General features: G+C 35.9%; 1 protein-coding gene and 1 long non-coding RNA gene across 9 annotated transcripts; one reads left to right on the forward strand and one right to left on the reverse strand.

Moving 5' to 3' along the window:
- Positions 1-6,688: 6,688 nt before the first annotated feature.
- Positions 6,689-105,775, forward strand: ANO5 (anoctamin 5). Of its 8 annotated transcripts, XM_031653379.1 has the most exons (23): positions 6,874-7,907; positions 18,264-18,310; positions 31,458-31,508; positions 38,380-38,421; positions 41,262-41,375; positions 46,088-46,156; positions 47,433-47,717; positions 50,784-50,897; positions 54,160-54,275; positions 66,883-67,017; positions 67,702-67,807; positions 67,912-67,972; positions 72,342-72,493; positions 74,619-74,693; positions 76,294-76,516; positions 78,883-79,052; positions 79,706-79,803; positions 86,744-86,874; positions 95,265-95,470; positions 97,012-97,190; positions 98,537-98,642; positions 101,998-102,242; positions 104,387-105,775. In XM_031653379.1, the coding sequence occupies exons 1-22, from the start codon at positions 7,079-7,081 to the stop codon at positions 102,217-102,219; spliced, it is 3,531 nt and encodes a 1,176-aa protein (XP_031509239.1). In that variant the 5' UTR covers positions 6,874-7,078; the 3' UTR covers positions 102,220-102,242; positions 104,387-105,775. The 8 variants fall into 8 exon arrangements, with proteins under 8 accessions (XP_031509245.1, XP_031509243.1, XP_031509244.1 ...); XM_031653385.1 differs by lacking the exon at positions 6,874-7,907 and adding an exon at positions 6,689-6,729 and having other exon boundaries at positions 101,998-105,775; XM_031653383.1 differs by lacking the exon at positions 6,874-7,907 and adding an exon at positions 6,755-6,824 and having other exon boundaries at positions 101,998-105,775.
- On the reverse strand, positions 53,059-63,419 carry LOC116269754. The gene is made up of 3 exons (XR_004177504.1): positions 63,377-63,419; positions 54,078-54,153; positions 53,059-53,393 (listed from the first exon to the last, which is right to left on the reverse strand). It is a non-coding gene; the product is annotated as an uncharacterized LOC116269754 (long non-coding RNA).
- Positions 105,776-144,179: the final 38,404 nt, after the last annotated feature.

Below are 144,179 nucleotides of genomic sequence, written 5' to 3' on the forward strand. Positions count from 1 at the left end.
TGGGCTCATTCTCTCTGGGAGAGACTACTTGCTTAACAAAAAGCATATCTAGCGTGGGGAGGCTAAATAAAAAATGTAATTAACAACTTTCTCCTTAAAACATAAGATTACAAACCACAGAAGGCTCTGTTACAAGCATGCTCATCATTTGTGGGATGCCAAATATGGTCTTGATGCTTCTGATGCTTCTGGTGAAAATCATGTAGCCAGTGGGTGGAGAACACAAAAGATGATTTAATTCACAGGATAAAACCCCAGATGTAACCACTCAGTCAATGAAACTCTTTAATTTCACTCTCTTTGTACTTATGGTTGAAGCTGCATATGAATTAGATACTTTGAAAATAGACTTTGTTTTCTTAAACAAAGGTCTGGCTGATTTTAGTGTGCATGAATAGTATGCATTCCCGAACTTGAAGTTCCTGTATTTCCATCAAGTTTGGTTTGGTTTTCTATTAACCAGTTTTAAGGACCCTTTTAGAATTTTAGTGTTGAACATATTTCAGGGAATGTGAATTGGCCAACAGCATATTGAATCCAAGTACTAAATCATCTTTTAATGGGAACATTCTATTTCTCAGAAGCTTTTATTTCATTGCCACAGCAGTAACAATCATCTGAATACTGCTTAATGGAGTACTTTAATCAATATGTGAGTCCATTGGCTCTTAAGAGTTCCTTTCATTGTTTCAAGCAATATTTGTATTGGCATTCTTATGCATCATGTACTTCATTTTAAAATTCAGAAATCTTTGGGTTTGTGCTATAAGTTACTAGAAGTATTATAGACTAATTAAAGTAAATATTTTCTAGAAGTATTATAGACTAATTAAAGTAAATATTTTCATGAAAATTAAAGGAATAAGTCTGAATTTAACAACAAAAGGCTCCATCTTCTCCAAATCTCTACTGCTTAAAATGAACCTAACAAAGAAATAACAACAAATACAATAAAATAAAAGTGGGATCCTGTAGTTTCCTATCTGAACAAACAAAGACAAGAGTTGTTACATTTAATCCACCAAAAAGTATAAATTATTTTCTCCAGTGTACAAATAAGAAAACTGGGGCATAGGGAGGCTAAAAGATCCAGTATTACCCAAGTTAAAAAATGAGAGAGGTGGGATTTGAAATCAATTCCATCAAGCCAACACACTTTCCACTACGCAATATTGTCTGGTTGGAAGCAATGAAAATCAACTGATGGCTATTGTATGAATCAAAGAGAGTGGAGGTAAAGTGACAGCAGCAGGAAAGGAGAAGCAGCAATGAATTTTGGATGTTTCCCTAAAATTACCCACTGTGGCTTTCAGCTAGATGAAGTCATTTCCAATAATTGGTGAGGGAGACAATTTAAAAGAAGAAATGACAATAAAATCTGGTAGTACAATTTATTAAAATATTGGACAAAAATCAAAGCTGACTTGTTTCTGCCTTGAAAAGCAATATGGTGATTAAGTACATGAACTTTGTAGATGGGCTATCCTGAAACTAAGCTGTTACTCTATCTTTTAATAGCGATGCAATTCTAGACAGTTATTTAACCTCTTTTAGCCTCAGTTTCCTTAATGAATTATTTAAGGGATAATACAATAATGCTGTTTTAGTGTGGATTTCCTCTAATAGCAGAGCCTGATATGAGACTTATATACAGGAAGATTATTTTTGGAAATGATCCCTAGTAAGGAAATGGGGGGCTTGGAAGACTCAAACATGAAAAGAGAGCCAATCAGGGAACATGCTATTGAGCTAGCTACCATTATGGGCAAATAAGTGTTAGTCTCTAAAGAACACCTAAAGAGCTATGCAAAATGCATCTCGGAATTGCCCCTTGAAGGAATGGAAAAAGGAAATATTTACCCATCATCACCTATTGTTCAGAGTTGCCCTGTGTTGCCCTAACTTCCTCCTACTTACAGTTTTGCACATATGTCAGGGTGGAATTGTGGACATGAATAGGCAACCCACATTATGGTGGTAGAGAGGCCCTGGGACAGAATGCACAAGGTATAAGATAGAGCTAAGGCAAGGTACTGTTATGTGTTCACAGATACTTACTATAGTAAAGATTAGAGTAAAAAGGTGAGCCAAGAAGGTACAATAAGAGCAAGGATATCAGTGGATGCGAGGGGCCAGTGGATAGAATGAGGGGATTAACTACAAAGGTGAATGGGGTGGTTTTTGAAAGTGTTCTATACAATGAATGTGTGATGTTTACTTAAGCATATACTGTACATGTCAGGAAATTTCTCTAATTGTACTCTTACAATTGGCAATTTAATTATTAATACAAATATAATTACCAATATTGCTACAGTTTGGATGTGGTTTTTCCCCACCAAAACTCATGCTGAAATCTGATCCTCAATTTAACAATGTTGGAACTGGAACCTAGTGGGAAGAGTTTTGGTTATATAGGCAGATCTCTCATGGATAGATTAATGCCCTCCAAGGGGGGTGAGTTCTTTCTCTCACAGCAATGGATTAGCCTTCATGAGAGCAAGTTGTTAAGGACAGTCTGGCTTCCTCAGCTTTTCTCTCTGTTGATTCCTCTCTTGCTATGCGATCTCTTTGCACACGTCTGTTCTTCCACTTTCTACCATGAGTTAAAGGAGCCTGAGGCCCTCACCAGATACAGCTGCTCGATCTTGAACCTTCCAGCTGCCAGAATCATGAGCCAAATGAACCTCTTTTCTTTGTCTTTGTAAGTTACCCAGCCTTGGGTTTTCTGTAACAGCAACACTAAGTGGACTAAGACAAATATAAATTATACCTCAATAAAGTTGGTTGTTTTAAAAAAGGATGAGCCAAGACATGCAGTAAATACAATAAATGTCTGATAAGCATGTATTTCATATCATCTTGAGATTTAATGCAGTAGCATATGCAAAGTGTAGGAGAGAATAATGCTTTCTTGCTCCATTTCTATTGCTGAAACAGTTCTCCATGATCTCTTTAGTCTGAGGACAAATGGCAGTTTTCTGGCTATAAGACAGAGCGGATATGCCATCCTAGGCACTGAGATTGGGAAATATCAAGCATGCATGTGACTGTCAAGTATTAAACCTCATTTTCTGATGACCACTAGTGTTCCAGGTATCAGCCCATAAAGTGAGCTTTTTCTGAGAAGAATGAAAGATGGCAGGTAGAAATGAACAAGCTAGTAAAGAGGACTGAGGCCTATTGTTAAGGCCTGGGGCCTAAAAATGTCAGGATTCAAGGTGATCAATTTGGAAAATAAAGAGATTTGGACTCTTCTCTGAAACCAAGGAGTAGTGAATATGTGGAGTCAGAAAGTCACTGCAAATTCCAGAGAAACTGTGGAAGCGGCATTTTGTAGGAGTGTGGGGGAAACAACACCCTCAACTAGTATTCCTACCTTCCGGTAACTCTATTAATTTAACTTTACCTCTGCCAGTCAATAAAACTTTTTCATATTTTGGTACATTTTAATTGTTTCCAAATTTTTTTCATGCATAGGATTTATTTGACTTTTACAACAGATTTTGTTGTATGTGAGCCATTCAATGGCTTGAACAAGTTAAGAAACTTCATATCCAGAGAAGGGAGCTGGGGATGAAAGAAGCCAAGTCATCTGTCCATGATCGCTGTGCTGCCCACCTTATTAAGGGGTAAGGACAGGGATTTAATGCATGCCTTTTCACTCCTGCACAACACTCCATGTATTAGAGTATGGCATTTTATGTGAACTGCAGAGATATTCAAAATACATGGAATAAATGAATTTTAAAACCATTGCATGATAAGAAGTCCAAAAGGAGGGAACTTCCAGGAGTCAAAGCTTTGACTTGTGAAGAAATAAAAAAAAAGCAAACCAATCCAGGCCACAGATGGGAGGTACCATATCCTTGCTTTACACACCAGAAGGAAAATATATTCATTAGGTGGGTTCCTAAGGCCTTTTCTGGTCTTCGGAGTCTAGCTTGTAAAGTTATGCTCTTTAATTTGAGTTAAGTTCAGTGATTGAATCAGCCTGCTAGAATAATAAAAACTTCACATGCAGGAGTTGCTTAAGAGTGTACATTTAACTTTCATACAGCTTAGGCTCTTTTTTTCACACACTATACACTTACATTCCTGTGATGCCTTTCCTATAGGGAATTCACACTTTTACTGATCAGCAGGCATACAAATACTGCAAGGTGCCAGTTGATAATTTAGTTTCCAAAATATCACCATTTATATCTTTGTAACTATGCTTACATCATCCTTTAAAAACTTTGGCATACTACTCAGTATAAGATATAAAAGGCAAATAAGAAAAAGTGTTACCAGATGCTTGTAATAATTTAAACAAAGGTTGAAATCATTTGGAGGGTTAAAAAAGACAACTTTGGGCTGAATTCAATAAAAAAGACAACTTTTGGGCTACATTCAGTACTTAACTGAATGTTCAATTACATTAAAGGAACATGTATATATTACTCAGAATGTAATTCTAGAAATGTATGGTTAAAGATTGTATCTAACAATGCAGAGTATAGTAATGGAGGAGAAAATGGGCATATCCTAAAATTATAAATGGATAAGCAATATAAAATATGTCAATGATATGAATACAGAAAATATTTCTCAAGATATAAAGAGTTATGGTCACAACCCAGACCTTTATTAAAAGAAGATAGCTGGTTTTCAACTCTTATAACAAAGTTTAAAGCATGTTAATAAAAATCTAATCAAACTGAGCCTCGAAATGTTTCATTTAATTTGGAGCCAAATCATCAACATATAATGTCTTCTTATACACATCACTTCAAATACAGAACAGAATAAAAAACATGAAGCAAGAAATTATATAAAATAATAGAAAAATAATTTTATTTTATTTATTTTAACTTAATCTATATAAAGCAAAGATTCTCCCCAGCTCTTAACTCACAATGTCCATAGCACCTAGAAAAATACCTGATATACAGGAAAAATATTAGAAAACATTCATATTGTAGAAATTTTCTTAGAAGCCCAAACAAGGATTAATAATCAAGAGATGATAACCAAACACTTCTATCACAATTAGTCTTTATAATTTAATGTGTAAGTCTATGCTTATGTATCGTCACCTTTCAAACACAATTCCAAATTACATCAAGTAAGGAATTGCCTACATATAGTCTCAAATCACTTGACAAGAGCTCATGTATTCCTAGACATATAAGAAGGAAAATAAGGTATAGGGGCAAAACTGATTTCCAGTTCTCTGGTTAATCATAACCTTGGGGCAAAACTGATTTCCAGTTCTCTGGTTAATCATAACCTTTACCAAAACACTTCTCTCTAGGCCTCTTTTCTCATTTGCAAAAAGTGATTCTCAGTTCTGAAATATCAATAGAATGGTGGTGGGGAGGGGAATGCAGTAGCAGAAAAATGAAGAAAGGTCAAGACTTCTTTGGTTACCTCATCCTGACTTTCAAATCACCCCATCCTTGTCCTAAACTCAGAGTCACTGATCTGGTTCGCTGCATGGTGTGCCCAGCGAATTGTAATAATTCTCACCCTGAATTGTAATAATCCCCATGTGTCAAGGGCAGGGCCAGGTGGAGATAATAATGGGGGTGATTTCCCCCATACTATGCTAGTGGTAGTAAATCTCAGGAGATCTGATGGTTTTATAAATGGGAGTTCCCCTGCACAAGCTGTTGCCTTCCCCCCATGTAAGACGTGCCTTTGCTTTTCCTTTGCCTTCTGCCATGATTGTGAGGCCTCCCCAGCCATGTGGAACTATAAGTCCATTAAACCTCTTTCATTTATAAATTACCCAGTCTCAGGTATGTCTTTATTAGCAGCATGAGAACAGACTAATACAGTCACTCCCTCCTCAGCACTCAAGGCTCTCAGCTGAGACCTCTACCTCACCGTTAGTTCATCATCAGTCTTATTCCCCCCACAATTAGACAGTGAATCTAGTCTCTCAATTATTGTGTAGTTGGCAGTTGATCGGGTCTCAAAAGCACAGAACCAATGCAGAGGGGCCTGAGAGGAGTAGAGGGACCCATTCTTCTTGAGGTTAAAGTTCTGGTTGGGGTGGGCAGGAAGTGGAGGGGGGAAACAAAGCAACCCTTTGAAATGGAGTAGGGATCAATGTAATATGGGTTAATTTTCTTTTCTTTTCTCTCCTTCCTTCCTCCCTCTTCTTTTCTTTTCTTTTTTCTTTTCTTCACTTTCTTTTGAGACAGGGTCTTGCTCTCCATCGCTTAGGCTGGAGTGCAGTGGGATGATTGTGGCTCCCTGTAGTCTCAATCTTCTAAGCTCAAGAGATCTTCCCACCTCAGCCTCCTGAGTAGCTGGGACCACAGGTGCCTGCCACCATGCCCGGCTAATTTTCCAATTTTTTGTACAGACAGGGGTATCCCTGTGTTGCCCAGGCTAGTCTTGAACTCCTGAGATTTCAAGCGATATCGTCCAGCTGAGATGATGACAGGTATCATACCAGCTGGACTATAATATGGGTTAATCTTAATAGCAGTTAAATGTTTAACACATTCTGTGCCAAGGACTGTGCACCGTGCTTCTCACAACAACCTAGGAGGTAGGTACTATTATCATTCTCCTTTAAAGATGTGAAAACTGAAACTTAGAGAAACTTGCCCCACACTAACAAAGGGGCAGAGGCTGACTTGGAACTCAGGCCACATGGAATGACCTTCCCTCACCTGTAGAGGGCAGAGTTCCTGCTGGGAGCCCAGGAAGCAGGCAGGGCCAGGAGAAAAGGTAATACTCCCGCTGCGGACGCTATGGGGAAGGGGCTGATGGCATCTTGGTCTCCAGCCATGCGCCGGCCTTAAATAGGGAGGGGTTCCTTTAAGGTAAAGGGTCTTTTCCCCACGCGACAAAAAGTAACTCCCAACTGGGAGGGGGGTTCTCTCCGAGTGGCACGCAGGGTGGGCTTAGGGCCAAGCGGATCGATGAGGACCGGGCCAACCGGCTGAGGGAGCATCAGGACCCCCTGTGGGGATCGGAGGAAGAGGATTCCGACAGGAGGGAGGCGGCAGCCCTGGGGAACCAGGATTCCTGGTCGTGGGTGGACCCAGTGGAAAAGGACGTGCGAAGCCTGTAGAGAATGGAGGAGGCCGGCCAACATGCCCGGTGGGCTGCGGGTCCTCCGGAGAGACCGGAGGCCGCGGGTCCTGAGGAGGGACGGGAAGCGGCGGGTCCCAACGAGAGACCGGAGGCGACGGGTTCCGAGGAGGGACGGGAGGCTGCGAGTCCGGAGGAGCTGCGGGAGGCGGCAGAGCAGGGACCTGGGGACTGCTTGAGCGGAGAGGAGGTGGCTGGCGTGGAGCCAGCCAGGCCGGGGGGCGGGGAGATGGCGGTCTCCGAGGGTGGGGCGCCGGCCGGTCTTGCGGTCTGTAGGCGGGGAAAGAAGCGTGGAAACAACAGGAACGGAGCGAAGGGGAAAGGAAAGCTGCCAGAGGGCGGGAGTGGAAAGGACCCTGGCGAGCGCCGGGAGGAGTGGCGGCTGCGAGATCGGCTGCCGGGCAGGCACAGGGACAGGTGTCTGGAGAAGTACTGGGAGAGCGCCCAAGAGCGCTACCGGGTGAGGGTGGGGAAGCCCGGGGCCAAGCACACGGAGCAGGTTGTCGGGGACCGGGTCGAGTGGAAGTACCCGCTGGAGAAGAAGGCGGGCTGGCTGAGGTGCCCAGAGACTGTGGAGTCCGAGGAGGAGGAGGAGGAGGAGGAAGAGGAGAAGGAGGCCTGCAGAAGGAAGAGCAGTCCCTTAGAAATCCAGCAGCAGCAACTCCGGCTGCCCACAGTCAGATTCAGCACCTGGTCCAGATCTCCACGCCCGTCTCAGCCGCACGTCTCCTGCTGCCTCTCGGGCACCAGTGTCATTAACGAGCTGGCGAAGATGGGCGACCCGAATCTCCTCGAAGTGTTGACTGAGGAAGGTAGGACCGCGCCAAGAGACGTCAAGGGAGAGCCGGGCTGGCTTCCTGCACACCGCCACCCGCGGCGCGGGGGCCCGGGGGGACGTTGGCCGCCCTGCGGCCTGAGTCCTAGGGAGGTTCGCAGCGTGGCGTGCCCAGCGCGAAACCAGGACTGCAGGGCAGAGTCCCCCGCCTGGGGTGAGTGGGGTTGGTTTCGGCGCCCCACAGATTTCTCTGCTGCTCCTGCGCGCCAGGGACCTGCGACCCGTGACCCCTATGGTTCCGGAACACCCTCCTTGCTCCCCTGCAGGCCTGGGAACCGCCGAGTAATTCGGGGCTGCTAGGTTAGCGCTGCGGTGCTTGGGCCTCCGAATTCAGCCACTGGAAACCAAGGCTTTCCCAAAGAAAGTAGCAGTATAGAGTGCAAGACAGTTATCCCACGTGTAAGGAGCCGGCCCTCGAGTCTTATTACCTCACTCTCTCTTCCCGTTACTGATCATGCTTTGAGATGCTTGTTAATTGTAGGAGTAGCAGATCCTAAAATCTGTCAGTTTGAGATACTGAGAGCAATAGGCACTTGGAAAAGCTGCTGCTGCTGCTGCTGCTGCCGCCGTTGCTTTTAAACAGCTTTCATTAAGCTCTTTAGTTCCGCTGAGAAATATTTACCCATTGTTTGCCAAAGCCTTTACACCACCTGTATTCCGTGGACCTATTTTAATACACGTATTTTCCCTAAAATGCACATACTATTTTGTTACTGTCTCCAGGACCCCAGTTTCTTCAATGATACTTTATTTTCGTGTCTTGTTTAGTGTTGGATTTAAACATGGAAACCGTTTTCCAAAGTGACAAAAGATCTGATCATAACTATTCAGTCTATTTCAGGCACCGGGAAATACCGTGTGTTACTGCATCCTCCTCGTTCCCTTTTTAAAGCAGCTTTTTTGAGATATAATCTATATACTGTAAAATTCACCTATTGGACGTGTAAGGTTGGATTTTTTTAGTGTATTTACAGAGTTTTGTAACTATCATCATTATCTAATTTTAGAACACTTTCATCACCCCAAATAGAAACCTCTTAGGCAGTCACTTCCCATCCTCCTCACTTCCTACAGTAATCTCTTTATTGCTTCTGTAGATTTGCCTATTCAAGCCCATTCACATAAACAGAATTATACGACATTTGGTCTGTTGTAACTGGCTTCTTTCTCTTAATGTTTTTGAAGTTAATCCATACTGCAGCTTTTATCAGTGCATCATTCTTATTAATTGCCCAATACTATTCCATTGTAGAGATATAGCATACCTATCCATTCGTCAGTTGGTAGGATTTGTGTTATTTCCACTTTTTTGCTTCTATGAATAATGCTGCTATGAACCTTGATGTATAAGTTTTCATATGAACATATGTTTTTATTTTCCTTGGGTATATGTCTGGGAGTGGAATTGCTGGATTATGTGGTAGCTTTATATGGAACATTTTAAGAAACTGCCAAACAGTTTTCCAGGCATCTGCATGTTACCTTCCCATCAATCATGTATGAGGGTTCCAATTTCTGTACATCCTCACTAACACTTGTTATTGTCTTTTTTATTATAGCCATCCTAGTGGTTGTACAGTGGTATCTCAATGTGATTTTGATTGTATTTCCCTAGTGACTAATGTAGCAAGTATTTTCATTTACTTATTAGTTATTCATGTTTTTGGAGAAATGTCTATTCAGATCATTTGCCTGTTTACAAATACTGAGTTGTCTTTTTCATTATTGAGTTGCAAAAATTCTTTATGTGTTCTGAATACAAGTGCCTTATTAGATATATGATTTACAAATATTTCCTCCCATTCTGAGTGTTATCATTCTATGTTCTTGATGGTGTCAGTTGAAGCATACCCCCCTTATTTTTTATTTTATTTTATTTTCTGAGACAGGGTCTGGCTCTGTTGCCCAGGCTGCAATGCAGGGGCATCATCTCTGCTTACTGAAACCTCTTGACTCCCAGATTCAAGCGATCCTGCCACCTCAGCCTCTGGAGTATCTTGGACTATAAGTGCTGCACCACGACCTCCCCAGCTAATTATTATTATTTTTTTTATGAAGATGGAGTTTCACCCTGTTGCCCAAGTTGGTCTTGAACTCGACAGCTCAGCTGATCCACCTGACTTGGCCTCTTAAATTGCTGGGATTACAGATGTGAGCCACAATGCCCAGTCACACTCCCCTATTTTTTAAAAAAGGCCTTTGTAATCTATTTATGTTTGCATGTGATCCAAATTGTGCCTCTGATTGGGGTGGAGGTGAGAGAAAAAGATATTGATGAGGAATACCCTATATTTGATGGCTGGGACTAATTACTGCATTCTGCCCAAATTCCTGTATCTAGGTATATTCAAAGATCCAGAATCCAAGCAGCAGAGGAGTGTGGCATTGATGAGAGCAGGGCCTAAGGAGCAACATAGTTCAGGCCACTCATATGACTCGTATATTTTTAGATGTTTCTTAGCATGTCAGTTCTTTTGCTGGTTTAGTTTTACTGCCCATTATTGAGACTTGTGTTCTTATTAGGTGTCTTAGACCACTCTTTTTTTTTTTATTGCTACAACAGAGTACCACAGCTTGGGTAATTTATAAAGAAAATATATGGCTCTTGGTTCTGGAGTCTGCAAAGTCCAAGAGCATGGTACTGGCATCTGACATCTTTGTGCTGCCTCTTAACATGTTGGAAGGTCAAGGGAGCACATTAGACCAAGAGATAAATGTGTCCAAACTTATCCTTTCATTAGGAACCCAATTCTGATATAACTAACCCACTCCCATGAGAATGGCATGAATTCATTCAGGAGGATGGAGCTCTCATGACGTAATCACCTCTTCAAGGTTCTACCTCCTAATACCATTACAATGACAGTTAAATTCCACTATGAGTTTTGGAGGGATATTTAAACCATAGCACTAGGGCGTATGAAAAGTGCATTGTTATGAGAGGTTTTTTTTTTTTTTAAATATACATTCCAGTGGATTTTTAGAACTATACTTCCAGATATATTTTCTCTTTGAGTTAAATGACACTGTTGGCTGGGTGTGTTGGCTCATGCCTGTAATCCCAGCACTTTGAGAGGCCGAGGCGGGTGGATCGTGAGGTCAAGAGATCAAGACCATCCTGGCCAACATGGTGAAACCCCGTCTCTACTAAAAATACAAAAATTAGCTGAGTGTGGTGCCATGCACCTGTAGTCCCAGCTACTCGGGAGGCTGAGGCAGGAGAATCCCTTGAACCTGGGAGGTGGGGGTTGCAGTGAGCCAAGATTGCACCACTGCACTCTAGCCTGGCGACAGAGTGAGACTCCATCTCAAATAAATAAATAAATAAATAAATAAATAGAATAAATACAAAATAAAACAGATGACACTGTTATGAAAACAAAAGTGTTGGCTGAAGAAGGGTGCAAAATTCAAGTTCCAGAGCACTGAGTTTTAGTAGCTACTTTCATTTCTATGTTTTAAAATGTAAGCAGACTTTTTAGACTAAATTTACCCATGTAGGTAAGCGTTGATTTCATATGTGCTTTCTAAATCACCTTTAAATACTGAATATGAGAGTTAATTTATAAAATTGATTATAAGAGAGACAATGTAACATTTTTCCTTTTAGATGTAATAGATCTAAGATTTATTACATCTTCTCTACTTTTTTTCACAATTAAACACATAAGGAATCAGTGATCTCCAGCTGTCTAATTTCCTACTATCTTCTAATTTTAAAAATGAAATTCTAAAGGCAGAAGGTAATAGAGCACTTAATTAGTTACATAAACAAACATTGCCAGTAAAATGTCATTGCTGGAATTTAACTTTTTTTCTTTCTTTCTTTCTTTCTTTTTTTTTTTTTGAGATCTTTCTCTGTTTTCCCAGCTGGAGTGCAGTGGTGTAATTATAGCTCACCATAGCCTCAAGAAATGTTCATTCTTTAGCTGATTTCTGATATAGTTAGTATTGGAAAAGACAGTTTGAGAGTTTAGCATCGGAAAAGGTAGATTAAAAGTTGAATGTTAGGTAGTTTGCATCTTTACAGCTATGTTAAGCATTGTGTTCAACTAAGCCACCTGTATTTAGTAATGTTAATATTTGATTAGAAATATTTTATTTTATACTGCTAGTAAGAGTGTAAACTGAGAAGACCAGTTGGTAAATACAAGTGCTATTTTTGGGCTGTGGATTTGCTGGAGTGTGTATTCTTAGTAATGTGCTTTCAGTGAAAACTCAAGACTCAGTCTTTAGGCTGGCTTTACTTTTAGCACATATTTGATGATTCTCCACAGCGATTGGTACCAAATCTGTCATATCCCTGGAATGTAGCCTGTAGGGAGAGTATACTCCTATCCATTCATTTTAGAGGAAGTTGGAGGAATAGAAAGAAACTGACAGAGTTGTTGGCTTCAAATCCCGCCTCTTCAGTCAGGCCTCTGTTTTGACAGAGGTTTGGTGATTATGCATAGTTACGGCATCTTTATACTCCATGAGGGAGTGTGAAAATGTCTGAGTCTATGGTCTGTGTAAATATCTAATTGCGAGGGTGCATGCATGTGAGAGAGCTAGCGAGCAGTAAGTGTGCAGGGGTGAGAGGGAGCATGGTGTGTGTGAAAATAAATCTATCCTCTTGAACGTGCCGGTATTTCACAAAAAGATGCAGTTGACAAAATGTGTCCCTGTTGGTTCTCTGGAGCTGACAGTCTTGTGGAGGGATGTATAATTGAGCTAGGTGTCCAGAGAGGGCTGCATTCAAGGTGATATGGGAGCCGGTGGGAGGCCAACCCAGGGGACAGTTGAGGTTTCAGGTAAGGCCTGAAAGGAAGGGGGTCTAGGTTTATATAATGTGAAAAATAAGCAAGAGTTAGAAAGGGAAGAAAACAGGTGCTAGTTCTAGAGAAAGAAAACTGCAATTTTAAAGGTTACAGTGTGAAGGGAGAGCTAGTAACAATAGGAGGTGATCTGGAGGATTCATATTGTCCCTTTTCCACATTCTCAAATAAATGCATTACATCAAATTGTAATAGCAGCTTGAAAATATTTTTTCACCTACTTGTTTTATGTTAAATGGAGCAAAAATAATTAGGAAAAAGAAGGGCGAGTGTTTGCAGTTTTTCAACTTTCTTTTTGTAAAAATAGAATTGTAAAGCTCTTTAAACCTAGCTTAAGGTTTGCAGTTGCTTGATTGTTCTGTGATTGGAACTATATTTTGTTTGATGCTTTGTTCTTTGGCATAATAGTGACTGTTTTTGTCCTTAAAAAAAAAAACCTCTCTAAGTCAATGTCAACTATCATATCTTGAGAGACAAGGCTTGTATTTCTTAGAATCCTATTCTTTATCAATTCATTATAAAGCCATGCTAAATTGGTCTCCTTTTCATTCACAGATCTAATGAGAGATGATCAGGATCAGGATCAACTGAGTTTTGAGCTATATGTTTAGGCAGTAATTATGAGTAAAACCCATTGATGGTAATATTGTATGATGTTTAATATTTTTCAGAGCATTTCTCTTTAGATTTGTATCTTTTACACGAGAAAGCCTGCACTCAGAAAGTTAAGTGGTATAGGTATAGTTGGTTAGTTTTCATGTTTTGCTTAGAGTAAAACATTTTAAGAGCAGATTCTGCCACACAAAGATCTGAATACGAAAGGAGTTGTTTCAATTTTATTCTGACATTCTGAAACTTAGCCCAAGGAATTTACAGCAGTTTTGAAGTTTAATGGTAGAATAGAATAATAACAACAATATCAACAAGAATAACATCCATTTACCTCCTATATGCCAAGTACATGCATTATCTATTTAGTGCGTACACAAACATTATGAGATAGACATACCACTTATGACAGTTGAGAGCTTTGAATTTATGTCATACTCTTGCAATGGAGGCTAGGAAATGTTTTGCTTGCTTGAGTACATTACTACACTATATAATTAGGTTCTATTAGGAAAGAAGGAGGAGGACGAGGAAAGATATTTGTCAGTAGCCTGCAGCCTCTGCTGTATTAGTCACCCACCATTAACACTCTCTCCTATTTTCTTAAATGGCATCTTCTCAAATTTCTCATGCCTAGGAGTCTTCTATTTCATCTTAACATATTTTTATGAAAATAGGTATATTTTCTAAAACAAAATAAATTTAGTGATAAGAGTGCAGTGTTCTACTTAAAAAAAAATCTCTTTAATCTCTGGCCTGATAAAATATAGATAGTCTCATATCTGCATTTACATTCACTCTGTTGTGATGTGTTGTGTTTTGGTTGAAGTGTATGAAGAAATTCTGGCCTCTTACAGATCTATAGTTGAAAAAGGAGGATACTTTTAAAGAGTTTTTGAGTAATTATGGATATTCTCTGATTTGCCTCCATATTCAATGTATAATAGGTTCTTTAAAGTTAGATATAATGCAGAATTTGAAACCACTGAAATGAACTTTTATTTCACTGCTGCATTAAAATCTATTGGTCTTTCCTTCACTTAATGTATGTTTTTCTCATGCATAGTTTTGTAACATCATGTATTGCTTATTTGGAAAACACTTATCTACTGAGTTATACAGATCTTCCAAATGTTGACATATTTCATTTTAAAACACCAAAACGTAATGCTAACATCATCACTGATTTCATCAGGAATGCCTTGGGAATCTGTTAAGCTCACAGTGACGGACACAAGTTTACAAAAATTATTTCATTTGCAACTCAAATTTTATCATTGGCAATAAATACTCTCAGGTGTTTTCCATGAAATGATAGATTCATGTCATTAATGTTTGAGGTAATATCTGACAAATAGTCAGGTCTGTATGACCCTATATGTTTTCCCATCATGCTTTCAACTAAAATGATCTTTTGTGAAAAATTTAGCTGCTTTACCTTGCAATGTAAAGTACTTTTTCATGAGGCAACCATGGTACTTTGGAATGCAGCAGCAGCGCTTAATGCATTCTTCCTGTTTCTTTACAGATTATTAAAAATTTGTGTGTTCAGGGTCAAGATTTTATAAACTTCATAAGCTTTACTGTTTATCAAGGACATTTTAAAGTTAAACTACGTTTTTGTTTCTTTTTATGCTGAGAGTGCATAATGGTGGAGAATATAATGACTGCTAGTATAGTCTGGTGCCATGGAGTTGATTCATATGATGGGACCAGCACTTTTATCCCATTGTTTTTGCATCATCGGTGCAAATGTCGACAGAATTGAAAAGACAAATATGGTTTTAATATTATTATAAAACTTTAAATAAATAATAAAATATGTAAATGTGACACATACTGCAAGTAAAATAAATTGTATCTTGACAGGGATTGGCAGACAGTACTTTAAAACTGCTGATATAGGATTTGAATTATCACTTAGAGGGAGAAGTTGTGTCGGTGTGTTATGTATGTGTGTGAGTACTGTTGTCTCTCAGTATCCACAGGCATTGGTTTCAGGATACCCCACTGGTACCAAAATCCAAGGATGCTCAAGTCCCTTATATGAAATGGCATAGTATTTGCATATAACCTATGCACATCCTTGTTCATGCTTTAATTCATTGCTAGATTACTTATAATATGTAATACAAAGGAAATGCCATGTAAATATTTGTTATACCTCTTTGCACAGTGCCTGGTGCATGGCAAGTTATGATTATATTTTCGCTTTTCATTTGCAGCCACAGTGGTAGAAAAACTTGGCTCTGTTGTCGGCTTGCTCATTCAATTTTTTAATGAATGTTTATCAGCCATCTTTCGTTTGCCAATCAGTATGCTAAAAGAACAAAATTAGAAATTGTGATCACTTTTCAGAAACTTATCTTCTTTTGGGGATAAAAAGATATTAATAAAAAAGCACACATATTCATGTAAAATTGAAACCCTGAGAAGTGCCATCAAGTAGAGATATATCAGATGCTTTGAACTAGCCAGATAGATGAGAGAAGGCTTCCCTGGGGAGAAAGTGACTTTCAAGCTGATATCTGACGGATGTGAAGAATTACCCAGGGCAAGGTCGGGAGTGAGAGAGTGTGTTATTCTCTTTTGTGCTGTTATAACAGAATACTACAGACTGTGTAATTTATAAACAATGGAAGTTTATTAGGTCCATGTTCTGGAAGCTGGGAAGTCCAAGATTGGGGAACACATCTGGTGAGCCCCTTCTTGCTGTGTCATAACATGGTGGAAGGCATCACTTGGTGAGAGAGCATGCACACATGAGATGGCTTAGCTTTCTTTCATAACAAATCCATTTTTGTAGTTACACATCTATTCCTGTGATAACAGCACTAATTCATTTATGAGGGCAGAACACTCATGACCTAATCACCTCTTCAAGGTCCTACCTCTCAACATGGTTGCATTGCAGATTGTTTCCAACACACAAACTTTGGGGGACACGTTCAATCCATAGCAGAGAGCATTCCTTACAGAGGAGTAATTGTGTGTTAAGGCTCCACAAAGAGGTAGAATGAAACTGAAAGAAGTTATAAGGATCTGAAAGGAGACTAGTGGGCCAGACTTAAGAGCGCAAAAGGGTGAGGCTGGAGACATAGGTTGGTTTTAGTTAATTTTAAAGAGTTTTACTATTTGCCAAAGGCAGAAAACTTATATCAAGAATAACCCCATCTTATACCAACAAAGCTATGAACCATAAATCTGCTTTTTAAAATAAAATAAAATTATAAATAAAATAAAGCTTTCTTGCAAATCAGTGTTTATTTCCAAGCCTTGTTTTAACCAATGTATAAATCAAAAATCAAAATATTCCTCTGCAGAAAACTTTGGACCTTATTCCCTAGCCAACCTATAATAGTTGAATTTCTGTCAAGTATAAATTAATATATATAATGGGCTTAATTATTTAAGAGAATAACTGAGTGATTTGTGTGATCTATGAAAAGGAATTGGACGATTATACTTGGGTTGTGAATAAGCTATACAAATAGTAGATTTTTAAAATATTTTTTGGATTTATACAATTGCTTTATTTTATTATTTTTTACTTATAAGAACAAGCATTTATTTCTCACAGCTCTTGATGCTGTGGAGTCTAAGATCATGGTACTGAACTCACTGTCTGGTAAGGGCTTGTTTCCTGGCTCATTAATGACATCTTCTTAGTGTGTCTTCACATGATGGAAGAGGGAAGGCAGCTCTCTGGAATCTCTTTAATAAGGACTCTATTACCATTCACAAGAGCTCTGCACCACGAGCGCATTCAGACTATAGCACCTGAAATACTTGGTGTTTTTTGGCTTTGTAGACACATCATTCTGATTTCTGCTTTTATCTTCACATTGCCTTCCTCTGAGCCTCTGTTCCCTCTTCTTTTCTTAGGAGGACATCCATCATTGGATTTAAGGCCCACCTTAAATCCAGTATAACTTTATCTCTAGGTCCTTAACTAATTACATCTGTAAAGACTACATTTCCAAATTAGGTTTCAGTCTGAGATTTGAGATGGACATGAATTTGGGTGTAGGAGAGACATTAATCAACCCCTACAATGGTTCAATATCAAGTTTCCATATAATAAAGTGTCTTGTTCTGGGCTCTGTTCAGTTTCATTCACCAGTTTTTCTATCCTATTTCTAAAATTATAGTCACTGACTTGTACTTAAAGTGCTAGCATTTTATGCGGTTCCCATTGTGATATTTTCTCCTATATATATGTGTGTGTGTGTGTATATATGTGTGTGTGTGTGTGTGTGTGTGTATATATATATATATGTAGTTTTTGGCTTAAATATATCTTAGGGCTTTTTCAAGTTGGAACCACTAGAAAATAAGAATAAGAATTTCAGTTCTATCTTTAACTTTTTTAGTGTCATAAACTTATCTGAACATGTATTTTAGCGCAAACGACTAAATGCATAACCATTACGGGGCTATCTGTATGTCCGGAAAGTACTTTGGCCTATTTAGAAACTGATAGTGTTCTACATGCAACCTGTCTGGTTTGACATCAGGAAAACAAGCCGAGAGGATATTAAATCTCACATGGTGAGAATTAAGAGATATCAATGGACACTTTATTGGGTATTTTACTCTTAGTGGTTTTGTGGTTATAGATTGATAACTGCATTGATCAGAGTTAAGTTTATTTCTCAGTAATTGAGATTGTGTTTTACACATCAGTATTATATGCTTTTCCTTTTATAGGCAGTTTTAGGTAAGACTTCTTTTGGAGTCTGTTTTAAACAATTTAGCTCCTGAATAACCTTGCATCTTTTCTTCTAGTATGTTTCTTTTGAATTTTTTAATTCATTCAATTCGTATTTTTTCCTTACACAGACTTCTGAACATATTCTGATCAGTTGGCTAATTTAACGTGTTTTTCTCTTTCTTATTTAATTTAGGGGGACACGCCAATAAACATATAGACTACTCTTTCCAAATGAGTGAGGTAAGTTAAATATATATGTATTAGCTTCCTTATAAGTCAGAATAAAAAATCAAGATAAGGTTAAGTCTTTGTACTTACCTTCTTATAATACCTTCTAGTTTGTCCTCTAATTTATTCATTTTTTAGTAGCTAAAGCAAGTTCCATGTTCAATGCAGATTTAATATTGGATCTTTTCTAAATGTTATAAGGGAACAAATAGATTTTTGATTTGTTTTGAGACTCCCTGTGAAATAAACTCAGATATGCTGATCATTGATATGTAAGATACTAGTATTTGGCTAAAATTTTGCTATAATGTAATGTTAGTGTAGTCAGTGATAGCTTATTATTTTACAGTTATTAGTATGATTGGTGCTTATCTATGACTATGCTGGGATTCAACCTGAACTGCATAAACACATTAAATAGAACAATAAATAAATTAAATACAACTTGTAAAAATACAGAATTCTTTTAACCAAAGACCTTCTTATATAAATTTTAAGAAAGATACAGACAATTTATATTGCTTCTATATTGAATATAAGCATGTTAAAGGCATTTCAATGAAATGATTTTTCTGATGGCTCTAGGTGATACAGAATCCCATGTGTAGCTCTCACAGAGGTAGACGTCCTTGAATGGTTTCAGGATGTCCAGCCAGATATAAACAGGATTTAAAAAAATTTCCAGGAATGACTGAAATTTCTGCTTGGAAAACACATCCTTCTACAATAGGTTGGTTATTTGATAGTTGGCTGGATAAGCTCATTAACATTCCTAGAAGTTACAGGGTTCCTTTAAAAGTTCAGTGACCCACTAGTCAGAATGGCTATTGTTAAAAAATCAAGAAATAACAGATGCTGGTGAGGCTATGGAGAAGAAAGAATGCTTATACACTGTTGGTGGGAGTGTACATTAGTTCAGGCATTGTGGAAGATAGTGTGGCAATTCCTCAAAGATGTAAAAATAGAAATACCATTCGACCCAGCGATCCCATTACTGGGCATATGTCCAAAGGAATAGAAATCATTCTTTTATAAAGACACATGCATGTATATGTTCATTGCAGCACTATTCACTGTAGCAAAGACATGGAATCAACCTAAATGCCCATCAGTGATAGATTGGATAAAGAAAATGTGATACATATATATATCATAAAATACTATGGAGCCATAAAAAATGACAAGATCATGTCCTTGGCAGAAATATGGATGAAGTTGAAGGCCCATTATGGTTAGCAAACTAATACAGGAACAGAAAACCAAATACCCCATGTTCTCACTTTTAAGTTGGAGATAAATTATCAGAACGCACAGATATATAGAGGGAAACATCACACACTGGGGCCTTTTGGAGGATGGAGGGTGGAAGGAGGGAGAGGATCAGGAAAAACAACTAGTGGATATTAGGCTTAATACCTGGATGATGAAATAATCTGTACAACAAGCCCACATTACATAAGTTTATGTATGTAACAAACCTGCACTTGTATCTCTGAACTTAACAAAGAAAAGTTCAATGACCTAAATGCTGAGAGAAAAAGAATATGAGAACCAGAGGGAACTACAAAGATTATATAGGACAGTGATTTTATAGTGTAGTTTGCAGACCAATATACAAATAAGAATGAGAGTTATATGAAGAATTTCTTAAAACTGTAGACTCTTGGGCCCAAGCTGAGACTGCTAAATCGGTATCTTTGGGAATAAACTGAGGGGTTGTGACTACAAAAAAGCATTCCAGGTGATTCCTTGCCACTAAAGATTGAAAACCACTGTCATAAAGCAGTGTCTCCACAACTGAAGTGACATAATATGGCACAGAGTACATATTTACTGAGTAACTGAGTGAGTCAAGAAAATTATTTGGAAATAAAGAATATGAAACGTTAAAATTTTCATGTCTTTGGAGTGGACTGAAGAAAGATTCGTTTCATAAGATTGATCCAGTTTAAGTGATAACAAATATGTTGTCATTTTCAGTTTGCTCATATTAGCATAATAATAATGTGCTCCTCACAGATCTGTATAAGTATTGTTCAAATTAACTTTAATTACAGTTCATGTTTTTTGCTTCTGTGTACCTTTCACATATATGTTCCAGGAATAAGCTTCTAGAACACAAAAAGAATTTCATCAGGACATTTGTATGCTAATTTGTATCCATTTGTACATTTCAAGAACAATGGTTAGTGCATTCTTGGCTTCAAGCTCAGGTTTTCACTTGAAACAATTTTGCTCAAATTTTTAAGGCTTTATGTTTAACTTGCCAAATTTAGAAACGTATTTAATTAAATTTAAATTATAATACTGCAAAAATATAACTTCTAGATTTGTTTTGTTTGCTTATTTGCTTTTAATTTTGCTTTTATAGGAAAGCAAGTAATAGCAATGGATTCAATCTTAGGAGAATAGTAGTGTCATACCAAATTCCTATTAGACTCAACTTATAGTTAGGTTTAGCATGTTTTTTTTTTTTCAATATAAAGTATTTTGGAGTAAAACCAACATCTCTCTGAAACAAAGACAAAAATTGGCTGTTAATGTTTAGAATTATCAAATGGATATAGTATTGAATTAATCATTTCAAAAGTGAATACAGCTCTTCCTTCCAGAAAGATGGAGTAGAAAAAGTTTTCCCTATTCATTTTGCTACCTATGGTTAAAACTCTTGGAAACTCTGTATAAAACAAACATAGGGCGGCTTTGAAAGTCAAAAATAAGAAGGCAGAGCAGCTAGCAACCTCAAGACTCAAAAAGTTTGCTCTTTGCTTGACATATTGCAGAACAGGTGAGGGAGAAGCCAGCAGTCCAGAAATGCTAAGTGACACAAACAAATAAAACCTCAAAAAATGTCTACTATCTCTAGCCAATGGAACAGGAAAAGAGTCAACTAGAAATAGAGTAAACTTTTAGTCAATAACTGCTCTATTACAGCCAAACACCACAGAAAAATACTGTGGCCCTACACCAACATTTATACTATAGCTCAAGTGGGGAGACTAGACTGTCCCCCCCACCTGTTGGCAACAAAGTGCCATAACTCCCTGTTTTGTGTCAGAAGAGGCTGACTGGGGAGCCAGGACTTTCATCTCCCCTGGGGGATAACACATCCCTTCCCCCTACACCCCTGCATGGTGTTAATGGAGTCCATGGGGGAAGCCTGGACTTCTACTATCACAAGTGGTACTAAGATGCCACAACCCTTCTCTGATGGGGTGGTGACAGAGGTGGCCTGATGGAGACTCAGGAATTTCACCACCACCTGGAGGTAAAGAAGTCGCTTCCACCCCACACTCTACCATGGTGTGGAGATGATAGAGGTCACTTGGGAGCAGTAATGAGGTACCCTTGCCTTTCTCAGCAAGGTTGGGATCAGTGAAGGTCTAGTGACAAGTTTGAACTTCCACCCCCACCCAGCAACAATGAGAATCCTTTCATCAATACTCATTTCATCAATACTCCTCAATACTCATTTCATCAATACTCAATACTCTACACAGAGGCAGAGAGAGGAATCTGGACTTCTACCTCCACTGTGTAGTGAGGCATCACCCTGCTTAACTCAACAGAGTGGTGTCAGAGAAGCCTTGCTAAAACAGAAGATTTAAATAACATCCAGAGTCTCATCATACCTCAAAGTTCACATTTCTGGAGAAAATCACTCATAATACTAAGAACTAGAAAAATCTCTATATGAATAGGAAAAGACAGTAAACAGGGCCAATGATGAGGTGACAGCAAAAAACAGAAGTTACAAAGAAGAACAAGATGGACATTTTTAGAATTGAAAAATAGAATAACTTAAAAAAAATCTCAGCTAAATGGAGCCGCTAGAGGTAGAATCATTGAATTTGAAGATAAAAAAGTAGAAATTACCCAATTCAAATTGCATAGAGAAATAGATTGAGAAAAGAAAATGAACAGAGTCTCAGGGACCTGTGGGACTGTAACAAAAGATCCCACATTTGTCTCATTGGAGTGCTAAGAGAGGAGGAAGAGAGGGAGCTAAAAAAACCAAAAAACAATAACAAATAAACAAACAAAAAAAAACCAGGATAACATTTATTTGTCAAAAGTTATAAACTTACAGATTCAAAAAGCTGAAGGAACCGTAATCAGGATAAACTCAAAGAAATTCAGAAATTCACATGAATCAAACTAAAACTAGTTTTGAATACTAGAAAATGAACCAATCTTGAAGGTAGTGAGAGAGGCACATCACTTTACCTATAGGGGAAACATAATTAAAATGATAGCAGATTTTTTGTCATAAACTAGACTGGCTAAAGAAGTTGTACGAAATTTTTCCAATGCCCCCCAAAAATATCAATCCAGAATTCTATAGCTGTATTAGTCTGTTTTAATACTGCTATAAAGATGCTACCTAACACTGGGTAATTTATCAAGGAAAGGGGTTTAATTAACTCATGGTTCCTCATGGCTGGGGAGGCCTTAGGAAACACATAATCATGGCAGAAAGCAAAGGGGAAGGAGGCACCTTCTTCACCAGGCAGCAGGAGAGAGAGACAGTGTGCACAGGAAACTGGCACTGCCTGCATGATCTAATCACCTCCCACCAGATTCCTCCCTCAACACATGGGATTATAAAAATTTGAGATGAGATTTGGGTGGGGACACAGAGCCAAATCATATCATTCTGCCCGTGGTCCCTCTCAGATCTCATGTTCTTTTCACATTTCAAAACCCATTGTGACTTCCCAATAGTTCCCTAAAATCTTAACTCATTCCAACATTAACCCAAAGTCCAAGTCCAAACTCTCATCTGAGACTAGGCAGGTCCCTTCTGCCTGTGAGCCTGTAAAAGCAAAAGCAAGTTAGTTACTTCCAAGATACAATGAGGGTACAGGCATTGGGTAAATGTTCCCATTCAAAATGGGAGAAATTGACCAAAACAAAGGGGCCATAGGCCTTTTTCAAGTTCAAAACCAGGTAGGGCAGTCATTAAATCTTAAAGCTCCAAAATCTCCTTTGACTCGTTGTCTCATATCCAGGGGATACTGTTGCAAGGGGTGGGTTCCCACAGACCTGTGCAGCTCCACTCCTATGGCTCTGCAGGGACAACCCCTGTGGCTCTTTTCATAGGCTGGCCTTGAGTGTCTGTGGCATTTCCAGACATGTGATGCAAGCTGTGGGTAGATTTACCTTTCTGGAATCTGGAGGGTGGTGGTCCTCTTCACACAGCACCATTAGACAGTGCCCCATTGTGGATACTGTGTGAGGGTTCCAATCCCACATTTCCCCTCTGCATTGTCCTAGTAGAGGTTCTCCATGAGGACTGTGCTCCTGCAGCAGGCTTCTGCTGGGGCATCCAGGTGTTTTTATAAATCCTCTGAAATTTAGGCAGAGGCTCCCAGAGCTTAACTCTTGTCTTCTGCACACCTGCAGGGCCAGCACCACATGAAAGCTGCCAGGGCTTGGGGCTTGCACCCCCTGATGCAATGGCCTGAGTTGTATGTTCACCCTTTTTAGCCATGGCTGGAGCTGGAGTGGCTGGGATGTAGGGCACCCAGTTTTCTAAACTGTTTTATAGTCAAATTAAAAAATTTAACTGTCTGTTGTGGTTCTCTATATATGCAGATAAATATTTAATACAAGTGTATTATAAACAAAGAAGTTTTGGGGCTGTAAAGGTAATTAAGGATTTTCTATTTCAGTTGACTAGTAAAGTATGTACACATCTAGACTGTGATAAATTTATATATATATTATGTAATATCAAGAGCAACCATTTAAAAAACTATACAATGAAATGTACTCAAATAAAATTATAAAAAATGTTCCAGTAACCCACATAAATTCCTGAAAAATAAAACAGAAACATAGACATAGGGAATAAACCAAAAACAAAAAAGATAAAATGGCACAATTAATTCCTAATACATCAGAAATGTCATGAAATGTAATGGTCTAAGCATACCAATTAAAAGACAGATTTGCAAAGTGGAGTAAAAACATGATAATAAATGCATCAAAAAAACTACATTATCACAATAAATTTATACAAACATTAATTATAATAAAGGAGTGCTACATTAATATATGTAAAGAATACTTTAGAGAAAATAAAATTACCAGGACATAGTGGGACGTTAATTATGATAAAAGGGTCTATCCAATAAGAACCTATAGCAGTACTAAAGGAGCATGCACAAAATAACAGCATCATAATATGTTAATCAAAACTAATAAAAAGGAAAGAAGTATTACACAAAATCTGTAATTATAACTAATTATAACTGGATACCTCAGTATCCCTATAGATGGAACAACTAAATAGAAAACCAGCAAGGACATGGATAAACTCAACATCATCAACCAATAGGATATCACTTATATTTATAGACTACTCCACCTAACAACAGTAGAATATTTCAAGTGATGAAAGAATATATACTGTATTAATTTGTTTTCACACTGCTACAAAGAACTACCTGAGACTGGTTAATTTATGAATAAAAGAAGTTTAATTGACTCACAGTTCCACAGGCCTAACAGGGAGCATGATTGGAAGGCCTCAGGAAACACGATTATGGCAGATGGCGAAGGGGAAGCAACCATGTCTTTACCATGACAGAGAAGGAGAGAGAGAGAGAGCAAGGGGGGAAGTGCCACACTTTTAAACCATCAGATCTCATGAGGACTCACTCACTATCATGAGAAAAGCATGGGGGACACCATCCCCATGATCCAATTACCTCCTACCAGGTCCCTCTCCTGACACATGGGTATTACAATTCTAGATGAGATTAGGGTTGGGACACAGAATCAAACCATATTATATACCAAGATAGACTATATCCTGGGCCATAAAACAAACCTCAACAAATTTGAAAGAATTGAAATCATACAGAGTATGTTTTCTGATCACAATAGAATAAAGTTAGAAATGTAACAGGAGCATGTACAACTTCTAAATAATCTAGAGGGTCAAAGAAGTTCTCAAGGAGAGGGGTGGGGGACAAATAAAATTGAACTAAATAAAAGGGAAATTGGAACATATCATCATTTGAAAGATGTAGCCAAAGCAGTAATGAGAAGGAAATTTGTAGCAATAAATGTTTATATTAGTAAGGAGGAGAAGTCTCAAATATGTAATATGTAATAAGCTTCCAACTTAAGAAAATAGAGGCCGGGAGCGGTGGCTTACACCTGTAATCCCTGCACTTCGGGAGGCCAAGGCGGGTGGATCACCTGAGGTCAGGAGTTCAAGACCAGCCTGTCCAACATGTTAAAACCCTGTCTCTACTAAAAATATAACCAATTAACCAGGCATGGTGGCAGATGCCTGTAATCAAAGCTACTCCAGAGGCTGAGGCAGGAGAATCACTTGAAACCAGGAGGCAGTGGTTGCAGTGAGCTGAGATCACGCCATTGCACTCCAGCCTGGGCAACAAGAGTGAAACTCTGTCTCTAAATAAATAAATAAATAAATAAATAAATAAATTAATAGGGAAGTAGAGCAAAACAAGCCCAAAGCAAGTAGAATAAGGAAATAATAATAAAAGCAATTGAAAACCAGAAAGTATTAGAGACAATAATTGAAACCAAAAGCTGTTTCTTTGGAAAGATACATAAAATTGGCAAACCTCTAGCCAGACTGGCAGAAAGGGGGTTGGGCTGGGACATACATAACCAATATCAGGAATAAAACAGGACATATCAATATGGACTCTGTAGATACCAAAAAGATAATAAAGGAATACTACTAACAACTCTACACACATAAATTTGACAACTAAGATGAAATGGACCAATTCCTCAAGAAGCACAAACTACTATAGTCCACTCAACATTAAAACAATAATTTGAATAGCCCTGTAGCTACTAAGTAAACTGAATGTGTAATTTTTAAATTCTCCTAAAAGGCATCTCCAGGCTTAAATGGTCTCATTGGAGAATTCTACCAAATGTTTAAAGAAGAATTAACATTAATTTTATACAATATCTTCCAGAAAATAGAAGAAAAACAGATGCTTCTCAATTCATGTCAGAGCCCTACTTTACTTTGGTACCAAAAGAGACAGACAGTTAAAAACAAAACAAAACAAAACAAAAAAACAAAACTACAAATTGTATCTCTCATGTATGTAGAAACAAAAATCCTTAGTAAAATATTAGCAAATAAAATTCAGTAATATAAAAATAATTATGCAACATGGCCAGGTGGGGTTTACTGTATCGATGTAAGGCTCCATTCATTTGTGTGTGTGTGTGGGAAGGGACAGAGTTCTGCTCTGTCACCCAGGCTGGAGTGGAGTGGTGCGATCTTGGCTCACTGCAACCTCCACCTCCCAGGTTTAAGCGATTCTCCTTCCTCTCCCAAGAAGCTGGAACTACAGGTTCCACCACACCCGGCTAATATTTATAATTTTAGTAGAGATGGGTTTCACCACATTAGTCAGGCTGGTCTCGAACTCCTGACCTCAAGTGATCCACCTACCTTGGCCTCCCTAAGTGCTGAGATTACAGGCGTGAGCTACTGCGCCTGGTCTCCATTCATTTTTTTGAAAAACAATTGACATAATTCACCAAATGCTAAAGAATAAAAATCATGTGATTTTTATTAGAAAATTATATTGTCAAAATTTAACTTCCATTTATTAAAAACAAACACAAACTCTCAGAAAATCAATAATAGAGAGGAACTACTTTAACCTGATAAGGAGCATCCACACAACACTTACACTAATAGTATACTTAATAGTAAAAGACTGAATACTTTCTTCCTAAGATCAGGAACAAGGCAAAATGTCCTCACTTACCCTTCTCATTAAATATAGTACTGACAGTTACTGCAATAAGACAAGAAAATAAAAGGAAAGGTATGCGGATCAGAAAGGGACAAATAAAACTCTCCCCATTTCCAGGTGACATGACAAAATACATAGAAAATCCCAAGAAATCTACAAAATTAAAGACAAAAACAAAATTTCCTACAACTGAGTTTAAGAAGGTTGTAAAAAATGAGAAAATTATATAGAAATTAGTTATATTTCTATATACTAGTAATAAGAATGTGGAAACTCAAATTGGTATATAAGTTAAAATGTCTGTATGACATTTCATAGACATAGGCAAGATTATTCAGAAAATTTTATGGAAATATAAAGGAAGTAGAAGAGAAAATGATTGTGAAAAAAAGAAGAAAGTGGGAGAAAACCCTCTATCTCATTTTAAGACTTGTTTTTTAGCTGCAGTCTAATGAAGACTGTGTGATATTTGGAGAAGGATAGGCATGTAGATTAATGAAATAGAATAGAGATCCCAGAAATAGTCCCACACAAGTACAGCCAAATGATTTTGGACAAATATGCAAAAGCAATTCAATGGAACAAACAGGCTGGAACATTTGTATATTCGTAGGCAAACTTATGAACTTAACCTCATTTTATAACTTATACAAAAATTAATTCAACATTGATCATAGACTAAATGTAAAACATAAAACTATACAATTTTATGAAGAAAAAATGGATCAAACTGTTTGGAGATTAGGTCTTGGTGAAGAGTTTGTAGTCATGTCATATCTGCAAACAAAAACAGTAATGAAAAGCATTGATAAATTGGAGTTTATCAAATGTAAGAATTCTTGTTCTGTGAAAGATCCTATTATGGTGATGAGCAGACAGGCTACAGACTGGGATAAATATTTGCATATCCTATATCAGACAAAGGACTTATATCTGTGATTTTTAAAGAACCCATACAATTTAAATATTTTACACAAAAAATCTGCCCAATTAGAAAGTGGGCAAAAAACATGTTGAGATCTTTCACTAAAGAGGAAATATGATGGCAAATAAACATATGAAAAGAACTTCAATATCACTAGCCACTAAGAAATGCAAAATAAGATCTAAGTAGATATCAGTATATGCCTATTAGAAGAGCTAAAATATAAAATAGTGACAATACAACTTACTGGTAAGGGTGCAAAGAAACTAGATCTCTCATACATTGCTGGTGAAATATAAAATGATACAGTCATTCTGGAAAACTGTTGGGCAGTTTCTTAAAAACCTAAATTGTAATTTTCATGTCAGTTGGGTAATCATATTCTTGGGGATTTATCCGGCAGAAATGTAAACATATATTCACCCGCAAAACCTAAACACAGATATTCATAGCAGCTTTATTTGTAGTAGCCAAAACTGGAAATAACCTAAATGTCCTATAGCAGGTGAATAGTTAAAGTGTGGCACAATCGTATCATGTAAAACTACCCATCAGTAAAAAGGAATGAACTATTAATAAACACAACTTGGATAGATCTCCAGGACATTGTGCTAAGTGGAAAAAAAATCTTAAAGGAACACATATGTTATGATTCCATTTTTATGACACTCCTGAAATGACAGTATACAGATGGAGAACAAATTAGTGATTTCTAGGGACTTGGATGTTGAGGGGAAGGAAAATGGACATAAATTTAAAAAGGTGGTATGAGGGAGATCTTTGTGGATGAAATAGCTCTATACCTTGACAGGGCTGAGTCTTACCCAAACTTACCAATGTGACAAAATTACTTTCAACTATACAGACACATTACTCGTGTCAACTTCCTGATTATTATATTTTACTATGGTTATGTAAGATGAAAATAACCATTGGAGGAGACTGGGTAGGGGTTACATGAGATCTCTGTGTATTATTTTGGCAAATTCCTGTGAAGCTATAGTTATTGCAAAATAAAAAGTTAAAAAAAGTGAATACAACTTATTTCACTTTCCTCAATGCTAAATTATATTTTTTCTGACACTCAAATGCAATAAAAACAGTCTCTACACATTGCAGTCATTTGTTTTTCACCCCATCTATGGACAGGAGGCAGGCAATTTTCAAAAAAATAAGTATTATAGCATATTCATTCAACTATTGGATTGAGGCAGAATTGACTAGAAATCAATGGATTTTGTCCAGCAACAAATTTATAGATATTATGAATGTTTAGGCTTTTACAAGACAGAAGAATATGTAGGAATTCTAGGTTCATTATTTCAAAATTATTTTATACTTTGAAAGGGTCTTCTGTACTTTCATGATTGCTTAAATATTTAAAGAGCTATTCTAGTTTTACCTCTGATTTACAATTAGTATGAGTCCATCATTGGACATTGTTACAATCTTTTTGGAAATCAGAAAATGCATGTGAATTAAACATGTATCACATTATTAACATACTTATTATATGATTACTCGATAGTAACAAACATTAATTTTAAAAAGCCAAAATTTATTGAGAACTTCCCTTGTATTATTTAATCTCACTGTATGGAAGTTATGGTTTGGAGAGGTTAACTTGCTCAAGTTTACAAATGTAATCAGTTTTACATACGTATTTAATGGGTTTTATATAATTGAAGAAAAAAGTTATGAGGCAAACTGAAACTATATAAATTGTTTTATTGTTATATCTCCTATGTTTTGAAGCTGAGATTCTGAACACAGGTAATCTGATTCTAAAGCTCCTTATTCACTGTTTAATATTTCTTTAAGAATGCTGTTTTAAGAATTGTGTCTGAAAGTACATCAAGGATTCTCGTTTTGCTTAAGACTAAGCTTGGTAAGAAATGAGACAATGACATACTCAGCAAAATAGTTATTTTATTTTACATTCTGCAAAGTGAAGTTATAACGATGTCTTTTGATTGGAAATCAGAGCAAAGATTTTTCCTAAAGGGAGAGCTTGTAAAGTGACTAGCCTGGTTGCTTTTGAATATATGGTTTTCTTCTATCCTTCTGTAAGCAAAACAACTAACATTTCTCTAGGATAATTGGAAAAACTTATCAGGAGTCAATATAAATGAAGCTATAATAAATTTATTTATTGTCTTAGTAGAAATATGGCTGCACAGTGTATTTTTAGAGGCCACTATTTCAGAATTAAGTGATCAAGATGCTTGTTAACTTCATTTGCTGTCTGTTGTATTTAAACAAGCTAGTGGAATTCATTCAAGGTCCACAAGTAGATATAATCACATATAAGTGGATTCTAATTATAACTGTATTTTAAGCCTGTATTTACTCACAGATTCTCAGTCTTCCCACTCCCTCCCCCCCACCGTTTCAGTATTACTTTAGTACAATAGATTGCATTATCTTGTAATTTATATTAAATATAGTAGTATGAAAATTGTATGGTTTCAAAATTATCTTTCATTCTCTTTTAAAGAACACAGAGAAATTACTGCCTTTTGCCACATTCTGTTACTTTACTTTTGTAGCACTGGGTATATTTCCAAGGTTCTCTTTGAGTATGTTTTAAATATGTCTGTCGCACATTTTATCTGCTATTTTGAAAACTGATTTGCCCAGCATTATTTGGGCGTAATGAGATACTGATTGTGATTTTTCCAAGAATAAGGTAAGTGAATTCCAATCTGGACATGAATTTCCAATCATTTCTGTTAGTTGCTGTCTCTCCATATCTACCTGTCACTAGAGACTGCTGAGAAGTGATTGGGTGTTATCTCAGGTCTGTGTCCTGTGGTGTGTGGACCATCATGTAACCTGAGGAATTGGGAATCTACCCAATACACAGAGGGAAGCGTCCCTATTGTGTTAATTATAAGTGGTTTATGTGTATTTTTATACATGTATGGCTTTTTTTGGAGGAGTTATAAATTCAAATTCTTAAGAATCCTGATGGTGTATTTTCCAAGGTATTCCCTTTAATGATTTCAAATAATTGTTGAAGGGCGTAAAATAGCCGATTAATTCTGCCCTTCCTGTTGGTCCTGTTCAGGATGCAGCATCATAAAAAGATTAGACCTCCTTGTTATTTCTCAGTAATGTAGTAGTTCTTAACCATTTCTTGTATCTGATTTTTTTTATGATTTGAGAAAGCTACCTCCCAAATACTACTTCTCTCTGAAGCTCACTGTCTGTCCTCACTGCACAGACAAACACACCCTGCCCCACAGACACATTTACAGATACATAGGACACATACATGGACACACATGCCTATGTATACATATATATATATATGCCTACAGTTTTGCATATGATTTAACATGGTTCCAGATTAAGTGTTTCTGCATAGAGATTACAGAGTTTTTGTTACTGAAATGTAAAAGTTCCCTTTGCTCCACCTGCACTATTAATAATAACATTATATCTTCCCTGGTACTGTTAGCAGAGCCTGAGCAGCAGAGAGACCAGCTTTCTCATCAATGAAGAAACAACGGTAAGCAACAACCAGTACTATCCTTTCTTGCATGGACACAGATGGGGCATTTTTTGTAGTCTGCAATGGTGATGCTCTTTTCCAGTTCAGTTATTTGACATGCTCTCATACATGGTATTTGATAATGTATTACTTTAGGAAAAAAAAATCAGTTTCTTTGAGTGGGGAAACACATCAGACATATCAATAAGAATGACACACTAAGTATAACACTTTGCTTGGATTTTATTTTTTCTATGAGAAAATGAAGAGTCTAAGAGGTGTAATGGCTTGACCAGTGTTATCAATATGTTTAAGAGGCTGATGCTTGACTAGCACTCAAGTTTCTGAGGCTTAGTTCAGTATTCTTTCTCCATTGCATCACTCTTCTTGTCTCTAAGTACATGCCTGCAGATAATCATGAAAAATTACAATTCATTTAAAAATCAAACTTAAATGTCAATTAAAAGGCTGGTAAAGGGACCCGAACATTTTCATTAGTTGCCTAGTAAGTAAAAAATTCCATTTGGGAAGATAGGGAAATAGAGTTATATTCTTATACTGATAATTTTAGCAAGGATGATAGTTTGCTTTTCACTAGGGTACTAATCTTTAGTGTTCTGGAATGAGGATTGTGATATTGATCAAATTAAAACAATTGAAATGTTGTTGGTTTGTTTTCTTTTTTAATTTATTTTTACTTTTTTTTTTTTAACTACATAAAGCATTTTTACATGATTCCAAAGTTGAAATCTACAGATCAGGTAACATTTAGATGAGCCTAAAGCTTATACAATTTTGGTATCACTCTTTAAGAAACATATGGAAAAATATTTTACTTTAAAACATTGACGAAAATATTTTACCATGAGAACACATTGTTAGAGTCCTTCCTAAACCCTTGGAAGGGGCAGATACAACTAAGATGCCCTGAAGATCATACTTTACTAGCTTGAAGGTAAATCTATCTTAGGTTAAAAATATGAAACAAAGTGTTTTCAGAGAAATCTTTCTTCTTTGTCCTCTCAGTCTTTTTATATAATAGTTACCATTTTTGTTTGGTTTATTTTTCCAATGCTATTACAAATGTTGCTAAAATGAATACTCTTGGGAATTAGTCTTATAATATTTTGGTCATTTTATTTTTCTACATGGAATTCATTTATCAGAGAATAAAGGTATATGTAATTTGTAATTTTCAAGTATGTTGCCAAATTCCCCTGCCTTTTGTGTTTGTAACAAACCTATGAGAGTGCCTGTTTCCCACAACCCTATCAGCAGTGTGTTGTTACCCTTCTAGATTCTTGCCTGTCTCATGGTAGTGAGATAGATAATGGCTATTGGGAGCTATTTCACTTAGCACAGTTCTTAGTATCATTTAAAATTGCATTTCTCACAACATATGTGAGATATTCATCTTTTTCTGCATTGAGTGGTCATTTAAATTTATTTTGCTAGATCACTCTGTTCATATATCTTGTCCATTTGCTGTCAGAGTTTTCTTTTTACTCTTGATTTTTTTGGAGCTCTTTACATATTTATTGTTATCTCCTTGCCTGTGACAGAAGTTGCAGATACTTTCCCCAAATATGTTAAATACATATAATTTAATTTTTAAATTCTAAATGACTTTAAAATGATGTATGGTATTTGATTCACTAATGTTGACATTGTCTTTGATTAAATAGTAATTTGTTTAACAGTAGGCTTCTTTTTAAAAATATACTTTATTTTAATATCGTTTTATATTTTATTATAAAGAAAATATAAACAGAGTTTCTTATACCCCACACTCATTTTCTCCTATTATTAGAATCTTAAATTAGTATGGTACATTTGTAACAATAAACCTATATTGGTGCATTATTATCAAATAAAGTTCATGCTTTATCCAGATTTCCTTAGTTTTCCCCTAAGATCCTTTTCCTATTCCAATATCTCATTGAGGATGCAGCATTGCATTTAGTAGTCATGTCTCCTCAGGCTCCTCTTGGTTGTGACAGTTTCATGTACTTTTGGTTTTTATATCCTTCACAGCTTTGACAAGAAGTACTGGTCAGGTGTTTTGTAGAATGTCCTTCAATTGGGACTTTCCTGATTTTTTTTTTTTTTTGTGATTAGACTTGGATTATGTGTTTTTGGAGGAAGATAATAGAAGTGTCGTTCTCTTCATGTCATATCAAGGGTATATTCTATCAACATGACTTAATCACCCTTAATGTTTTAACCTTGATTACCTGGCTTGAAGTAACGTTTAACAGATTTCTTCACTGTAAAGTTACTCTTTTGTTTTTTTCTCCCTTTCCATACTGCATTCTTCGGATGAAAGTCACTATTTGCAACCTACACAAAAAGATTGGGATTATGCTCTCCCTCGTTATAGGTGAATCCATTATTTGGAATTGTTTTTTGTGTGTGGGAGATCTTTCTTCCTTTCTTTTTGTCAGTATGTACTTCTGGATATTTATTTTATGCTTTATGTTATAACCAGTTATAAACCAAATACTACTTTATTTTCTTGCTCAAATTGTTCTAGCTTTGTCTATTGGAAGTTTTTTTTTTTTTTTTTTTGTCACCACGTCTTGCTCTGTTGCCCAGACTGGAGTCCAGTGGCATGATCATAGCTCACTGTGGCCTTAGACTCCTGGGCTCAAGTAATCCTCTCACCTTGGCCTCCCTGAGATTACAGGAGTATACCACCACACCCAGCTAATTATTATTATTATTATTATTATTTTGAAAATTGGATCTCACTGTGTTGGTCACGCTGCTCTCAAATTTCTGGGCTCAAGCAGTCTTCCCATCTCAGCTTTCTGAGTGGTTGGAATTACAAGACATAAGCCATATCACTTGGCCAGGAGCTTTTCAGTTGACTCCTGTATTCCCTTGGCATACTCCTATTGTTGTGCTTAGTTTTGTTTTGAGTATTTTCCTACTTTCTGACAAGATGCTCCAAGCTCATCTGGTACATTTCCTGCCTCAGTCCTAGAATCAACTGTGTGCCCAAGGAATGTTTTTTTTTTTCTTTTCTATCATAGAAATATCACAAAAGAAAAATCTGTATAAATCAGGGTCCTATTAGGCCTACTCAGTGTAGGATAATTTAAGAAGGACTTCATAAAAACTTTTATAAAAACGGAGTGTAAGGGAATCTCTGTATATATAGGTCTAGTAATCTTGAATTTATTAAAATCCATAGAACTGAAGGGAATAGTGTAAGGAGCACTTATTAGAACCCAAAAGGAAAAAGTCATATACCAAAGACATTATCAGGGGGCACAATGACCTTTAGTGAGGGGACACAGCCTTCCTGAATTCAACCTTAGGAAGGAAAACACTATTCTTTCCAATCATTCGTGAGAACCAAGAGGTCAAGGGAGCTCTTTGGCACAGGACAAAAGCAGGGTGGAGAGGAGTGGAGAGTGAATATGCTGGGATAAACCAACGGAATATCACTGGATATGTTTTTGGGTAAAAAAATAGAGTCTTGTGGTTTCTACTGTGATTATTATGACAGAAACTCAGTATCAATTATTTTATAAATATAGAATAATTAATGTAATTTAAAATTCTATTTGAAATAAAATAGTGAAGAGTGGATGAGTACCTAAATAGTTACACAGATTGTGAGTATAGAAAGGTCAGTAAAGCCACTGAATGAAATATAGCAAGATGGAAACTATTATGCTTAAGATAACCTATCTTAAAGTGACTACTATACGGGGCTGGACAGAATAGTTAGGTAAGTATTTAGAGTTTAGTAAGCAAAGAATGGGAATTGAAAAGATACACTAAAGTTTGCTTAAATAATGACAGATATGCAATTAGCAGATTCTGAAGGAGTATGGGCCTTGTTAACCTCAAGGATGATATTCCAAATATTTAATAACTGATATGGCATAGGCACAAACCAGTCAGAAGGGGCCTTTGAGTAAAATGACAAGAAGCAATTAGTGTGAATATTAGCACAGTATTTATAATTGATATGTGAATATATTTAGATATTATCACCTTATGATACAGTCATTAATTCAGTCTCCTAGTGATTTCATCCAGTTTCATGGCTTTAAATACAATTGATATGCCATCTCAATTCTCAAATTTGTTTCGAGTGTAGTCATTTCTCCTCAACTTCAGTTTTAAATATCCAAATGCTTTCTTATTATATGCATGTGGATGTCTGAAAGATATCTCAAGATTAATATGTCCAAAATGTAATTCTTGATCTTCCCCTACCAAAAAGCCTGTTTGTCTGAAGTCTTTTCCATCTCAGCAACAACACGCAATATATTCTTTTCATTGCTGAAGTCCGAAATTAAAAAAAAAAGGTTTTATCTTCATTGGTTCTACATTAGACACAATAAAATTCACCCTTTTTAAGTGTGTAGTTTGATGAGTTTTAACAAAATTCATGTAGAAGATTTCCTTTTCCTCAAAAAGTTCCCCTTAGCAGTTTTCCTCCTACTCTATTCTAGGCAACTGCTGATTTTTTTTCTTCCTAATATAATATATAAATGGGATTTTACAGTATACACTAGTTTGTATCTGGCTTCTAGCTGCTTTTGCTCATCATAATGCTTCTAAGACTCATCCAAAACTCCAATATTACTAGTAAATTGATTCTTTTTGAATATATCTGTACTAGAGATATCATTATTTATTTTATTTTATGGCTCAGTAATATTTCATTGTATAGATATACTGAAATTTATTTGTCTACTCACCCATTGATGGATATTTGGATAGTTTTCAGTTTGAAGACCATTATGAATAAGGCTGTTATGAACATTCATGTAAGAAGTGTTTTTAGAGATGTATGTTTTCATTAATCTTGGGTAATTTCCTAGGAGTAGAATTTCTGGGTCATGTGGAAAATATAGGTGTAACTTTATGTAAAACTGTCACACTATTTTTGAAAGTGATTGTACCATATTTTATTCCTACCAGCAATGTATAAGAGTTCTATTTGCTGTACATCTTCACCAGTATTTGATATTGATATTGATAGCTTTTTAATTTCAGTAATTCTAGTGGATGAGTAGTAATATCTTGTGATTTCAACTCTCATTTCTTTTATAAATAATGATGTTGCCCATCTTTTCATGGGCATATTGGACATTCATAGATCTTCTTTCGTGAACCATTCAAATCTTTTCTGCATTTAAAAAAATTGAGTTGATTATCTTTGTATTGACTTGTAAGAGTTGTTTATGTATTCTGGATGCGAGACCATTGTCAGTCTTACTTATTGTGAACATTTTCTTCCAATTTGTTGCTTGCCTTTTCGTTTACATGCAGTGTTCTTAGAAAAGCACATTTAGAAGTATAGAAGTTCAATTTCTCATATTTTATCTTTTATCATCCATGCTTTTTGTGTTCTATTTAAGAAATATTTGCCTACACCAAAGTGGGGGAGATTTTCTAAGATTTTCTTCAGTTTTATAGTTTTAGTTTTTATGTTTAGGTCTATGATCCATGGAAGTCATAATATGGCCCTGCATGGTCCTTTAGTGTGGGACTCTTTCATTTGTCTTAACAATTCTTTAATGAGTTTAGGGAAAGCATCTGAGAAAAATAGTAACCTGTGAATCTCGTGAAAGATGCCAAGAAAATAAAAATGCTGAAGTGAAAAATTTCAGGCCGTCAAAATAATATAGTTTAAAATATATTTTATGCAATGACCAATGTTTGTCTTATATCTTTTGTATTTTAAAATAACAGCAATATTAACTCCTCTATCTACATATGGAAGGCATTAGTTTACAGGGCAGAAATTTTCACTCCAGTAGTTTCACCAGTTGCTTAGACTTCTTCAGCCTATTCCAGGAAGAGATTAGGTTAAGAAATTGTATTGGATTATTTATCCATTCATTACAGTATAAAATACACTCAATTCTTGCTCATTTATGCTATAGGTTTGGTTTTCTTTCAAATATAGTTGAGTATCCCAGATATTTTTAGGTAATTGATCTTGTGTTTTAAATAATGACCATGTAATTGAAGATTGGAGACAACTCAGCATTTGAATAACTGAATGACTTTTTTTGTAATCTAGTATATTGCATGTTCATGAAATTAAAAATAAAACAACCCTGGGTAAACTTTCCATACTACACATCATCTCAGTATAAATGTAGTAATTTTACTTTCTTTTCCTGGTTATATACAGGCATACTTAACAAAATATCTATTTTACTCTATATTTTTATTATTTTCATGTTTTCCTTTATTATCGTTATTTTTCTCTTCCTTAATTATGTTCTTTGCAGGGACATGAATGAAACTGGAGGCCATTATCCTTAGCAAACTAACAGAAAAACAGAAAACCAAATACTGCATGTTCTCTTACTGATAAGTGGGAGCTAAATGATGAGCACACATGGACACATAGAAGGAAGCAACACACTGGGGTCTTTCGGAGGGTGGAGGATGGGAGGTGGGAGAGAAGCAGGAAAAATAACTACTGGGTACTATGCTTAATACCTGGGTGATGAAATAATCTGTAAAACCAACCCCCGTGACACATATTTCCTTATGTAACAAATCTACACATCCTGCACATGTACCCCTGAACTTAAAAAAAAGTTGAAATAAATATAATAAAATATAAATCCACAAATATTTGTTATTTTTAGTCGCTGTTTAAAGAATTTAGGAAAATTTACTTTGAAGTCTCCTTATTTTCTTTACGTGTTAATTGCTTTCTTCCCATTTTTTTCTTCTTTTTTCCTTGCTAATTTCTATCCTCCAGTTTGAAATGTCATGCACACAAACACACACACGTACATTTATAAAATGATCATATTGAGGGTTAGTTTGTCTGTGTCTGTTTTTGGAATCTTTACTGTAATTCTGGGCAGGAATTGCTAATTCTTTGTTGGTTGCTTCACAGCCTGCAAAGCGATTCAATTTGTTCCTGAGGCGGCGGCTTATGGTAAAACCAGTGCTGAATGATGCTGCTTATGCTCTGAATGGCTGCAGTGGTAGCCTTAGTTATTTTTCTTCTAATAGAATACTTTGATTTAGGGGAACATTGTCACTGATTCCTAGTCCCCAGGCAACTGAAGTTTAAGAATAGTGATTCTTAATTTGTTTTGGATTAGATTAAATCTATAGATCCTCTTCCTAAAATGTATACACACACACACAATTCATACAGTTTCAGAGGTTTATGAACTCTCATCAGCAATGCAGGGTTTTATTTTGTTTTGTTTTCAGATAGAGTCTCACTCTGTCGCCCAGGCTGGAGTGCAGTGGTGCAATTACGGCTCACTGCAGCCTCAACCTCCCGGGCTCATGTAATCCTCCCACCTCAGCCTCCTGAGTAACTGGGACCACAGGGGCATGCCACTATGCTCAGCTAAGTTTTGTATTTTTAGGAGAGATGAGTGGTTTCACCATGTTGTCCAGGCTGGTCTCGAACTCCTGAGCTCAAACAATCATCTTGCCTCAGCCTCTCAAAGTGCTGGGATTACAGGCATGAACCACCACACCCAGCCGGTAATTCAGGTTTTTGAACCACAGGATAACTACATCCTTTACAGAGAAGCCACTCAGATGTTTACATAATTACAAATAGGTATTTCTAAGGACAAGCCAAGTATAAACACAAATGCCCAGACATACTACAAAATGTATTTATATCATGTTTTGAGCAAAACAAAATCATGATGTGTTTTAGTAACATTCAGTTATATGTGACAGAATTATCAGATTTTTCTGCCTCAGCCTTAACTGATTTTTATTAGTAGTCCTGAGACATGTCCCTCATGGTGACTTACAAGGCTCCCAGTGATTTTTTTTCCCGTATTTAAAACAGATTTATAGTGTATCGTCAGGGTGTGATATAATGATAGAAATTTGGGTTTTCCTAGCTAGCCTTTGGCCTTCAGGACGACAGTATGTTTACCTATTTTTGACTGAGCACTCAGGAAAATCATTGGAGTTACTATTCTCTTAGCTACTTTGTCTATTTTCTAGTCAAATACTCTGAATATGAGTTTTGTTAATTCCTGTGTGCACATGTTCTGTCACCAGAACTGCTCTTTGTGTACCCAGATTTAGCTTGTGTAAACAATATAAGTACCTGTTAATATATTAGTTTTTGAAAACAAAACAAAACAAAAACAACAAAAAACCCCTATCATACAAAATGTGACTGTCACAGACTTAGAGCAAGAGTACTATTTTTTTCTTCTAATTTTTGAACTTTGATTTTATTTAGTCTAAGTAGTATATTATTTCTGCCTCAGTTGCCTTCCAAGAATTTTGGTGGATTTCATAAGATGCTAACGCTGTGATGATTTACAAGAGTGCCAATGATTTGTTTGGTTTTGTTTTTTCTTTCTTTTCAATTTTTAGTGATTTATAAGCAAAGTGTAGTGTGATAGCAGTTTGATTTTTCTCAGATTCTTTTACTTTCTTTTAGGAAATAGAAGATGGTTATGCATTCTTTGGCTGAGGTGAAGAGAACTCAGACATAACATTTGAGTCACTATATCTTGGCACTTAATCTCTAGATTCCTTAGATTTTTTTTTAAAATTTATTTGTTCCCTTTTCCACTCATTTCTTCCTGTGCATTGGGAGCTAGTTTTTTTCTGAGACACATCAGCTTTTCATTAGCTATGTAAATGCTCTTACTTTGTTCATAGACCACAGATCAAACATGAGACTTATGGCTTATTCGCATATAACTGATCCTCATCCATTCCTTTTTCTGGGAGGCCTGTCTCACCTGACTTGGGTAAAATAATCCCATAGGGTACACAATAAAAGAAACTCATAAATTAATAGAAACACTGGTTGTCAAAATTAAAACCATATAGTTACTCATTCGCAGGTGAGCTAAAGCAATTGGAAGATTATCTCATTGACAGCCACTGTATTATCTATTTGCATAATTCTAAGTATAATAATACATGTAGGCTATTATGAATATTAAATATTAGATATAAACTTTAAAAGAAAACCAAATCAGTCAAACATGAAATCTCTTTCTTCTGAAGCGCTGTCATATTTAAAGTGAAGGTACTAATGAACTAACTACACAACATGTGAAAGTTGGACTTATAAGTGTAATTATTATACTGAGATAATTCTTGCAAATTTAAACAAAGAATTGATTTTTGCTCACCTGGGAAATTGATGTTGAAGGGCGAGTTGCATGAAACCTAACTTGTGATGCCAGCTAATAAGCTACTTGCTTTCTAATATTTAACTGCACCTTGATTTTATTTTAATCCTTACAAAGTTGAATTAGGAAGTGACAATTTTATAAAAACATAGAATAAATATTAATCATACATTTGTTTTCTTATAGTGAGACTCCATTAATTGGTTTGTAATTAATTGTACCCCCAAATTTGCGTGTAGCCATGAATTATTTAGTGGACTACGTGAGATGTTGTTTAATAAAGATAACAAGTCAGTCTCTGTGCATTTTGGGATCTGTGTGTGTGTGTGTGTGTGTGTGTGTGTGTGTGTGTATATATCCATTTCATATTTTGGTATGTTTGCAGCATTTTTGTTGTATGTCCATGTAGTTAACATGCTTATCTTCCTCCTGAGTCATTATTGCTTAATCTTTTATATGGAATTTCACTATAAAACAAAACATAATCTGTTGCTAAAAACTCTGGTTATTTGTCTTGACTTGTCATTTCAAGACTGAAAAAAAAGTAGCTGGTGACCAAATTATAAATAATTCCTTTTGTGCTTTTGCCATTTCAGAATAAAACTATAATTTACAATTGTGTCATTTATGTCTCCTGCAGTTTCAAAAAAATCAGCAAAGCAAAGATTCTATCTTCTTCCGAGACGGGATTAGGCAAATCGATTTTGTGCTTTCCTATGCTGATGACATAAAGAAAGACGCAGAGTTAAAGGCGGTAAGTGCATTATAAGAGAAGTGGGAATAATAAAAAGAAGCACATTTTATAGTTTCACATGGATATCTGCATTGAATTATGTTGTAAAAGTGAAAAGCCCTTAAGTGTTACTGAAACCTTAAACTGAGCGAGATAACTGTAAAGTAGGCAGCTTAAGAATAGACATGTAAAGTCAATGTTATTTTTTGGATATTTTGCATGCTAACTTCTTTTTCTTCTTCTTCCAAGTATCTGATTCTTTTTATAGCTCACTTTAGTATTAAATGTAACATCCAAAATTTGAGGTATGTGTCTGAATATAATTGCCTTTTGTATGATATTTTCATTTTGGAAACGTATGACTAATCTATTCCTCCAGGTATAGCCTTTATATTGTGCTCTATTCCTGATTTTGTTTTATTTGTATTACACATCACTTTATGAGCTTATTTGTTCATGTTTTTACTTGTTTGCTGTCTCCAACACTATAAATTAAGTTTATGAGGCCAAGTACTTTGTCTTGTTTATCGCTATATACCCAAATCCTAGAACAGTGGTTGGATTATAATGGATGCTCAATAAATACTCAGTATTTGAAATCATAAATTAATCCATTTTTATACACACATTTACTTATATACTTACAAAATAAATGTCATATAAAATAAAAAGTAAAAATAAAGATATTATTCCCCCAAGACTCTGTACACATACAGGTCTGTCCCTTTTTTCCACCCACTGTCTAGAAAGCCTTCTACCAGGCCTCTGAAATTCATGAACCGTCATCATTTTCGTCTCTTCTCTGAATATTCCTGTAGCAGTCCTCTCAAATGATGGTTATTTTTCTTTACAGAGCATTTCCCTAGAGATGGGGTAAGTGCTGCTTGCCCTCCTTGTATCTTGTCGCTAATGTTCTCCTTCACTTGTCCCTGAAATTCCTGAGCTTTAAATCTCATCAGATTTATTATTATCCTGAATTGTTTTTGTTATTTATCTGTCTCTGCATCTTCTATTCCTCAACAATTTTAGCTCCTAGATCACTGTCAGTCTTTCCAGCAATCTTTTTAAATCATTGATAATATCAATTCATACTTGGATGATTATTTTGACACCCTGGCCTCTCTGTTCCTTGAACTCCCTTTTCCAATGATCTTAGCTTCTACTCAGCCATTCACTCACCTAGAACTTGTCATTACTAATAACTGCAACTATTTATAATTTCATTCTATGTGTACAACTGTCTGATTACACCTCACATCTTTCTAATCCACATTCTTCCTCCTTCCACCTCACCAGGACCAGATAAGATGCAATCATCTTACTGATTTTTGCTGCTCTTATTCCCCTCTCACTCTTTATTCAGTTTATGTCTCATGGTCAACAATTGTAATTACTGTGTTACATATCTCATCAAGTCCCTTTCCCCTCTCCCAGTTGTGCTTGACAAAACAACAACTTTAGTTAAACCCAGCCCCACCTACTACATGCCAGCACACATGCAGAAAGGAAAACTTACAATTTACTGACTGACTTTACCTTACATTCGTGCCCATGGACCTTAACTGGGTCCTTATGCTTTGTGGCAATCATACTTTCCTTCCATATTCTATTGCCTCCCACTTTCTTAGATGACTGTTTTATAATGTTTTTTTCTCTCTCACACCTACAACACCTCCTCCCATCTTCAAGCTTAGCTGATCACATTTTTCTGCTTCATTGAGAAAACTGAAGCAAGAAGAGAAAACCTATAAATTTCTACTACCATATCTGTCCATCCACCAGGATTTTTGCTTGTGTAAGCTATCTTACTCTCTGTTACCATAGACCAACTATTTATCCTTCTACCTAAAGGCAACTCCTCCACGTGTGCCCTGCATTCTGTTTCTTCTTGCCTACTATTCAGGAGTGCCAAAGATAGCCCTCAGGTTTGGGGGTTCATTACAAAGAATCACAGGACTCAGTTTATAGTCATGCTTATGGAGACATTTTATTACAGTGAAATGATAAAAAGCAAAACCAGCAAGGGAAAAAGCTCATGGGACAAAGTCTGGAGGAAACCAGGAGCAAGCTTGTAAGGATTCTTCTCTCAGTAGAATCACAGGATATACACTTACTTTTTCCAGCAACAATGTATGAAAACACATGTGAAATATCTATTGGGCAAGCCCATTAAAGTGCACTAGGTTTTTATTAGGGGCTGGTTACCTTGTCGCCTTCAGCTTAGCACATACCAAAATTTCATACTCCCAGAAGGAAAGCAGATATTCAGCATAAATAACACTATTTGGAAAAACAGTATAGGCAAAATGAGTCACTCTTATCAGTTCTGGGAGTGGAAGGAACTCTTCAGAAAAGCAAGTCCCAGACACTAGGACCAACCTTTTGAAAGTTGCAGCCAGGCCTTTCTAAGGATAGGAGTTTAATGCCTGCTTTGTTAACTCATTTCTGTATACTTATTTTGGGATATTGCTCCTAAAATTAGTTCCTCTTTCTCCTAAATTATATTTGATATTCTTTACTAGGCCATTTTCTTCAATGAACAAATAGGCTGTTAATTTTTCTGTATTAAAAAGTTATGAATAAAAACCCTCTTTTTGTCCCAGTTTTCCTATTATCTACTATTTCTGTATTTTTTTCTGCTCAATTATATATTAATCCCTTTCTTTTCAAGCCTTCGTCCCAGCCACTCTGCCCATCTCCTTGTATAAAATCCAGTGGTCAAGCCTTAGCCCTCATCTTACTTGACCTATTAGCAATATTTGACACAGTTGATCCTTCTCTTTTCTATTGTGTATGTTCTTCATGTGGCTTCCAGGACTCCACATTATCTTAGTTTTTTTCTTATTTCACTAGTTGCTCCTTCTCAGTCTTCTCCTAAATCTCTTAGTATTGAAGTGCCTCAGGGCACAGTCCTTAATCCTCACCTTTCCTTAACTTACGCTGATGTATTTGATGATTCTGTCTTACTGTTTTAAAATAATATATTTTATGATTTTATATACATTAATCATACAATCCCTGAATTTACTTTTCCAGTCCACATTTCTCTTCCAACTGTGCATAACTAAATGACTATCCTGCATCTCATACCTTCAATAAGGTACTGCCATAACAACAGACACACAGACTAATGAAATAGAATAGAGAATCCAGATTTAAATCTATGCATTTAAAACAAGCTCATCTTTGAAAAGGGGGCCAAGTACATACAATGGAGAAAAGGTAGGCTTTTCAATAGATGATGCTGATAAGACTGGATAATTATATGGAAGAATGATACCAGACGCATAGTTCTTACCATACAAAAGATCAAATCAAAGTGGATTAAAGCTTTGACTGTAAGAACTGAAACTTTGAAACTACTAGAAGAAAACACTGGGGAAATGCTCCAGGATGTTGATCTAGACAGACTTCTTTGGTTAAGACCAGGCAATTAAAGGAAAAATAGACCACTGGGATTATATCAAGCCAAAAACCTTCTGCACAGCAAAGGAAAAGTGCCCATTATTGGATGAATAGGTAAAGAAAACGTGGCAAATACATATAATGGAATATTTTTCAGCCATTGAAAAAACGAAATATTATCATTTGCAGCCATCAATGGAACTGGAAGCCATTATGTTAAGTGAAATAAACCAAGCACGGAAAGACAGATGTCATATGTTCTCACTCATGAGTGGGAGGTAAAAATGTGAATCTCAAGATAGAGTAGATTGGTGGCTACCAGAAGCCAGGAAAGGGAAGGGGAAGGAGGGAGATAAAGGGAGAAAAACAGTATAAATGTATTTATTGCTACTGAACTGTACACTTAAAAATGGTAAAGATGGTAAGTTATATATGTGTATTTTAACTCAATAAAAATGTCTTAAAAATATAAAAATACTTTTTTTTGTCATCAATACATTGCTTTAATAAAGGTGGATGGGTGGTTCACACCTGTAATACCAGTGCTTTGGCAGGCTAAGGCAGGAGGATCAGTTGAGGCCAGGAGTTCAAGGCCAGCCTGGGCAGATAATGAGACCCAGTTTCTTTTTAAAAATATATATTTTTTTAAAGTATCCAAGTGTGGAGATACCTGCTTGTAGTCCCAGCTACTGAGGAGGCTGGGGAGGATCACTTGAGCCCAGGAGTTTGATGCTATAATGGGCTGTGATCACAACACTGTACTCCAGCCTGGGTGACAGAGCAAGATCCTGTCACTACAAAACAAACAAACAAACAAACAAATGAAAAACTAGGCACCCAAGTGGTTATTTTCAGTAATGACCTATTGTTAAATTTAAGTTTACTTTTTGCTAAGTGAAGCCATTTTGTCCTTCTGGATTAAAAAGTCTTGATGACATATTGGCTTAAAATTCCATTAAATATATAGTTTATTTGAAGAGTATTGATCTTTGTAATAGTGAGTCTTTTCAACTTGGAGCATGTCTCTCTGTTTATAAAGTTTTTAAATTTACGTTATTCAGTAAAGTTTTGTGCATTTCTTCAGATAGAGGCTCTGCGTATTTCCTGGTGATTATTCCTAGATATACTGCATTTTTGTAGTTGTTGCGAATTATAGCACAAGAGAAAAGCAGTACCTGACATTCAGATGGAGCACTTTTATATACAACCATGGGAGAGGCAGAGAGCCATCCAAAGTCACAGCCATTGTATATTGAATCTGTCAATACTGAGCAAATAAAACAAAAGTGCTCTGCATAATTGTGTTGATTTTTTTTTTTTTGTCATAGGAAAGAAGAAAAGAGTTTGAAAAAAATCTCAGAAAAACAGGTCTTGAGTTGGAAATAGAAGACAAAAGGGTAAATGTAGTTGATAATTTATACCAGACTCTTTAAGTGTTGTTTTATCCTATTCTGGCCTTTGACTGGATAGACTCTGTGTTTGGAGGCAATACAATAGCTCTTTTGGCTACAGATATGTGCACTGGGATGATAAGGCCTGTAGTCTTACAGGTAAGTAGATGAGTACTGTGAATATGCAGTAATAAATGGACACAGTTTGCATTCAGGATACAAAGAAAAAGAAGATGTGGACTTTTTCTCATAACAGTTTCATTTTGAAGTCTGGCTATAATCTGGTCCCCTAAATAATTAACCAGGCTGTCTTGCAGCATAACCTGCTGTTTAAGCCAAGACATTCTTTCTGTTCATGAATATACCAAGTTTTCTTTTTAAACTGATTTTTACTGTTTTTCTAGAATTCCCTTCAAAATTGTTTTTAAAGTCCTATTTAATATCTTACCCTATCTATGAAATTTCTAATAGTTTCAGCCTGGGCAACATAACAAGATCCTGTCTCTACAAAAAATAAAAAATAAAAAATTAGTTGGGCATTGTGCCTGTAGTCCAGTACTTGAGAGGCTGAAGCAGGAAGATTGCTGGAGCCCAGGAGTTTCATAGTTGTGCCACTGCACTCCAGCCTTGTCAGCAGAGTGAGGCTCTATCTTAAAAAAAAAAAAAAAAAAAAAGAAAGAAAAGAAAAAAGAAAACCTAAAGCATTACTCTCCAGTTCTCCCATTTTCAGTGAACTAATAAATTATTATACCATACAATCCGTAATTTTTCCTATGCAATGAACCTTTATTATCTAAAGTTCTTCCTCTTTGTGTAGGCAAAACAAAGAAGTTGGGTAAGAAGAGTGAGTACATTTTACAGTCTATATGTATCCCTTATATTATAACCTAAGTAAAATTTTAAACTTACAGCTAGTTACTAAAAACTTAAGAAATTGCCCAGAACCACATAGGTAATTGTGGATTTAGAGATGAGTATACATTGACCATGAAATATATTTTTAAAAATATTCTTTCTCTGTTTGTGTGTGTCTTTATATGTTTCTTTCTGTCTCTCACATATATACACACATTATATGTATACATATACACATGTTTATGTAACTATAACTATATGTTTTGTGAATTTTGTTTTCTCAAAGTTTTGCCTGAAAATTTCAAAAAATTGAAAATACTTTGATGTGTTTGAGATTTTATAAAATATTATTTATTTTATTTAATCAGCTCAATAACAAACTGATCAGTAAGCTTTCTGCTATTTTGCTTTTTTTTTTTTTATGCAGGACTCTGAAGATGGAAGAACTTATTTTGTCAAGATCCATGCCCCTTGGGAGGTATTAGTTACCTATGCTGAAGTCTTGGGAATCAAAATGCCTATTAAGGAGAGTGATATTCCCCGACCTAAGCAAACTCCTATGAGCTATGTGCTTGGGCCTGTGAGCCTCCCAACGAGTGTGAAGTATCCCCATCCTGAATACTTTACTGCCCAATTCAGCAGACATCGGCAGGAGCTCTTCCTCATTGAAGATCAGGCAACCTTCTTTCCATCCTCATCAAGAAACAGAATTGTAGGTAGAGAAGACCTTTGGGCACATCCCTTTGAATCTGAGATGTATGCTTGTGTGTGCTTTTATACATGTGCAGATGTCATACCATTTCTGCAAGGTGTTTCTGTATAGGATATAAGCATTTGGTGATATTGAGCAGTTTGAAAGTATAATTAGACCACATAAACTCATTACCCTCCCTAACTCTCAAACTGTTGTTTAAAAACGAGTGGTTCATGGTATGGATGTAGTAAAGGAAGAGATGTTATACAGTATTGGAAAAAGCAATTAATTGAGATCTAGAGGACTTTGATTTTGTAAGATCTTTGTAAAATGGTTTTACAGTCTTAGAGTTTGGTTTTATACAGTCAGTGCATAGTAAAGGAAATATTTATCATTCCAAATGGAAATGAAATGTTTTAATTTCTTTATATATGGATAGAATTTGAGAAACCTCAAAACTTTTTTTCCTTCATTTAAAACTGTTTTCTGCCTTCTAAATAGTATTGTTTTCTCTGCATTTGAAGTCCTAGGATCTTTAAGTTTCCCATTAAAACCTCTCTCACAAAGAATCATGGTTTTGTGCCACTATTTCTTTGTGCTTAGACAGGAATAATATCCACTTCATAGGTTACCTAGATAATTAAATTAGTTCAGACATAAAAAGCTTTGAGCAGTGCCTGGCACTATTTTCTTAAAACACTCTCATAATAAGCAGAAGCTATTGTTGTTCAGCCCACCAGAATGTCAACAAGCAAAATTCCTTGAGCATCCCCCGAAAAAACTGTTGCCATGGCCTTTGCTCTTGATTTGTCTGCTTTTGCTTTCCCTGAACCACTTCCACCTCTTGGTAGCCATTGCTTTGATTGTGCTTTATCTTCAGGATAGCACTGGCAAAGCCATGGTTCATCCCTGTCATAATTCTTCAAAGAAATTCTTAAGGATCTTGATTCTACTTATTTAAAATTTCCATTGAAAACTGCTTTTGTCTACAGGTGAACTGAGTACAACAATTTTCACACCCATTGATTGGAAAGTTTGCTGAACTATAATTTTCTAGTCAGAATGGTGAAACCTGAACCAGTTGAGATATCTGTGGTGTTGGCCTATTATTTGTGCTGTTCATCTTTGGTCCTCTTCAATTAGGGCATGAACAAGGTGGATTTTTTTCCTTGCAAATTGATGTGAACGGTCTGCGGCTGTGGGCTTCATCTTTGACATCATCTCATCCCTTCTTAAAATGAGTTATTCATTTATAAACTGTTGATCTCTTTAGGGGGATTGCCTTCATAAACTTCATAAACTTTTGGTAAAGCATCAGTGAGGTCACCATTCCTCCCCTCAAGCTTCACCATAAATTTGATATTTGTTCTTGCTTCAATTTTAGCAGAATTTATGTTGCTCTGACAGTGGCCCTTTTCAAACTGATGTGTCCTTCTTAGTCCCTCAAACTAAATCCTGTTCAGACATGTTATAACAAGTTAGTATGAGTTTAATTTTGTGCATAAAATTTGAAAACCACACATATCCATTTTTCATGAGTCTTTTGAAGACTCCCTTGTATCCTGAGAAAAAGGAGGTGGGGGAAGTCACTTTCCCTTTTGGCACCAGGGAAAATCTACTTCTTTTACATCTATCCTTCCCCCTGCAGTATCTCCCTTTTGTTGTTACTAACAGTTTATGGTAACAAAGACTAGACACACTTCACTTTCTCCAAATTCTCATTCTTCATTTTATAAATGGTTAGCTGAACTGTTTATCCTTATTGATCCATCAGAACAAGAAGTTGACCTTAACTTGATCAAACTTTAATTAAGCTTCTCTTCTCCCTATAAGAACCTGGACATTAACCTACCCTCAGCTTGAGCCAATATTGTCATGTGTAGCAGCTCCTCCTTAGCATAAAGAAAGATCATCCCTGACACTTGCTTACTTCTCCCTATTAATGAGATCACTTTTCTGCCCGACCTTTCGGATGTTTGCAGATCTCTGAATCTTTCTATTGCAATAGTCCCTCTCCACCTTTTGCAATAACTTTTTTCAAATAATGTCTTTTCAGGCCTAAATTCAGTTTTTTTTTTTAAATTTTACAATACTATACTTTACTTATTATCATAGCTTTATAATACATCTTAATACCTGATAGTGTAAATATTTCCACTTTATTAACATCCCAAGACAGAGTTCTTACTTTGGTGAACCTTTCCTAAGGAAATAATCCAAAATATGTAAAACAGGTCATATTTATGACATTGTTTATAAAAACTAAAACTACCTTGCATAAATTATGATTTCTTTACCAAGATGGGATATTGAGCTGCTCTTAACATGGATGATGAGTTTAGATGATGATGATTCAAGAACTACAACCATTCCAATCAAAGAGTCTTTGAATGGTAAAATGTAAAAGAAAGGAAAGGTTGGGGACTATGTATAAAACAGTGCTGAATAAAAACAAATTTAGCAATTAGAAATACAGAAATTTTGAAGAGTTGCTGGAAGATAAAAAGCAGATGAGATTGAATTCACAGAAATATAAGAACAGAGGACACCAAAGCCCAATTATATTCAGGATAAAACTGATAGAAATATGCAAGTCATTGCAAAGTGGCTGTAGAGATAGGATCACCTTGGCTAATAAATTCAGATATCAGGTAAAAGGCCTTGTAAAAATAATTAATTGAAGAAGTATTCAAGACAGCTTGGATAAATATCAATTCTACTCCATATTCTCCCAATTGAACTGTCAGTAGTGACATTAGTCTCCTACTTGAAGCCCTAATTATAGTAGAAATTCTGGCACAAAGAACTAAAGAGGAGGTTTGGACAGGAGAAACAATAAATTATGGTCCGTTCACCTCTTCACCCCATCAAAGGAATGGGGAGCTCTCAGACTCAGAAGCTAAAATATCTGCAAACTCCATATAATCCCACACTCTACATATTCCAGACAACCAAGAGAAGCTTCCTTCTATAATTAGAGCCTGTATCTACATTCAATGTAGACATTTTAAAATTGTGATTTAAAGGAATGTGGAAAGCATAAGTTCTGAAATGTGATAGTGTCTTTTTGTACTTACCTTGTAGGTGTACTATATTCTCTCAAGATGTCCTTTCGGCATAGAAGATGGGAAGAAAAGGTTTGGGATTGAAAGGCTGCTAAACTCTAACACTTATTCATCTGCCTATCCACTCCACGATGTATGTATAGGTTTGATTGTGAAATTCTGAGCTCATTTTCCTACTGCCATGTTCATTACTGGGAGAGAGAATCTTCCTTTACTTCAAATTGCTTAGTTTTCTCTCCTGGTGGGAAAATCCCCAAAGACTTCCTGGTTCCAAGCTGAGAGCTTTACCAGCTATGCCGAGATATATACTAAATGTGTCTTTGAAGTTTCAAATGGACACGTATTTTAAAAACTTTTACATTTGCAAAAGACTTTTTATTAGAACCCATTTTGAAAATAGCAGTCACATTAAAAGAACATTTTAGAACATAATATTTGGAAATTTCTATCTGAGTCCATTAGTTCTTTTCTCATTTATAAAGTTTTGAAGCTGTAAGGAATTTAAATTACATGCATTCACATATTCATTCATCAAATACATGATTGGCTTCAATTATATGTAAAGCATTCTGTTAGCCATTATTGGAACACAACCATGAATCCAAGCTCATAGTCTAGGACTCTCCTAGAAATAAAGCATGCGTACAATTGCAATATAAACTAAAGCATAAGAATGCTTCAGATGTTATGACAACTGATATTCAGAAGAATTTTTTTGGGGGGCTGGCAAATCATTGTACGAAAACATTGAGTTTATAAGTTTAATAGAGAAGTGACATTTTACATGATTCGCCTGTTGAACCAAACCTGAAAACTTGGCCTTGGAACCAGTACTCAGCCTAATTTCTTAGCCTAATACAATAATTTTGTATTTTTAGTAGAGACGGGGTTTTGCTATGTTGGTCAGGCTGGAATTGAACTCCTGACCTCAGATGATGGAAACTTTTTGATGGAAACTTTCTCATTTGAATAGCCAGTGTTTAAATTTCACCACCTATTGACAGTAGAAATCCTTTGGCTCAATGTGTATATATTCTACTTTGAGATCATCCCTTGGACATCTATTTTTATTGTTTCTTTTGTTACAGTTTTACTCTTCCATACTTAAAAAGACTTTTTGATGATGTATTCTCTTTGCAAGAAATATAGTTCTCAGTAATAGAAGAAACAAATATTTTAATTGAAACAAGTGGCAGCTAAATAATTCCCCATTTTTTGAACAGTGTTGCTGTAATAGTTCCCAAAAGCCCAAAGCCAAGCTCTTCCTTTTCTAGGACTTTGTCTGTTGTGCTAGTTTTCCTCTGTTAATATTTAATTTTTGTTTTGTTTACTTTTGTTTTTTGAGATGGCATCTTGCTCTGTCCCCCAGGCTGGTGCGCAGTAGGGCAATCTTGGCTCACTGCAGCCTCCGTCTCCAAGCAATTCTCCTGCCTCAGCCTCCTGAGTAGTTGGGATTACAGGCACATACCACCACACCTGGCTAATTTTTGTATTTTTCGTAGACAAAGGGTTTTGCTGTGTTGGCCAGGCTGTAATTGAACTCCTGACTTCAGATGGTATGCCCGCCTCAGCCTCCCGAAGTGTTGAGATTACAGGCATGAGCCACCACAACTGGCCAATATGCAATATTTATTCAGTAGTATGAGAATTTACTCTAAGTCAGTTCAACACTGATTAGTTTTTTTTTTTTTTCTTTATGTGTTTCCTGTAAAAGTAAAGGAAATTTTCCAAAATGAGTCACCATTTTCAACAGGAGTATCAATTTAGTAACTTAAGTATTGGAGAAAACAAACAGCCTCTTTTTTTATTCAACAGCCCTTGAACACATATATAGTACCTAATCACTGAGGATTGGTTCCAGAACCAATCCCCTGACCCTTGAATACCAAAATTCCAGCATAATCAAGTTTATTATATAAAATGTAGTAGTATTTGCATATAGCCTACACATATTCTTCAACATGCTTAAATTCATCTCTAGATTATTTATAATACCCAATGCAATATAAATGTAAATAGTTGTTATGCTGTGTCTTTTTTTTTACTGCTGTTTAAAATTATTTACAATCTTCTGTTGGATAGATTTGAGGATTCAGAACCTGCAGATACAGAGGGCCCACTGTCACATTTTTTTTTTCCTGGGGCAAAGAAACTCTTAGGAGATTATAGATTCTAAGCAATAACATGGACATTTGGTAAAGCAGAGATCTAAAGTAGGTTAATAAACACTTTGCACTGCATTCTGTGCCAATCTTTCTTCACAAAAGGGCTCATTCTTTTTTCTAGAGATTTTGAGTTTTTTTTTTTCAATTAATTTTTAGGGCATTAATTCTATCCTTACAATGCCATATCATAAAGCCAAACTAATGTCTTCAGTCATCACCAGTTTTAAACTATATATGTAGCTTTTCAGTAGAGTCATATAGGCTCATTGGAAATGCAATGTCACTGAGCTGTCATTAGAGATAGCTATAACTTACTATTGATTTTACTTTTTAATCTTTCTTTTCTTCTGAATGCAACATTAGGTACTGGATTTTCCCTTATGTGCTTTACAGAATCATTTTTCAAAATACCCACATAGGCTGCTTTTTTGGTTGTTTAATTTCTTAAGATTCAGTTGAATTACCTACAGAAGAAGAAAAAAGTTAGAATCTTGGTGATGCAAAATTTAACGCCTTATCATATATATATTTTCACATGTGCTAAATTTTAAACTGGATATCTATTCAGTGCTGCCTTCAGCAGTTCATTTGTCTACGGTGAAAACAAAATGTCTTAAACAGCCACAGTGTACACAATACTTTGCTAGGCCATGAAAATATATAAATAATATTAGTCGGTATCTAACAATGGGAGAAGAGCTTATGCATGAAGCAATACTGAGCCCCTTAAATGCTAAAGTTTTTTGTAATATTTTAAGTTCTTTGGCAAGTGGCTATAAGAAAGGACAGAACAGGAGTCTCTTCCCGTAATAGCAGTATGACCTTGGATTCATTGCTTAACATTCCTTGAGGTTTACTTTTTTCATCTATAAAAAAAGTGTTAGCCCATTTCTAAAGTCCTATCTAGTTATATAGTGATATGGCTCTCTGGGCCTGGAATATTGTATTAGGATTTGAGCAGAGAAGAAAGGGCATTCCACGTGAAAGAATAGCTTGAGTAAAGCCAAAGTCTTACACTTTTACTTGTATTTTGAGATATCTTTGTGTGATAATTTAATAAATAAATATTATTATAGTTTGTGAAATAATTTCATATCAATTGAATATGAAATCTAAAAGTAAAAGAAAACATACCCTTGTTTACTAACCTTCTTAGAACAGCAGTGTTTATTTACTTCACCTTTGTCTTTTGCTTCATCTTTTATGTACCCTCCTCTTGAATATCTGCAGGGTCAATATTGGAAGCCATCAGAACCTCCCAATCCCACCAATGAAAGATACATACTTCACCAGAATTGGGCTCGATTTTCCTATTTCTACAAGGAGCAGCCATTAGACTTGATTAAGTAAGTTTCATACATAGGATCAGACCAATTAAAACTTGATAATGTGATTTTTATTCACAATGGCATAATATTCTGTTTTATTTAACTACTATTTTCACCCACTACATTTCACAACTTCTTGGTTTCATATCTACACTATCAATTAGCAATTCATTTAGGAAAATGTTGTTGCTAAATTGATGAAATACAACAGAGATCGTATAGTGGTTAAGAGGTTAGACCTTAGCATTTAACTAGGCTGAATTCTAATCCAAGTTCTGCCTCTTGAAAGTTATATGAATTTGGTCAAGTTACTTAACCATTATGAAAATAGGAATAACAATATTACTACTTTTTAGCATGGTAGTTATAATATCTATACTATCTGTAAAATGGGAATAGCGATATTACTACTTTTTAGCATAGGGACTAGCACTTAGTGTTTAGTACATATTAGTTTTTGTTTCTCCTGAAGTCCAGAAATTTGGAACATAAGACAAAGGTTGTGTATTGATGTTTGTGTGTATGCTTTCAGTGAGCTGTGACGACATTTGTTCTATGACCTCAATCCTTTAGACAGTTTCATTAGCTAAGCAAGAAGACTATGGTTGCAGGTTATTGCTTTAAAGCATAGCAATACTACAAGCATACAGGATATTAGGAGACTTCTATGATTTTATTCAATGAGCTATTAGATTAGAGATCTCTTGCTACTATAGGCAGTGTTTTTTACTTGGTGATTTATACTTGCATTGCTATGCTTACACAGCATCACAGTATCTGTTTCATGAGACTGATTTGAATGGATCCATCCAAATCAATTGAAATGTTATCTCAACAGTATGTTTAAGTGAAACTAGAGGACACATTTTGAAAAATAAATGTCAGTTAGTCAGTTTATAAACTGGGGCTTTTGATAAATCATGCTAACTCCTTCTTGAATGGTTATTTTAACTGTTTTGAATAATAATCATTTAATACTTTAAGTTATGAAACTAAAATATTTATCAAAAACATTTCAAATAATTAGGAGATTAACAAAGTTTTAAGTGAAATTCTACCTTCATCAAACTCCACAAAAATAACTAGACTTGATTTGGATAATATTGATTTAGTCTTATTTTTGTTTTTATGTATAAAAAAGCAGAGAAACATTTTTTTTTTTCTGAGAGCAATGGCATCTTTCTCTTCTCTTTCATGCTAAGATTTTTCTGTATTCACTAAATAGTATATTACTGATATCCTTCTATGAATACACAAAGATCTGTCTGATACTATTTAGTGGAACACAGAATACCTTATTATAAATTTTTCATAATTCATTTATTGGTTTTTCTATTGAAAAACATTAGGCTGTCCCAATTTTTAAATATAATTTCAACTTTTTAATTTTAGATTCGGGGGTATACATGCATGTTTTTTATGTGGATATATTGCATGATGCTAACATTTGGGTTACAGATCCTGCCACCCGAGTAGTGAGCATAGTAACAAATAGGGAGTTTTTTAACCCACACCCCTCTCCCATACTACCTCCTCTAGTAGTCACCAGTGTATATCGTAGTCATCCTTATGTCTATGTGTATTCAATATTTAGCTCCTACTTACAAGGGGGAACATGCAACATTTGGTTTTCTGTTCTCTTATTAATTTGCTTAGGATAATGGCCTCCAGCTGCATGCATGTTGTTGCAAAGGACATAATTTTATTCTTTTTGACAGTTGTGTAGTATTCCTTGGTTTATATATACCACATTTTATTTATTTACTCCACCATTAAAGGGCACCTAGGTTGATACCATGTCTTTGCTATTGTGAATAGTGCTGCGATGGACATATGGGTGCATGCGTCTTTTTGGTAGAACAATTTATATTGCTTTGAGTATATACTCAGTAATGAGATTGTTGGGTCAAATGATAGCTCTGTTTTAAGTTCTTTGCAGAAGCTCCAAACTGTTTTCCACGGTGGCTGAATTAATTTTCATTCACATCAACAGTGTATAAATGTTCTCTTTTCTCCACAATCTCACCAGCATCTGATATTTCTTGACTTTTTAATAATAGTCATTCTGACTGGTATGAGATGGTATCTAATTGCAGTTTTGATTTGCATTTCTCTGGATTAGTGATGATGAGCATTTTTTATATGTTTGTTGGCTGCTTGTACGTCTTTTGAGAAGTGTCTGTTCATGTCTTTTGTCAATTTTTTAATGTGGTTATTTGGATATTGCTTGTTGATTTGTTCAAGTTCCTCATAGATTCTGGATATTAGACCTTTGTTGGATGTGTAGTTTGTGAATGTTTTGTCCTATACTGTAGATTGTTTACTCTATTGATAGTTTCTTTTGTTGTGCAGAAGCTCTTCAGTTTAATTAGGTCCCACTTGTCAATTTTTTTTGTTGTTGCACTTACTTTTGGTGACTTAGCCAAAAATTATTTACCCAGGCCGATGTAGAGAAAGATATTTCTTAGGTTTTCTTCTAGGATTTTTATAGTTTGAGGTCTTACATTTAAAACTCTATTCCATCTTGAGTTATTTTTCTACATGGTGAAAGATAAGGGTCCAAGTTTTATTCTTCTGTGTATTGCTAGTCAGTTATCCCAGTACCATTTATTGAATAGAGAATCCATTCCCCATTGCTTGTTTTTGCCAGCTTTGTTGAAGACCAGATGGTAGGAGGTGTGCAGTTTCATTTCCGGTTTCTCTGTTTAGTTCTATTGGTCTATGTGTCTGCTTCTCTACCAGTACCACACTATTTTGCTTACTGCAGCCTTATAGCATAGTTTGAAGCCAGGTAGTGTGATGCTTCCAGCTGTGTTCTTTTTGGTTAGGATTGCTTTGGCTATTTGGCCATTTTTATGGTTCTATGTTAATGTTAGAATAGCTTTTTCTAACTCTGTGAAAAATGTCATTGGTAGTTTGATAGGAATAACATTGAATTTGTAAATTGCTTTGGGCAGTATGGCCATTTTAATTATACTGATTCTTCTAATCCATGAGCAAGGAATGTTGTTTTGTTTATTTGTGTCATCTCTGATTTCTTTCATCAGTGTTTTGTAGTTTTCCTTGTAGAGATCTTTTACCTCCTGGATTAGCTGTATTCCTAGATATTTAATTTTCGTGGCTATTGAAAATGGAATTGTGTTCTTGATTTGACTTTTCAGCTTGAACATTATTGACAGATAGAAATGCTACTCACTTTTGTTCATTGCTTTTGGGTCCTGAAACTTTACTGAAGTCTCTTATCTGTCATTTATGAAGTCTAGGAGACTTTTGGTGGAGTCTTTAGGGCTTTCTAGGTATAGAATCATTTGTCAACAAAGAGAGATAGCTTTTCTTCTTCTTTTCCTATTTGGATGCCTTTTATTTTTTTTCTCTTGCCTGATTCCTCTGGCTAGGACTTAAGTACTATGTTGAATAGGAGTGACAACAGTGGACATCTTTGTTTTATTTCATTTCTCAAGGGGAATGATTCCAGCTTTTGCCCTTTCAGTATGATGTTGGTTGTGGGTTTATCATAGATGGCTCTTATTATTTTGAGGTATGTTCATTCAATACCAAGACTATTGAGGGTCTTTTTTATCATGAATGGAAAGGGATGCTGAATTTTATCAAAAGCTTTTTCTGCATTTATTGAGATGATCATATGTTAATCGTTTTTCCTCATAATTCTATTTATGTGGTGAGTCACATTTACTTATTTGCACTTGTTGAATCAGGCTTGTATCTCAGGAATAATGCCAGTTTGATCGTGATGTATTAACTTTTTGATGTGCTCCTGGATTTGGTTTACTAGTATTTTGTTGACAACTTTTGTGTCTATATTCATCAGGGATATTGGCCTGACATTGTCTCTTTTTGGTTGTTGTGTCTCTATCAGATTTTGGTATCAGGCTGGTGCTGGTTTCATAGAATGAGTTATAGAGAAGCCTTTCCTTTTTGAGTTTTTGGAATAGTTTCAGCAGGGTTGTTACCAGTTCTTCTTTGTATGTCTGCTGGTATTTGGGTGTGAATTCATCTGGTCTAGGGAATTTTTTGGTTGGTAGATTTTTAAATTAATGATTAAATTTCAAAACTTATAATGGTCTGTTCGGGTTTTTACTTTCTTCCTAGTTTAATCTTGGGAGCTTTTGTGTTTCCAGGAATTTATTCATTTCCTCAAGATTTTCTAATTTATGTGAATAGAATTTTTCATAACAGTATTGGAGGATTTTTGATTTCTATAGGATTAGTTATAATGTCATCATTGTCATTTCTCATTAGACTTATTTGGATCTCCTTTTTTTCTTTGTTAATATAGCTAGTGATATATCTTGTTTATTCTTTTGAGGAACCAATTCTTGGTTTCATTGATCTTGTGTATAGATTTTTACGTCTCAACTTAGTTCAATTCTTCTATAATTTTAGTTGTTTCTTCTGCTAGCTTTGGAGTTGGTTTGTTCTTATTCTCTAGTCCCTCTAGGTGGAATTTTAGATTGTTATTTTGAAGTCTTTCTTACTACTTAATTGAGGCATATTAGAGCTGTAAACTTTCCTCTTAGCACTGCGTTAACAGCATCCCAAAGATTTTGGTAAGTTGGATCTTATTTTTATTAATTTCAAAGAATTGTTTGATTTGTGCCTTAATTTGGTTTTATACTCAGGAATTATTCAGGAGCAAGTTGTTTAATTTCCATGTATTGGTACAGATTTGAGATATGTTGGTATTGATTTCTATTTTTAAAGCACTGTGGTCTGAGTGTGTGCTTGATATGATTTTGTCTTTTTTAATTTATTGAGATTTGCTTTATGACTAAACATGTGATCTCTGAGAAGATGAGAATATATATTATGTGATTGGTTAGTGCTCTGTAGATGCCTATTAGGTCCAATTGGTCCAGTGTTGAGTTTAATCCAGAATTATTTTGCTAGTTTTCTGCATCAGTGATCTGTCTAATGCTGTCAGTGGGATGCTGAAGTCTCCCACTACTATTATGTGGCTCTCTAAGTGTTTTTATAGGTTAAGAAGGGCTTGTTTTATAAACATGGGTGCTCCATTGTTGTGTACATATATATTTAGGATAGTTAAGTCTTCTTGTTGAATTGAGCCCTTTATAGTTATGTAATGGCCTTCTTTGCCCTTCTTAATTCTTGTTGGTTTAAAGTCTGTTTCATCTGATAGAATAGAGACTCCTGTTGTTTTTGTTTTCCATTTAGATGGTAGATCCTTCTCCATCCCTTTACTTTGAACCTGTGAGTGTCATTATACATGAGACGGGTCCCTTAAAGACAGCAGACAGTTGGGTCTTGTGTTTTTATCCAGCTTGCCACTCTATGTCTTTTACATGCAGTGTTTAGACAATTTATATCCAGTGTTAGTATTAATATGTGAGATTTTGATCTTGTCATCACGTTGTTAGCTTGTTGTTTTGTGGACTTGATTGTATAGTCTCTTTATAGTGTCTCTGGACTATGTGTTTAACTGTGTTTTGTGATGGCAGGTATTGTTCTTTCATTCCATGTTTAGTACTCCTTAAGGACCTCTTGTAAGCCTTGTAGAGTGGTAAAAAGCTATCTCAGAATTTGCTTGTCTAAGAAGGATTTTATTTCTCCTTCACTTAGGAAGCTTAGTTTGTTGGGATATGAAATTCTTGGTTAGAATTTCTTTTCTTTAAGGATGCTACAAATAGGCTTCCAATATCTTCTGACTTGTAAGATTTCTGCTGACAGGTCTGCTGCTAGCCTGATGGGCTTCCATTTGTATGTAATCTGACCCTTCTCTCTAGCTGCCTTTAAATTTTTTTTGTTTGTGTTGAACTTGGTGAGTCTGATGACTGTGTGCCTTGGGGATATAGTGTCTCATTAGGGTTCTCCATCTTTCTTAAATTTGTGTATCAATTTCTGGTGGGATTGGGGACATTTTTATAGACTATATCCTCAAATATTTTTTCCAGATTGTTTACTTTCCTGTCTCAGGAATGCCAATAAATCATAAGTTTGGTCTCTTCATATAATTCTAAATTTCTTGGAGGTTTCGTTCTTTTTTTTGTTTGTTTTTTCACCTTTGTCTGGCTCAGTTGATTTGAAGAACTGGTTTTTGAGCTCTAAGATTCTTTCCTCAGCTTGGTCTATTCTGATATTAATACTTCCTATCATATTATGAAATCTTTGTAGTGATTGCTTCCTTTCCAGAAGTTCAGTTTTGTTTTTTCCTAAAATGGCTATTTCATCTTTCAGCTCTCAGATTGTTTTACTGGATTTCTGGATTACTGGATTGGGTTTTAACTTTTTCTTGATTCTCGCTGAGTGTCATTTCCATCTAGATTCTGAATTCTATGTCTGTCATTTCTGTCGTTACCATCTAGTTAAGAACCATTGCTGAGAAGTTCATTTGGAGATAAGGGGACACTGACTTTTTGATTTTCCAGAGTTCTTGCACTGAATCTTTTTCGCCTGAGAGGGCTGGTGTTCCATTAACTGTAGTATAAGTTAAGTATAATCAATTGGCTTCATTACTGGGTGTTTTCAGAGAGCCAAGGCTCTGTACAGGGTCTTTGTGGCAGGATTCTTGCCTTGAGTTTCACAGTTTTGTGTATTGGCAGTGTTTTTGGTGTTGTAATTTGGGCTATTATCCAGTAGATGGCACTTAGGAGTAAGAGCCAGCAAATAGGCTCCGCCTTGCAGCGCTTCAGTATTTCTGCCTATTCACAGCAGTGCTCTGTGGTGGGGTGAAAAGAGAGATGACCCTCTCTCCTTCCTGGTATGCTTCGGGATCCTGGGAGAGCCCCTTCTGATCACTGGCACTCTGTATTTCCTTTGTTACTTGCTAATTTCAGTATTACTTCTGATATGATCTGATACGATTTATAATTTGCTCTACTTATCTCTGGTGTTCAATCAATTTTTGTTTTATATCTTTCCACTCTTCTCTATTCCTTTTTTTAGTTTTTATGTTCCTGGGGTTTTCTTGTATCAGCAAATATTTATTTGAGAAGAGTTCACTCCGTTTTTAGGTTTTTATTACAGTATTATTCAATTTCATGTTATTTGGGGAGAATTATCAAACTAAATAATTTACTTCACATTTTTTGACTTTGTTTTTGTTTTACATTTTTTTGTGGATGTGGTCTACATATTTCAATTTGTTTTTAATTTATGAACAGAGTTTCTAGCACTAGAATGCCCTTCTCTGTTAGTCCATCACACATTCTCAAAATATTGTCTGTAGACACATTTTCTGCAGTGTTAAAAATGTCATTTTCATCATTGTGTGCCTGTGTTTTGACTCTGGCTCATCGCATGAGGTCAGGGGTAGCATTTTTTACTTGTGGCATCATGTTGGCACTCAAAAAGTTTTAGATTTTGGAGAATTTTGTATTTCGAATTTTCAGATGAGGAATGCTCAACCTGGTGAATGGGAGTGAGGGAGAATCTGTTTCTGTGTGTGCTGGACCTGAAGCTTCCTGTGAGTCTCAGAGCTGTGGGCACCCATCTTCCCTTGCCCTGCGAAGCCTATTTCTTTCATTTCTTTTTTTTTTTTTTCCTTTTAACTAGCATTTAATTTTACAGAGTTTGACCTTATAGAACCTCAAAATAAGGTACTTACTTGTTTTCACATAACATATCTTAAACCTGTGGAATCTTTAGGTTAGCACGATTAAAGCACCTGCCATCAAAAATGCATTTTACAGTCTCTCCATGGCTGTATGTTCCAAAACTTAGCTGAGTTGAAGTATCAGAAAAGTTCCATTGTAGATGGTCAGTAATCCGGGCAAGATGTTGACAGTAACCAGGAGATCCAGAAGTAAGAAGGTTCTATATAATGTCCTCAAAGCCTGGTGAGCCTCTTAATCTAGCTCTTGGCCTTTTAATTTAGCCCTTGCCTCAGGGTTTTCAATTATGCTGTTGTAGGTTTTGTTTGTTTGTTTTTGTTTTTGTTTTTTTTTTTTGCACACAACCAGAGCTGGCTAATTTTTGTATTTTTAGTAAGGACAGGGTTTCACCGTATTGGTCAGGCTGATTTTGAACCCCTGACCTCGTGATTCACCCACCTCGGCCTCACAAAGTGCTGGGATTACAGGTGTGAGCCACCGCGCCTGGCCATGGGTTATTTTTTTAAAGAATCGTTTTTAATTTTACAATAAAAGAAGTTAGTGGAAAAGTAGTATTTGTTTTACAAGAAATTCCATTTACAGAAAGGAATATTGTGATAAATATTGAACAAGATTGTTTCCTGAAAAGTAATTTTCTCCCTCTGTTCCCTTCCTCATTTCTGTCCCTTCCCCTTCTTTTCCTAATTCCTTACCCTCTAGTTATGACCTTGGACAAACTACTTTTTTTTTTTTTTGCAGGTTTTCTTTTTTCTTTTTATTATTATTATTATTATTATTATACTTTAAGTTCTAGGGTACATGTGCATAACGTGCAGGTTTGATACACATGTATACTTGTGCCATGTTGGTGTGCTGCACCCATTCCAACTCTCCTCTCTTATTTCCTTTTTTTCTGTTTACTGCCACTCCTCCAAGGAGTACCAGTCTCCTCTTTGTATCTGATTCTTCTCAAGAAATATTGCTTTTCTCAGGCTGCCACTTCCAGTCCTGCTCTTTTCAGATTGTTTCTTATAGATTACAAATGACCAAATCCCAACATATATTCTGCATTAGGGGATTTAGTTAAACTTTTCTCTAGGCGTTATTTTAGCTGTATTTCTTTATGTTTCCCACCCTACTTTACATTTTTCCCCTATAATTTCTTAAACATCCCCACCTCTCTCCTGTATCTTAGGTTTGTAGCAGCAGGTGTTGAAGTTGTGTTTATTTCCTTACTTACAGGTAATTTGAGGATCATGATGTTCTGTGTCATGATACTGAAGGCCTGTATTGAGTTTGGATATTTTTTCCTCTCCTTGTTGATTTCATGGGTTTTAGTAAAGGTTTTATGGGTAGACCTGATAAAAGTTAAAATATTCTTAACATAGAAAGAATTTGCCTGTAATCTCAGCACTTTGGAAGGCCAAGGCAGGCACATCAGTTTAGGTCAGGAGTTTGAGATGATCCTGGTCAACATGGTGAAACCCCGTCTCTATTTTTAAAAATAATAATAATAATACAAAAATTACCCCAGTGTGGTGGCACACATACCTGTTAGCTACTTGGGAGGCTGAGGCAGTAGAATTGCTTGAACCTGAGAAGCAGAAGTTGCAATGAGCAGAGATCACACCACTACACTCCAGCCTAGTACAACAGAGTGAGACCCTGTTTCAAGAAGAAAAAAAGAAAAGAAAGAATTTATTCATAGATGCATAATTACAATTTACACATTTATTTTAATGAGACTTTATTAAGCATCACTACATATCAAGTAAGATACTGTGCCTACAAAGATAATCAGATTGTGGTTTCCTAACATGAATTTGTTTGCAGGAACACACACAAATGCATATTAGTTACAGCACAGTAATACTCCAAACAAAATACAGAGGGAAAAGCACCTATCTTCATGACAACCTCTAGGAAAGCTTCACAGTGTTCATTCTTGAACTATGTCTTGAAAGATAAGTAGCAGGATAGTAGGTAAAGAAGTTAGGTAAGAATATCTCAGGCAAAGAGAACACACAAGAGCACTGTGTGTTTAGTTCTTCATGTAGGAGTGTCGGCAAAGGAGATTTGAATGTTTACCAGGAACAAAATCCTGAAGAATAATGCTGAAGTAAAAAGATGAAGCTTTGAAGGAAGAAAAGGATATTGCTCAGTTTTTACTTTAGAAACATCATTTTATTGGAAACAAAAGATAATTTAGATGGATATAAGATTGAACTCAGGGAAGTAAGGAGGTTGTTAAAATTGTTCAGCAATAAATATTAGAAGTCTTTTCAAGGCATTGGCAATGGGAAGGAGAGGAGACTATGAATTAGAAAAATATTTTTATGACAGAATTCATTGGACCTAATGGATTGTTGGATACGGAGGATAAAAATAAGGAAGACAGCATGATAGGGTGTCTAGAAAGAGATACAGTTTATAGGAATCTGAGTTCCTAGATTTCACATATTTCATGTTACGTCTACACCAAACATCACTTTCGTGTCCAGATATCTGGAACTGACTTTTCTGCCTTTTGAGCACAGATAATTTTGTCACATTAGATAATAATTTTGGGGAAGATGGCAATGCCAAGATTGAAAAAAATGGGCTGATAGAGCATATAAAATTGAAGACTGATCACTGGCACATCAGCTCTATCAGCTCATTTTTTTCCTTCCAGCTTACACTTCATATAACGTTTTTTGATATCCATATGTTGTATGTTAACGCTTAGAAATAAAATTGAAATACTGCCACATACTAAATAGCATAGACTAAATACAGTGTGGTACGGATAATGTTATTACAACGTGAGGATAATACTGAAGCTAAGTTTCTCAGGTGTTTATGGATTCATTGTAAAAATAAATCACTTTAGAAATAAAGTTTGCATTTATTGATTGATTTCTCAAGATTGTTTTCAATTTAATTCTATCATCATTCTTTTGATTATTTACTATGTTTTCGACTAAGTAGTACATCTTGGAAATACAAAATGAGGGCAGTCCCCTCACACAGTATCTCGCAACCAATATTACTGAATCTCTTCTACCTATCAGATGCTATATTAGATGGTGCAGTGCCACAATCAGTTGAAAGTCTAGTAAGTAAAATGGACAGGTTAAAAAAGATCATAGATTTAAATATATGGCATATTTTTCTAAAAAATAATACTCAAAAGAAGTCTCTCCCTATATTTGAGCTTTTATAGTATCTCATATTATTAGATTTCTCTTATTTTCTTAGTTATGACCAACAAGATAGTTTAAATTAAATATTAAATGTGATTTCAATAATGTATACATTTTTACCATATTGCAAGTCTAATAAATATCTCTTGCTTTCTGAGATCCTGAAAGATTATTTAGTGTTAATCTGTTACTGTTAGACACCCAAGTCCAAAATTTAGTAAAATAATTTGTATATTTCCACATGTAATAAATACTTGCCTGATTTCATTTAGTAAATTCTCAGCAATTTCTCTTTTTGACAGGTCTAGAGTTCTTGAGGGATTTTATTTTTTATGCTGAAGGAATAAGAATTGTGACAATCAAAAAGGAGAAAAAAGTAGTACTTTAAGGTTGTTGAAATATCCAGTTTCCTTATGAATTATTAAAGAATGTTTAAGTCTATAGCAATAATGATGATATTATATTTCTAATAACATTGATTCTGTAATTTTTAAAACATTAAAATAGACATGGTAAACAGTAAATTTCATAAAATATATGTTTGTACTTTTTTCTGATTTTGATGTTATGTACTATCACAGTATTTTCTACATTTTTCAGCAAAAAACTGGGAGAAGCAAAGTTCATTCACTCTAAGTATGAGTAAGCTAAGGAAGTTGTGAATGGCAGATTAACAGGGGAATATTATAGCATTGTAATTTAATTTCAAGTTTATAGTGATCTGGAAAACCAAATTAGGGAAATTAACAATGCAAAAATGTTCATCATCACTGAAAAGCATGAAAAAAGACAGGATAAGCAGAAAGATATCTACTAATTTTAAGAGTGTTGAAATATGACGAGTGGGAGGTTCAATAAAATTAATATTGTATATGATAAATATATTTTAAAATATCATTGTGAAAAAACATTTATAACTGTTATGTTCAGATATGTGTTCTTGTTGAGCATATATATAAATTACAATTTAATATTAAGTACTTTCATAGAATCATATAGCACGCTACTAGAACACAAAAGGTATCACATCTTTTTGCCTAGGAAACTGTGGAAAGACTCACAGATTTGGTGAGCTGGGATCTATATGAACAAGGAGGAGGATTAATCAGGTTAAACAACAACAATAACAAGAAAACCTGACTTTCTGAGGAGGAGAAAACTACTTTCTCTCATTGCTAAATGGGGTACTCGGTTAAAAACAAAATACTCGGTTGCGAGAATTAAAAGGTTGTGCCAATAAATGCTGTCACTTTTCAGTTCTTTGAAAACCAAGAGCTGAGCTGCATATTTCATAGAATTTTTGCTAAAGTAGTCATGTTTAATTCCTTGGCCTGCTACCTATGTTATAATCCTGTAAACTTCCAAGATTCAGACTTGGAGAAAGATGGAAATGTATACCTACAATGTGGTCAGAGAAATGTTTTCAGTTTTAGAAAGAGGGATAAAGCAAAAGTCCATGCAGATTTTGGATATGGTTTTGATTTGTTAAGTTCATTCCTAGAAATTACATTGTAGAATATTCTGTAGTTTATTTAAAGACCATTTAAATTATCTTTATAATACAGAGGCTTTCCAAATTATCTTATTTAAATTGTAAATCTAAATTCCATTTAATTGACTTTCTACTTATATCCGTTATCCCTTTTAATCCTTGTATCAACCCTTTCACTATGGAATAAGTACTATCTGTGTTAAAACATGATAATGATATGGAAACTGAAGTTTAAAGAGTTGAATAACTTCACTAAAATTATATGTCTAGAAAGCAATGGAGCCAAAATTAGAATATATGCCTGTCTGAATAAAAAATCAAGGCTCTCTGTACTATAACATTCTTCCATATTCTGATTCTGTTTTTACTCTTTTCAACAGGAATTATTATGGAGAAAAAATTGGTATCTATTTTGTCTTTCTTGGATTTTACACAGAAATGCTATCCTTTGCAGCTGTAGTTGGCTTAGCTTGTTTTATTTATGGTTTATTATCAATGGAAGATAACACAAGCAGGTAAGTGCACCTGAGTTGCCCAGATAGAGAAAACGTCTTTAGCTTGTGCCAAACGAAGCTGTTGTTATTATTTCCCTGGCGTTTCCTTCAGAATGTTTCCTTATAGCAGCAGATAATTGATGTTTTCCAAAAACTACTCAAACATAACAGTAGCCTCTCACCTGGTGCTTTATGGAAAATCTGTTTTTAATGATGGGCTCTGAAAAGTCTACTCCTCGCCGGGCGCGGTGGCTCAAGCCTGTAATCCCAGCACTTTGGGAGGCTGAGACGGGCGGATCACAAGGTCAGGAGATCGAGACCATCCTGGCTAACACGGTGAAACCCCGTCTCTACTAAAAAATACAAAAAACTAGCCGGGCGAGGTGGCGGGCGCCTGTGGTCCTAGCTACTCCGGAGGCTGAGACAGGAGAATGGCGTAAACCCGGGAGGCGGAGCTTGCAATGAGCTGAGATCCGGCCACTGCACTCCAGCCTGGGGACAGAGCCAGACTCAGTCTCAAAAAAAAAAAAAAGAAAAGAAAAGTCTACTCCTCAAAGCATGACTTGACCCACTATAGAAATTGCTGCTTGATTGCCCCCTCTGTTTTATGTGAGAAGTTATATAAGTAGTTGTTCTAATAAGAACAGCTTGGACTTTTACCTAAACGCCTATCACTTTTCAGTAACTTGGCTGTTCCTCTTGCAGCACTGAAATCTGTGACCCTGAGATTGGTGGTCAGATGATCATGTGCCCACTCTGCGATCAAGTGTGTGATTATTGGAGACTAAATAGTACGTGTTTGGCTTCAAAGGTATGTATACATTGTAATATGTTGAAAAGGCTTTGAATTTTCCTCCTTTTCAATGCATTTAGTACTAAATTATCTTTGTGTTATTGTTATTGTTATTTTTACAGTTCTCCCATTTGTTTGATAATGAGTCAACAGTGTTCTTTGCAATATTCATGGGAATTTGGGGTGAGTAAATAGTCCCATAAAGAAACAGCTGTCTTCCTATTAATGTGTTGTTTTGTCTCCATATAACATATGACAGATGAAATATCTTACATACCAAATGTGGTTTGAGATCATTGGGTCTTTGTTAGCATTAATACACTGATGGAGTGCATATTAGTGGCCATTGGTTCTTGTTCCACAAAGGTCTCTATTAAACATCAGCTCATTTCTCATTTCTCATAATTTTTGAAACATCAAATACATTAATTTCTCACTGTCTTTCAGTGCCATGTTAAAAACAGGCTCAAAAGTACTTAATTCAGGGGAGACTAAACAAATATTTTGTGGCTGGAAGACATTGAGTCATGTATACAAACTGGAACAAGGATCAAAAACTTGAGGACTAATGAACATTTATTTCGTCTAAATTGTCAAGTTATAGTTTCCACTTCCACATTCATTCATTAAAAGCCTTCACATAAAGTGGAATTTCCCTTAATTTTGAAAATGCCCCGCCCAGGACTTCATATTTTCCATTTCATTTGGAAAGTTAAAGTGTCATGAAGTTTTTCCTATCATTAGCAAGGAAAATATGTTCTGTAAGAATAACTTTGTTAGAAGAGACCTAAAGACTGGTCTAAAATATATCACAAAACTTGGAATTCGTGGTTGTAAATTAGACATTTTTCTCAATTAAAAAACACCTCTAACAAACACAAATATGTGCCATTCAAAACTGGGCAAGGGTGGCCTGGTGCGGTGGCTCACGCCTATAATCCCAGCACTTTGGGAGGCCAGGTGGGCGGATCACAAGGTCAGGAGATCAAGACCATTCTGGCTAACATGGTGAAACCCCGTCTCTACTAAAAAATATCAAAAAAAATTAGCCGGGCGTGGTGGCGGGCGCCGGTAGTCCTAGCTACTCGGGAGGCTGAAGCAGGAGAATGGCGTGAACTTGAGAGGTGGAGCTGCATGCAGTGAGCCCAGATCACACCACTGCACTCCAGCCTGGGGGACAAAGCAAGACTCCATCTCAAAAACAAAAAGCAAAAAACAAAAAATACAAAAAACTGGGCAAGGGCTGCATTATCCAGGCAAATAACATCAAAATTTTTAGGTATGTGTACAAAGCAGAGGGATTTATGGATTTCTCTCATTTCTGCTTGGCTGCTGTGGTCTGAAGAGAGCACCCTAGATTCAAAGAGAACAAAGAATCTAGAAATCTTATTAATGGTTTAACAGCAACCCCAGTTTGTGTAAGTTGTTGTATATACATCTATTTATCATGAGGCTGCCAAATCCTACCTCTCCTTACTTGGAATCGAAAATGAATGATAGGTGCATGATTAAAACAAATACATTGTGAGAATTTTCCATTGTTTCCATGGAGAGAAATTGTGCACCAACACCTGCCTTATATTACATCATAAATAGAAGAGTGGGTGTGTGTGGAGCACCCCACAGCACTTCACAGCACTATTTGCAGTTACTTAATCACAAGTGAGACTGGTCACGTTTTTAATATTTACTGACCATTGGCTCTCCTTGATGTTTGAAGTATTTAATTTATTTTTATAATTCACAGGTACTTTTGTATAAGTACAGTAATCCTTTGTCTGCCACAGAAATTGCAAATATTTTTTTCAGTTTGTAATTTACATTTGATCTCATTCATAGTCAACGGACATTTTAATATATATTACTGGTCATAAAACTTTCCTTATGGTTTTTCTTGTTTTTGTGTTTCTTTAGAACACCTTTCCCACTCAGAGATAATGTAAGATGTTCACCTATGCTTTATTTCAGAAATTTAATGATTTCATTCTATTTATACTTTAATATAATTCAGCAACTAGTTTTTAAAGTTTCTACCCTGGAACAGGTACTATTCTAGGCAATAGGAATTTAAATATGCACATACATAGTCCTTGATTGTAAGACACATTTTTAGTGTACATGCCTCCATGATTGTCATTGTGTATAAGCCAGGTTCATCACTAGATTACTTGCTCCTTTGGTACAAACACCATGGCTTTCATCTCCATAGTTCCAGGGCTAGGCATATGGTATGTATTCAAATATATGTTGCATCAATGAATAATTTAAGTGCTAATTGTATTCCTTCTTAAAAATAAAAAGGGTCAATTCCTATTTAGGCATAAAATGTAAGGCCCAAACCAAGGGTCTCTTTAATTTCCTGAAATCCTTTTCAGGAAATATGTGAATCCTGTGATTCCTATATACTTATAATCACAAAAGTCCATAGAAATCATGGGAACAATTTTGGTTTTAGTCCATATCATTTCTCTTTCCTTACAGTACTCTTTTTGCTAGCTATTTTGTACCATCATTAATTTATCTCAAAATCCCTTCTATGTCAGCCAACTTTCTTATTTCTACTTCAGCATTAACAAACTTTGAGACAAAAAATTTTAAATGCTTAGTGTATTTAAAAGTTTTAGCATTATGTATATGACATCCAATCTCTTGCATAGCCATGGTAACCAAATACTGCTTCTAAAATTAATGGTAGTTGTCCTGTTGTGGTATAAACAAACAAGCAAATATTAAAATGTTTAACAGTACCAAGTTCAGGAAACTGTTCTCCCTGCTAACAATGTATTTACTGCATACAGCAGTAATGAAATTAATAGAGTAAAAGTTTCTGCCTCATGAAATTCACAACCAGTGTTAAATGATAGTATGAATAAGTGAATGAAATATAACCTATGGTTAAGAAAGTCACAATCTAATTGGGAAAGAATCTGAAGTCTACTTTCATAGAAGTGCATTGTAAATGCTGAGGGAGTACAGAGGAGGGCTGAATTACTTTTTGACTGGAGGAGTTATATGAGGTATCTAAAATAGCCAAACTCATGGAATCAAAGAGTGGAATTGTGGTTACCAGGGGTTGGAGGATTAGGAAATGAGCAGTTATTAATCAGTAAGCATACTTTAAAGTTTCAATTAAGCAAGATGAATAAGGTCTGTACAACATTGTGCTAATGGTCCACAATAATTAATTGTACACTTTAAAATTGTTAAGTAGTTAGTCTACAGTATTCTTCCCACTTAATAAATGTTTAACTATTTCTTTAAAGTTTAAATAATGAGCAAAGGAAAACATAAGCCAATGTATACATGAGCAAATAAACAAAAAACCAACAGTCAGAAGATAGATATATTTGCACTGGAAAAATATATTTTGGAAGCTGAGACAGCAATTAAATGACTACAATGATAAAAATATAATTAGGATTTTAAAAAATGTATGGATATCCATAGTTCTTTACATTGTTTAAAAGGTAGTGAGTCAGAAAGTTGAATCTTTTATAGATGATAAAATCATAAGTTAATATTGGAGATGTTAGTATTCTCTTCCTAAGTATATCCCAATAGAAAGGCATGTATATGCACACCAATAGATTACAAGAATGTTCACAGCAGCACTATGTGTAATAGCAGGTATCTGGAAACAACTCAAATGTCTGTCAGTCCAAGAATATATAACCAGAATTGCAATTTAACCATACAGTTGAATACTATGCAGCAATGAAAATAAATGAATTTTCACTGCACACAGCAACAAAGTTGAACCAAAAAAAAAAAAAAAGCTTGACACGAAAAACTATCAGTTGTATACCATTTATGTAAATCCATTTGTAATGGAATATTTTTTATATTGGTGCTGATTATATGGGTATATTTATTTTGTAATTTTTTTTGAATTGTACTTTTATATTTTGTGTACTTTTCTGTAAATATATATTCTTCAATTGAAAGTTGATAATTCCAGCACTCTGGGGGAGCTGAGGTGGAAGGATCACTAGAGGCCAGAGGTTTGAGACCAGCCTGGGTGACAGAAGGAGACTCAAATAAAGACATGAAAAGAAAGCTGAAGTTTTGTGTGTATACATAATATATGTATTTTAAAAGAGAGAGTAATTGTGCTGGGGATTGACTTTTATGCTTCCTAGGTATATTTCCCTAAGCCTGAGAAAGCAGTACAATGACTTAAATGATTTCCATAAAAGATAAAAGGTACATGCAAAAAAAAAATTCAGTGTTAATAAAAAGCTAATTTTAAATATTACTTCAAATTATCTGAATGAAGAAATCTATTAATATGTCTGAAAATAATTCTTGCTTGGACCACTGACCAAGAAATTAATTTAAATTTTTGTATGAGTTTTTTTTCAGTGTGTTATCGGATACACAATATTATGCCAACATTAATAATTGATGAAGTTTTAATCAAACACAACAGTGAAACAATAGCCACCTGAAACATGTGAACCATCCTGCAACCAAAGCGATTAAAGGGAAAAGTTGAAAAAGTTTTTAACTTTTTTTTATATCTTTTTTTAAATATATATTTGTTTACCTGTAGTCACCTTATTTTTGGAGTTTTGGAAACAACGACAAGCCAGACTGGAATATGAGTGGGACCTGGTGGACTTTGAAGAGGAACAGCAGCAGCTTCAGCTGAGACCAGAATTTGAAGCTATGTGTAAACACAGGAAATTGAATCCAGTGACCAAGGTAGACTAGAATACTGTGAAATGGGCAGCATATCTCAATGGACACACTGCTATAGGTTTCTTCTCATATAATCATAGTTTAATTTGCCTTTAAAGTATTCTGCAACATATAAATGACATAAACTACTTGTCTCTAATATACATACATGTATATAAATATATATATATGAATGTATATATATGAAAATTTTCAAACACTTTCAAATGTAGATAGATATGTATAATGAACCACATGGATGAACCCATCACTCAGAATTAATCATTTTTAATTCATGGACAATCTTGTTTCATTCATACTCATACTCCTTTGTGTCACTAAATTATTTTGAAACAAATCCAAGGCATAATAACATTAAACTAAGTTCAAAAAGGAAAATAGTGTGTATGCTGTGGGTTTTGTATATAAATGTATAGACATTGAAATGATCCTAAGTGATATATAAAAATTAAAATAGTATTTATATTAAGATTGAGGTCTTATGAGTGATTGTTTTATTAGATTAACTTTTCTTCACATGGCCCCTTTTAATTAATTATATTGACAATCATTGTGTTGGTGTGTGGGGGAAGAAGTCTATGTATTAGAATGCTTAGCTGACAAACCAGCTGTATGTTCCTAACTGAGTTGTTTAACTTTTTGGTACCTCACTTTTTTCATGTGAAAATGGAAGTGCTTTCCTTTAAAGACCAGAATCTTGGTTACATATTTTTCGAGCCCCTATTTTTCCATAATCTACAATCACTGTGTTTCCTGCTGCTATTTAAAAGAGAATAATATGTGTCCCAAATACACTCTCTTCAGTAGAATTCCCTCTTCTCTTCAGAAAACTATTCTTGCAATGTAACATTTAAAATTATTTTCACCATTTAGGCTTCACTAAACAATTACTAAGTTGCATTGGAAGATCACAAAAACATCTCCAAAGAGCATGAAAGCATCTCAGAAAATACATTAACAATTTGGGTGGCAGTTTGAAATTAAGAAAATATATTAAAAGATATTGACAGAATAATGACATGATGTTTATTCCTATTTCATGAGATAAAAAATAAAACAAAAGCAGTCCCATTAGCTTTGCCAAAAATTAACAGAAAAAAAATGTATTGAATGCTTACATTTGAATCCGGTTGAAAAGCCATATGTATTGATTCACTGTGAATCATTGACTTCACTTAGCTTTCGTGGTTTAGAAATCAAGAAACAGAGTTTTTTATGTATTTATTTATTTATGTATTTATTTTTACTTATTGCGGTGCTTCTTCAGTGTTTAAGGGCAACCAGAACCGTCACATTTAAGTCTGCATTGGGAACACACACGTGCACCCACACAAATATGCATACACATGCATGAGCACACATACATTGGGTGCATACATGAATATACATGTACACAGTCACATATACACATACATCCACACACATTCTGAGGTCTGTAGGACTCTTGGACAGCCTACCCTGCCTATTGAGAGTCCTATTTTTATTCAGACCATCCTTAAAATTCTTAAAATGTGAAATATTATGTTATAGAATTACATGATTTTGATTTCTGCTGACAGCTTTTTTTTTTCTTTTATTATTTTTTGCTTCTTTTAGGTAAAATCTACTTGCTTCTTGATGTGCCTAAGAATGTCAGCTGTATAATCAATATCTTTCATTAATGACTCTTGAAGTCTTGGCTCCTGAGCTATGTGGAAGAACACAGTTTATCTGAAAAATATAAAGAAAGCATCTAATATTATGCAGAGCAATTGCAGAGCAATGCAATTCGATTCAATTAGATAAAATTATAACACCATTAAACATCATAAAGCATGTCTGCCTAAGCAGCAACCTTCATTATTTGACTTTATTTACTGAGTGCCAGGCCCTAAACATCGTAATTCAGCATTTAGGAAATTGTGTGTATCCATTTTGTCTCATATCGTGTAAAATACCCCATCTAGGACGCCTAGAGATTTCTCCTTCAAGAGAAGGAACCATTCCTATAATGCAGCTTTCCATGGCCTATAGTAGGCCCTTTTGGGAGGTTCCTGCTTTAACCGGGCTCTATGATATTGACTAGTGCTTGGAGTCTTGACTTAGAGGGGAGATTTTGAATTTCTTTGTGATTTCTTCAACATCACAGGAGATGGAACCTTACATGCCTCTATATGCACGTATTCCATGGTACTTTCTTTCAGGAGCCACAGTGACATTATGGGTGAGCATTTCTTTAAAAATTGCTATAATTTCTTCAACAGGTGATTAAATGAGCTATGTTAACAGTGTTATCTGCAATGTCTCTTGAGTCCTTCCTTTCCCTCTCCCTCCCTGGTCTTTTTACTCTTCGGTTACAGTGATCACTTGAAATCAGGACAGAATAACAAACTTACTCTGATTCCAGACTCTTTGGTTAGTTTAGAAAAATCATGAATGTATCTTTATTTCCACTTTATTTCCTGCTCTTCCTTTTTCCAAATGTGTTCCCTCTTAACAGTTAATGTTTAATTTTAGGAAAACAGGCAGTGTTACCTTCTAAGGGGTTAGCATGTTGAAATATAAATAATTGACAGTTGTAGATTATAGTTTAGACTCACTAGTCCATAAACCCCATATGATTTATCTTTAACATTTCTTGTTAAAGATAAATCTATTATTTTCATATTTTAAAACAGTAAAAATATGTTTTCTTAGATTATGTAATAATCATTAAGGAGATGTGATAAAATAAAATGGGGAGAATCATTAATTCAGTACTCTCTTTTGAGAAATCTGGAGTATATCCCCAGAAAATTTGCTGGTTTTGATTTCTAGTTTTCATTTAATTTGACTCATTTCCTCAACTTTTAGAATAAAATTTCTAATGATTGATAGAAAGCCATCTTTGTGCTTTTGCAATATTGGAAGTGTACAAAATTTATACAGAACTATATAAATTTCTAAACTACCAGGCATATTAGAGCACTAATGGCAATATTCTGAGGGGAAGTGAAATGTAATATTGGCATGTATTTTTCTTAGGAAAATAAGTGATCTTGATTCTACATCTTCAACTTCAATGTAGAGCATGCATCAGCAAACATTTTCTGTAAAGGAGCCATATATATTTTTGGCTTTGTGCCACATATAGTCTCTGGAACATAATTGCCTTTACTTTTCTCTGTAACCTTTAGAAATGCCAAAGAAGGCTGGGCACGGTTGCTCACGCTTGTAATCCCAGCACTTTGGGAGGCCGAGGTGGGCAGATCACGAGGTCAGGAAATCGAGACCATCCTGGCTAACACGGTGAAACCCCGTCTCTACTAAAAATACAAAAAATTAGCCGAGTGTGGTGGCATCTACTAAGGAGGCTGAGGCAGGAGAATCGCTTGAACCCGGGAGGTGGAGCTTGCAGTGAGCCAACATTGCGCCACTGCACTCCAACCTGGGCAACAGAGCGAGACTCTGTCTAAAAAAAAAAAAAATGCAGAAGAGCATTCCTAACTTAAGGACCATATAAGATCAGGCAAGGCCACAGGCAGGATTTGGCCTTCTACTATAGGTTGCCACTCCCTACTAGAGAATAAGCCTAGAGGATGAACAATGAAGACGTTTCTTTTAGACTTAACCAGCAGCTAGTATATGCCTTATCTTTAACCCTTTTACCTTGCCAGTGTTCACATCTTGCCATCTAGGGAAAGAGAGACTGACTTAGTTTGCTTTGCACATGAGACCTGCTAAACTTCATATAATGAGATTAACAGAATAATCAATATGTTAGATATGTATTCCTAACAGAGATGCAGAGACCCAAATAGCAGTTCTTTGTTTTCCTTTCCCAGATGTCTCTTGTCGTCACCAGTATGGTAGCTGTAATTGTATATCGCCTGTCAGTCTTTGCTACACTTGCTAGTTTCATGGAAAGTGATGCATCCTTAAAGCAGGTCAAAAGCTTCCTTACTCCTCAGATAACCACATCACTCACAGGATCATGCTTGAACTTTATTGTCATCTTGATCTTGAATTTCTTTTATGAAAAGATATCTGCGTGGATCACAAAAATGGGTAAGCTCGCCAAATCATTAGTGTGATTCTGAAGAATGATTCTTATTGATGCTATATGTCTATTTTGGATCAGCTCCCCAGGAGTTCATTTTCAAAGGGTACCTTTTAAGGCAATTTTTCTCTATAGGTAGACTCATATCTGCTATTTCAAAATTGCTTAAGAGCCACAATTCAAGGTCCATTATAACGGAAGCAGCAAAAAGAACTGGAAAAAAAAATAAGAATTTGGACTCTATTTATCTTTCTGAGTATTCTTGTCTTAATTCTCCCTTGATGGGTCTAGCTGAATCCTAAGAAAAATAATCACTTTACTGAAGACACAGATAATTGTTATTTCATGTGTATGGTTCTTAGAAAGTATTGATTTTGGAAGTTATTCTGAAAAAACGGAAAAGTCAGCTTCTCCTAAATAAATCTAAATTTTAGTGCTTTTCTTTTCTACTGCCATCTCATAGAACTTGGATTATTTTCTTGTTAAAATATTAACATTTCTATTTAAAGCCACAAGGAAAGTAATCGAAAGGGATCACAGGTTAAGTGAGAGATTGAGTTAGGTAGAGCAGCACAGAGCACAGTCGCTTTTGCTCTTTTTCCTGGCAAGTTAGCAGTAAGATCGGAGACTCAAATCAAGGCATCAGCCTCTTCTCTGAGTGTTCACTCCAGGGCTCAAGCTCCTTTGAATCTGTTGTACATAGGCATCATGGCCGATGTCAAGCAAAAGACCACATTATTCAGTCAGTGCTGGAATGAGCACTGAGATGAGACTTTCATTATATACTATCTTCAAATTTGGAGTTCTCTCTCATTTTTACTTCTGCTGTTAACAGTGAGAAAATCACAGCAGATAAATTGCTTTTAAAAGCACCTAAAAACTCACTATTTTCCTCAGTGGGGAAAAAAAAATCATTCAAGTTCACATTACAAGTTTTGTAGGAATACAGCTACATTTCACTAAAATGGGGGAGTTATCTGTGTCTTTAAAATATTTTGTGATACTTTCAGTATTGCTGAAAATGTCATGATTTGGCTGGATCAGCTCATGCTACTGGGAGATCATCAGCTCAGGAAAACATACTTTTCTACATTTTTGTGCTTCATGACCCTCTATTGCAGGGTGAAGATAATTTAATAGTTTGTTATCTTTAGAATTCATTAAATGACAGATCATGCTCATGCATTTTAAATAAAGGAGAGGGAAAATGTGTACTATTTCTGCCACTATTTGCTAATCATATTATTTTCAAAATTAATATAGCCATTGAATTCATGAGAGGGCAACACAATTCTGTTGGAAATCATCCCTGCCCTTGACGTGATCATATTTTCTTCAAACCTGATTGTAAACAGATGAGTTCTAGTGGCTTATAGGATAGCAGATAGTGCTTGGAGATGAGCATAAGTTTCTTATTTGGTGTATTATTTCGTTTTCTTATTTGGTGTATTAGTTCGTTTTCACACTGCTATAAAGATACTACCTGAGACTGGGTAGTTTGTAAAGGAAAGAGGTTTAATTGACTTATGGTTCACATGGCTGGTGAGGCCTCAGGAAACTTAACAATCATGGTGGAAGGTAAAGGGGAAGCAAACACCTTCTTCATAAGGCAGCAGGAGAGAGAGAGAGTACATGGGGAAGTGCCACACCTTCAAACCATTAGCTCTCAATTGGCCGGGTGTAGTGGCTCATACCTGTAATCCCAGCCCTTTGGGAGGCCGAGGGGGGCGGATCACAAAGTCAGGAGTTTGAGACCAGCCTGGCCAACATGGTGAAACCCTGTCTCTACTAAAAATACAAAAAAATTAGCCAGACGTGGTGGCACACGTCTGTAGTCCCAGTTACTCAGGAGGATGAGGCAGGAGAATTGTTTGAACCTGGGAGGCGGAGGTTCCAGTGTGCCAAGATCGCACCACTGCACTCCACCTGGGTGACACAGTGAGATTCCATCTCAAAAATAAATAAATAAATAAAACCATGAGCTCTCTTGAGAATTCACTCAACACCAAGAGAACAGCATGGGGGAAACCACCCCCATGATTCAATGTCCTCCCACCAGGTCCCTCCCTTGACACGTGGGAATTACAATTTGACATGAGATTTTGCTTGGGACAGAGTGCCAGACCATATCATCTGGGTTTGAATTTCAAATTCTGTGTAACTCCAAGACAAGAATGCTGTCTCTCTGACTGTGGTAATAACAGCTTCCTAGGCTTTTCCAGTGGTTAGTTTAATACAAAGTGTATAACAGAAAATCTAACACAAATCTGTAGTTACTTGATGTTCACTTGTCCCAGGGAGTACGAAGTTCAAGGAAAAATAAGAAGATGCACTGAACGATTTTTTTTTTTTTTTTTTTTTTTTTACTTAATAGAAATTCCTCGAACATACCAGGAGTATGAGAGCAGTCTTACCTTGAAAATGTTCCTGTTTCAGTTTGTAAATTTTTACTCATCCTGCTTCTACGTAGCTTTCTTTAAAGGGAAGTTCGTAGGCTATCCCGGAAAATACACGTATTTATTTGATAAGTGGAGAAGTGAAGAGGTAAGAATTTCCTTCAGAGGTGAGGTGAGGTGTGTAGCTTCAATACCTCAGTATTAACCACTTTCTGTGTGCCAAGCACTGATTTGCATGCTAAAAAATTACAAAAGATACCTAGACACTGACTGTATCCATAGAGAGTATTGTTTACAGATGAATCCTGTCATTTGATAAACGTCTCAGTTTATTTTTGAGCAAGAAGTTACATTTTGCCTATGGTTTGGCAGTAAAATATGAGACATAAAATGACATAAAGTCTTTATTCCTAAAAATTTCCTGCAAGGGAAGACTGATTACTTTCTGTAGAAATGGTTCTACTATAGGTAGTAGAGTTAGAACAGATCCATGGTTTCCAAATTTTGGAGAATGGAAGATATAACAACTCCCAACCCTAACCCAGATATAAAGACTTAGAATTTTCTAAGAATGAGATCCAGAAATCTGTGTTTTTTAACACAGTTCACAGATGAATCTAATGCAGCTAGCCCGGCACTGGTCTGTGATCAGGTTTGGAGCTATTGGACTAAATATCTCTTAACCCTTCCAACCAAAACCTCGAGATTCTAATCTTATGGTTTAGGGTTTCCTTTAGATGTTGCAAATTTCCATCTTTTTGATCATTCAATTCTGTTTTCTCCCGTCTTGCTTCTGACTAGTGTGATCCTGGAGGCTGTCTTATAGAATTGACAACGCAACTGACCATTATAATGACCGGAAAACAGATTTTTGGAAACATTAAAGAAGCCATTTATCCGTATGTATGACTTACAAGCTTTTTATTTGATTTAAGTAACCATGAGAGATTTCCTCTGGAACAAGATGGAATTTTTTGATTATCATGATGCCTTTGTTAGAAAATGTTTAAGCCAAAAGAAAGCTTTATTTTTAATCAACAGTGAAGGTTGCATTAAGGTAATGTAAACTCTTATTTTTATTTATTTATTTATTTTGGTTCCATGGCTGGCAAGGTTTTAAAAATTTATTTCACAAATAATAATTATCTGTATTTATGAGGTACAATATAATGTTATGAATACAATCTTTTAAATGTTCATTTTTGTTACTTTTCTCTCCTGTGAAGATTTCACTGGGACATCTAAATGCTATATCCTCTGCAGTTTATTCTACACGCTGTGTATTATTTCTGGATATTACTAAAAGGTGAACTTTGTAAAAATATCCATGTGTCATGCAATCTAGACAAAAATAGATTGTAAATGAAATGATGGAGACTTTCAGGTCAATACATGAAAGATTGCTCTCTGATCAAAACACAGCAATAATGAATACATTATAAAAAGAGAAAACTAAACTGACAATTTATCTCAAATAGTGGATGGACATTGTCATGGATAAAAAGAGAAAGAATTATAAAATCATAAGTCTACGATCCTGCACGGCTCCTAGTTAGGAAATGACTGTGCCGGGGCTTGGTATGCAATATAAAGTGGAGTAAAAGTGCTCCACTTAATACAGCGGCTCATCCAGTTTAACTGCACTTGAAGCCAGAGACTGGGTTTATTCTCACTCATGAAAGAAGATTGAAAACACCGTCCCTGCACCTTCCCACCTCCAATATATACACAATTTCATAGTGCCACTCAGGGCTCTATTTCAAGTACTAACAAAAGAAGAGCACGGACTTATCCTCACAAATGGCAATAAATGTGAGCCTAACCTTCTAGTTTCATACTTAGATATACCACATCCATAAGGGAAATAGCCAAACCTTTTTTTTTTTTTTTGAGACAGAGTCACACTGTGTCGCCCACACTAGAGTGCAATGGTGCAATCTCAGCTCACTGCAACCTCCGCCTCCTGGGTCCAAGCAATTTTCCTGCCTCAGCCTCCTGAGTAGCTGGGATTACAGGCACACATCACCACACCCAGCTAAGTTTTTGTAATTTTAGTATAGACAGGGTTTCACCATGTTGACCAGGCTGGTCTGGAACTCCTGGCCTCAGGTGATCCACCTGCCTCAGCCTCCCAAAGTGCTGGGATTACACGTGTGAGCCACAGTGCCTGGCCCCCAAACTTTTATTTTAAGTTCTAGCTCTAGATTGAGAACCCGGAGGACTGAATGGAGGCAATACCTAAACCAAACAGAAGATGAGGGATACATATGCACAGAGAGGGAGAGAGACAAAAGACAGGGGAGGTAAAAGAAAAAAAAAAAAAAAATTAACAACAAAAACCCCGAGCTTTCCTAATAACCAGAATTTCAAAATGTGATAATATTTAATGCTACAAAGGCTGTGAACAAAATCAATTATTAGAAAGCGAACTTACTCCAGCTGATATATCTAACTAGAATATTCTAGCAAAGCCCTTAAAAAATGATGTTGATAATACTAACAACATAAAGGAAGGTGATACTGTCATTAAAACAGATAAGGAAATAAATAAAAATGGACAGAAATGAAATAAGAATAAGTAAATATGAAATGGAAGCAATTGCACATACGTGAAAAATTATACTTTAAATAATGAATACAATAGATGAGAAAATTCCAGAGTACAATTCCAGCCTGGACATGTTTGAAGAATGTATTAGTGAATTGGAAAATAATAGTGAGAAATACCTACCTTATACAGTGTAACAAATATATGACATTTAATAAAAATAAAATAAGGGTATGTTAGATTAAGAGACTTCCACATTAATCTACTAGTAGTTCCAGAAAAAGGTAATTGAGTGAATGGTGAAGGAAAAAAATATTTGAATAGGTAATTGCTGAACATTTTTCAAAAATGAGGAAAAACACAAGTTTCAGAAATGGAAACAAATTCTGAGTATGAATCAAGATACTAGAATTCAATTCAAGACAATATAATTCAGTTCACACCCTGATTCATTATGGTGAAACTACAGAACACCAAAGATAAACCGACAATCTTTAAAAATCTTAAATGAAAAAGATTAACTTTATTCAAATGAATGTCGTCTATACTATCATCAGCTTCTCATCAATAGCATTAGATGCCAAAAGATAGTATTTTCAAGGTTCTCAGTGAAAATAATGTTCCCTTTTGATTTCTAGAACCAGGTTAACTATTATTTACAGTGCTGGTAAAATAGACATTTTTAGACATGAAAAGACTAGGAGAGTTTGCATGTATAGATTGTCATGGAAGGAACTACTGAAAGATTTTCTTAAGCAAAAGGAGATCACAAAGTGAAAGTACAGGATGGAAGAAACATTGGTTAGCACAGAATTTGTTAGCTCCAAACAAATGAAATAATTTTGTAGAATCCAAAATCATATAGAATTTGTGTAGGGAGAACTATAAAATCTTAAAGAAATTTTAAAACTATATAAATGGTGAGAAATATCATGTTGGTGGTCAATTATCCCCAAATTGATATATCGCTTTATTGTTGCTATGATCAAAATATCAGCAGAATTTTTATAGGTATAGACAAGTGGATTCTAAAATGTATATAGAAGGCCAATTAACTAAAATAACCCAAAGAAGTATGATAAAAGAAGAATAAAGCTGTAAGAAATACCCTACTCAATTTGAACGCTTACTAAAAACTACATTAATCAAGACAATGTAGGGTTGGTGAAGGGATAGTTATTTAAACCAGTGGAACGGAGTAGAGATTGTAGAAACAGCTATTGCAGAAATTTGTGCTCTAGCCAAACAGGACCATTTAATTTAAGACAGGTGCAAAAACAATTCATTGATGAAAGAGTAGCCTTTTTTGTAAATGATGTTGGAACAATTGGACATCCCATGTGCAAAATAATAAAAAGCTATGTGAAACTTACACCTCATTCATAAATGTACTCAAAATGGATCATAGACAAAACTAGTTTTTAAAAAAGCAAGGAAGTGATTATTATAAAATTTAAGATAATGGCTATGGACGTGGGGATTGAAGAATTTATAAATGGAATGAAGCACATGAAAGAGCTTCCGAAATTTCTAGCCATGTTCTCTTTCTTGAACTGGATGATCTCTTTTCCACTGTGACTTCAGTTACAGTATGCTCATCTGTTTGATAGTGTCTCAGAAATCACAGGTGCTTTTTCCTCTTTACATCATTCATTTTTCCTCTTTGTGTTTTAGCTTGAGTATAAGCAATATATAAATGTTCCTCTTAATCCACATTTGCTATAGTACTTCATACTGTCTTATTAATTTTTGTCAACTGGAGGCTATAAATGATATCTCATTTTAGTATAATTTTTTCTGATTAACAACACGAATAAGCATTTTTGGCCATATTTGTTTCCTTTTCGATTAAATGCTTGTTCATGTTGTTTAACCATTTTCCTACTTGTCAATCTTTTTTTCAATTTATTTCTATGAATACTTTTAAACCTCTGGTTACTGGTTTTTGTTTATTTGCTTCTTTTTTGGTTGTATATGTTGAAAACATTTTATTCTAAGATAACTGTCATCTTTTTATTTTTTAATAGTATGTTTAGGTCACAGTGTCACAACCACAGAATTATTGATATAATTCTTAGCTGTGGGGTACGGGTTATCCTTTGCATTGTAAGATGTTTAACAGCATCTTTGGACTCTATCCACTAGATGCCAGTAACCCATCCCTCTCCAGTTGGGACAACCAAAATATCCTCAGAGAGTGCAATTGTGTCATTGTGGGCAAAATTACTCCCAGTTGGAAACTATTGCTTTAGATGAACAAAATTACATAACTTTAATATGGTAGAATTTATCAGTCTTTTATTTTGTGGGTTAGCATTTTTAAACAATTGTTTAAGAAATATTTTCCTACCCGGGATTGTAAGACATTTTCATTATTATTTCCTATATCTGTTAAAGTTATGCCAAAAGTAAGGTTCTGGGCAAAATACTGGATATACAGATGTACTGATAAAAAGTTATATGGAAACACACAGACATATACAAAGATATTCTCATATACTTACTTCTAAATTTTTTATACATTCTAACATTATTGTTTTTCACTTTCAAATTCTAAATACATATGGACAGGATTTTTATGTTTGATATGAGATACAAGTCTATTTTGTACATATATGTGTATATATATCTATAAACTATATATTGTATAAACCCTTATATTACCATTTATTGAAAAGTTCCTTTTTCCTGTGCTCCATCATCTAGAATACTATTCATCTACATACAATATTATCTACAATACTTTTTATGCCATATAAACACTATCCACATGCCATATAAACACTATCTACATGCCATATAAATACTGTCTACAATTATACCAAGTGCAAGGCTATTTCAAGTTTTCCATTCTATCCCAAGATTTGTTTATCCCTGTACCAGTACAGCAATCTCTCTCTTTTTTTAACTGTTAAGTTCAGAGGTATATGTGCAGGTTTGTTACACAAGTAACTTGTGTCATGGGGGTTTGTTGTATAGATTATTTTATCATCCAGGTATTAAATCTAATACCCAATAATTATTCTTCCTGATCCTCTCCCTCTTCCCACACTCCACCTTCTGATAGGCCCCAGTGTGTGCTGTTCCCCTCTATGTGTCCATGTGTTTTCATCATTTGACTCTCACTTATAAGTGAGAGCATGTGGTATTTGGTTTTCTGTTCTTGCATTAGTTTGCTAAGGATAATGGCCTCCAGCTCCATCCATGTTCCTGCCAAGAACATGATCTTATCTTGTTCTTTTCTATGGATGCCTAGCATTCCATGGTGTATGTGTACCACATTTTCATTATCTACTCTACCACTGATGGACATTTAGGTTGATTCCATGTCTTTGCTGTTGTGAATACAGTACTACAGTCTCTTAATTAATACAGTTTTCTAAGTCTTGATATCTTGTGGGGCAACATTTATCAACTTATTTTTTATCTGTAGAACTGTCTTGGCTATTCTTGGTCTTTTATCAATCTATATAAATTTTATAAACATCTTGTCAGATTTTACATGGAAAAATAATTTGGCTTTTTCATTGAAATTATATTTTAATTGTTTCAATATAAACCATTGAATTTTTAAAAATAATACCAAGCCTTCTTACTCGTGAACACTTAAAATGGACTTTAATGAATTCTAATAAATATTTTAAACTTCTACATATAGGTCTTATAAATCTTTTGTCACATCAATTTCTAGGTAGTTTTTATTTGCTATTGTAAATGATATATTTTAAAAAATATATATGTTTTCTACTTGTGTGTTGTGGGTATAGAGGAATGAAATATATTAATAAATCCTAATATTATTTCTAATTATTTTGTCTGACTTCACTTGGGTTTTCTATTCAATCACATCACTGTTAATAATCACAGATTTCTCCTTTATTTCCAATGATTTTGCCTTTCTTATTTTATTTTACGCCTAAGATCTCCAGTAATCTTGAATGTGATCATGCAAATTCTTATTTTGTTCTTGATTCTAAAGTGAATGCTTCAGACTTTTCCCTATTATGAATGATGTTTGCAGCCTGGTGCATTGGCTCATGCCTGTAATCCCAACACTTTGGGAGGTTGAGGAGGGAGGATCGCTTGAGCCCAGGAGTTCAAGACCAGCCTGGGCAACAAAATGAGACCCCATCATACAGAATAAAATTTAAAAATTAGCCAGGCATGAAGGCACATGCCTTTAGTCCCAGCTACTTGAGAGGTGGAGGCAGGAGAAAAGGTCAAGGCTGCAGTGAGCTGTGATTGCACTACTGCACTCCAGCCTGAGTGGCAGAGTGAGACCCTGTCTCAAAAAAGAAAGAAATAAAGGAGACAGACATAGAGGAAGATAAAAGGAGAGAGAGAAAGAGAGAGAGTGAGAAGAAGGGAGGGAGGGAGGAAGGAAGGAAGGAAGGAAGGGAGGGAAGGGAAGGGAAGGGAGGGAAGGGGAAGGGAAGGAAAAGGAAGGAATGAAGGAAGGGAAAGAAAGAGAAAGAAAAAGAAAAAGAAAGAAAAGAAGGAAAAAGAAAGAGGAAGGAAGGAAGGGAGGAAGAGAAAGAAAGAAAAGAGGAAGGAAGGAAGGAAGGAAGGAAGGAAGGAAGGAAAAGTTTGCCCTAGGATTTTAGTAGATATTTCTGATAAGACTGAAATAATTTTTTTTTCTGTTTGTACTTTTCTTTCCTAAGTAGGTTTTAATACATCAAATACATTTTTCTGCATCAATTGAGATGATTTTATATTTTTCACCTCAAACCAGTCAATGTAATATATTTATTGATTTGCTAATTTTATTTTCTTTTTTAAAACTCTCTTTTATAAAAAAGTAATACATTCTCAAGATATATCATCTTTTTATATAGCATGGAATACAGTTGGTTAAAATTTTGTTTAATGTTATTGTATTTATTTTCACATTATTTAAGTCATTTCCTATTATAATCAATTTCATATTTGTTTGAATTTTCTTCCGAGCATCATGACAGCATCAGGATTAGTAAGTGGTTTTTAGTGATAACCCTCTCCTCCACTTATTCCTTAGCCATGCTGTCTCTGAGTGAATATATTTCTCTGAACAGAGTAAAGATTGTCTTATTTTCTCGATCACCCTAATAAAGAACTCTTGACTTCTGCATGTATCATGAAAAGAACACTAGATTTTGATTTGCGCTTTGGCTGGAGTCATTTCCCTTTGCTCTGTGATCTTAAGTTTCTCAATCTCTAATTTCTGCTAGGTTCCAGATCTAACACTCTGATTCTCTGATCGTTTTCTTGTTAGTTACATTTCATATATTAACTTTTATCATTTCCAACAGCTTGGCTTTGAATTGGTGGAGACGCCGAAAAGCTCGGACAAACTCTGAGAAGCTGTATAGTCGATGGGAGCAGGATCATGACCTTGAAAGTTTTGGACCCCTTGGGCTTTTCTATGAGTACTTAGAAACAGGTAATTTTTAACCACTGTTCTGAAACATAGAGTCGGCATGAATGAGTGGTTTTTCAGCTCCTGATATTTCTTTCTGCCTTGCACGTGGTAGGTGTTCAATAAATCACTGGCTGACTGGCAAAAACGATAAGTGGAGGGATATAAAGAAAATTTGTTCCCTATTTCCCTGTTCCATCAAACAGACTGTGGAATAAAGTTTAGTTTCAAAACACTAATCTCAGAGACATAATTCCTGTTAATTGAATGTTAATATTGTTGAACCAAATCAAGTAAGAGTCGTTTTTTAACACCCATCTCAAATTCGCTTTGATGGCTATTTCTCCATTTCTTTGCCTCAGTGACAGCTCAAAGACAAAATAAGTTGCTCGGAAAAATTTCCAGAGTTTGACTTGCAGTTAGTGTATGTCCTTTCTGTGAGGCTAAAAGTAAGGCTAAAAGTGATTATGTAAGGGAAATACAAGCTGAACACAAGAAACATCCAAAACATTGCAAGGTTTGAATAGAGAAGAGACTCTTGAGGAGCAACTTTCAGAGAGATTTTTCCGGGAACTGTTTATATGGTCTGCTCAGAGTGTTTTATCTCAAGCAACTTTCTCTGTTTCTCTCATAGAATTAAGGAAACTGTTTGTTTGTTTGTTTGTTTGAGAAAGAGTCTCGCTCTGTCACCCAGGCTGGAGTGCAGCAGCCCGATCTCAGCTCACTGCAGCCTCTGCCTCCTGTGTTCAAGCGATTCTCCTGCTTCAGGAAATGGTCTCGATCTCCTGACCTCATGATTCGCCCACCTTGGCCTCCCAAAATGCTGGGATTACAGGTGTAAGCCCCAGTGCCCTGCCAAGAAAAAAATTTTCTTACCTTTCAAGAGCCTGTAAAACCATGGTAGAATGTATGAGATGATCCAAAATTCTTCATGCTTCTCCAGTGCAATACATTTATGTGACACATGGATTGAAATATAAATTTAGGACAAATAGAATCTATTTTATACAACTCTTTGTAAGCTCAGATAATCTTTGCTTTATAAGGTGATGAGGCTATAATTTTTAATTAATTGTGTAAGTTTCAAATGAGTTTGCACATACCTGCATCAGAGATTATTACTGACATTAAAAAGTTGAAACAAAGGTTTCTTAAGATTGTTTACCACTTACTAAGACATAATTAATTTATTCTGAAAACTTTATATATTATCTCTGATTTTGAAACAATTTTGCAGAGTATTCATTATTCTACACATTTTATTGTTGTGGATTCTGAAACTTGCATAGTTTAATAAGATTTTTATGGACCACAAAGATTTTAGGTAGAGATATTAGATGTGAACCTAGAAAGTTCGTGTTGCTTCTACATAATACTTCCTCTTCATTTTCTACCTCGTAGGTTAGGTAGAGAAAGCAGGGAAAAAAGGAAATTAATATGTACTTTTTTCACTTGATAACAAGACCGATTCAGTCAGATGAGAGAAACTAAATTCCAGAAACATTTGAAACATTTAAAAATGGAAGAATAATGGAATTTTTTTTATTTTCTCCTTTAATGGAAAGCCATTTCCATTAAATGGCTTTTTATTTTTTTTCTTCAATCATTTGGGAAGCTTGGGCTGTTAGTTGCATGGGTTCTTTTACCCAAAACATTGTTGTAAACAAAAGAATAAAAGTGTGGGGATAAGCTAACTTACACAGATGTGATCCTCCATTGAGTCTTGATGAAGACAGAGAATAAAACTTATTTAGAAAGATGTCATGATAGTAAGGAGAATCAAGACCTTAACAAATTTCTTATTCTAGAAGATGTATATTTCCATTTCCAGCACACACACACACACATACACACACACACACACCCAGATGGCTGCTGGGAATATACAAATGAATCAGTCATTATGCCTGATCTCAAAAAGTAGATTGAATCTAAGATGGCAGAATAGGAACAGCTCCAGGCGACAGCTCCCAGCATGAGCGAAGCAGAAGACAGGTGATTTCTGCATTTCCAACTGAGGTACAGGGTTCATCTCACTGGGGCGTGTTGGACAGTGGGTGCAGGACAATGAGAGCAGCCCACCGAGCGAGAGGTGAAGCAGGGTGAGACATCACCTCACCTGGGAAGTGCAAGGGGTCAGGGAATTCCCTTTCCTAGCCAAAGGAAACCATGACACACAACACCTGGAAAATCAGGTCACTCCCACCCTAATACTGTGCTTTTCCAAGGGTCTTAGCAAACGGCACACTAGGAGATTATATCCTGTGCCTGGCTCAGAGAGTCCCATGCCCACTGAGTCTCCCTCATTGCTAGCACAGCAGTCTGTGATCTAATTGCAAGATGGCAGCGAGGCTAGGGGAGGGGTGCCCACCATTGCTGAGGCTTGAGGGGTAAACAAAGTGGCCAGGAAGCTTGAACTGGGTGGAGCCCACCACAGCTCAAGGAGGCCTACCTGCCACTGTATACTCCACCTTTGAGGACAAGGCATAGCCAAACAAAAGGCAGCAGAAACCTCTGTAGATTTAAATGACCCTGTCTGACAGCTTTGAAGAGAGTAGTGGTTCTCCCAGCACGGAGTTTGAGATCTGAGACAGATCGCCTCCTCAACTGGGTCCCTGACCCCCGAGTAGTCTAACTGGGAGGCACCCCTCAGTAGGGGCAGACCTCACATGGCTGGGAACCCCTCTGAGACGAAGCTTCCAGAGGAACAGTCAGGAAGCAACATTTGCTGTTCAGCAATATTCACTGTTCTGCAGCCTTCGCTACTGATACCCAGGCAAACAAGGTCTGGAATGGACCTCCGGCAAACTCCAGCAGACCTACAGCTGAGGGTACTGACTGTTAGAAGGAAAATTAACAAACAGAAAGGACATCCTTACCAGAACCCTATCTGTATGTCACCATCATCAAAGACCAAAGGTAGATAAAACCACAAAGATGGGAAAAAAACAGAGCAGAAAAGCTGAAAATACTAAAAATCAGAGTGCCCCCCACACCACCTGCAAAGGAATGTAGCTGCTCGCCAGCAATGAAACAAAGCTGATCAGAGAATGACTTTGGCAAGTTGAGAGAAGAAGGCTTCAGACGATCAAACTTCTCCAAGCTAAAGGAGGAAGTTCGAACCCATCACAAAGAAGCTAAAAACTTTGAAAAAAGATTAGATGAATGGCTAACTAGAATAACCAATGTGTGGAAAAGTCCTTAAATGACGTGATGGAGCTGAAAACCATGGCATGAGAACTACGTGATGAATGCACAAGCTTCAGTAACCAATTGTTTCAATGGGAAGAAAGGGTATCAGTGATTGAAGATCAAATGAATGAAATGAATGAATGAAATGAAGTGAGAAGAGAAGTTTAGAGAAAAAAGAGTAATGAACAAAGCTTCCAAGAAATATGGGACTATGTGAAAAGGCCAAATCTACATCTGATTGGTGTACCTGAAAGTGATGGGGAGAATGGAACCAAGTTGGAAAACACTCTGCAGGATATTATCCAGGAGAACTTCCCCAACCTAGTAAGGCAGGCCAACATTCAAATTCAGGAAATACAAAGAATGCCACAAAGGTACTCCTCGAGAAGAGCAACTCCAAGACACGTAACTGTCAGATTCACCAAAGTTGAAATGAAGGAAAAAATGTTAAGGGCAGCCAGAGAGAAGGATCAGGTTACCCACAAAGGGAAACCCATCAGACTAACAGCGGATCCCTCGGCAGAAAATCTACAAGCCAGAAGAGAGTGGGGGCCAATATTCAACATTCTTAAAGAAAAGAATTTTCAACCCAGAAATTCATATCCAGCTAAACTAAGTTTCATAAGTGAAGGAGAAATAAAATCCTTTACAGACAAGCAAATGCTGAGAGGCCTGCCCTACAAGACCTCCTGAAGGAAGCACTAAACATGGAAAGGAACAACTGGTACCAGCCAGTGCAAAAACATGCCAAATTGTTAAGACCATTGATGCTAGGAAGAAACTGCATCAACTAATGAGCAAAATAACCAGCTAACATCATAACGACAGGATCAAATTCAACAATATTAACCTTAAATGTAAATAGGCTAAATGGTCCAATTAAAAGACACAGACTGGCAAATTGGATAAAGAGTCAAGACCCATCAGTGTGCTGTATTCAGGAAAACCATCTCACATGCAGAGACACACATATGCTCAAAATAAAGGGATGGAGGAAGATCTACCAAGCAAATGGAAAACAAAACAAAACAAAAGGCAGAGATTGCAATCCTACTTTCTGATAGAACAGACTTTAAACCAACAAAGATCAAAAGAGACAAAGAAGGCCACTACATAATGGTAAAGAGATCAATTCAACAAGAAGAGCTAACTATCCTAAATATATATGCACCCAATACAGGAGCACCCAGATTCATAAAACAAGTCCTTAGAGACTTACAAAGAGACTTAGACTCCCACACATTAATAATGGGAGACTTTAACACCCCACTGTCAACATTAGATGGATCAACAAGACAGAAAGTTAACCAGGATATCCAGGAATTGAACTCAACTCTGCACCAAGTGGACCTAATAGACATCTACAGAACTCCCCTCCCCAAATCAACAGAATATACATTATTCTCAGCACCACATCGCACTTATTCCAAAATTGACCACATAGTTGGAAGTAAAGCACTCCTCAGCAAATGTAAAAGAACAGAAATTATAACAAACTGTCTCTCAGAACACAGTGCAATCAAACTAGAACTCAGGATTAAGGAACTCACTCAAAACCACTCAACTACATGGAAACTGAACAACCTGCTCCTGAATGACTACTGGGTACATAATGAAATGAAGGCAGAAATAAAGGTGCTCTTTGAAACCAATGAGAGCAAAGATACAACATACCAGAATCTCTGGGACATATTTAAAGCAGTGTGTAGAGGGAAATTTATAGCACTAAATGCACACAAATCAGGAAAGATCTAAAATTGACACCCTAACATCACAGTGAAAAGAACTAGAGAAGCAAGAGAAAATACATTCAAAAGCTAGCAGAAGGCAAGAAATAACTAAGATCAGAGCAGAATTGAAGGAGATCAAGACAAAAAAACTCTCCAAAAAAATCAGTGAATCCAGGAGCTGGTTGTTTGAAAAGATCAACAAAATTGATAGACCACTAGCAAGACTAATAAAGAAGAAATGAGAGAAGAATCAAATAGACACAATAAAAAAATGATAAAGGGGATATCACCACTGATCCCACGGAAATACAAACTACCATCAGAGAATACTATAAACACCTCTACACAAATAAACTAAAAAACCTAGGAGAAATGGATAAATTCCTGGACACATACACTCTGCAAAGACTAAACCATGAAGAAGATTAATCCCTGAATAGACCAATAACAGGCTCTGAAATTGAGGCAATAATTAATAGCCTACCAACCAAAAAATTTCCAGGACCAGATGGATTCACAACTGGAACCCACTAGAAAAGGCGGAGGAGCTGGTACCATCTCTTCTGGAAACTATTCCAACTGGATTGGTGGTTATGGAATCCTCCCTAACTCACTTTAGAGGCCATCATCCTGAAGGATACCCTCAAAGCTCAGACATAACAAAGAGAATTTTAGACCATCCCTGATGAACATCAAAAAACTTACAAAATACTGGTAAACTGGATACAGTACATCAAAAGCTGTCCGCCAACTATGATCAAGTAGCCATCCCTGGAACGTGCTGGTCTAACATACACAAACTAACAAACGTAATCCAGCATATAAAACAGAACCAAAGACAAATACATGATTATCCTGGCCGATGCAGAAAAGGCCTTTGACAAAATTCACAGCCCTTCATGCTAAAAACTCAATAAATTCAATATTGATGGAACATATCTCAAAATAATAAGAGCTATTTATGACAAAACCCACAGCCAATATCATACCAGAATGGGCAAAACTGGGGCATTCCCTTTGAAAACTGGTACAAGATAGGATGCCCCTCACCACTCCTGCCTCCAAGTGTTCGAAGTTCTACAGGGCAAGCAATCAGGTGTGAGAAAGTTAGAAATATAGGGTATTCAATTAGGAAAAGAGGAAGTCAAATTGTCCCTGTTTGCAGATGGCATGATTGTATATTTAGCAAACCCCATTGTCTCAGCCCAAAATCTCCTTAAGCTGATAAGCAACTTCAGCAAAGTCTCAGGATACAAAATGAATGTGCAAAAATCATAAGCATTCTTATACACCAATAACAAACAGAGGGTCAAATCATGAGTGAACTCCCATACACAATTGCTTCAAATAGAATAAAATACCTAGGAATCCAACTTACAAGGGATGTGAAAGACCTCTTCAAGGAGAACTACAAACCACCGCTCAACGAAATAAAAGAGGACACAAACAAATGGAAGAACATTCCATGCTCATGGATAAAAAGAATCAACATCGTGAAAATGGCCATACTGCCCAAGGTAATTTGTAGATTCAATGCCATCCTTATTAAGCTACCAATGCCTTTCTTCACAGAATTGGAAAAAACTACTTTAAAGTTCATATGGAACCAAAAAAGAGCCCACATTGCTAAGACAATCCTAAGCCAAAAAAACAAAGCTGGAGGCATCACGCTACCTGACTTCAAACTATACTACGAGGCTGCAGTAACCAAACCAGCATGGTACTGGTACCAAAACAGAGATAGAGACCAATGGAACAGAACAGAGCCCTCAGAAATAATACCACACATCTACAACCATCTGATCTTTGACAGACTTGACAAAAATGAGAAATGGGAAAAGGATTCTCTATTTAATAAATGGTGCTGGGAAAACTGGCTAGCCATATGTAGAAAGCTGAAACTGGATCCCTTCTTTACACCTTGTACAAAAATTAATTCAAAATGGATTAGAGACGTAAATGTTAGACCTAAAACCATAAAAACCCTAGAATAAAACCTAGGCAATACCATTCAGGACATAGGTATGGGCAAGGACTTCATGTCTAAAACACCAAAAGCAATGGCAACAAAAGTCAAAACTGACAAATGGGATCTAATTAAACTAAAGAGTTTCTGCACAGCAAAAGAAACTACCATCAGAGTGAACAGGCAACCTACAGAATGGGAGCAAATTTTTACAATCTACTCATCTGACAAAGGGCTAATATCCAGAACCTACAAAGAACTCAAACAAATTTACAAGAAAAAAACAACCCCATGAAAAAGTGGGTGAAGGATATGAACAGACACTTCTCAAAAGAAGACATTTATGCAGCCAACAGACACATAAAAAAATGCTCATCATCACTCACCATCAGAGAAATGCAAATCAAAACCACAATGAAATACCATACCATGCCAGTTAGAATGACGATCTTTAAAAAGTCAGGAAACAACAGGTGCTGGAGAGGGTGTAGAGAAATAGGAACACTTTTACACTGTTGGTGGGATTGTAAACTAGTTTAACCATTGTGGAAGACAGCATGACTAGTCCTCAAGGATCTAGAACTAGAAATACCATTTGACCCAGCCATCCCACTACTGGGTATATACCCAAAGGATTATAAATCATGCTGCTATAAAGACACATGCACACATATGTTTATTACGGCACTATTCACAATAGCAGACTTGGAACCGACCCAAATGTCCATCAATGACAGACTGGATTAAGAAAATGTGACACATATACGCCATGGAGTACTATGCAGTCATAAAAAAGGATGAGTTCGTGTCCTTTTTAGGAACATGGATGCAGCTGGAAATCATCATTCTCAGCAAACTATCGCAAGAACAGAAAACCAAACACTGCATGTTCTCAATCATAGGTGGGAACTGAACAATGAGAACACTTGGACACAAGAAGAGGAACATCACACACCGGGGCCTGTCATGGGGTAGGGGGCGAGGGGAGGGATAGCATTAGGAGATAAACCTAATGTAAATGACGAGTTAATGGGTGCAGCACACCAACGTGGCACATGTATACATATGTAACAAACCTTCATGTTTTGCATATGTACCCTAGAACTTAAAGTATAATAAAAAATAAATACATACATACATACATACATAAAAGTAGATGGGCTAGCAAGATTGAAAAACTTGGTTACCTCACTAAATTGCTAATACAAATGTAAAGACTAGACAAGCATAAACCTAAACTTAGCCCATAATAAAAGGCAAAGAGAAGTAGATTTTGTTCTAACAAACATGTTTCTAATGGAAGAGCAAAGAAGGAACTCAACCATGCATACCCAGTTTCTTTCTTCCAGTTCTAGCAAGCAGGTAAGTCCCCTGTGGAGAGGAGGGATTGGAGAGACAGACGGAAGCCTGAATTGTCATATTCGTGTGGATCACTCCAAAATGAAGGAAGTAGCAGGATTTGGACAGGGTGTTCTTGTCTTTCTCCTTCACAATAATGACTTCATGCCTTTTTCTTTTCTCTACAGTTATTCAATTTGGATTTGTTACACTATTTGTGGCCTCTTTTCCTTTGGCTCCTCTTCTTGCTCTCATAAATAATATTGTAGAGATTCGAGTGGATGCCTGGAAACTTACCACTCAATACAGGAGAACTGTAGCTTCTAAAGCTCATAGCATAGGTGTTTGGCAAGACATTCTTTATGGAATGGCTGTCCTTTCTGTTGCAACTAATGTAAGTGGACCTATTTCAGTGGGGTGACTTTGTATTTCATTTTGAGGGGCACGGGGAGATGCGAATGATGCTTAATCTTTACATTGATTTCATCATGGTGATACTTTATAAAGCTAAAAGTTCCCAAAATAACTGTTAAGCACTGACCAATATAGAAAAACCGATGTCATGCTAACTCTTAGAAATACAAGAACAATGACACAGTTTCACAGCATGTGACAAAGTAGACAGAAAATAAGTAACAGTATAATGTGTTTGGATAAAATAATTAAAAAATGATTATTTTTGTATTTGTATACTACAGAGAATGTACATTTACCTGTTATGTTTATGAAACACTTAAAATGTAAGAAAAATTTCCAAAAGTATAACTTTTACAATGCATTTTAACTTACAATATACTTTACAAATTGAAGTTGATAATAAGATAATAAAAAAAGAAAATCTAATACTTTTAAGTAGGATTCATATAAGAGAAAACAAAATTGAAATCATAGAGCTTAATTTAAATGAAAGCTTATAGGAATGAGCCAAAACCACTATTACAGAAAACTCCATTGCCATGCATTTTTAATTATTAAAAGAAGACTGGAAAATGAGCTGAGTATATAACTTAAGACACTATCAAAAATTGTAAATCAAATTGATAGAAAGTAGTAAAAAAGAATAAAGATGTAATCAGAAATAAATTAGAAAACAAAAAGTGACATAATTGCTAAGTAAATCAAGAGCTAGACAAAGTAAGTAAAACTCTGGAAAAAAAAGTATGAGAGACTGTTGTGTACCAATTTACTCCAATATATTTTGAAATATATTTGAAATGACCACTTGTTTAGAAAGCAAAATGTCAGATCTATTCACTAAGTAATAGAAAGCCCGAATGGACCATTAGCCATAGAAATTACAATGGAATTTTTAAAGCATAGCACTAAAAATATAGGTGCCAGAGCCAGGTGGTTTTTAATTGACATATCTAACCTAAAATAAATATGCTATTTATACTATTCTGGAACTTAGGAAAGGATGGGAAAATATCATTTCTGTGGAATCAAGTACTGAAATTAATTGCACTGAACTGTGAGAAATTTGCAAACACATGATATTCAGTTTCTTCATTCCTTTCCTGTTAATCTCTTACACACACACACACACACACACACACACACCCCACACCATACCCTGCAGTCCTACCTCATTGGGTTAGTCTAAGAAAGTGAATTTGGTTAAGGATAGTAGAACTGTGCTGTTAAACAATAAGAAATAGCAAGGCTTGATGGAAAGAACATGGTTCTTGGAGACAGATACATTTTGGTCTGACTCTCTACTTAGCCACTTTGTAGCTATGAAATCCTGGAATACTGATCACACACTGTAAATAAGCTGTTTTGTGTTTCAGGACAAAGACTTGCATATTACTATGATTTGTAATAGTATTTAATTATTTTGCATCTGTACAATTTATGGTACTGAGAGATGTACAAGTCAGACATTATTAAAACTAAATTGGCAGCCCACGATCTTCCTCTTTTTTTATTCTTCAGGCCTTTATTGTTGCATTTACGTCGGACATCATTCCCCGTCTAGTTTACTACTATGCTTACTCAACAAATGCCACACAGCCTATGAAAGGATATGTGAATAATAGCCTGTCAGTATTCCTGATAGCTGATTTTCCAAACCACACTGCACCTTCGGAAAAACGAGACTTCATCACTTGCAGGTGATTTGTTTGTTTGTTTAGGTTTTAGTTTTATCCTTTAAGTGTATTTCTTAAGTTATCTATTACCTTTATGTCTTACAATATAAAGGATTTTCTTAGGGCAACAAAAATCCTGTATAAATAAATTGTATCCATTCTAGAATTCACACATTGCATGATTCAGATTTGAAAAGGTAAAATGGCAAAAACTAAGAGATTATGGGTAAAGATAACATTAATTTAAAATTTTTTCTTACTTTCTAATTTATCAAAAGGGTTTGTCACCAACAAGTGCCCCTTAGTCCAAAGCTGCAATAATCTATAGATCATACAACATTGTCATATTGTATATACATTTAACTTACTTGAATTTATCTGTGTCCTCAGAAAAGAGAGTGTGTGAGAGAGAAATAACAATATAATACTATGATATAATAATATGATTAGTTCACCACCTATCCTGCTAAAAGGTTTTATTCTGTATAGGGAATATAAAATTGCATATGTGAACCTACTGTTTTTACACTCAGTGTATCATGTACTCTGGGATCTTTTAACCATACAATTTAAAGACACACACACACACACACACACACACACACATATGCTTATCAAGGCCCCTTAATTTAAACCAGCTGTTTCATTTGAGACTCCAAAAAAAAAAAAGAGCAAAATATTGCAAGACAAGCAGACATTATTATATTGCTATATTACATATTTGAGTATAATGAAATCATAGCCTAATGTGTTTAAGAGCATGGCCAGCGGTGTCAGATTTCTAGATGTGATTACCCACTAGCTGGACTAACTATTTCAGTAAGACCAGTATCCAGTGACTTTATAGAAGAGAATGAACACACAAAGTTGGACATTAAGAAAATTTCAGAATTGTGTTAGGAAAAACAAAGCAATACAATATCAGAACAGCCAAGAGAAAATAGAGTTTCAAGAAGATAGAAGTGGCCTATAATATTCTTATTTTTGAAAGTCAAATCAAAGGATTAATATATACCTGCAATTTAAGGATAGGAGAGAAGGAAAGGATTGGGAGTGTTAAGGAGTGGGAAAAGAGGAAGTGGAAGCAGCAAATTTTGAATAACTTATTTGAGAAGCTTGTCTTTGAAGGGCAAGAGAGAAGTTTCACTTGTGTGTTTCTTCTTAGGTCTATTTTGCATGTAAGTAGCATATACCCTGACTTTATGTGAACAAGAAAGATAAATGTTTCATAATATCAATTAACTTTGACCTGATTTTTCTGATCAGCTAGACAGGTCTGTTAAGAGAAATAATAAGAAATTATATTAGGTTTCTCTAGTTGAAGCTATAACTTTTTTTTTTTTTTTTTTGCATTTACTTCCACTTTTCAGGTACAGAGATTACAGATATCCTCCTGATGATGAGAATAAATATTTTCATAATATGCAATTCTGGCATGTCCTTGCTGCCAAGATGACCTTCATCATTGTTATGGAAGTAAGCTGTTCTTAACTTTCATTCCAGTTACTCTCCTCTCTTTAGGCAGGTATTTCCAAAGGTAACCTCTCATCAGAAAGTTAGCAATATCTCAATAAATTGTCTTGAAGGAAGTATTGTATTTGTTGTCATAAAAAGAACCTTAGGGATATTTTCAGTACAATGGATTGCCTATTACTCACTTATTGCTGTTGAACATGTCATGGGGACAGAAAAGGAAAGGAAAACAAATACGGTCTTTTTCCCTTGAAGTCAGGAAAAGGGGAAATAACGCACGGATTTTACGGAGTACCTATTATTTACTAGTTCCAGAGGCAGTATTAAATCGTAACAACATTGTAAATTAGACCTTATCGCTCACCTTTGAAAAAGGAATCTGAGATTCAGCAAAAATAAGTAGCTGGCTTAACGTTAACTAACATTAATGCTGGGTCTCAATGCCAAATGTGCCTCACTCCCAAGTTTGTACTCTATCTATTATTTTTATGCTTCCTCTCTTGTGGAATATCTAGTGTAATTATAGAGATAAGGCATGGAAGAAAAGGTAACCAATACAGAGGCAGTATTGGACAAAGTTTCAAATTGAGTGATACAAATCATATGGCAAGAAGGCCGATCAGGGAGAGAAAAGTAAAATAAAGGCACTTTTTCACCCTGGATAAACCCCAATAAAAGACAATCCTAACCCGAGAGCATGCCATTCCAACCAGTTTCTGTTTAATTTATTTTTATTGTTATCAAGGTTTCACATGTAATTTTAAAAATCAAATCGTTCTGCATGGCAAAAAAAACAAAAGAGCAATCGTACATAATATTCCTGCCTACCCTAAAATTCTAATATCCAAAGTAAACATCTCAACTTTTTTAACTCACTCTTCTAGTAGTTACCCTTGTATGGCAAAAGAACATGATTTCGCAGTTATATATTTTTATTTTTTAGTTTTAGGTATCAATTACTGACATTCTACTTTGGCAGATCTCTCACACACACACCCACACAGAGAGAAAGAGAGAAGGGAAAAAAAAACTTTCTCTTTCTCCTACTGCTCAATAATTAAAGCATTTTTTTTTGTCTTATTCTGAAATTCAAAACCTCAGGAAAGAGGAAGTATTTTGATAACTTATTTAGCAGCAATATATGATCTAATTTAAGGCTTTTGATAGCCTTTATTTATTATTTTTAGAGTGACTCTTCATTTACTTTGCTGCAGAAATATTTAAGTGTTTGATACAGAGTGCCACCTGAGACCCTGCTGTTTATACACTAAATTACATATTTTTGATATTTAATCTCAATTCTGAAATATTTCTGTCCATCAGTTTTGAGTAAGATATTTTATATAAATACAATAGTCAGGGTTTATAAATTATGACTTTATAAATATTAGTCACATCTGTTTCCTGTCTTACATTCTGAACATATTTCTTTTATTATAATATTGCTTTTCTTTTCTCCCTCTGTCTCTTAGTTCTTTATGAATTTATCAGTCTTTCATTCCAACATTTTGCATCAGAAGTTTAGATCACCTTTCAGCCAGTACATTAGTTCAGGAATTCTTTTGTTTTAATTTATTTATTATTTGTATTAATTTTTTATAATAATTGCAGGCTCCAACCAAGCATCATCCTGGGACTTCTCTTCATCTTGTCTTCTATTGGAGACTATATTTTCTGCAATCTATGTTTCTCCCATTTTTGGTTTTCTAGCTTATTTTGGTGAAGCACATCTTCCAGTAATATCTGAGGAAAAATTATGGGCTGTCCATTTTTGAGGAATTGAATATTGAAAATTTCTTTTCTTTCCTTACATGTGATTATTTGGAATAGAATTTATAATTAAAAGTTGTTTTCTTGAAAAAATTTTAATCAACATTATTTTGGTATTCCTGAAGTTTTGAAGACATTGTTTCATTTTCATTCAGCTTCCAGTATTGCTACAAAATGCAATACTATTCTGACTCCCCAGTCTTTGTGTATTAACTATTTTTAAAATCAATACGGTTTTAGGATTCTCTCATTAGCCCCATTTTTATGAAGCTTCACAAGGTGGTTCTTTGCTATTTGTCAACATTCATTGTTTTAAACACTCATTGAGCCCCTTAGATCTAAAAACGTACTTACCCATCAAGTTGAGACAATTTGCTGGCATAATTTCTTTGATAAATTTTTTTCTTTCTTTGTGCTGTCTCTCTGGAACTGCTGTTACTCAAATTTACACTTTCTAGTTTGAAATTCTAATTATTTGTTTTCTCCTCTATGAAAACCTGGATTAATATCTTTTTAAAAATTCTACTTTTTTTCTTTTACTCCTTTCCTTATATCTGGTTCTTTTTTTTTTTTTTTTCCATGTCAGAGACTTTCCTACGTATTGGGTGGTTCTGCTCATGTTTAAGAGTGTGGCAGTGAAAAGCTGACTTTAAGTATTTTGTGCATACAGGAGTGGTGTCACTTGGTGGGTTTCACCGTGGGTTGATAAGGTAGTGAGCTGACATTTTCATTGGATCCTTACAAAATTTTGACATCCACAGTTCTGCTTTTACAGAGTAGTTACTTTTCCCAGAGAAAACTCTTTAAATCTGCCTATTGAGATATTTTGTGGCTGCCTGTGTTCTAAGACTTGAGCAACGCAGAGGGGACTAAGTATCTCACAGTTCATCGTGCTGAATTTCACTGTTTTTACATTTTTTTTTTTCAATATGTTTTCATACATCCACTGTGTCTGGTGCCCCTGGATTCACAGCTTTCTGGTATAATTTCTGCAGAAAATAAACTCTTCAGCTGCTTCCAGGGTGTAGTATGGAGTAAAAGAATACCTGGATACAGATGGGAGAAAGGCTCCAAAAATTCAAGTGCTCCTTATGCGAATTTTTATCTAATCCTCTTGTTTTCAACTCCAGCTCACACTAATACCTTCAAAAGTCCTTATTGCCTTCTTTCCTGAACTTTTCTGACAATCTAAAACAAAATTGGCTTTTGTCTTTTTGGTTTCCACTGTCAGTCACCACATCATCATTTGCAAGTTTGCTAGCCTTTTTCAATCTTTTGAGTCTAATTCCTTTATATCGAATTCCTTTATAAATATTTTATCAGCTTTTCAGGAAGGAGCAGTGATAAAGAGTATATTCAATAATCATGTTCAACTGGAATATTGCTAGTTACATATTTAAGTATATATTTATTTGTTTAATGTTGATCTTTGTATGAAAGTTCTAGGACAGGGACCATATCTTCTTGCTTGCCTTTCTACCTCATATGTTGAGCAGTTTTTTAAATAAGTGAAATGATTTTTAAAGACTTTCTGCTGAACATGTGACACTTCTAATAGCGTCTAATCTTTCCTTTGTATTTCCTCTAGCATGTTGTGTTTTTAGTTAAATTTTTGCTGGCCTGGATGATACCTGATGTTCCAAAAGATGTTGTGGAGAGAATCAAGCGAGAAAAGTTAATGACTATCAAGATTCTCCATGATTTTGAGCTCAACAAATTAAAAGAGAACTTGGGAATTAATTCTAATGAATTTGCCAAGCATGTCATGATTGAGGAAAACAAAGCACAGCTGGCTAAATCAACAATCTAATCAGCATAATGAGGAAGCAGCAGGTGGTCTGCCTTACTTCACTTTTTCCTCTGGGTTTAGGGCCAGAGGTCAGAAGCCATGTGTCAATTTTACCCCCCCCCCCCTTTTTTTTTAAACTCAAAGTTTTTATACACTTTTATAGAGGCCAACTTTGTGATGTTGGAAATGTACTACTTCTCTGCTTCATTGACTGGGCCCTCTCCAAATGTTTTCTGAGGTGCTGTAAATGACTGTTGAAAGTGCAGGTAGAATCAGAATACTGGGATATTATGAAGTCTTGCAGTTTAGTAAGAAACACTGGCCTTGGGCTGTCCCATCACTTTCCAGTGCATCTGTTTATTTTTATGGTCTTCTCTTGGGTTATTTGATACCTCCTTCCCCAGTAAGAAAAATGTTGGGGCAAAAAGAAAGGGATCAAAGAGGCTGACTGAGCCCTGTATATCCTATCATTTTAAAATGTGCAAATGAATTGCCAAGATCAGATGACATAAGAAAACTCACACATTAAAGTGTTAATGGATCATAGCAGAGGTTTATTCCTGACACATTCAACTACAATCAGAATCCCAGATAGTTCTTCCCAGTAAATGCAGAATTCCTTTTCTCGAGACTGGAATTTTGGGTTTCAACATAAAACAACTTGGTTCTTAGAGATAATAATTTGGTCATAATAGTTTCAAGACTGATCTTATCTGGAAAACAACATTATGAAGCTGTTAGATTGCTTCAGGTTCTCAAGCAAAGATACAATAGAGAAGTAAATGTGTTTTCTTAGTAGTTAATGGATGCAAGACAATGTATATTGATTAATTTGTGGATTTTAATCTAGAAAATTGCTAAATTTCTTAAAAATCACTTTTCTTCTGGAATGCCAGTTTCACATCATGAAGCCTGTTTGTATAAGTTAGGTACAAGTTGTTTATGATAAACATTTCTTTGCTTTAAAATAATTGCAAATCTTTTAATAAGTTTACAATCTTTTCTATTGATGTGTCATCTTATACAATGCTCAGTGCCTTGTTCCAATACCTCTGACACAGAAGAAGTCATGTTGTTAGTTAGTGATTTGATGTGATGTAACATCTTAAATGTAAGCTTGTCTTAAAGAAATTGTCAGTATAACAGCAACCACAGACTTGAACACCAAAAGTGAATCAACCAACTAAGAATGAGTTCATAGACTTAATAATCTAAGGGGTAAAAATGTTTGTTGAAGTATTCCTCTCAAATTTAGGCTTGTGTTACATGCACAAAAATCCTTGTTCTTTTTTCACTTAAAAAAAAAAAACCAAGTATATATAAATTTGTGTATCTATACACACACATATCTATATAAATAATTATTAGCACTAGAGTGACACAGTCAAGTTATGTAGTATTTGAATCTCTAGTTTCAAATTATAATTCACCTCCAAAAGAATATTGTTTTATAATCACACACATAAGAAATTTTATCACAATATTTTAAACTAACATTTCATTATCTAATGCTAATAAATTATTGTGGTACTGCCAGTATTAAATATATGGCAGATGGTATTAACTACTGATCAATAGTAAGCATATAGAACTGGGGATTATGGATTTTATAAACTATGAGACAGTCACCCCAGTTTGGACTGGGACTAATGCCCGGTACTGATTTGTCATCCACTGAGTAGACTTTATGAATATTTTTGAGTAATTTGAAATGATCTCATTATTGAAAGATGATTTCATATGTAGAGTCAGAGTTACCATGATATCTGCCACCAATGCAGGATTTTTGGCATGTCAAATCAAATTCTCCATTGCTACAGTGTAGAGTGCACACAGCTCATATTGCTTCCTTCCTGGGTGCTGATAAAAATAAGAAAGAGTATGGAAACTGGTTTCTTGAATATAAACTTTAATTTTTAAACCTTAAAAGTATTCATAGAGCTAGACTGTATGATAAATAAAGACAAATTTAATTCACAAAGATATCTGTACCCTGCAATTTTAAAATATACCAACTAAATTTTGGGTTTCTGGAAGTGTATGGAGAAAACAGCAAGGAAAGAAATTATTTTTAAGATGAGTAAATAATTCCCATGATTGATAGATATTTTCCTTTTGAAATGTTATGGACTGATATTTTTTATTCACCTTTAAATTTCTTACCAAGAAGTTTATCTTTGTTTTTCAGGTTTAAAAATGAAATACAGGTATTCCTCACTTTCCTGAAAGCGTGCTAACCAAAATCAGGAGCCAAACCAATTCAGATAGATGTGTCTCATCTAATTAAACCATTGGTTTTAATAGGAGGGCTGCATTAAGAGAGCCCAACCACCACCTATAAGTTGATAATTACCAGCATGGCAGGTGATTATATCCGCTGACCAAGTGCATAGTTTTGTTTTGTTTTGTATTCAGAATGTTCTAGGGAACATTTGAGATTTTATGTGAAATAAACTTTTAAGTGCCAAAGCCAAAACAATACTTAACTCTTTTCAAATGCCCTCTTTCATCCTTGCCTTGAACAATTTTCCTTTGCACACAGGAAGTAAAATCTACTTCAAAACGTTTATTTTAGAGGAATCCATTAAGAAGGAATGTTTTACTTAAATGAAATGCTGTCTTACTTTTGCTGTGTCTTTTGACACTTCTTAGCTTTAATATTCTTCTTTTAACCAAGCCATTCTGCAAGTTATCAAAGAATAGGAGAAGGGAGAGGAGGACAGATGAAGGTGACGGGAGATGAGAAAGAGTAGAAGGGAGGAAAGAATTATTTCCTTATGAATCCTGTGTGTGTTTCTTTGGAGGAAAGAGCTGTTCCGAGGAAGCTTGGCCCAGCTGCTGTTGATAAGAGGTATATCTCTTAACAAAGACACCTAATTAAAGCGACAGAAAAGCTAAAGAAAATTTCAATGTGACAACTATCATGTGTCAAAATAAAACTTAGATTCCAAAGTGATTTTTTAGCGTTGGGCGCTATGAGTAGGTATGGATCTCTGTTGATTGACTCCAGTTGAAGGTGAGAAATCTGTAACAATCATTCAAAAGGGAATCTATTATTTTGAAAGAAACTCTCATATTTTTTTAAAATTGTTAATAGTTGTTATATAACTAAGAATGTTATGAAGAAAAATAGCATTGCAAAAAGCACCATTGGTCAGGCTTACAAGTCAGCCACAAAGAATCGGTATAACTACTGTGTTATTCTTTTTCTAGACAAATTTTGACTCCTCTACTTTTATGTGTAATAATTCCAGTATTCTCTTTATTTCAGCATTATGTGAAAAATGATGAGAATGTTAAAAAGAAAATAATAATGTGGTTTAATTGGTGTGAGATACTTGCTTGCATCTTCCTCTAAGGTTTGACTAGGTGTATCTCTCCTGTGTGTGAGATTATGTCCCCTGGTGTTAACCCAGGAAATGAGTGCTCCTTTTTAACATTTCTTTCTTCCAAGTTTTTTTCTTCCAGGAAAAATAATATGCAGTTATGCAGGAAAAGCTGTCTTAAATAATGTGTACATAAATCTCAAGAGAATCAAATTTATACAGTGAATAAAGTAATACTTAATATTAAACTACATTTTGACATGAACTCAATTTGTTCTTACAGTAAAATGTTGATATTTTTGGAGTTTATTCCTTTTTGAGTCATATTTGTTTAGAAACATTAAAATATATATATATATATAAAACATGTTTAACTCATGAAATTACATGTTTTTGCACATGTAGATGTTTGCATATTGACAATGCAAATTCCTTTAAGTAGAAAGCTGGATAATCTAGAAAAATTTGAGAAGGTGGTAGTTTTTGTTGTCTTGTCTTATTTTTACTACTTTGGAAGATAAGGGTGAACAGAGAGGCCCCCAAAAAGAAAAATTGCATGTTGAAAATTACAGGTAGGTAGATAGGCAATGAGCGGGGCAAGAGAGGGCTCCCGACACACTCACTAGGAATGTAGGTGATGATTACACGATTATCATACTGTTTCTCTAAAAATTATAATTCTGCAACCAGGGAGAGGCAACCTCCTGATGATCCACACCTGTTAACATTAAAAGTGTTACTTGAATGCAGGCCCCAGGGAGAAGCAACTTCCTGGGCATGCATGTTAAGAGACAAAAATGGCGAAGTATGATCTTCCAGGCACGCTCCACCTGAAAAAGGAAGAAAGCCTCAGATGGGCGTGAGTTTAATTCCAAAGGGTAAGGAGAGCACTGCAGATGCAGAAAGTCCACACTAAGGGAAGAATCATGGGAAAGAGACAAGCCGATAAAGTCCCAGGATCATGGTTAAATGCCTTTTTTCTCCTTTGGAGCTTCGGGTGCCCACTTAGGTCTCCACCCAGTGAATTTTCCTTTTTTTTTTTTTTCTTATTCTAAAGCCTTTTAAAATAAAGTCCCACCACTGCTCCAAAATGCCTTGGTCTCTTTTTCTGCTTTTTGCCCCTCAATTGAATTCTTTCTTCTGAGGAGACAAGGACTGAAGTTGCTGTGGACCCATACGGATTTGCCTCTGGTAACTCAGGGTAACTTGGATGTCTGCCACCGCTAACAGAAATAGCTCACACATATTTTTTCTAGTCCCATGTTTTTCATAAAGAAGTCCACAACCTTGTTCATCAGAATTATCTGGGTTGCTTGTTAGAAATGCATACCCCTAGGTCTCTTATTCCCAGATCTCTAGAAACAGAGTCTTTGGAAGAGACGCTTTAAAAAATCTCTTGTGGGGGATGTTTTGGGGAATAGGTGTGGGGGAGTAGTAATACTGATGGTAATTTCATAAGATGCCAAATTCCCTAGCCCAAAGTATTTCTACAATGACTCTCAAACATTAATTTATTGTTCCAGCCCATTGAAGAAGTATGTTAAGACAGGTAGTCAGGGTTTCCAAATTTGTAGAACTGTTCCAATTCTGTTGTATATGGAAGTAGTTAAAATCCTACAGCCTAAGAGCTCTAGCCCTTTAGTTTCTTTCTTTCTTTTTTTTTTTTTTTTTAAAGGAAGTAGTAAATTAAATTTATTTGCTTTTACCAATATATTCAAAAAAATAAAAGTGTAGACTGGACAAAAATTATGGTGGATACATCCCATTCTAAGAACAAAGAGTTTAACAGACAACATTTAATCAAGAAAGCAAAGCTGTTAGGAATATTATGGAATAAAGGGTTGTTTATAGAAAATAGCCCTTTTTAAATTGTGAAAGAAACGGGAAAGCAACGGTCTGGAAGAAAGATTTGGAGGATAATATGGTTTGGCTGTGTCCCCACCGAAATTTCATCTTGAAATGTAGCTCCCATAATCTCCATGTGTCCTGGGAGGGACCCAGTGGGAGGTAATTGAATCATGGGGATGGGTTTTTCCCATGCTGTTCTCATGGTAATGAATAAGTCTCACAACATGTGATGGTTTTATGAAGGGCAGTTCCCCTGCATACACTCTCTTGGCTACTGCCATGTAAGACGTGCCTTTGCTCCTCCTTCACCTTCCACCATGATTGTGAGGCCTCCCCAGTGATGTGGAACTGTGAGTCCATTAAACCTCTTTACTTTTTAATAAATTGCCCAGTCTTGGTTATTTCTTCATAGCAGTGTAAGAATGGACTAATACAGAGAGTCAGAGAAGAATAACTCTTCAGCACTCCTGAAACACTGCCATAGGTAGAGAACTTGAAGCTGGTAGAGAGATCCATGTGATGTGCTGAAGTGAGACTGGGAAGGAAAGCTAATGAAGAAGTCTATGGGGAAGTGTTACATTTATCTAGCTACTGTTTCTATAAATCTGCAGCCAAGAATCATACACAAACTTGGAGCACACTGCTGGTCAGGAATAGTTGCACATGGAGTGAAAAAGAGTGAGGAGAGGATAGAGCCCACTAGACTCCAATTTGCATGTCCTTTATCACATCTGTCCTCAAAGACCAGAAAGAAATCTTTCTGTTGCTTTACTTCTGTATGCCTCTTGTACAAATCTAACCTGACACCAGATAAAGAAAAGTCTTTGAGCAGTGCAGTTCCAGCTTCACTTAGTAAGGCTACTGGCCATTTGAACAAAATGATTAATAAAATAGACACAATGTGCTTTCATTAAATGTTGTGCTCAATAACTGAGGAATAGGGATTTCTTTACAAATACATTCTAAACACTAACAAAATCTGGTCAAATACCAAGCCCCACCCAAACAACAACAACAACAACAACAACCACCCAGCAAATCTCAAATGACCAATATAAATCAGATAATTTTCTCTGTCCACAATAGAATGAAATTATAAAAAAATTTAAAAAGATGGTAATCAAAGTTTAGAAGATAATTTTAAATTAATTATACCAAAAATACTGCACAGCTCAAATTTTGTGGGATATACTAAATATATTTTGTGGTGGTTTTAGAAGCAATGTATAGTATTTAATTAGGCTATTTAAAAAAGAACAAAGAAGTTAACCATCTAAAGAAGTTAGAGAACAGCAGTATAAACAAAAAAAATGTACAAGGAAGGGAAAATCATTTTAAGAGGACGAATTACTGAAAAATATATGGAAAACAATATCCTTAATGGGAACATACTAGACTTATACCCTTTATAATTAGCAATAAGAAAGCACACTTGCAGCAATAATAGCCTACTTTTTCAGACTATCGCAACCCCAAAAAACACTAGAAAAACTTGGTAATGTATTTTTAAAAATGATTGAAAGCATCAGAAAAATAAAATACAATGGGTTTTCATAGAAATAATACCTAAGAGAGGAGACAAAAGCAGAGAAGTAAGCCTGTTTTTTGTAACAATATTTTCCCTTGAGGAAATTGTAGATTCAAGAGGAAAAAAAAGGCTGAAAGAGAGGTTCTGCTGAGCTTTCAATTACAACTTGGGAGAAATATTTAGGGTCTATCAAGGATAAAGAGCCCTGGTAAAATTTCAGTACTTTCTGTGGAGACATTAAATATAAAGACACAGAAGGGTTGAAATGAACATGAGGGGAAAAAATTATTCCTTGGAAACACCAAAATAAAATAAAATTGATCTATACTAACATCAGGCAAAGTAGAGTGTGAGGCAAGGTGTAATAGTAGAGATTGAGATACTGTATAATGATAAAGTGATAAATTTAAGAATAATACATAACTAAACATGTATTCATCTAATAACATACAGGAAAACTTATCAAGAAATGTTGACAGAACTGAGAGATGGTAAACCCACTATTTTATCTGGAGATGTTAACATGCTCTTAATGACTGATAGACCAATGGAAACAAATACAATAGGATATGCAATATTTAAACTGTACAATCAATCAATTTGACAACTGACAAATACATATATGTGTATATATATAATGTATACACACACACACACACATATATATACACACACACACAAACATGAGAAATAACATGCAACAATGGCAAAACACACATTTTTAAGTGTACATGGAAGATTTCCAAAATGATCATATCCTGGACCTTAAGGCAGATGAAATTAATTTCAAAGGACTGAAATCATTTAGAGTATTTCTCTGACTATAGTAAATTAAACTAGAACTCAATAGCAGAAAGATAACTAGAAAATCACCAAAATGTTTGGAAACTAAGCAAGCAAAACACAGTTCTCAATATATATGGATCAGAGAAGAAATCTCAATGAATATTAGATAACATTTGAAAATAAAAATGAATATTTACATTTTCAAATTTGTTGGAATCAGTTAAATCATTGTTTTTAGAGAATGCAAGTGTGTGAAAAAAATCCATGCAGGGGGTGACTCAGCGCGAGATTTCAAAGGCCAAGCAGATCAAAGAGAGTTTGCCAAAAATGGGGCACCCCAGAGTAGGGGTCTCAAAGCCCAGACTTTGCCAAAAAAGGGGCACCCAGAGGAGGGGTCTCAAAGCCCAAACATAGTGAGGTTGGTGAATTCATGGGAGAACAGCTTGTTTCGGAGAGTTAGTTCAACAATGGTGGGAATGGCGTAAGTGCATTCACACAGGATGAAGGTGGTCCTGGCTGTAGGTGTTGATCCTTAAAAAGGTGAGGAGGGCATCTATGCAATGCCAACCCAACACGGAGGGTCAGAGCCCAAACCAGGTGATGACCACATCCCCAAAAAGGTGTAGCCTGGAGGAAGAAATAAGAGTCAGAATGTGGCAAGGAGTGTGGACACACATGGTGGTAACATGACATGGAGTTTTGAGGCCCAACTGATGTGAAGAGAGCACCCACATAGTGCTAACGCTGGGCTGAGGGAAGGGAACTTGTCGTGACCTGACATAGTATGATGGAGCTAGGTGGGGTGAGCTGGGACTCACACAGGTAGCCAAATTATCTGAAAGTGTCAGAAACTGAATGTGAGGCACTTCGAGGATGGGATGTCATTCTTGCAGGCTGTGATGGTGGCAGCTGAGTTGAGGTTTGGGGCTCAGAGAGGAATGAGAAGGTCATGCACATTGAGAAAGGGGTGGTAGGGGTGATGGGAAAGATAAGTTATATACAAAGGCTTAATCAAGTATGTGAAAACACTAAGGATATAATCAGCTGGAGATGGGAGTTACAGATCTCTAAAGGAGAACCATAGAACGACTCCTCTAGTGTTTGATTGAAGTTAGAGGTAATGGATAGAACTAAGGATTTTTCATATGTAGATATAGAAATAAATCTAAATGTGAGTACACACACTCACACACAAAATGGCAAGACGGGGGCAGGCAATGTCCAAGGTGACCCTGAAACATTTCATTATGCTAGAAAGCAAGAAAATTCTCAAAGGATGATTCAACGTGTTGTAAAAAGAATATAGGAGCCAGATTTCAAATGCACAACCTAAATTTAATCATGAATAAACATTGAACAAACCCAAACCTGAAGGGCATTCTACTAAATCACTGTAATTCTCGAAGTAGCAAAGACATAAAACTAATGAAAAGACTAAAGAACTATCCCAGATCAAAGTAAACTAAAGAAATTTGACAAATTTGACAAACACAGTGTGTGATTATGACCCCGATGTTTTTGCTACAAAAACCAAGATTGGTATAATTGATAATACTTGAACATTATCTGAGGATTAAATTGGAGAAATGTGTCAATGTTAATATCCTAATTTTGAAGGTTGTATTGAGTTTCTGCGGAAACTGTGTGTTTACAGGAAATACACACTAAAGAATTGTGAAGGAAAAAATAAATACTGGAATTATAAACAAAAACTAATATGATAAAATTGGAGAATATATTTGCAAATCATGAGTATGATAAGAGGTTGACATCTAAAAATACATCAGGAATGCAAACAAATCAATAGTAAAGAAAGAGATAACTAGATTTTTAAAATAGAGGAATGATCTGAATAGACATTCTCAAAAGAAGAATACAAATGGAAAGCAGATATACAAAAAATGTTCAAAATCACTGATCATAAGAGAAATGCAAATTAAAATCACAATGAGATATTACCTTAAACCTGTTAAAGGGTTATTATCAAAAAAAAAAAAAGAGAGAGAGAGATAAAAAGTGTTAGCAAGAATGTGGAGAAAAGGGAACACTTGCACACTGTGCGGGGTGCAGCGTAAATTAGGACAGCCATTATGGAAAACAGTATGGAGGCCCCTAAAAACATTAAAAATAGAACTATCATATGTTCCAGGAATCCCACTACTGGATATGTATCCAAAGGAAATGACATCAGTATGTCAATGAGATATCTTCACTCCTATGTTCATTGCAGTACCGTTCACAATACCCAAGATATGGAGTAAATCTAAGTGTCTATCATTGGAAGAATGGATAAAGAAAGTGTAGTATATAAACACAACGTGATACTATGCATCTTTAAAATAGAAAGAAATCCTATCACTTGCTACAACATGAATGAACGTGGATGACGTTACGTCAAGAAAAGGCAGGAATAAATAAACAAATACTACATGATCTCACATATATGTGTAGCATAAAATAGTTGAACTCATAGGAACAAAAAGTAAAATGGTGGTTACCAGAGGCGGGGGCAGGTGGGGTATTGGGGAGATGTTGATCAAGGAACACCACGTTAGACAGGAGACATAAGTTTAAGAGATCTGTTGTATGTCATCACATGAGTTAATAAATATATAGCTGAAAATTGATAAGAGAGTAGATTGTAAGTGCTTTCACCACAAAAGTATGTGAGATAATGTCTGTGTTAAATAGTTTGATATAGTCATTCCACAATGCATACCTATAAGAAAACATTGTATTGGACACCATAAATATATGCATGTTTTACTTGTCAACTACAAAGAAATAAAGAAATCTTTAATATAAATTGTTACCTAAGGGTGGTAGATGGAGCCATAAAAAGAAAAATGGAAATATGTCTCTTTGATAGTAATGTTTTGATTTTTGAACCCTGTAAATATTTTAAACATAAAAAAGAGAGATCAAAAATTTTAAAAACTCGCACTAAATGTTGTAAATTAAATTAAACAAACTAAACAAAAGAAAAATAATTATTTCAAGTGATTTGGTGCATAGTATTCTGTGCATTCTTAGTGTGGTATGTTCTAAATATAAAAAGAACTGCAAAGATACCTTAAACTTCACTCTGTAGTTTTATTGTTAGTCGAAATGTTGGTATTTTGAGTTTGAAACTATTTCATTTAAACAAGCACATAAATATGTTTATATTAGGAGTGAAAATTATCAATTAAAAAATAAAAATATAAAATAAGTTTTTTTAAGTTGTAATATTAAATTTGAAAGAGAACTGTCCACATGAACTCATGATTATTTAATGTCTTTCGTGTATCTACTGAAAGTGTCAAGAAGAAATTAGAACCTATTATAAATAAGGACATATAGCACCCAGATCTTGGCTTCTAAATTGGTCTCCCCATTGAAAAAAAAAAAAAAAAAGACTGACTCCAAGTTTATGGAAGAAAATAAGATAAACCTTAAATTCATTTTTAAGCAGAAAGGAAAATTTAAGCACTGATGGATCATGTCAAAAGAGTCTGAGACAAGCCTGTGCAATGTGGCAAAATCCTGTCTCTACAAAATACTACAAAAATTAGCCAGGTGTGGTGGCGTTTGCCTGTAGTCCCAGGTATTTGGGAGGCTGAGGTGGGAGGACCCCTTGAGCCTGGATGCGGCTTGTGGAGACAGGGCGGGGAGGGGAGTTGCAGTGAGCCAAGATCATGCCATTGAACTCTAACCTGGGTGACAGAGCAAGACTGGCTCGACGCGCGCACACACACACACACAGAGTCAGCCTGAAGGAGCACCTTATGGTCAAATTTGAGAAAATCTGAGCACCAAAAAACATACTAACTATATATGATTACAGCACATTGAATAAATACATATATTGGGTCTATAAAACACTTAAAAAGAGAAAACTTAAAGAATGTCAGCTATTAAACTTGGAAGAAGTGATTTTAAAAATCACTATTTTGACTCGGGCATGGTGGCTCACGCCTGTAATCCCAGCACTTTGGGAGGCCGAGGCAGGCGGATCACCTGAGGTTGGGAGTTCGAGACCACCCTGACCAACATGGAGAAACCCCATCTCTGCTAAAAATGCAAAACTAGTGGGTGTAGTGGTTCACGCCTGTAATCCCAGCTACTCGGGAGGCTGAGGCAGGAGAATGACTTGAACCTGGGAGGTGGAGCTTGCGATGAGCAGGAGATCGTGCCATTGCACTCCAGCCTGGGCAACAAGAGTGAAACACCGTCCCCCCCGCCAAAAAAAAAAATCATTATTTTGCAGTCCTCTCATGTAGTAATTGATCTGTGAAAGTATCATCATTAATTGCTAAATATATTGTATAGTAAAAGGGTTTGTAAGCCGAGAATATTTACATGGTACCGAAGTGTCACTTCACATACTACTTACTAATTGCAAAGAAAACTATGTGTTTTTACAATGGGAAAATCTTATGGTTATCAACCTTTTCCTTATCATCAAGCTTAGCATCGCTAATTGTGGAACAACTTAATATCATATTATATAATAAGATATAAACATATAGTACAGAGCATAACATCTGAGGTATGTTTAGACTTCTAGTTTACAGGAAATCTAGGGCACAAACACGGTGAGGAACCATGAAACCAATGCACAATATAGTATACCCTTATAAGACCTATAGCCATAAAACATTAAATGTAATGAAAAATAGAGGAGGAATGCTGTTGTAGATTAAAAGAGAACATTAGCCTTGATATAATATTGATATTTAAAAGTAACACAAACTATAGACTTCAGGGTAGCTGAAGATAATAGTAGTGCCGCCAGTCTGCCAATATTTTTTTCCAAAACAATACAAAACAACAAAAAGAGAAAAGTAAATGTATACCAAATCCATGCTTCAGCATATCTTGAAGAAAGAGAATGGTTGAAATTTCACATTAACTGTGAGTAAAGGTAGATAAGTCACCAAATCCCAGTTAACGATCTTCCATATTCCTGCTCTACACCCATCCTACAGCAAGGCTTTACTGTGAACGAAGTTAGACCAAAAGCAAACAAATGGAAAAACTACAGGGAAGACAAATAGAAAATTATCAAAGGGGCCTAATGTTGATGTAAAAGTGCTGCCCCCAAAACTGAGTACATCAAAGTCTAGAAATACTCAAAAAGTGTCCAGGCAGATCAGAACACAGAATGCAGGGAAGAGAGTTCAAAGAATGTGCTACTTCAAAAAAGTCTTATAATCATGACTCAAAATCCAAAGACACTGGATTGGCAAAAGATTGGTAAAGTTGATTTCATAAAAATTTTTAAAAATGCATTACAAAGGTACCATAAGGGAAATGACTAACTGGGAGAAAATATTTGCAAATTAGACAAAGAACAAATAACTATTTTATAAAGAACCCTAAAAATTAAAGTACAGAGGACTGAGGGCCTATAGAAAAAATGGGACAAGAAATGAACAGATTATTAATGAAAACTATATAAAAATGGTCCTCAAATATATGAAAATTGTTGAACTTAGAATTAGAGGAATGCAAATTGAAACAACACTGAGGCAGAATTTTTCCTATCAGACTGGTAAATATTTAAGTTTGATGACGAGTTCTTTATGAGGCTCTGAGGAAAAAGGCACTCTTTTACATTCCTAGTGAGTTATAAACTCTACAACCCACCAAGAAGATAATTTATTGTTTAGGGTTTTTTTGTTTGTTTGTTTATTTGAGATGGGGTCTCTGTCGCCCAGGATGGAGGGCAGTGGCACAATCTCGGCTCACTGCAAGCTCCTACTGGGTTTACACCATTCTCTTGCCTCAGCCTCCTGAGCATCTGGGACCACAGGCGCCCGTCACCACCCCCGGCTAATTTTTTTTGTATTTTTAGTAGAGACAGGGTAGCCAGGATGGTCTAGATCTCCTGACCTCGTGATCCGCCCGCCTCGGCCTCCCAAAGTGCTGGGATTACAGGCGTGAGCCACTGCGCCCGACCTATCGTTTAGCTTTTATTCCATTTGGGGGTTCTATCCTACATGCTGATTGATTTTAATTATTTTTTTATTTCAAGGTTTGTGAAATGTTATAATGGTTGTAACACCCAACAAAACTACATATGCATTGTTTTCACCTGACATTCCTTCTTCCAGAAATCTATTCTAAAGATGTATCTTGAACAATACAAAAATACATATGCAATAGGTTATTCTTTACAACACTGTTTATAATTGCAAAATATTAAAAACAATGTAAATGTTAATACATAGAAGAGTGAGTGCTTAAGTAAACTGTAACACATTCACACAATGGAATATTATTCAACTGTGTAAAAAAGAATAAAGAAATCTGTCTGAATGGATATGGAATGATTTGCAAGATATATAGTTATGTGAGAAAAGCAAAATCCAAAAGAGGGCCTATGGTATGCTACACTTGGTGTAAAAGTGGATTGGATAAAAAAAAGTATATATATATCTGCTAATTTTTGCAAAAGAAATAGAAGACTAAATCAGAAACTAATGATATTACTTACCTACAGGAAATGGATGAGAACAGAATAAATATTGTGTAGAAGGGATGATGAGTAACAATGTTTCTCTAGGCATACCTTTTCAATACCTCTGACTGTTATAACTATGGTAATGTTTCACAAACCTTGAAATAAAAAAAAAAAACAACAAAGTCCATCAGGATGTAGGGTACAAACCCCAGATGGAATACAAATTTAAAAATAAATAACTATATCAAAAGTGAATAATAAATCCACTCTACAGGGCATGGGGAAGAAAAAAAAATAACCTAAGTACCTGGAAAACAATTTAATTTGACTATATGCTGTACAGCTAAATACAGAAAGAACTATACTTACATACTATACTCTAGTTAGTTAATGTGTTTCTCACAGGAATATTAACTGGCAATTCTGAAATTACTTATATATATACTAGAATTGAAAAAAAAAGTAAATACAGTGTGGATAATGAGAATAGGGTTTATCACTGTCAGAGAAAGAAGTTACAAATAACAGAAAGAGAAAAGAAGAAATGAACTCTATGGTTTTAAGTTGGAACTAAAGATAACAAAATACTCATGACAGATTAGATAGATGATAGATAGATAGATAGATAGATAGATAGATATAAAAATATAGATGTGCATATTTTAATGTACATGCTTATATTTTCTAGTTATGTTCTCTGAGAGAGCACAGGAAACAATGACACGACAGTAGTACAGACTACAAACTAGCCTCAGTGGACTCTGGGGAAAAATACTTGATTCTAAAGACTAGAGCAGAGAGAATACAAAAGGAGTCTCAAACATTTTTTGGTGACAGAAAGTAAGAGAGTGCTCAACAAATGATGGGACATGTCAAAGGACACAGAAGTCAACCTGCAGGAACTCCTACTAACTAAACTTAGAAAAACTAGAGCAACAAAATGAGTAATAATAATAATAATAATACCCACTAGTTAACGCTGATACAAACAAATAAATAAATGAACAAATGAGGGAAAATATATTGAAGAATTCCAAATAATAAATTGGAAGGAATGAGAGAGACAAATAATATTAAACACAAACCACAGAAATAATTGTTAAAGGCTAAAATTAATAGGAGAAAGCATGATAAAAATAGGACATTTGAAAAGACTTAAAGAATCACTACCCACAATGTATTGATTTAATTCAAATAGAAAAAAATAACAACTTTGCAATAGGGAAAGTTGTCATACACTACTTTAACCAAGTTATCAAGATTAACATCACCAGTAATAACACGTATTACTATCATGTATCCCAGTATAATGTACTGAGGACACATCAGTACTTTGGTATTCGTGCCAAAAAGGCATTACCTCAATCTAATTATGAAAAAAAAATCAGACAAAGTCAAATTAAGATACATTCTACTAAAGGATTAAATCATCAAAACAAAGAATGAACAGGTAACTGACAGATTAGAGGAGAGTAAAAAAACTTGACAAGTACTAAGTGAAATATGAGATCTGGGGCTGGATCCTACACTTGAAAAAGGACATCAATGAGAAAACTAGTGAGATTAAAATACGCGAGTAGTGTAGCTAATCCTATTGTATCAATGTTAATTCCTTGCTTTTGAAAATTGTACTGCAGTTGTGTAAGGCACTAATAATAGAGAAAGCTGGGTAAAGGGTAGCACTATAGTTGCAATTCTTCTGTAAGTCTGAAATTATTTCAAAACATAAAGTTTAAAAAAATAACATTTTTGTGGACAATTGGAGAAATGTGGACATGGATTATGAGATGATATTCATCACTGTTAATTCTGATAAAGGTATTTTGGTTAAATAGGAATAATACCGTTATTCTTAAAAGATGTACATTGAAGTAGGTAAGACAAAGTGACATGATGTCTAAAACTTAATGTCAAATGACTCATCAAATACGTACTAAATAGATAAAAGAAAATGACTCAAATTATTAAAAACTATTGAATCTAATTAGTACACTGACATTTAGTTACAGTATTTTCAAGCTTTTGTACTTTTGAAAATTTTTAAAATAAAAATTTGGTTTAAAAAAATCACACAATTACCCTTTTTATTCCACATGGACGTTGTAGTCAGAAAAATATAGGTTAAAGAAAGAAAATATGTATAACTCATAAAGCAATCAACAAAACTGTTACTTGTATCTAGATCTATCAATTTGCACGGGATACAGGGGTTGGAGGAACTTATTAAACATGATGGAGCCACGAACATCTAGACTACAAAACCTCCATAGGACCAATAACTGGCTTTCTTTTGTAAGTAAATTACAAGCAAAAAGAAAAGAGGTGGAGGGAAACCTATGAAAAAAAAAAACAAAAAACAAAAAACAAAAAAAACTTAAGAAACCTATCACTCATGTATGCATCTCCTTTAGATCCTGATTTGAGCAAACTTCAACAAAGGAAGGAAGAGCAAAAGGAGGAAGAATAGGAGGTTGAGAAGCAGGAGGTGAAGGAGGAGATAAATGAGAGGAAGAAGAAGAACGGAGGAAGAGAAAGCTGAACAGCAGCAGAAAAATTAGGAGAACATATTTGAGAAATGACTATCTAGTGTTTACCTCAAAATGAATGATGAATTATTTTTAATGTTAGATATGATAATGGTATTATGGCCGTGACTATAAGAGCACATATCTTTTAAATACACATCCTAAATATTTGCAGGTGAAATGACATGATGCCTGGGATTTCCTTCAAAATTATCCCGGATGGGGGTGGAGAGGTGAAATCAGAGGGGATAAATAAAACAAGATTACAAGCCGTTCATATTTGTTGAAGCTCAGTAAGGAGTGGCACATATATTTTAAATGCTATTCTTTCTACTTTTGTGTATGTTTGAATTTTTTTTTACAATAAAGGGTTTTTAAAAAGAGCACAAAAACTGCATACATCTGACCAGCAATTTCATTCTAGAAATCTACATTACACAAATACTCAAATTTGTAAATTGTAGATATAAAGGTGTGGGTAGAAGGTTGATAGCGTAAGTATATTTTATTATTTGCAGCGTTGTTTGTAATAGGCAAACATAGGAAACAACCTAACAATAATTAGTTTTAAAAATAATATTATGGGATATAACACAATCCATTCACTAAAATTAACATGAGTGTTCTATTATATTTGTCGAGTAAAAAACTAGTTACAAAGCTGTAGATATAGTGTAATCTCATTTGTGTGCAATTGAATTCCCAATTTAACTCACACTAGAAACTCACATAAGCAGCAAAAATGTTTTAATTCTTCTTATCTTGATTGCCACCTGCTGGTCAGCAGGGGGAAATACAATTTTAAAAGTTTATGAGGTTTCCGACTTGGTTGGATCCAAAGAAATGAATACTCCGTTTAGGTGGTTTTCAGAAATTCCTAGATGAAAGTGCTTACTTTCTTGGAGATCCTGCATCCCCCTCATGCTTCTGTGGCAAATATGGTGTCCCGGTTTATTAATAGGAGGAAAATGGCATGGGAAAAGAAGGGCCTCTGGTTTATGAATATGGACTGTGTACAAGCTGCAGGTGCAGGCCACTGCTGTTATTTGGGTAAAATAGCCGTTGTTGGTTTGGTCACTGATAACCTTACCGGCATCCTATGGCAAATAAATCTGTAGTATATTCTTTTTACTTGGATAATACTTATTGTGAAAAGCAACTATATTCCTCTTGCCAAATCTACTCTTCTTAGGTTTTGCTGGCTAAAAGCTCCTGGGTTTATGTTATGTGCCTCATATATACCCTGGTCCAGTGTTCTGCTATAAACTTCTCTAGATAGCACCTTCATTCTTCCACAGTGCATTCAATGGCAGCTTCACAGGTTCTCAGCTTAGGGTCTACTGAACACAAAAAATTGAGAGGGGCTTGAGGAGGACAACTATATATATATTATACCCACCCACTCCTCCTTGCTGTTATGCTGAGCTGACCCACATTTATGTGGAGTCCTCTGTACAACTTCTGGTTTCCTACTGGATACCCCAACTGGAAAACTGTGCAACTACCTCCCTGCTTTCAGTGTTCCCTTGCTTGTTGCAGAAAGTGCAATAAGGATGTGGGTGAAGTGCTGTATGTAGGATAGGATTCCAGGGAGTGCGCAAGTGAGAAAAGGAATAAAGCAAGTATTTATCAGTGGGTTATCATTGTGGGAAACCAGTATGTCCCGCTGAGAAGCCCTCTGAAAGACTGTTTGAAATAAAGCTCAGAAGTATCACATAGAAGAGATGAGCAAGATGGGGATTTTATCCAATTCAATCCCTCATTGATTGAGGTTGATTCTAGGAATGGTAAGTCCTTAGCAGTCCAAGATGTCCCAACCAGCCAAGCACATTCCCATAGCTAGAAAAAAATCATTAAGGTAAAAAGATGTAAGTACATACCCAGGGTAAAATGCCATCAGTCATTATGGAAATTGCCCTCTGAAGCTGCAGATAAACTTTAAGTAAGTTTGCAGCTTTGGGTGGGACACCAATGGCATCTGCTGATATCCTCATACTTTATTTGGGCACATATTCCGCTCTGGACTGAAGCCGAGAAAGAGGAAAGGGGGAAAAAAAATTCTCTTTCTCCTACTGCTCAATAATTAAAGCATTTTTATGACTTATTCTGAACTTCAAAACCTCAGAAAACAGGAAGTATTTTGATAACGTATTTAGCAGCAATATATGATCTAATTTAATTTATAATCTAATTTTAGAGATCTATATCTTATTAATATGTTATTCTGCTTCTGACTTCATCTTTATTTTCACTATCCTCTACCAGTACAAGCAGTGATACTTCTTTCTACTGTGTTATACCTCGTTTCTTCCCAGTTCTACATCCAGTCTTGCTTAGGATTTAAATACTAAATCAAGATTGACTTCAGCTATACACTGGAAGAACTCTATAGGTGATTTCTCTAGCCTTAGTTCTTGATTTGTTAAGTGGAAGCTGAATGAATTTATTTTTTAAAAGACAGTCTGTGGAGATGTAAATACATTCCATAGAATTTATCCATTTAAAGCCTTTTGGCTATGAAGAATAATACTGATTTAAACATTCATGAACAAGTTTTTTTGTGGACATAGTTTTCATTTCTCCTGGCTATATACTAAGGCATGGAATTTCTGGGTCAAATGGTAAATCTATGTTTAATCATGTAAGAAACCAAATAAATTTATTAGATACCTATCATTTTACTATATATATAATGCCTTTATTTTATGATTATTAAAGTCCTATAAACTGCATCTTGTGTACTTGAAACTGAGTATTACTTTATACTTTGTCTTTAAATTCTTTTTTGAATAAATTTTAATTACCCTGGCTGAACAAACAGCTTATTTTGACTAAGTTGAATATTGTATACTTAGAAATATGGAAAAGTACACAAATAATTTTCAAAACATTATTCTCTATTGTATATAAATATATATATACATATATATATATCAGTGACTGTATGAACTTAAAAGAAGTTTAGTAAGAATACACAGTAACACATCAGCAGTGGCTTCTACAGAGTAGGATAGAGGTACCTCCATTATTCATTTTCTGAAATTAGTTGTTGTTTTAATTTTATTATGAGGAGTATATAATACATTCATTTTTAAAGGCTAGGTGATAGAAATATATATAGAAAGTTAGCCAAACTGTTATAAAATTTAAATATTCCTCTAGAATGAACTCACATGTTTAGATCACAGTAGGTGAATGCTTTGAGGTGATACCTTAACTGAGTTACAATTTTAAATTTGAAAACTAGAAATATCCCAGTTAAATTTGCACTGCCTTGCTCTAAAACTATTGTTGAAATCATAGACTATTAAGCTATTAAGCTTCTTAATAATTTCTGTGTATGGTCCTCTCCGAAGTATTTTTTAAACTAAAAATTAACGTCACAGCCTTTGTGGGGCTACTATGGAATCTCAGAAACATGATTTTCTCTTGGCTGTGGAATCTAGAAAGCTAAGAACTGATTCAATGACATAACTTACCAACTCATTTCATCATCATCATTGCTGTCATCTTCATCGTCGTCATCATCATAGCAACCATTCCTTGAACGTTTATTGTGTTACATACACTGGTCTAGAACCTTAAGGCAGATGTTCTAATTCATCTTCTCAAGAAATCTATAAGATAGGTTTAATTATTGTTATTTCATGCTCAAAATCACTAAGGCCCGAAGATGTTTAGTATTCTGCTCAAAGTTATGTAATTCATGTCAGAGCAAGAATTTAATCCAAGTTAGTCTTACTCCAACATTCATCTTATTCATTAAAGAGGACTTTTTAAGTTGCAAACAACAGAACACCTCAACCAAGTTGGCTTTTAAAAATGTACAATAAATATACATTTTATTATATATAATCTAGAAAGATAACAGTATATCTTTTACCTCACCTTACAGCTATGTAAGTTCTTAATTCTCTGCCACAATCTAGTCTGAATATGTTGACCATCTTGTAAAACAGAGAATATCACATTGGTCCACTATATTGGTAACACCATGTTTATTAAATTGTTAAAAAAAAAAAGAGCATATATTTTTTATGCGGACATAGATAAGTTTGTTTTAAAATTTATATGGAAATGCTAGGGAGCTAGAAGAGATAAAACCACTAAACTTTGCTTGAAGTTAAGGCTTAAAAGACATTTGCAGTAATCAAGAATATTGGCGGAAGAATAAAAACATATGTTAAAGAACTATAATCAGTAATCCAGAAACAGATCGACACAAATATGCCTAAACAATTTTTGAAAATGGTGTCAGGCAATTTGATAGAGGAAGGATAGTTTTTTCAATAAACGGTGCTGGAACATTTTGACAGCCATAGGCAAAATAAAAAAAACAGCCTTGCCTGAGTAAAAGCATAAAACTTTTAAATAAAAAATAGGAGAAAATTTTAAGGACCTAAGATTAGAAAAATTAGTGTTAAACCTTACAACAAAATCATGATCTGCAAAAGGAAAGGTTGAATAAATTAGGCTTCATCAAAATTAAAAGGTTTTACGAAAGACCTTGTAAAGAAGATGAAAAGCCAAGCTACATATTCGGAAAAAATATTTGTAAACCAGATATTCTACAAAGTATCTTATATATAGAATATAAAAATCTCTAAAAGTTACAGTCAAAAAAGAAAAGAACAATCCCATTAGTGAATGGGCAAAAGACATTTTGCTTAAGTGAGTGTACAGATGGAAAATAAGCACATGAAAAGATGTTCAGCATCATTCATCATTAGACACATGTACATTACAACCACAATGACACATCACAATACACCCATCAGAATAGCTAAAATAAAAAATAGTAATAACACCAAACACTGGTGAAGATGTAAAAAAACTGGATCATTCTGATTGTTACTGAGAATCTAAAGTGGTATATATATTCAGGAAAACAGTTTTTCAGTTTCTTATAAATCGTATATTTACCGTAAAACTCAGCAATTGAATACTTGAACATCTATGCAAGAAAAAAAAAGCACTTAAACTTTTGCACAAAACTGGTACATGAATGTTCATAGCAGCTTTATTCATATTAGCCCCATAGTGGAAACAACCCAAATACCATTCATGTGTGAATGAGTAGACAAATGTGGTACATCCACACAGTGGAATACAACTCAGCAGTAAAAAAGGAACTACTATTGATACACCAAAAACAGCTTGAATGGACCTCAAGTAAATTGTGTTGAGTAAAATAATCCAGTCTTCAAAAGTTGCATACTGCTTGATTCTATTTATATTATAGTATTGAAATTACAAATTTATAAGGATAGTGAAAAGATTGGGGACTGTCAAGGATTTGGAGATAAGTTGTACCTATAAAAGGAGAACATGAGGAATCCTTATTAGGCAACTGTTTTATATTTTAACTGTGGTGGTGTTCACATGAATATAGATCCCCAGTACGTCAAGAATCCATAACTAGAACTCATGATCAAGAAATCTTGAATGTATATGTGCCTAATAACAGAGTTTCAAAGTTTTTAAAGCAAAAATACGTAGAAGTAAAACAAAAATTACAGAATTACAGTTGAAGTTCTTTTTTTTTTTTTTTTTTTTTTTTTTGAGAAGGAGTCTCGCTCTGTCGCCCAGGCTGGAGTGCAGTGGCCGGATCTCAGCTCACTGCAAGCTCCGCCTCCCGGGTTCACGCCATTCTCCTGCCTCAGCCTCTCGAGTAGCTGGGACTACAGGCGCCCGCCACATCGCCCGGCTAGTTTTTTGTATTTTTTTTTAGTAGACACGGGGTTTCACCGTGTTAGCCAGGATGGTCTCGATCTCCTGACCTCGTGATCCACCCGTCTCGGCCTCCCAAAGTGCTGGGATTACAGGCTTGAGCCACCGCGCCCGGCCACAGTTGAAGTTCTTAACACATGTATTTCAATAATTTATAGAACAAGTATATAAAAAATTAGTTAAGACATAGAAAACTTGAAAAATACTATCAGCTGATTTGATTTAATTTATATTATTTATATCACTGTAACTAAAACGGGTAGAAACCTAATTTTTTTGAAGAATATGTGGATTGTTTACTAAGATAAACTGTATTCTGGGCCATTAAAAAGTCTTAATAAATTTAAAGTAATTAAATATACAAAATAGTCTGGCTATAATAGAATTGAATAATGTATATTACAAAAAAATCTAGAAAATTCCAACAAATTTGAAAATTAAACAACACACTTTTAAATAACCTATGACTCAAAACAAAATTTAAAACATTTTGAACTGAAAGCCAATGAAAGCACAACATACTCAAATTTGTGGGGTATGGTTAGAGAAATGGCTGAAGTAAAATTTATAACTTTAATTACTTATATTGGAAAAGAAGACACAAATCATTGACTTAAGGTTTCTCCTTGAGGTGTAGAAGAAATTAAATTAATCCCAAGATAAGTGGAATTAAATAATAAAGAGGAGTCAATAAAATATACATGGGCAAACAATTGGGAAAATCATTCAGATTAAAAACTAGTTCTATGAAATGATCAATAAAATTGATACCTTTCCCACCAGAAATATTAATGGAAAAAATGGAGAGAATGCATTAATTGCTTGTATCAGAAACAAAGAGGGGAATGTCATTAAGGTTTCCAAAAGATGTTGTACTGATTTTTACAAAAGTGTCAACAATATGTAAAAGATATTAAGAAATTACGAAAAATTTGTGATGATAAATTTATGAATTTAGATGAAATTATTAAAGCACTTTAAAACACAAATTACAAAACTTGTACAAAGACAAATATAGAAAATTGTAATAGTTTGTAATCTATTAAAAACATTGACTTTGTAATTTAAATTCTCCTCACAAAGAAAATTGGAAGCCCAGATGGTTTCATTTGTGACGTCTATCAATCATAAAGGAAAATATAATAGTCTTATATACACTCGCTCAGAAAATATAAGAGGGAATACTTTCCAACTTATTTTATAAGGCCATACATATGGTGCTACTCTCATACCAAAACCAAAAGAAAATATTACAAAAACATGAAAGTACAGGCTTATATCCTTCATTAACATAGAAACAAAAATTCTTATCAGCAACATACAAATATTATAATACATCATCACTGACAGAGGTTTATCCCCAAGTGTGAGGTTGATTTCATATTCAATATTTAATCAATGTAATTGGCCATACTTAAAGGATAAGGGAGAAAATCTACGTGATTATATTAATTAAGATCCAGGAGAAAAAATATCTATGACAAAATTCAACACCCACTCCTGATAAAAATGCTCAGCAAACTAGAAATAAAAGAGAACTTCTACAATATAAAAATATCTAATGAATACTTAAAAAATAATCTTTTGTCAGCAGACCTGCACTATGAGAAAAGTTAAAGTGCCACATACTGAAAATAAATAAATAAATAAATAAAAACTTATACCAGATGGAAGCTTAGATCTACTCGAAGGGTAAGAGACATCGGTATACAGAAATCAATTTCATTTAAAATAGCAGTAAAACATGAAATACTTAGAGATACACACAATAAAATATGGGCAAGACCTGTAAACTGAAAACTACCAAACATTGCTGGTAAAATTAAGAATAACATACATAAATGAGTAAGATATACTATGTTTACAGGTTGGGAAAGTCAAAATTGGTAGAATGTTAATTCTTCCCAAATTGATCAATAGATTTATTATGTAACCAATGAAAAGCCTGTAAGGCTATTTTAGTTTGTTTTTCTTTGTTTTTAGAAACTAACAAACTCATTCTTAAGTTTATATTTAAGGGCCTAGGAAATCTAAAATAATTACGATGAACTTTGCACTACCTGATTTCAGGACTTAAAATATAACTTCAGTAAGAAACACTGTGTGATGTTGGCATAAAGACAGACATATAAATAAATAGAACAGGATGGGGAGTCCAAAAATAGACCCATACTTAAATGGTGTATCTATTTCTATAAAAGTGTCAAAACAATTCAATAGGGAAATGATACATTATTAAACAAACTGCTACAATAATGGGATATTCACAAGGAAACAAATGAGTCTCAAGCCTTACCTCACACTTTATACAAAAAGTAAGTCGAAATATATGATGCCAAATTTAAGAGCTAAAGCTTAAACTTTCAGAAGTAAAAACACAGGAGAAAATCTTTGCAGCTTTGGCTACATAAAAATTTCCTACAGCCATCACACACATAAAAAAACCCAAATCATTAGAGACAATTTTAAATTTAACTTTATCAAACTTAATAATGCTTACTGTTTCAAAGACATTGTATCAATAAGGGTTTTCCACAGAGGTAGATCCAGTAGGACAGAGAGACAGACAGAGAGAGAGAGAAAGAGAGAGAGAGAGAGAGAGAGAATATATGGGGAATTGGTTCACACAATTACAGAGGCTGAGAATTCTCAATATATGTTGGCTACATCATAAACATCGTATTTCATCCATACATTATCCCTGTATTTCACTAATTATCCCTGTATTTCCCATTGATTGAAGAGAGAAATTTAGCCAGAGAGGTAAAATCATCTATCCAGGTATTGTTGAAAATTCCAGAAACAGAATTTGGACTCAGGATGAAGTGAAACTTGTTCTTAACTACTATGCTACATTTTTTCACCACTGTCCACCTACATGAATTTCTTTACTGGAGAAATTTCTAAAGAAAAATGTCATTGACAAAGTTCTAATATTATCTTCTGCTAGAGCAGGTTGTTTTAAGGGATGTCATATCCTATTCCAGAAAACTTTCTTCATCTCCAGACTCAGAATCTTTGAGTCTCTTATTGCCACTCTATTTGTCAGAAATGTTTCTAAGAATATTCCTTCTAGACTTCTACTTGGGCAAAACATAAGCCTTTCTTAGAAACTCCCATCCTAAGTTAAGTGGGATCAGGAGGAAAATATCTACGTTATGATTATGTGCTGGGCACTATGTTAAGAACTTCACTGACAGGAATTGGCTGTGTCCCCACCCAAATCTCATTTTGAATTATAACTCCCACAATTCCCACTGTCGTGGGAGGAACCCAGTGGGAGGTGATTAACTTATGGTGGCAGGTCTTTCCTGTACTGTTCTCATGATAGTGAATGAGTCTCATGAGATCTGATAGTTTTAAAAATGGGAGTTTCCCTGTACAAGCTCTCTTTTTGTGTGCTGCCATCCACGTAAGACTTGACTTGCTCCTCCTTCACCTCCCACCATTATTATGAGGCTTCCTCAGCCACGTGGAACTGTGAGTTCTCCATTAAACTTCTTTCCTTTGTCAATTGTACAGTCTCAGGTATGTCTTATCAGCAGTGTGAAAACAGACTAATACACTTTTTTATTTCTCAACGCAACTTTATGAAGTAGAGATTGTTATGTTTCTATTATGCATAAAGAAACTGAGACTCAGAGGGAAGAAATAACTTCCCAAGTAGATAATGATGGACCAATGGTTTTTTTTCAAATGCTGCTCAAAAATGAAATAAGGCCAGGCATGGTGGCTCACACCTGTAATCCAAACACTTTGGGAGGCTGAGGGGGGCAGATCACCTGAGGTCAGGAGATCAAGACCAGCCTGATCAACATGGTGAAACCCTGTCTCTACTAAAAATACAAAAATTAGCCGGGTGTGCTGGTAAGTGCTTGTAATCCCAGCTACTCAGGAGACTGAGGCAGGAGAATCGCTTGAACCAGGAGGTGGAGGTTGCAGTGAGCCGAGATTGTGCCATTGACCTCCAACTCTGGCAACAAGAGTGAAACTCTGTCTCAAGAAAATAAATAAATAAATATAAAATAAAAAAATTAAAAAGAGATATACTGCTGGCTGAAAAGTAGCATATCTCGTTGGGGATTTCAGTTAGAACGTAAATTATTTGTGCAGGCTACCCTGGAAGATTTGTGACAGAGGGTTCCTGACAGACTTTGTCAGAAACGATACAGTTTTATTCTCACTAACTGCGCAGGTAAGAGCCAGGACTCTAGAGAAAGCAAGTTGAGTGGAGGCACAGACATCAACAAGGGGCTATCCTAAGTGTGGCTTCAGATTCCTGATACCAAAAGAAAAAAACTCCCCCTTGACAGCAACAAGTCCCTTTGATGAGTCTTTGGTAGATGTTGGATCCTGGTGGAGCAGCACTTCATATGTGGAAACAAAAGGTCTGCATCAGGAAGATTGCCATTGTGGCAGGAAGATTCCAAGGTAGGGGAGACTTGGGCTGGAAGCACTGTGCCTTGCTGACAGTTTCTTGTCTTGGCAAAATGCTCTTTCTGGGAAAATAGAGGTGACCTTGCTCCTTATGTAGTCTCTAATACCCTGAAAGGAAAAACACTTATAGGATTATCCGGAAAAAAAAATTAAATATGATGACAGGAAAGGGGAAAGTTCTAAACAAGTCAGATGATGTCTATCTGTGATCATTTGTTTTTTGTACTGGAGCTCTCAAGTTGACTTACCCTTTGATCCTTCATTATGTGTGTTCCTTTATTCTTTCTCTCACTCTTTACTTCTTCCCTTCCTTCCTTCCTTCTCCCTGTTCTTTTTTTCTTTATCCTGTCTTTTAGTCATCTGATCAGAGCAACCCAGTAAAACTTCTCACAGCTGAGAACCATCTCATTTCTTGTTTAAAAGAGATAAAAGGTGCTTTAACTGTCTTTTCCAGGACCAATTTTGCAGTCAGAACATAAAGTCTAAAGGAATAAAAAAGACATAAAGTAACTCCTTCCTCCTGCAGAAATATGGGCTACAAAACAAATGAGCAGAAATTATCCATCAGCTTTTATATAAGTTTTTAACCAGTCCTTTAAACTATTTTATTTAATACATCTTGTGTTTATCAATACATTCAAATATCACTTAATATTTTCACCCACAAATTTTACTAATTTTTTCAGGTAACTCATACAAGACAAAAGCATAAAAATACAAGGAAACAGTTTAAAACCGATGAACAAGACTTTGTGGGAAGTGAAGATAGGCATCCAAGGAAGTTACAGGTTACATAACAACATGCTTAACATAAGCCCTTAACAGTTAAGAAACTTACTTAACTGAGGCACAATGGCTTAAAACCAGACATATATTATCTCAGATAGAAGAAGTCTTATAGATAGGCAGTTCCAAGACTTGTTTGTTGTTTCAATTATACTAGCAAGAACACAAGCTCATTCTTCCTTTCCACTTTGCCTTCCTTAACTGCTTATTTTTATCCTCATTCTCATCATTTCATATTATAAGATGGCTACTCTAGCTCTCGATGCCATGGTGGTATTTAAGGCAAAAGTAAAGAGCATTAGTCAAGTACCTTAGTTGAAAACAAAAAATTCATCCCTGCTAGTTTAAGCTTAAAAATAGTTTACAATCTATTCAGCATCCCATGAAACTATTGGGAGGATGGTAGAAAAGAGAGGGCCTAGTCTCAGCTTTCAGGAGAAAAAAATCCCCAAGTCCCATCACAAAGCAGTATGGAAACTACAGCTACTGCCATTGTTTACCCCTAAATTTTAGGAACTTGTTTTAACTGAAAGTTGAGCTTACTTTCAAGTTGGTGCACATGTTATTGTGGTTTTTGCCATTACTTGTAAAAGACAAAAACCACAATTAGTTTTGCACCAAACTAATACCACACCTGTTTCAGGAATGTTACCCTAGTCACAGGGTGACCAACTGTTCAGATTTACCTGTGACTAAGGGAGTTCCTAGGGACACAAGACTTCCAGTAGCAAAACTAAGGATTAAGATTAGTAGGTTACCCTATCGTACTACTAGTATTAGTAGGTTACCCTATCTTACTATCTCTAGGAAACTGCCATCATTGCCACTGATGATGCCTAAATCCAGATACCTCAGCCATCAACCACCTATAACAGGGTGGACACTCCACACAGAGACTGTTTCCTAAACAGTGCTCACTTCCAAATCATCCTCATGAGGGTGTCTGATGGGGCTTAGATTGTACACCTGATCAGTTATAAGATCCTAACTTCTATGCTAGGCAATCCAAAAGATGATTGATAGTAACAAATACAAATATCTACTTCAAAGGGTCAGGGGGCAGTGACAATCAATTTGCTCCTGTACCTTTTTGTTTTATCAGAAAACAGATTAGATTTCCCAGAAGCTCCTGCTGGGCAAAACTGGGTTACATGGCCAACTGTAGCTGCAGAGGAGATTAGAAAAATTAATACTGGGATTCCCAACTCCTGGGGGAAATAAGTTGAAAATCACATTGGAGGAGTCAACCAATGATATCTACCACAAGAACATTTATGTGAATTTGTATACCTTTTCCTACAGTGGCACAGGATGTTGTCTGTGGCAGTAGTTTTGTTGTTGTTTTGTTTTTTCTTCAAAATATGGTATGCAGGTCATCACTATCAGAATTGCCTCAGATTTTTAAAAAGTCTCTTGCTATTTTAAACTCAGAATACTGGACTCACCCTGAATGAACTAAGGCAAACCCCTAGGAGTGAAGGCCTGAGGGACTCTGCAGTGTTACAAAGCTTCCTAGGTAATTCTGAAGCATATTAAAGTCTGGGAATTACCAATATGGAGAGAAAGTTTTCAAAATGTAAATGGGAGCCATGTCTGGGTAGCAGGCTTTTAGGTGAATTTAGAATTTTATTCTCCTGTTCGAATTTTTGGAACACACAAGAATAATTTGTATAGCAGTTTTTAAATTTGTAAAGGCAGAATCAGACAAAACACTCATACTTTGATCAAAGTAAAATTAAAGAAAGAATGGATAAATATATGGGTGACATGTATAAGGAACGAGAATAAAACTCTGTAGGAGTAATGCCAAATTCCAGAAACTGATGACATGCAGTGAAAAAGGGATGGCACAAGAGAAACAATTTTTATATAAATAACTGTACTCAGGCTGTGTGAAGACAGGCTATGGATTTTGAATGATTTGGCCTAGAAAAGAGAAGATTAAAAAGTGAAAAAGTTATTTAATAATATTTATGAATATTAAACATGCTGCATATTCTTATGACACATTATCTTTTGCCAAATCACTGCTCACTTCTTATTCTACTATTACAGCATACAAATTATCCTGTATTTACAGCATACAACTCCATGTGGGGATAAGGCAGGTGCGTTTCATTTGATTGTGAATATGAAAAAAAAATACATGAAAAACAAACCCTCAGAATATTAGAGGTTTTAGCTGTTTCTCACATTGTCAGTTAGAAACAAAGTTTTATCTAGAAAACTGGTGACTTGTCTCCTTCCTTCCACTGTGATCGCATAACTGCTTTACTCTAAATTCAGTGGCACCCAGATGTAAAAGGGCATTCAACACAGTGATAGATGCAACTTGGAAACCCTGTCTTCTTGGCAATTTGTATCACCTTCTTTCTCTCCTTTTTCTCCCACTGCCTCCTTTACAGCTCTCAGCCACAGTTCTCATAGCACATCATTACAATAATTTGTTTGTACAGTTGTCTCCTCTACCAGCTGGCTGTTTCTTGATAGTAAAGACCATTCCTATTTGTCTTTATATTTCCACTATTTTCATAGCACCCAAGACATTGTGATTGCTTCCTAATAATGGTAAATGAAAAATATAAGTTCACTTACATGTAGTTTGATTCAGATGACTCTAAGTTTAGGTTCTAGTTCAGACACTGAAGAGCAGTGGAAACTTGGAAAATTTGCAGCTTTATCACCTGCGAAATATTGCATTATTATATTACGTAATATAGTAGTATAACATGTTATATCATGTTATACTTTATTATATACCTACTTAATAGGATTGCAATAAGGACGAAATGATATATCATTTAGAAATACTTCAAACAGTACCTAAATCTTGATGAATGATCAAAGTTACACAATGCTTTTGGAAATTGGATGACATATTGATACGTTTGTTTGTTTTTGTCTCTCCAACTAAAATAAAAGCTCCATCAAGATGGAAAATTGTCTCTCTTGCTCACCTCTTTGTCTCCAGTACTTGGAATAGAGTGTGGCACACAAAAGATGCTTAATAAATATTTTTTTGTGTAAATGAATTAATTGAGTTTTGGTTGAAATATATTGAAGAACCTGAGAAACACCTAAATTTTGTCCTACTAATAACGATCCCCCTCCTTTGTGGGAATTTCATACATTAGTTTCCAAAAATAAACCAAACAACCCCTTTATTAAAAGTTTTATTATAGGTGTTAAATTTTAGGTGTTCCTATACAGACCTTTGAGGTGGGACATGCAGCTGGATGGAGCTTGTGGGTAAAACTTGATGCCTTCCTCTCAATCTAATTCTTAAAATTGTACCAAGCTTTGTACAATCATATGAAAGAAGAAATGCAAAACAAAGGAAACAAGAAGGCCACATCTGCTTAACTTACTCCCTCAGTTGCATTAATGATGAAGGTATAAAAGGCAAAAGCAGTGCTTGATACTTTATCTCAGTGACGTGCTCAAGTGGTACATGTGGCCTAACTGATGTTCTAAATTTTATCTGGGTAATACATTCTCAATTGAGGGAGTAACAAGAAAAGAGGTGGAGCTAAGGAAGTCAGATGCCTCCTGCTAAATTTTATATATAGTGTTTCTATAAATAAAAATGCACTTGTATTTTATCCACATATCCTTTGCAGTTATTAAACACAGTTTGTTACTAAGAAAGAGAGCAACAGTCTATAATATGTCCTGGGTCACTATACAAATAAAATATAAAAATAGACTCTTGCGTATTAGAGATGAAAGGACCCTTGAAACTCAGCAATGAGATGAAATAAATCCTCAAAGCTCTTCTAGTCCAGGAGTTGCATGACGTTGCATCTTAACTGTAAATGGAACAGCTTTCCTTAGTAAGTGAGCCCAGGGAAGGAGAGAATCTCTGCTAAGTGCACCATAGACCTGGTTTTCAACTCTGAATCGAAAATACCAGTGTGGTATTGTGATGTGGCCCTGGATGCATCAGGTAACCTCTCTGCTCCTCAGTTTTATCACTGGTGAACTGAGAACTTTGGGCTTAAGTTCAAAAATTATGTGGCTCAGCAAAAATCATCATTGTTTCAGCTCCTTCTATTTAAAGAAATATAAGTGACTTCAACCATCAAACTGTCAGCCCCCAAAAAGTAGATTTAAAATCTGTGCAATTCATGACTCGCTTTAAAAAGAAAATGACATTTCTACCAGAGTTTTAAACCAGGTCAGTCTGATGTCAAAGCTATGCCACTAAATTGTCTGTACTGCAAAGGCAATGCAGAAATAAATGTGTTCCTCAATGGGCATATTTATTCTAGAGCACCAATTTGTTCTTAGGAAACAATTTTCCTTTAAACTTCAAAGCTACTTTTAAATGTTTACTCAACAGTGTTGTTTTCCTAGACCGTAGAGATGCACGTTAAAATCTGCAAAGTCCTGGTGTGTTTCCATCTCTCCTCACACCAAAGCATTATTCTCTCAAGGCATGCTTCACCTGCTAAGGAACAAGACTTGCCTTAGCCTGATATGTTTTACTACCTTCCCAGAAGCCTTTCTCCATTTCTGAAAGACCACCCTAGGGCTAGAAACAAATTGGATTCTCCAAACCTTCTTTTCTTTTTTTCAATTCTGGTTCTAAATAGGATTGTAGGGGTTATAATACAGGAAATTATTTGGGGCAGTGGTGTTAGTCAGTTCCTCCCCCGGGGTTTCAAGTCCCTTTGGTTAGAGAAAACCTCTAATGAGGACAAGGTAACTAGAACCTATTGAATTTTCACACAATTCTGTGGCACAGATTGTATTTCTAGATTTGGCCAATAACCTGGTTCATTCATTCAGTATTAATTCATTCGTTTAACTGACTAGTGCCATGAGTTGAAAAAATATTAATACTAATTAGCAAGTTATAGGCACTTAGGATGTGCCAGGTATGGTGAACTATGTGTTTTATAAACAGAATTTAATTGAATGCTCACAACAATTGACTGAAATAAGTAAGATTATTATCACCATTTGCATATGAAGAAACTGAGATTTAAGCAGATTTAGGAATTTATCCAAGTAGAAAAAGTGAAGAAACCACAACTCAATTGCAGGCAATCTGAGTTTATATCAAACTAAACATAATTCTTGTCACCATGAGATGTATATCATCATCAAGGAACCAGATATTACATATTAACTCCCTTGTGTTTGTTTGGTTGTGATTTGATTGCAATAATCAATCATTACATAATTGTGATAAGGGATGAAAAGAGGTATAGCAGGTTATTAGATTTTATTGATGATGTCAGAAAATGCCTCCTTGAGGAAGTGATACCTAAGCAGAGACACGGATGTTTATAAGGATTTAGTCAGCTAAAAAGTGGGAGTGGTGCTGAGTTTCCCAGGCAGAGGGACCCACCTTATAGAAGGTAAAGGAAAGAAGCAGCAAGCATTTGTTGATGGATTTATGACAACCGGGCCATACGAAACCCTTTACAAGGAATATATCTTTCGACCTTTACAGAAACCCTTCCAGGTAGATACCATTATCCTCATTTCGTTTACTCAGAAAGAGAAACTGGGCATAATTAAAGTAACATAGCCTAAGCCTTATATCCAGTAAGGATAGGCAGGTGCCTGGACCTGGACAGTCTAGCTCTAAAATTATATTCTTAAATATATAAATTCAATTTTTAAGTGGGGGAGGAACCTTGTGTATAACTGTCATGGCTTGAATAGTATCCCCCAAAAATTCATGTTCACCCAAAACCTTAAAATGTGACCTTATTTGGAAATACGACCTTTACAGATGTAATTAGAGCCTTGAGATGAAATCATTCTGGATTTACTGTATGCCCTAAAACTAATCACTCATTATGGCCTTATAAGAAGAGAGGGCACAAAAGCACAGAGAATAAAGCAATGTAAAGTTAGAGGCAAAGACTGGAATGACAAATCTCTAAGCTAAAGAACTGCAAGGACTGCCACCAACCACTGGAAGGTAGGAGAGACATGGAATGATTTTCCCTCACAGAAGGAACCAATCCTACTGATACCTTGAGTTTGGACTTTTATCCTTCTAAATTATGAGAGAATAAATTCATGTTATTTTAAGCCACTGAATTTGTGGTAATTTTTATGGCATCTCCAGGGAACTAATGCAACACCCTTTGCTACAGAACAGCCTTGTAACAAAGTTTAGGAGGTTTCATTTATTCAGCCATTTTTACTGTTTATACTATGTGTCAGATATTTTGGCAAGAGTTATGGACAATATAGATTATGCAAATATAGACTCCATCTTCAAAGATTGCAAGGTAGAAAGTGATGTGTGATATTAAAAATTTAGATAAAGAACCATAATTGCCACTCCCATATGTTAAGTATACTTATGTGTCAGACACTGAGAGGTGGCTTACATGCATTATTTAATCTGAAAATGGTATATATAATTCTTTCCACTTAGATAAGTAAAATAAGTCTTAAATAATTTGAATTACCTTCTCCAAAGTTGTGTGTTTCTACCAATGGCAGCATTAGATTCCAATTTCCAATGGGAGGATAGAGGAGGAAACTTCATTCAAGAAAATGTATCTGATACAGATTTTGAATGATCAGTAATGATGGACACTGGTAAGTGGAGGCAAAGACAATATCATTATGGGTGAGAATAATAGTGAGCTTAAAGACAGAGGATCGGCCGGGCGCGGTGGCTCAAGCCTGTAATCCCAGCACTTTGGGAGGCCGAGACGGGCGGATCACGAGGTCAGGAGATTGAGACCATCCTGGCTAACACGGTGAAAGCCCGTCTCTACTAAAAAATACAAAAAACTAGCCGGGCGAGGTGGCGGGCGCCTGTAGTCCCAGCTACTCGGGAGGCTGAGGCAGGAGAATGGCGTGAACCCGGGAGGCGGAGCTTGCAGTGAGCTGAGATCCGGCCACTGCACGCCAGTCCGGGCGACAGAGCGAGACTCCGTCTCAAAAAAAAAAAAAAAAAAAAAAAAGACAGAGGATTAGGGAATGGGGTTTCTGTATGTAATAGGGCTCCAGTTTGTTGGAGTGCATAGAACACTAACAGATAAAAGTGAGAAATCAATTTAGAATTGTAGATTCAGACCAGTTGCTGACTAATGAGCAAATGTCAGGAGCTGGGAAATTTTTCCTTACAAAGAGATTAAAGTCCTGTAAGATTTTGCTAAAACAAGTGAATGATCAGGGTTTTCTTCAGGGAGATGAATTCCTCAAGAGTGTGATAATGGACTGGAGACTAGGAGAGATTTGTGACCAGGTATCTATTTAGGGAGACAAATGCCACAAGGGAGGGGGACAAAATCTACTCACTCCTTGGAAAACAACTCTATGATCAAACCTCAATTATTCTTTTATTCAAAAAATACCTGTTGAGCCTTCCCATGCTACCCAAAGAGGGGTCCGTCTGACATTGTCCTGCGTTCCCATAGTAACTTAAATGGACACTTTCACAATGTCTGGAGCCCTGTAGATGAAGGATGAGGATATTCTCAAATTCCTTCCAAGAGTTCACTTTGGTGGCACCAATATTGACTTTCAATGTAACTGTACATCTACAAAAGAAAAAGTAATGGTATCTATTATCTGTATATGTATAACTGTAGTGGCTTGAATAGTATCCCCCCCAAAATTCATGTTCACCCAAAACCTTAAGATGTACATCTACAAAAGAAAAAGTAATGGTGTTTATATCATAAATCTTAAAAGGACCTGGAGGAAGCTTCAGTTGGCAACTCATGCCATTGTTGCCATTGAACATCTAGCTGATGTCAGTGTTGTTTCCTCCAGCAATAATGCCCAGCAAGCTGTGCTGATGTCTTCTGCAACCACTGTGCTGCTAGTCACTCTTATTGCTGCTAGCCAGTCCTACTGCTGGGTGCTTCACTCTCAGAAACTTCACCAGCCAGATTCATGCAGCCTCTGGAAATCAAGCCTTCTGGTGGGCCGGGCGCGGTGATTCACGCCTGTAATCCCAACACTTTGGGAGGCCAAGGTGGGCGGATCACGAGGTCAGAGATCGAGACCATCCTGACTAACACAGTGAAACCCCGTCTCTACTAAAAATACAAAAATTAGCCGGTGGCGGGCACCTGTAGTCCCAGCCACTTGGGAGGCTGAGGCAGGAGAATGGCGTGAACCCGGGAGGCGGAGCTTGCAGTGAGCCGAGATGGCGCCACCGCACTCCAGCCTGGGCGACACAGCGAGACTCCGTCTCAAAAAAAAAAAAAAAAAAAAAAAAAGTCTTCTGGTGGTTACTGATGTAAGCGCTGACCACCAGACTCCACAGAGTCGCCTTATTTAAACCAGCTGATCATTTCTCTGTGTGACACAGATTGTTCTCTGTACTAGGTGGATATTGCCATCTCATGCAACAACAAGAAAGTGCTCTTCTTGGGCTGATGTGATCGATTTTGACCCAGGAAGTTCTGTATATGTGCCGCTCCATGTAAGACCAACGTGAGGTCAGGCCTGATCTCTACTTCTACAGAGATCTTGAAAAGATTGAAAAGGGAGAGAGCAGGTTTCTACTGGAAAGACTGTTACCAAGGAAGGGTCATTGTACATTCAGTATGAATGTAGTGCTCTAACTGCTGAGTTTGCTGCTACTCAACTTGAGGTTGGAGACTGATCTAAAGTTGTTCAGTTGTTCCCTGTGCCTATCTAGCAGTCCTCATTTGAAGACTAGGGCACTGAGTCTGAGACAGGAAAATAGGGTCTGGAGGCAGGGAACATAAGGACGATTCACACTTCAGCTATGACAGGAAATATCCTCTCCATAGGGTGGACACCAAGTAAATGACTTTGTAACTTTACTTCATTCTTTCCATTTACATAGGGCATACACCAAGTAACCATTGGAATCCTCTAGAGGGTATTTAAACTCTCCCAAATTTTGTAATGGGGCCTTTGAGCTTGGGCCTCCTCCCACACTGTGGAGAGTGCTTTCATTTTCAATAATCCCTTCATTCCTTCCTTGCTTTGTTTGTGCATTTTGTCCAATTGTTTGTTCAAGATGCCAAGAACCTCTCACTGCTCTGGCCACTGAATGAGGAGGAATGACCATTGAGAGGTGTTAAGCTGTGCTTCCATATGCTGTTAAGCAGAAAAACATGAATAAGGTCAACAAAAAATAGACATTCATTTCTTTTTCTTTCTTTTTTTTTTTTTTTTGAGACGGAGTCTCGCTCTGTCACCCAGGCTGGAGTGCAGTGGCCGGATCTCGGCTCACTGCAAGCTCCGCCTCCTGGGTTCACGCCATTCTCCTGCCTCAGCCTCCCGAGTAGCTGGGACTACAGGCGCCCGCCACCTCGCCCGGCTAGCTTTTTGTATTTTTTTTTTAGTACAGACGGGGTTTCACCGTGTTAGCCAGGATGGTCTCAATCTCCTGACCTCGTGATCCGCCCGTCTCGGCCTCCCAAAGTGCTGGGATTACAGGCTTGAACCACCACGCCCGGCCAACATTCATTTAAAAAAAAATAATAATAAGCAATTTGCAGGGAGTCTTCTACATGCTGGAAATCGAATTCTGCATGAGGTAGGCACAGTTCCTGCCATTTAGAAGTTTTCTCTAGTTGACTTAGGAAGGCAGAACAGAAAACAAAGCAAAGAACCAATAGATATTGTGGTAACCACAATAATAGCCTCCCAAAGACGTTCTCTTCAAGATCCCCAGAACTTGTGAATACGTTACCTGATGTGCCAAAGGGGACTTTGCAGGTGTGATTGTGTTAAGGATCCTGAAGTATGGCAATTATTCTAGATTATCTGGCTGAGCCCAGTGAAATTATAAGGGATCTTCTTGATGAAAGAGAGAGGCAGTAGAGACAGAGGAGATGTGATAATGAAAGCAGAGGTCTTGCTTGTTAACTTGGGGGTTGGTTGTATCACCAGTCAAGAAATGCAGGCAGCCTCTAGAAGCTAAAAAGGCAAGGATATATTCCCTCTAGAGTGTCCAGAGAATAAAGCCCTGCTGACAGCATGACATTAGCCCAGTAAGCCCTATGTCAGACTTTTACTCTACAGACTTGCAGCAAATTTGTGTTTTAGTAAGTTACTTAGTTTGTGGCCCTTCCTCACAACAGCAATAGGAAAACAAAACAGATAGTAATTAGAAAAATAAGATACTTTAGATAGTGATAAGTTGTAGAATAAAGAAAAGTTAAAAAAGGTTAATATGATAGCAAGCCAGTGAAAAGGCACTAACACAGGGACACACTTGGCCTGTGTTCATGATATATGAGAGCAAGAAAGAAAAGAGTTAAGATGATGATGGAGAGGTAGCCTTCCCTAGAAATGAAATGCTTCAAAATTCTGCATGTGGTCTTAGTCAGAATAAGGAAATTAAACACTTGTATAAGCTCAAATATTAGAATTTTTTCTGTGTGTTATGTTTTTTTACCCCTGAAAAAGAGATGTTTGCTTTTATGTTTACACATAGAAGTAAAATAACTATCAATCAAGCGTGAAAAGGAAAAAAAAATCAATTTTCAGATACACAAATTTTCAGAGTTTACATCTCTTTTTTCAGGGGTAAATATAAACGGACACAGAGTTCCAATTAAATCTGGAAGATTGAGCATATGAGTTTGTGTCCACTTTCTCCTGGGACTCACTAAAATGATAGAAAAGCAGTTTTTGTAAAGCTATAAAAGAGAATGACAGATGAAGCCATAGCATTAAGAAGATGTTAACAGGATTTTAAAAGATGGAAAGCTGACGGATAAGGGGAAGTGACCTAGATAGTGAAGAATGATGAAACCTAAATGCCTTTTGGCAGAAAGCAATTCAAGTCATGCACAAACCATGGAAAAGCCTGGGAGTTGGAATTACCAGGATTGTGAGCCCAGGCTATAAACAGGATGGTTTGCTGCAAGTCTACATGAAGAGGACTTATACCTAGCTCAGCCTATGCAGCAAGACAAACGGACCTCGCCAACCATGGTAGAAATGGAAACTTATCTCTTCAGAGTGAATCACATAGACCCAGGCCTCAAGAACAGCAGGCATTGCTGAGATGTGGGGTTAGATGCCTTACTGAAATCAGGAAGAAAAATTGAAAGTTGCATACTGACTGGTGAGACTCTATCCTCAACTTCCTTTCTACTCAGCTTCTAGAATGCTGGTTGCCAGATGCCTAATCATCTCTAGGAAAGAGACTGAAGGACTCCCATATAGAGAAGCTTATCAGCTTAAGAAAAAGGCTTGAATTTATTGCTATCTGGGGCCCACAAGTAAAGGACTGTTGAAATAATCCCAGTTAACAAGCCTTATATACCCACAGTGCCTTGCTCTTAAATACAAATGAACAGCTAAGGACCACTAGGTATTTAAGGAAAGACCCTAAAAGAAGCTAAAACAAGCTAATCAAAAATGAGAAAATTAACTGGAAGAAATCAGAAAAAAATTAAAATAGTAACAACTAAAATTAACATTTTCAGGGAGAAAATATAGTGCAGCCTTAAAAGAAAAATAAGATGTTATTGAAAAAAAGAAAGATTCAAAACTAAACAGCCCTTGCAAATTAAAAATATAATAGCAGAAACTTTAACGTTAATAAGTTGGTAGAAAAAGAAGAAAATGTATGAAAAAATTAAAAATCAAAAGAAATAAACAATTAGAAATAAGATTTTAAAAACTGAAGATCAATCCAGCATGGCTAATATCCAACTGATAAGGTTTTGAGAAAGAATAGAGAAATTAGAGGAAAGGGAATTATTAAGAAGATGATGTAAGAACAGTTTCCATTTTTTTTTCAAGGGATGAGGTCTTGCTCTGTGGCCCAGTCTGGAGTGCAGTGATGCAATCGTAGCTCACTGCAGCCTTGAACTCCTAGGCTCGAGTTAGCCTTCCATCTCAGCCTCCTGAGTAGCTGGAACTACAGGCACCCACCACTACAACCAGCTAATTTAAAAAAAATGTACACATAGGGTCTCACTATGTTGCCCAGGCTGGTCTTAAACTACTGGCCTTGAGCAACCTGCAGTCCTCCTGGTTGGCTTCCCAAAGTGCTGGGACAGAAATGAGACACCATATCTAGCTCACTTCCAGATTTGAAGGATATGAGAGAGTCAGCCTCTGAGTGACAAGCACAAGACTATTAAAAAAGAACTTTTTCGGAGGCGGAGCAAGATGGCCGAATAGGAACAGCTCCAGTCTCCAACTCCCAGCGCGAGCGACACAGAAGACCCGTGATTTCTGCATTTTCAACTGAGGTACTGGGTTCATCTCACTAGGGAGTGCCGGACAATCGGTGCTGGTCCGCTGCTGCAGCCCGACCAGCGAGAGCTGAAGCAGGGCGAGGCATCGCCTCACCTGGGCAGCGCAAGGGGAAAGGGAATCCCTTTACCTAGCCAGGGGAACTGAGACACACAACACCTGGAAAATCGGGTAACTCCCACCCCAATACTGCGCTTTAAGCAAACAGGCACACCTGGAGATAATATCCCACACCTGGCCGGGAGGGTCCCATGCCCACGGAGCCTCCCTCATTGCTAGCACAGCAGTCTGCTATATCATGGCAACGCAGCAGCAAGGCTGGGGGAGGGGCGCCCGCCATTGCTGAGGCTTAAGTAGGTAAACAAAGCTGCTGGGAAGCTCGAACTGGGTGGAGCTCACAGCAGCTCAAGGAAAACTGCCTGTCTCTGTAGACTCCACCTCTGGGGACAGGGCACAGATAACAACAAAAGCAGCAGAAACCTCTGCAGACGCAAAGGACTCTGTCTGACAGCTTTGAAGAGAGCAGTGGATCTCCCAACACGGAGGTTGAGATCTGAGAAGGGACAGACTGCCTGCTCAAGTGGGTCCCTGACCCCTGAGTAGCCTAACTGGGAGACATCCCCCACTAGGGGCAGTCTGACACCCCACACCTCACAGGGTGGAGCACACCCCTGAGAGGAAGCCTCCAAAGCAAGAATCAGACAGGTACACTCGCTGTTCAGCAATATTCTATCTTCTGCAGCCTCTGCTGCTGACACCCAGGCAAACAGGGTCTGGAGTGGACCTCAAGCAATCTCCAACAGACCTACAGCTGAGGGTCCTGACTGTTAGAAGGAAAACTATCAAACAGGAAGGACACCTACACCAAAACCCCATCAGTACATCACCATCATCAAAGACCAGAGGCAGATAAAACCACAAAGATGGGGAAAAAGCAGGGCAGAAAAGCTGGAAATTCAAAAAATAAGAGCACATCTCCCCCGGCAAAGGAGCGCAGCTCATCGCCAGCAACGGATCAAAGCTGGACGGAGAATGACTTTGACGAGATGAGAGAAGAAGGCTTCAGTCCATCAAATTTCTCAGAGCTAAAGGAGGAATTACGTACCCAGCGCAAAGAAACTAAAAATCTTGAAAAAAAAGTGGAAGAATTGACGGCTAGACTAATTAATGCAGAGAAGGTCATAAACGAAATGAAAGAGATGAAAACCATGACACGAGAAATACGTGACAAATGCACAAGCTTCAGTAACCGACTCGATCAACTGGAAGAAAGAGTATCAGCGATTGAGGATCAAATGAATGAAATGAAGCGAGAAGAGAAACCAAAAGAAAAAAGAAGAAAAAGAAATGAACAAAGCCTGCAAGAAGTATGGGATTATGTAAAAAGACCAAATCTACGTCTGATTGGGGTGCCTGAAAGTGAGGGGGAAAATGGAACCAAGTTGGAAAACACTCTTCAGGATATCATCCAGGAGAACTTCCCCAACCTAGTAGGGCAGGCCAACATTCAAATCCAGGAAATACAGAGAACGCCACAAAGATACTCCTCGAGAAGAGCAACTCCAAGACACATAATTGCCAGATTCACCAAAGTTGAAATGAAGGAAAAAATCTTAAGGGCAGCCAGAGAGAAAGGTCGGGTTACCCACAAAGGGAAGCCCATCAGACTCACAGCAGATCTCTCGGCAGAAACTCTCCAAGCCAGAAGAGAGTGGGGGCCAATATTCAACATTCTTAAAGAAAAGAATTTTAAACCCAGAATTTCATATCCAGCCAAACTAAGTTTCATAAGTGAAGGAGAAATAAAATCCTTTACAGATAAGCAAATGCTTAGAGATTTTGTCACCACTAGGCCTGCCTTACAAGAGACCCTGAAGGAAGCACTCAACATGGAAAGGAACAACCGGTACCAGCCATTGCAAAAACATGCCAAAATGTAAAGACCATCGAGGCTAGGAAGAAACTGCATCAACTAACGAGCAAAATAACCAGTTAATATCATAATGGCAGGATCAAGTTCACACATAACAATATTAACCTTAAATGTAAATGGACTAAATGCTCCAATTAAAAGACATAGACTGGCAAACTGGATAAAGAGTCAAGACCCATCAGTCTGCTGTATTCAGGAGACCCATCTCACATGCAGAGACATACATAGGCTCAAAATAAAGGGATGGAGGAAGATTTACCAAGCAAATGGAGAACAAAAGAAAGCAGGGGTTGCAATACTAGTCTCTGATAAAACAGACTTTAAACCATCAAAGAGCAAAAGAGACAAAGAAGGCCATTACATAATGGTAAAGGAATCAATTCAACAGGAAGAGCTAACTATCCTAAATATATATGCACTCAATACAGGAGCACCCAGATTCATAAAGCAA

Source organism: Papio anubis, chromosome 12, assembly GCF_008728515.1.
Source record: "Papio anubis isolate 15944 chromosome 12, Panubis1.0, whole genome shotgun sequence".
Taxonomy (NCBI): domain Eukaryota; kingdom Metazoa; phylum Chordata; class Mammalia; order Primates; family Cercopithecidae; genus Papio; species Papio anubis.

What these genes read in the sequence shown, in the direction of transcription:
- ANO5 (XM_031653378.1), top strand. Translation starts at nt 7,079, where the DNA reads ATGGAGGAGGCCGGCCAACATGCCCGGTGGGCTGCGGGTCCTCCGGAG. An exon ending in ACTCTTTCCAAATGAGTGAG is followed by an intron (nt 18,311 to 31,457) that starts GTAAGTTAAATA and finishes TGGTACTGTTAG; the next exon opens with CAGAGCCTGAGCAGCAGAGA. An exon ending in CCTTCATCATTGTTATGGAA is followed by an intron (nt 98,643 to 101,997) that starts GTAAGCTGTTCT and finishes TATTTCCTCTAG; the next exon opens with CATGTTGTGTTTTTAGTTAA.